Source organism: Taurulus bubalis, assembly GCF_910589615.1.
Source record: "Taurulus bubalis genome assembly, chromosome: 5".
Classification (NCBI taxonomy): Eukaryota; Metazoa; Chordata; class Actinopteri; order Perciformes; family Cottidae; genus Taurulus; species Taurulus bubalis.
Window position 1 is genome coordinate 7214801 of NC_136593.1, and position 129821 is coordinate 7344621.

General features: G+C 39.6%; 1 protein-coding gene across 1 annotated transcript; it reads left to right on the top strand.

The window, feature by feature from the left end:
- Positions 1-55822: 55822 nt before the first annotated feature.
- On the top strand, positions 55823-116750 carry grm4 (glutamate receptor, metabotropic 4; the record flags this gene model as incomplete). The annotated part of the gene is made up of 9 exons (XM_079217774.1): positions 55823-55934; positions 84103-84238; positions 84414-84568; positions 84898-85038; positions 95505-95705; positions 103377-103513; positions 104725-105660; positions 114530-114776; positions 116701-116750. The coding sequence occupies 9 exons, from the start codon at positions 55823-55825 to the stop codon at positions 116748-116750; spliced, it is 2115 nt and encodes a 704-aa protein (XP_079073900.1).
- Positions 116751-129821: the final 13071 nt, after the last annotated feature.

A 129821-nucleotide genomic window follows, 5' to 3' on the forward strand; every position in this document is an offset into this window, starting at 1 on the left:
GAGCCCTGAGAGGAGGCCGGCCTTAACCAAGGTGAATGTTTAAAATGGGGTTCACAGGTTTCAAAAGAGAGTGATTTTTAGTTTCTGAAATAATGTATTCAGAGATTATAGCCAGCTGTCACCTGAAGCACTGAGTTCTTTAAGATTATAGAATGATTTGCGTACATCCTGGTCAAGGAGGGAACACTTTATAATGAATCTCAAACGAGACAAAACGTGTTGATTAACGTGATAATGCTCCATGTGATCTTGTGAGGAAGATGTTTTTCCTTCAGTGACACTCGGGATGCTCCCTCAGATTGCCTCGCTGTTGCTCAGTCTGAAGGAGACGCGAGCTGTCTCCCCACCAGCTCTATTCTTTTGTGCAAACATGACGTTTGATGACATCTTTCTTGAAATCTGGAGTCTCGCGGAACAGTTTTTGAACCCTTCAGTTTTCACAGCTGTATTTTATTTATTTTTTCTCCTGCTTACGTATGCCGAGGTATGTTGGCAGCCCACTGCCTTCTCCTCAGCGTGTGCTCTGATGTTGGATATGGTTTGCATTTGGTTGCGGGGGCCAAGGTGAGTTTTCCGGCTTTGCGGTTGTCATGTGCTCTGCAGCAGTTATAGTGAACCTGCAGTGAATCAACTCTGAAAAATTACTTCTCACTCAGGAGGAGATAGTTGGGTGTATTCAAAGGACCTTGTCACTTTCAATATGCTCTCAATGAATCTCAGCCGTTGCTGATCCAAGGCTTCAAGTCACTCCGCTGGAAAACCATTGTCCGCAGCTCTATTCTTCCCGGTGTGCAGGGAGATTGTGCCTTCCGACCCCATGTTTTTATTGTGTGTCTCTATGTGGCATGCATCTGTAGTTTGTGTCGGAAAGGAAGAAAAAATAAAAAAATAAACAGAAGTGAGGGAATGATATTGTCAGATTGTGGCGATGTGCATGAAATAATGCAGAATGGAAACTAAAAATCCAGTTTAAAATCTGCATTACGCACCAGAATGTTTGTACTTTATTCTGTACAGAACGTGCATCAAATAGGTGTTGCCGCGGTAAAACAATAAACATAACCACGTCAAACCCGATGTAGTGAGGTGGAGAGCTGGAACTATTTGTTGATTATTGCTCTGTAACACGTACGTCATCAGTAGCCTCGGTGCAACATGTTTATATTGCTTCATGGGCAAAATTACAGGCCCCACCAGTGATGATAGTGATGTCATTCTGAAAATGTTCAGTATCATGTGCTTAGAATCAGAAGTCAGCTAGCTTATTGCAGTGATTGCTTAAGGTGGGTATTTTTTCTATTTTGCCGACTGTGGATATAAAATCTCTTCGTCTGTGATAGCCTAATTACAATTTCAAACATGATGATTTCTTAGCAAAGTACCGACACAGAACAGCATCTGAACACTGCCTGATGCCAGGATCACAGTCCTTTGTTGCTAGAACCACAAAACAGTCAGTCCTTTTTCAATTTGATTCAAAATCAGTTTGATGTGAAATCAATAGCGAAAATCGGAAATGTAATAGTTAAAGAATGCCACACTATGGACATCCACGTACAAGGTTGATAAGTGAAGATGAAGCGTGTCGCTCTGACTGTCAACCTTGAGAGTCCACGGAAACCTTTTGAATTCAAAATGCTAGAGTCTATATGAGAAAAATAAATTAGTTTGGGAGCAGAACTGTCTCTTTGTGCCACATAATGCTGCACTAAAAAGGTTAAGCACAAAAAAAGAAGTATTGAAAAGCTCATACCAATACAAATCCCTTTGCCTTTTTTTCTGTTTTCACTGTGCATTGTCTCACTGTCTTCTCTTTTTCATCTTTCAGGAATTCGCTCTGAAGCCTGTGGACATAAGCAGGCCTGAGGGCTCTGACATATACCAAATCCCTGCCCAGGGGAACAGGGGAGATTAAAAACTTCTGATTGAGGTGGAGAGGAAAGAGACACACAGAGAGAGAAGGGGGGTAGGGACGGAGAGAGAAAAAAGCTTATCGTTCACCTTTGTTCTTCCTAATGCCCCGAGTGAAGGATCTCCATAGGCAAGTCTGTGAATAACACCAGAGCAGCTGCCCACCACTGTGGTCAGCTGATGGAGTGAAAGAGGAGAAGAGAACAGGATTACACCTCGTGAAATAGCCAACCTCATATTCAAAATTTAATTGAATGACTGGAAGAAAGGAGAGACATGAGAGAAAACCTGTTCTGTGCCAACTGCTTCAAGAGCTATTGCAATTAACCCTCTGGCCATCCTAAAACAATACCTGGCGTCTGCTGTTTTCTAAATTGCCGGGTTCGGTTGTACCGCGTGGATGCGTGCTCGGGCTGCGGCCATGGTTCAACCCCCGGTGTGTCGGCCGGATTGGAACAGCCGGATTCTGCTGCTGCTGCTTCTCTACAGCTCCCTCAAGGCCGCTCAGGCTGCCAAACCCAAAGGGCCGGGACAAACGCATTTGAACTCCATCCGCATCGACGGGGATATCTCCTTAGGTGGGCTCTTCCCAGTACACGCCAGGGGCCACGATGGCAAGCCGTGTGGGGAGCTGAAGAAGGAGAAAGGCATCCACAGGCTGGAGGCCATGCTCTTTGCCCTTGACCGAATCAATAATGACAATAACTTGCTGCCCAACATCACGCTGGGGGCTCGCATCCTGGACACCTGTTCCAGGGACACACACGCCTTGGAGCAGTCGCTCACCTTCGTGCAGGCTCTGATCGAGAAGGACGGGACAGATGTTAAATGTCTGGGCGGGGGAGCACCCATCATCACCAAACCAGAGAGGGTAGTGGGCGTCATCGGAGCCTCCTCCAGCTCCGTCTCCATCATGGTGGCGAACATACTGCGCCTGTTTAAGGTAAGACGTCAGCATACGTTTTTTTTCTTTCCCATTTCTTTGTGTGCGCGAAATGCGCAGAACGAAGAACATGAGCTGTGTTTGCCGTTTCGATACCGTGAGACACCGTGATTTGTGTTGTTTTTGCTTTATTGATCCTCTTATATGTTTTTTCATTAATAATTTATAACACTGGCTGAAAACAAACAAACAATAGGAGCTGCAGGACAGTGTGGGAGAACACTATGTGTTGGAGATCTGCTGCCACACAATGGACACTTTAGAGAGAAGACAAGATGGTGAATCTCATCACTGGCTGTTGCCCTGCAGGAGTTGGTTGCTAAGCAGTGAGAGGTGTTATTGCCTGTCACAACACAGTCGTGATTAATAGAATACGACTTAATTTAATTTTCACACCATAGCCGGTCTTCCAATCGGTTTGTTGTATACATCTGTTCCAAAATATCTTCTGTTCATGTACATTTGATGAATTATTTAACACATCGTGTCTTCTATGCAGCCATCCATGGCAAGTGTAACAGCTCTTTCTATGTTACTGAAGCTTTCATTGCTATTTACTGCTCGACTCACTGCAAAATATTACACCTTCATGCGTAATTACACATTTTAGCACCGATATTACCTAAATCACTTTCCTTGGGACCGGCGAGGTAGTAGTTTATTTAAATGTTGTGTTAGAAAATTTGAAATCTTTACTCGGATAACACTAAAACCAATTAAAAAATATATTTTGGATCCTCTGCAACAGTTTTAAAGACCGATCCTCAAAATTACCCGATTGCAAGTTTAGTGTAACTGTAATGGAAATAGAAAAATAATCCCACTATTCTGATAATCAATAAATAATTTGAGTCATGCTTTTCTTCATTCTCCAATTACAACTTCTCAATTGTGAGGAACGGCTGCTTTTCTTTCTCTGAGGCGATAAATAAATCCCGTCTTTTAGATTTTTAGGGCAATCTGAAGACGTTACCTTGTGCTTTAGGAAACTACGATGTCCATTTTTGCTATTCTCTGACATTTTATAGAACAAAAAAATGTATGTATTTATCGGACAAAATAACCGGCGGATCAATTAATTCTGAAAATAATCATTAGTTGCATTCATAGATGATGGAAATGAAAGCTAGAGCTGTGTGTTGTGTGCCCTGTGATTTCATCCTCGTGTCTGCTTGGCCCTTTGATGCTCTCGGCTCATGATGCTGAATGCTAGACTACTCTTGAACCAGACCAGACTCTGGCACTGCTTCCACTGCTGCCTTCCAGTGCGATCAACACGACACCAACGCCATGCTGGAGAGATGCTCTGCAGTGTGGTGGGGTAGTATCACCGAGGTGTGATTAGGATAGCACTTTTTTATTTCGTTGGCTGCGGGAACCCTGTGTTTTCACATCACTGTTGGAGATCGTGTCTGATGTGAGTATAGTGAGTCACGAGGTGAAACACAATTTCACATGGAGGCCGTTTAGGGCTCTGTCGACTCATCGACGTGATGGACATCGTCAAGAACAGAAAAACATTGATTTACATAAAGTGAGTCAGTGCTGTTACACTGGCTGGTGGATTACTTTTTTTTTTTATCTGCCTCACTAAATAAAATCAACATCAAGATTTTTGTGCCGTGGATACAAAACAAACATAAAAGAATAAATAAAAGGAAAAAGTCCGGCGCAGTGTGCAACCAACTGTGTAACAAGTGTGTCGAATAACTCCAGTGGCCGACATAAATACGGGAGTGGCCCTGACTAGAGCCAGTGTTTGTTTTGTCCATTCTGGGCTCCTGTAGAAACATTGCGGCTAGCTGCGTGAAGAGGACCCGCTCCAGTACAAAAACAGCTCATTCTAAGGTAATGAATCTTATTTTCAGGTGATCATACACTAAAAAAAACATAGTTATTGATATTGAATTCCATATCTACCAAGAAATCCCTCCCCAATGCACCTTTCATGTTTTTTTTGTGTAGTAGTTAATCTCATATGCAACAGCCTGCAGTGTATGTATGGTTTAATAAGCTCCCTGGTTACAGTGTCACAAACCACTTGGGACGTATCCTGTTTGTTGAGGCCCCCAGCGTAAACTGGAGTGAACCCACTGTGCATCTTTCATATGTTCTATGGTATTGTTCTTCCTCTATGCATTGGTGTGCTTCATATGGACCTGTTGATCTACAAACGAAACGAGCATGCATGAACTCTTGTATTTCCTTCCGTCTCACACATCAATTATGAGTATATGCACGCTCACACAGGTAGAAGTTGGTGCACAGTAATGAGCCTCTCCAGTGGCGTGTTCTTGATCCCTCTCTCACGTGGAAGCCTTAAATCCAGCGTCATTAGCACAGTGCTCCATCCCGCTTCATTAATGCACGTAAGCGCTATCCTTGCATATTTAATTCAGATTTCTCTGATCTCCTTTCTCTTTATCCTCAATGTATATATTAGCATTTCCCTCTTCCCCCCCACTTTTTACATTCAGGCAGCTGGAGGTTAATCAAGCAGCTTCGGTGAGACGACAGGTTGAGTAGATCAACATGGGGAGATTTTACCGGTTCATCTTCAGTTATACTGCCATCTGGGTTATTAAGCCGCTGTCTTGAAAATCAAACACTTTCCAAGATAGCCGCCGATCAATCAACATCCACTCTAATTGAATAACGGTCATTACAACGATCAAAAAAGAGAAAAAGCTCCGGACTTGAAGTAAAGCGGTCTGGTCTGTTATATAGATTAAACCGTGAACCTTTATTGGAGAGTGGTGTGTGCTCATGTAGGTGGAGTCTTGAGTTATGGCTTCCCAGCGATCCATAGGTCAACCAGCTGGCTCTCCCGGTCCTCGAGGACCTGCTGCTGGTCCCGGAAGGTAACCAACTTAACTTTACGGCCGTCTCATAACATGCCCCGCGCCAGTAAGACATCATCTGCTGCATGATCTAGCATGCCGAGAGAAGAGGTACAACCTCGTATACTAGCACTGCGGCTAGACATAAATGTTTGCTTTGAATGGAGGCGATGCATGTACTCGAGGACACACTCGGCATGCTGATGAAGACTAGAAGACCGTTGGACATGTAGACATGCACATTACACTTACCGAGTGCAAAACTCTCACCACTTAAACACACACCGTGTCTATAAAGACTTCACAAACAGAAACACAAGCGTACACAAGCACATTTGCACGCAAACCACTTCTGAACCCGGCATCGGCGTCAGCCAGCATGGTGTTGTTAACAGGTTTATTGAAAAGTGTTTCCTCAGCACTCAGCTGCATACAGATGTGGTCCAGAGCAGCATGATGAATATTTTAACTCCAACCTTATGTAATGGTAACACAGGGACCAGGAGCTGGAGAACATTTTAGTGTGGTTTGCCGGGAGTTGGGAGATGCTGTGACAAGCAGTTGGGGGAAAAAGATAATTCATGATCACAGACAAGATATGTCAGATGACTACATTATTCATTTGCATAGCCGATGCGTTCATGAAGTTGACGCGCATCTTCTACAACACATTGCACTACCAGGTCTGTCCCTCTTGACTAGCATATCAGCAGGTGATCCTGACAGGCATTTTCTTTTTCTTTTTCAAATCAACCGTATTTGATAAGTTTGGTTCGTGTTCAGTGAAAGGAAAATGTATTTTTCTTTTATGAATTCTCATTTGTTTCATTCTGCGATACACATGAGTAACACAATAGATAGGCAGTGACCCAGGAATAAGAAGCTCAAAGTATTCTAGTCTGCACTGCTCTATGGGAAACATTTGGGTGGGTTTCTTGTTCTGACATTACAGTTTACCGCTGGCTGGACAAAGCATCTCGCATTCACTGAAGTGGCTAGTATCAGTAGTAAAGGGGGCCATAGAAGAGTAAAAAATGATCCATATAGAGGAAGAAAAGTCAAAGGAAAAATATAAAATTCATGCTAGAGCACACAGGCCTTCAGCATCCCACTCATTCTGGCATTTTCCCTCATCCTTAGTTCATGCTCTTGATTTTAAGTTTCACATCGGAGACACAGAAGCTGACCTACTGAGCAATTGTTTATGCACATTCACATTGGGTAGCAACCGTCTCAACTGTCTTACAATGGCAAATCATCTATGTGTCTCAGAGGCACAAAACAAAACACAACAAAACATCAATTACATGATCTTTTTTTTCTTCACATTTGAGCCAGACCCGTGCTGCTGCTACACCGCTTCACATGGCATTGCTGTAATTACTGTTTGGCAGTTAAATTGGTCTCAACCCTCATGGGTTAGTTATGTGCTTCAAACTGTCAACAGAAAGTCAAGTAAAGCAAATAATATTTAGTGCAGGATAAACACTATGTGTAATGAAAAGTTGATTAGAGATTGCCCTGAGCTGCCATATATGAGCCTTATTTTCTCATGAATTCCTTCTTGGCTTTTGTACATGATAACGTTGCTCATGTAAATAATGAACCACGGTGTTGAATAATACATTTACAAGACAGACCAGCAGTTATGAATATATTGGCTATTATTCATACACTTTGAGCTCACACAATGAACCAGATTTAAGAAGAGATTCTAGCTGTATTTTTGGGCAAGCAACCAGCATCTTTACTTGTTGCATGTCGTGAAAGAGAAACACATTTTGGGTATTTAAAGAAAAATACACTGTAGTACAAATTTCCTTCAATTGTTTTTTTTTTAAATCAAATTCACATTCTGAAGTTGCTAATGTTTGCTTTTATTGGCACATTTGCGACCAGCGTGACTCATTCCGGAGCGTGTGTATGCTTATAAATATCACTTATAGTAAAGCTGCTATTATATGAAAGCTGTAAAGGTAAAAGCTATCAGTGTCAATCTCAGTCAAAATATATGCATAAGGTGTAAACCCGGCCACCCAGCGTACCGTGAGCAGGATGGCAGATATCATTAGCAGTTGACGGTTTCTTTCATGATTCCTTGAATGAGCGAGCCGATCCATTCTGCAGCTGTTTCGTGGTCAAAGCTCCACCACATCCCTCTTTCCCAGAGGTGCTCACCATCTGCTTTGTTGCAACCTCCTTTTAGTGAGATAATGATTATTTCCCTCCAGTGGATCCTCTGCTACTGTTAACATTTTTGCTTCAGACCTGTTTGGTATTATCAGTCAATGTTAGGTTAGTATTAATGTACCACACCGCCTCAAACATTTCTCTTTTTTCTCTTTGGCAACAATGAGGGAACTCATAGATTAGTTTTTCTGCTCTACACTTGAAATCAGCTGTGTTTGATTTGTCTATGACACGGAAATTGAAGTCCACCCTTTGTCGTGAAGAGCTATCTATTCATTTTTTTCAATTAACATTATTTTCATTTGATGTTTTCTGTGAGAACTAGGGTTGGGCCAGAGTAAAGGATGTCATACTGGTTTGATATTAAGCCAAACACCAGACTGGACTGGTAGATTCTACCACTTGGTAAACTGAATAGCCGCTCCACCAAAACTCGTAGGAATAACTTTCCACTACAATGAGAATAGCTGGCCCACTAGTACAATAAAAAATCCTGCGGCACACCAACAACCCAAAAAGTTACAAAATGTCACATTGTAGCATACTACAGCATATATGGTAGGTCATTATTGCGCTACTTACTGACATGGAAGAGTATTCAGTGTTTCAAGTAAACCAGATTGCTCCATCAGACAAAAAAATAAAAAGTGTGATCACTTTGTTCGAAAAATGAAAAAAAAGTTATGCAAAAAATAACTAATATTTAGTTACTACTCAATAGCTTATTGCTATAGCTTATACAAAAACAAAACAGAATGAGTGCAGATCTGTGAGCATCACGTTGTATCAGTATTAGTGGCTGCAGTGAGCTGCTTTCCTCTACACATCTTTTATAAACGGGGTTGTAGATTTGATACGGCTCTCAATTCATGCTCAATGTTGAGAGACACAACAGCAGAAAGCCAACTTCACGGAGATCTCATAAAGATTGGCTTTTGGCGAAATGACAAGAATCGGCGAGTCGCGCATGCGCAAGCGTAACCTATTAATGGCATACGGTGAACATTTAAAATCAGCATTTCCTCATGCGCCCCACCTGTAATAAATACCGCCCTAGTTTAATAAATACTGACTTAAAGGAAACATGGTGTTCATTTATTTTAATGACGACCACAAAGTGAGCAGGCTTTGTCACACAGAGAGCAGAGAAGAGTTGTAGACGCGACCCAGAAATGACATGCTGTCGTGTACGATCAATAACATACGGCCGTTTAGTTTGTTTAACAACAGAACAAGACCTGTTCTATATTACTCTGCCAGCCACTATATTGCAGGCTCAGACGCTCAACAATGGAAAATAAAATACTAAATAATATTTTTGGGACCAATTGAGTGAAATTTGACATTTTCCCACGGCACACCTGACTATCTCTCACGGCACACTGGTGTGCCGCGGCACAGTGGTTGACAATCACTGTACTAGTCGACGAGTCTTAAATTAAGAAAACAGTCAGAAAACAGTTAAAACGATTTTCAGTTTAATCGAGATGTTTAAACATTGTGTATAAGAGCCATTTTAATTATATTCTTTTAGTAACCATACCACATTTAAAATGCTGTTTGGATCAAATGTGTCCCCAGTGGCTGCTCTGCTTGCCCTGTAAGTTTTATTTTCTCTTCCTCCAACATGCACACAGCGCTCAGCCCTCAATTGTCTCTTTAACATGAATTGTCGCAGTCCTCAGTCCACAAGTCCAAATGGATTGGGGAAAAAATTCACAACACGTTGCCACTTGGTCATCAGGATCTAAACTAATGCACACTCACACGCCGATGGCGGGGCCTTCGGGAGCAATTTGGGGTTCAGTATCTTGCCCAAGGACCATTTGACATGCGGACTGGAGGAGCTGGGGACTCAAACGCCGATAATGGCACCACAGACCTTGGAAAGCTTCATTCAAAAACCTCAGGCGAAGCTTGCTGGCCAATCCAGTCTATTAGGAGAGAAGCAGACTGACTGCTGAACCCAGCCACTATTTCGGTAAAGGGAGGCGGTGGCCGACTATTATCTACGAGTCTACTTAACATGCAGATCCCTACAAGCAAGACATGGGAACATGGCTTGGGTCTTGATGTCTATCATTGATTAATCAACTAATGGCTTAAACTCTACACAGTCCACACTGCGCTGCTACGCTCACAGCTAGAACAAACAAACACAACATGTGCCGTGCGCCTCCTCCTCCCCAACCTCGACTCAAATGTTCTGCATTGAATTGTGCACGGCCTGTTGGGCAATAGTGGCTCAATTAGTCGGTTTATCAACAATATAATATATTAATCAGTATTAATCACATTGTCGTATTGCGTGTTACTACTGAAATACGAGCTGAATCTGGCGCTGTGATGCTATCGGCAGAGGTTGCGGATGTAGGTTACTTTTTAATTTGCCAGAACATGTCATATAACGGCACGTCGGTTCTGCTGATTTGCACTAAATCATTGGGCCAAACCCAACCCTGGTGAAAACCATCTCCTTCCTTGTCAGCATTTCAAAACATTTAATTAAAGATGCATTTTATCTTTTAGCCGCTGGACTTGTGTTAAGCAATAACATGGGCAGAGCTTCTATAGAAAATATAATCAAATGTATTAATTCAAATGCATGCTTTTCACGTTAATTTAGAGTTTGTACTTAGACAGAATTAAATTAGAGGTAAAATAATGTAATCCACTTGAAGAATTGGGTATTAATCTTGCTTCAGCATTCTGTTTTATTTCGGTCCATGTTTTTCTGTATGTAAACGGAATTTAAAGATTGACAGTCCTTGAAATGTAGTATGAGTGGCCTTATTTTATATGGCACTTATTCCTTTTTTTACACCGTTTCATCACTGCTTGGTTGAAAATGAGTTGTCCTGTTTCTTGCATTTCATCACTGTGGTTGCACAAACTTGTAGTGACTCTGGATAAGCCTGATAAATAGCATAGGTCCAATCATTTAATATCTATTAATACCTCGTATGGTGCATTTTTTAAACAAGAAACAACAGGTTCATGTCATGAAATTTCATGCTTCATCTCGCCTTGTTCTGATTTTTATTCCCCTATAAACCTTCTAGTGACATAGTAGACTGACTGCCCTGTGTCACAATTGATTTAGCAGCTCACTTGGGGGAATGACAGTTAAATCAAGATAAACTAGTATCAGCCCATGAAGGCATCTCACTTCAAGCAAACCCACTCGTTCAGATAGCCAGTCACAATGCAGTTGTTCACACCGATTTCTTCTCTATAGAGCCATTAAAGACTGTTTTCTTCCCCGAAGTACATGCGCTTTAATTTCATGCAAGAAGGTAATAATTTGAATGTTCCTCATAATTGTTAGTGAGAGCAATTTGCCATGTACTATGTAGTTCAGTGACAAATGTGCACAATTTACCAGGCACAATGGAATCATGCAATATTGGGCCTATTTAATTGGCCAATGTGAGACAGATATATCTGTATCCGTGCATATGCAGTTTGAGTCGCGCAGATATGGATTTTTAGAGCATCTAATATGGAAAGTGTTGCTTGAGTAATTTGGAAATGGTGCCATCACATAGTTTATCCAGCAGAGTGTAGTCCCACTTACAATAAAGTGGCAGACCGCTTGGCATGAGAAGCAAAACTTTTGCAATGTCAACCCAATGTTTCACAACATGGAGGACAAGAGCTGTGTTGGCATCGCAAAATACTTAACCAGCTACTCAGTCCAGCACCCGGTGTTAAGCAGGCATGATTCGAAAAGTGGGCCATCCCTATCGCTACAATACACGCTAGTCACCGCTAGCTTAAGCCTATTGCATTTTACACTGCATCACTTAGCGGCCCTTCCTTTTACTTACAGCTTTTCTACTCTTATTTGGTTTTAAGTCACTGCATCTCCTGGTTGAACACCGCTATTGAATTTCAGCCTGCATGCAAGTTTATCAGCCTAACTTTATTGAAACAGACCAGCTAATAGCCTATACTGTTAGCAAGGGCGACACGTTAGTGAACTGTCTATGGTGTGAATGCCGTCTCTGTTCTCACGGTTTGCACAAAGTTCCCCCCTCATTGAAACACAGGAGAGAAAGGAATTGAGCCAAAGTAAAGGCTCTTCACAATGAGCGGAAATAAATCTAGTACATATAATGTTTTCTTTGTTTCTTTCAGGCAATCTTAGGGGAAACACTGAAGTTTGTACTCTAACTGTAAAATATCCTGCCTGATTTACATATATTTGTGTTATAAGTGTTTGATAGACACAATTGAGGGCAAACTGTGTGTGTGTATATAAATAATATTTCGCTTATACATCATATACAGATGAATATCGGCCGATAATTCTCTATCAACATTTTTCTAGTCCCTAATGAATGGCCTCAAATATTCCGTATTGGTTGGATTATGTTAGATTTACTTACAGATTTCAGTATAAACACAGCTAGATTATATTACATTCTTTATTTAACAGAAAGATGGACTGCATCCATGTTGCTTCAGACAGGAAAGCTGCTGCACCAATGAAAAGATATTATAGGGCATTGTTGCTTTGTAATTTTGAAATGAGAGCCATCTTGGGCAGAGTACTGTAAATCAATGTGTGAGCTGTCGATAATAATCCTGCTCAGATCAGGGAGGTAATACTTTTTCCAATTTTCCGTTGCCATATCGCTCTCCTTCCCCCCCCCCCCAGCCGCCCTCTATGTCCTCCAACTATTCCATTAACAAAATACTGAATACTGAAGTCTAATTGATCTGTCTCAGCTTTTTATTTTGATCAGGCCGATATTAGTACACTTGGTAACTATGCTCTATGACCACTGAAGGGGCTTCAGCATCATCCACGTCATTGCATTCTGCTCATGCACACACTGCCTGCACCTACAGTGCGAGGCTCTGTCTGTCTCAACACATGAGAGGGGCAATTTGTGGAAATGTTATTTTTCCCTGATTTGACCAAATACTAAATCAAAAAAAAAAAAATCAGCTTTTTACAGAATGGCTCAGATTTGATGGATGGATATGCTGCAGAGCCATTTTCTGCAGGCCCTGTAGACCTGTGAAGGTGGAGGGCAGTTTGATACCGTATATTGGTACTGGCTGTTGATTCGTGTCCCTGTTTTTAACTTGGTGGTTTCCAATGTTTTTGGCTTGTGACCCTTTTGATTTGAAGCAATATCTTCTTGTGACCCCTAGTCCCCAGCTTCATACCAGTTTGTTTTTGGAGTCTTGAAAAAAACAACATTACCCAGAGAAAAGATTGGATAAAGCAAATATTGGACTGTAATAGTGGTAGTTTTTAAGCTTCCCTCTCATTTGGCAACCCCTCTGATTTCTTTCACTATACTTTGAAGGGGTCTCAACCCCAGATGGAAAACCACTGTTTCAGTTGTATATTTCAGGTGAAATTAGATTGATAGTGTAAACAACAGCCTGTCATGGAAACCATGTTTTCCCTTTACTAAGTGAAGCTTAATAGTTATTTTCACAGTTTATAGACAGCAATGCACACTTTTACGTTTACTTACTTCATAATGATGAGGCATCCTTCATTAAATAATGGACCTGATAGCATTGGACATATCCTAAATCAACCTTGGGGTTGATATTATGCTTTTGTTTCCATTGGTTTAAAATATGTGATTTTCAACTTAATTAAACTGCTTTTCCACTGAGGGTGAGAATATCAGAGTGTTGTGCACCAGAGGAAACACCTCTTGATAAATCCTTAGTTGTTTTGTTTCAAAGAATTGTAACCAATTGGTCTGTAGCTCATGGGGAGAGTGGTCATGAGTGGCCGTCCCGAAACCACAAGGTAGCCGGTTTGATCCATGGTCTCCCCATAGTTTGCATGTGGAAGTGTCCTTGAGCAAGACACTGAACGCCCATTTGCTCCCCGGGTGCTTCACATCAGCAGCCCACTGCTCCTTAATTACCAAGGATGGGAAAAGTGCAGAGAATAATGTCCCCACTGTGGGATTAATAAAGGATTCAAAAATAAAAAATAATGAGCAGAACATTTTATAGTTAAAAAATCAACTCGCCAGTAATAGTGAAGGAACATTTAGAAACAATGTCATAGTGACATCGTTTCTAAATGACCTCAAGCATAATTTGCCATTCCTGTCCTACAATTTCTTGTTGAATATCGACTGACATTGATACCTGCAGTGGGTCAATATAGTTAAACTGGATAGGTCGACATATTGGTCTCGCTCTAATACAACCAATTACATCTGCTTATGTACTGTGTATAGCACACCTGTAATAAATAGGATATTTATTGAGGGAAAAGTCGCAGGCTAGCCATTCTGCTTTGACGTAATGGATGAACTGATGAAATACAATCCGATTGCTATTTTAGCACTCAGCGAAATAAGAGTTTCTTCATTATGGCTTTACTTTCCACTTGTGTAATGTTGCTGCTTGGCGAGTAAGTGTTGATTTATGGTGACTTATTTGTCTGAAGACATTCCGTCAACACACAAGACCGCAAGACAGACACTTTATAATAACAACTGTAATTATACAACAAATGTGTCTCTGAGGTTTCACAAAGTTAAAAGACTGTACACCATTTAAAAAAAAAAAATCTGGAACAATTCCTGAGTATGTTTGTTGTGATCCTTTGTGATAGGTGTTTTCTTTCTCTTCAGTCTGTTTGTTTTCCTCGCATCAAAGAGACAAATTACCGGTGGCAGGTTTTGGCCTCCTGTAGGATTTCTGTGTGCCGCACGTTGTGTGCAACTCTATAATTATATTCTTTTACTCTATAATCATATTTTTCCTTACTTGTGCTCTCATCTCACCAAATCTTAGCGTTTGATTCTTCGTGCAAATCAGACATAACGACATTTCTGTGTCTTCAGTAGTTGACAAACGTCCATCCAGAATCCAAATCCAGACCTTCTACCATCTGTCGGCTTCCTTCACATGCCAGACACTCTCGTGCTTGTCTGTACGTGTGTGGGTGGGCGGGTTTGACCACATATGTGGAAGTGTGTCTTACAGGCTGCGTATTTACACATTTCACTGTGTTTGTCTGTTTAGTAATATGGACATTACTCCAATTCAATAGACACATGCTTCTGATTTAACGGCCTGTGTTCCCTCTTGGCTCAACTTTATGTCAACAGAAAGCACATTTTTACTGCACAGAATCCATCAATGTTCATTTTTGTATTCTATTGGTGTGGATCTGTGTGGCTGTTACTAAACCACAGAATGGGACGGCAGAAGTGAGTTGGAGTTAATGATAGTCGATGTATATAGGCTAATCCGAATTTATATTGTAGAATTGACAATCAGTTCCTCAGCTGCTTCACTAGAGTTACAGTTTGCCGGGTTCCAGACTGAATTATGGCCAAAATGTTCTATCACCATATAAGTCATTTCATACCTCGATAACAATAAATTAGGTTTGTTTTGTGATTTTTAAGTGAACAAATCCGTAATTTAGTCAACTACCAGGCGTCTTAACTTTGTCTTATGAGATAATGTGGCATGGCCTGGAAATATAGATTGAATATTATTTATTTTTCAGTCAAATACTAACTTTAACTTTTTAATGAACGTTACAACCAGGCAGCATTAGCCACTATTATGGTATGAGGTGCAAAATACACCTCCACACATTGTACCACTGTTTATATTGGCTATTAGTGGCTTACTTGCATCTCTTCAGGAGAGTCTACGTTCTGTCAGATGATCACTTTTAGATCTACTTTCTGATGTTGGCAATTTGGTAAACTACTCAGAATGCTGGAAGCACACATGAAAAAGAACTGGACCAATTACAATCCAGCTGATCCTGCTCAGCAGCTGGCAGTATGACTGACAGACACTCGGCTACGCTGCACGTTGCCTGGGGGGAACTTTATCTTTGAAGAAAAAAAACAGCTCACGCATATTTATACCACAGGTTGTTATTTCACGAGTGCAAACTTCCCATGTATCCTCAAAACTACAAGTGTATAACTGAATACATCAATACAATAAAAGTAAAATAATTAAAATCAAGTATAAAAATAATTAGAAGCTTCTACTTTTATATCCTCTAATAATCGGTTGTAATAATCGGAATATTTTGACACAGATTTTAAAACATGTAACTGATGGTCACATTTTTAATTGAATTAAATTTACCATTCATGGCTGCGACAGCTTTGGAGTGGTTTTATAAACATGACGGACTAAACATGAGAATTATTTTCACGCACAAATAACAAACAGTTTATTTCAACAGAACATATCGTACACAGGATCAATTCAGTGTGAATAAAAATATAATATGATAACAAGATACAAAAAAGTAATTAAATAGAGAGCAATATAATTAAAATATATACAATAGAAAATAAATGAAATATAATGAAGACATTATAAAAGCTCAATCTTAAGCACATGAAAAGTGTTTCTGACTTTTTTTTTTTTTTTACCGTAATAAAAAAAATGCTACATTTGGTGCACACTTAAGGTCTTCTCCCAGTTTGTCCCAGTTGCATGCAGCATAACGGCTTCATTGGGATATGGCCATGGTGAAACTAATTGAAACACTCATCATGCAAACGCCTACTTTTTTGTTTTACTTTTTTTTTAAATATTTATTTAGTATTTTCAATTTTACAGCATAAGAGATGATTTTTTGTTGTTGTATAGCCTTTTGTGGCCCATTGCCCTTTGGGAAAGTGTTCAGTGTTCGTACAGTGTAATACTGAATATTCCTTATTTTTATAAAGAAGATTATAAAGATTAGTATATTATTAACTGTTAGAAAAATTCTACTTGACACCAAGTGTAAAATCATTAATCAGGTAATTTATTATTATTTATTTACACGATAATCCTTTATTAGATCATATTTGATATTCCTTTACTAGTTCTGCAGTGGGGAGGTTTACAGGATTACAGCAGCAAAAGGGTCACATCAGAATCAGGAGAGCTAGTTAGCGGTTAGCTGCCAGTGGGCAGGAAGTCTTGCCTACATCCGTTAACAGCTACTGTTAACAGATGTTGCATTGAGTCACATCCTGATGCGTTAAAGCTCTATTCTGGAAGAATGTGTATTAGGTGAAGGTATATTATAACTTTTGAGATGCTTTCTGTAATCTTGTACAATTTAGTTTTTGATGAGAATCTTGAATCAGTACAGTTGTTTAAAGGAGAAGTTTTCACAGAAATATGAATAGATATTAGAGAGAGAACAATGACTTGTTGGACACAATCTCTCAGTGTCTATAATATATGATTACAACCACCGAGGCCAATTAGTTTTAATCAGGTGTGTATAACTACATATGACAACATCATAGCAAAAGGATAACATTTGCATATTTTTATTTTATTTATAACGTTTGTTGTCCTTGTCCAATTGTTAAATAATGTTCTTTTTTATAATAGTCCCACATATCTTTGGTGTTTGTACAGTTGATTGCTGGGAAATTGTGATCAGTATTTTTCCACTAGTTTAGGAGCTTTTGTTAACTATTATATGGACAAAACGATTATTCCATTGAGTCCAATAATTGTCAAATTAATCTGTAATTATTTGAATGAAATCATTAGTTGCAGCCACAGAAGAATGTTTTTTCATCCTACATTGAGTCTTTGATAACCAATCCAAGCAAAGAAAAGACACGTCCATACAACATTGAACAATTTTTCCGCTGAGAAATGTCACCCGACTGAATGCAAATAGCATCGTTCACTGTACGTCGATGCCTTGCCTGTAGCCATGGTGATCCTCGGCTTGTGCTGATCTGGCTGTGAAAAAAAATGCAAGTGTATTGATTTGCTATTGAGCTACAACAAGCTTGATCACATATTTTAATGGATTTACAGATCGCTGAACTACGTGATTGCGTCTGTCTGTCCTCGTAGTACTGAAAAAAATCCTATAAAACGCATGCATTATGTTTTATCATACAGTAAACACATGGTATGGAATGATTTGGACATGGACGTGTGTGGATGTAGATGTCAATTTATCATGAAAGGTCCACAACACCTGCTGCCTAATATATCTGTTGACGGGCAAATGGTCAAAGTGGTTTATTATTGGACAAGATGATGTATTGATCTCTTATGGTTAAAGCCAGCCTTCGCTGTGCTCTTTTCATCCTTATCACACCCACACCAACACCTATACAAGTGATTACAGCTGCTTACAGATGCTGTAATAAACGGGTGTCAGATATAATCAGCTGTCTACGGGAAGCCTGACCACTTCTTATCAAACAGCTTGGCTGAGCAGCGCAGATCGATTGTCAAGATGCTGTAACGTCAGATTGACCAGGGAAGCGAAAGAAGTTAAATCCTGTTGTGGGACGGTTTTTTTCTTCTTTTTCACAGTGACATCTGGTTCTTAAAATGGGACTTATCATAACCTTTCTAAACATGAAAAGACCCAGCGTTTCACCTTCGGCTGCTGGAGGATGATTGAGTGAGTAATTATTTAGACAAGCTTGTTTTCGAGTAGCCTTGGACAACCCGCAATTTGGTTTGACCCATCGTGATCGTCAGTCTGACACTGAAGTCGACAAATGCCAAACAGTGTAGAGAAACCCGAAAACACGCTGAGCTTGTGCGTTTTCCCAATTTGTCAGTGCACTTGTGGCGCATGTCCACGGGCATGTGGGTGCTTGTGTTTGTGCCTTCAACCTGTGTGTGTGTGTGTGTGTGTGTGTGTTTGCAGTCTGGGTGTCTTGTTTGTGAAAAGGCCACTGGACCTGTCGGGAATTGTTGAGGAGCAATGTTAACCCACCGCGGTTCAATTCTGTATGTAGTTTTCGCAGAACAAAGACAGTCTGCAGTGAGGCGTGAGAGAGACCATTACACACATGTCTGGCACGCTTTAGATGATGAAGAGATCTGGGAACCCATCCTCTCATAGAAACCGCCTCTGGCCAAGATGGCGCATGCAGCGAATACAGGCCACAGCCATGCTTTGCCAGGCGCTGCTGACATAACATACACATGGTGGAAGGCCCTGTGTCACACTCGAGTGTTAATAATTGAATGAAATGAATAGTGATCCCGCATCAAGAGGAAAATGGGAATCCAAAGGGTGTCCTTATTAAAGGGTTGAAAGACACACCGGAACAAATATATTTGATTTATTATTAGCGGGGCTACAAAAGAAAAGAGTATTAAGAAAATGCCGGATTCACCTTCTTTGTGGTCATTTAAATATTTGCTGTAATATAAATCATTCTTGTAGAACATGTTAGTAAGTTCCTTTTTTAAATACCACATTATAAATATACTTTAGTCATGGATATATCTTTGTTCATAGTAAAAGAGAATACCCATTGCAACAATCTCTTGGGTTTCACTTACTTTTCCGGTGACTTTAAATGCCAAGCTCATGTGTGTGTGTGTGTGTGTGTGTGTGTGTGTGTGTGTGTGTGTGTGTGTGTGTGTGTGTGTGTGTGTGTGTGAGAGAGAGAAGAGCATCAATGAAGCAATTAGGGTAATTGTGACTGCAAGGGAGTGTTAAGTAGTCAAAAAGCATGTCTGTCTGATCAATTCTGACCAATATCTTGTGAGCTGCTTCAGTAGGTTAGACATTGACCTTGAATGGTTAAAGGCACAGTTCAACCCTGTTTGAAATGTTTCCCAAATGCTGTGTTTTCCATTTACAATTTTCTGGATTCTGTGTTTATGATTTAGGCAACATTTCTGAAAGCAGAGGAGAGAAAAGCATGCCTGGATATGTGACTAAAACAGAGCGACATAGTTTGTTCTGTTCATTCAACTAATTTGCTGTGACCATTTTCTCATACCATCCACACATTCTTAAAGTAACAACTTGGCAGTAAAATACATCCAAAATCCACATTTTGGCAAATTCTACGATATTCCGGTATTTACAACTGATTCCATTTTTATCATCACATTCATAGAGCCATAGATAATCCACTGGCCTTGTGAGAAAATGAATGTAGGAACTAATATAGTACCTACAGTTACATGTGTGGCTGAACTGTCATTTTTTAAGTAAGAATTGGCCATTTTTGAAGATCATTTCTTTTTTAAACACAGTCAAAAGAAAGCATGAATTTCCCAGCTTCACTGTCACATTTTCTACAAAGGTGTTATCACTTTTCAGCACAACAACGGTATGCCAACTAGGCCTTGGCATGTAAACGTCTCCGCTCGGTGAGAGAGTCTTTTGTCCCGGCGATATTGTGAATCTTGAATAAAGTGCAGCTGTCGTCTTTGAACAGCGTCAACATATTTTCCAACAAGCTGTTTCCTCGTCATCACTCGCTGCTTTTGTGCTACGTCATGTATACAAATACATCGGATAAAACGGGCCATCAGACCGACTACAGTCGAGTCCGCTGTACTCCGTCTCTGTCTGAGAGAACAGCTGTGGAATCACTCGGCCTCAGCTTTAATGACCGGGAAATAAAACTCTGACATCAACTTACCTTAGAGGACGAGAAAAAACGTGTAATTGGAGTCAAATGCGAGTGAGTAAAGTTTATGCCCACTGTATGCCTGGATTGGTTTGGTCCAGCTGTAACATGACACCTGCATAACCTGCAATGAAGTGATAATTTACCTTTTTCATATTTAAGTAAGAAACAAACGAGAATGTGAGCATAAACGGTTGTTATTTAATGCATCGAATGTTATTGTATTGTATATATTTTGACAAATTTCATTTTAATCATTGGAGGCGGTACAACTCTTGTGTACAGTAAATACATCAGTGATAGTTTGTTTTAAATCACAAAAAAATCTGCTTTGCTGATGACCCATGTCTGATCTGGTTCTAAAAAGACTGAATGAATGATTTTCTTCTCGTTTATGACTATAATATATTAATAGTAAATATACTCTAAATGTAATACTATATTTGTTGATAACCCTGTCACAATAATTACTAGATCAATTTATTGTAAAATATATCGACTTTACCTCAAAAATGCTTACGTTTCCACTTATCGTAATATATAAGAACCTGATCTCAATCATATCCGGTGACCTTAATATTGCTCATTGTGTTTACATCTGTGTCTGTTTCCATAGGAATGTCACCAACATTTTAGCCAACATTATTCCAGAGTAAAAGCAGGGTAATTATTTTGGCTGTGATTTATTAATCACATCTTTATGAAAAAACAGATTTTAGATTCCAATTCCAGTGTCTGAATATCTTTGAGTAGTCAAAGTGAATTGCTCTCTAAAGGGTGTACTTGCAATTTTATATCAGTGGCATAAATCAGTGCATAAGATGACAATATCGTGTATCACAATTATTAATATCATCCAACAAAATGAGTCATTGTGACAGGCCTAGTTGTTGATTAAAAAAAAAAGGGTTGAAATTAGAAAACTTCTTGATTATGTACGCCCACATATTTCTTCTTTTAAGACTAATCATATTCCAAAGCATGTAGAAAGCTGCACATTTCAGCTGACATCAACTAAACAAATTCCTATTAGAAGGAAGAAAATCTCCATATTGCTGAGCATCAGCATGCTGTCAAGAACCGAGCAGAACACAAGATGTTTATATGACCCGGCGGTGGTGATTTAATGTTGGTGGTCTAAGGCCAAGGTCACTGTGACCTCGCAAGACAATTTTCTTTTCCCACAATTCAATAATTCACTTGCTAAATACCCAGTAGGATAAAAATGATGATATTTTGTACAGAAATGGATGTTAACTGCAATTTGACTGATTTAGCAGAAGCATACAACTGCAAGGCGATACTTCACTTGTTCCATTAGAAGAAAGATGGGAAAAAAGATTTCAAGTACGACAAATAAACCCTGGAACAAAGTGAGCACCGTGACCCAAAAGGTGGAGAAAATGTGTCGCCACCAGGACCTCACCGAGATCAGGCTGTCCCTCCAAGATGGATGGTGGAGCAAGGGGGAGCCTCATCAGGGACGCCGAGATGCCACAGCAACCCTAAAAAAAAAAAGGCCAGCGCAGTATGGTGGTGTCTGGACTCTTTGTGTGTTTTAAAAAAAAACACTTTGGAGTGCTTTGTGTTATTCTCAGCGGTAAGATGGGAAATGTAGGCTGGACCAGTTTTAATAGCGCATGAAGACAACTCATCTCAAACAATGAGGGCAGGGCGCGTGCTCTATAGCCTGATTTAAAAACAAGATTAAATACTTTTGGTATTAATAAAAAAAAAAGGTTTGCGCTGTGACTCTGTGGGCACCAGAGAAGATGAATCACTTCACACCCTTCAAATCCACAGGATAGAGCTTCTACTGGTAAGCAGGATGATGAGAGCATCATGCTGTGTGCTTCTCTTCAGCAAGGGACAAAAGGCCCAGTCAGGCTGGAGGGGGAAAATGAACGGCTGCAGACACCAACATATGCTAAGCTGTGAAAAGAATATGCCGCCCTCTGCACAAAAATGAACACTGGAGAAAGATTTCCATTTTCAGCATCACAACAATTTTAAGCACCAAACCAAAAGAATGGACTGATTGAAGAGAATTAAGGCTAGAAAGGGGACCAGATTTATGCATTTTAATGAGACCGTCTCGACACATTTTTGGAATAGCGAACATGCCATCCTTCCTCATTAGATTGATTATATTAAAAAGTCCCCTTTCATAGAAAATACACTTTACATTTAGGCATAATCAAATAACATTTAAATATAGGACTGTCATGTTAGTAACATTTCTGCATGTAAAGTAGAGTGAAATGCAGCTCCCCTTTGTCATTCATTTTGTATTAGTTCCGCATTAACAAATATATAAGATATCTTTGGAATTTTGAGGGAACTGAAATGGACATTATAATGTCTTCTCTGGCTCTGGAGAAGCTCTCACTGAATCTCTGTCGTTTGAAGTTGAGTTTTTCTCCTGTGTGCCTGTTTGTACATTATTTCACCGTCAGTTGTATAGGAAAACCTAAAATTGTCATCAGTGAGTCGGAACCTCTCGTTGTCTCTCCTTCCTCACCAGCCTCTCTCTCCTCCTTTTTGCTTTTTAAAAAGAAAATCGTCTAAAGGCCGCTTCATTTTTGAAACGCATAAACCACTATATGAATCGTTTCATACATTCTGAGGCCGCTACGTACACACAAGTACACTCAAATGCTATTTAATTAGTCTCAACCTGCCCACATAAAAGAAAAAACGGGTCGGTGCACGTGAAATGAGCGCATAGAGCGAGGGGAAAGAGCTTCCTCGTTATAGAGCATTTCTGCTCCTTGTGCTTAAATGTGGTCCCGCGAGCACAGGGCTGTGACGAATGCAGGCTTGACCATCCCCGCGCAATGTGTCGTCTCAGGCGACGGGGCACCGATGATAATGCTCTTCACGCATTGGCACGGAGGGGACCACGTGACATTTTAATTGCATATACGACAACTTTGTTTGCACTCTGGAGCTCTGGCCACGGATCAGTCCGCTGCCTTCGCACATAATGGACTCAGGAGAAGCGTGCCATTACTCAAAGACGCACCTTCAGGCGGGCAGCCTGGTTGTAATGAAGATGCACTTCCCTGCCGCGCTGGGAAGACGTGCCTAGTCGAACCCAGTCGAGCCGAGCCAGCACATGTATGGAAAAAGCCCATAAAAGTCCCACTTTATTTTCATCGCCTCCCAACTTTATGGATGTGCAATACTGAATCACTAGAGTGCCCCTTGAAAGGCTAATTCTGGCCTCTTACAATTTACATCTCTACCTGTGAACCTTACAGTGCAGGACAAGAATGAAGTTTCTTAAAGTAGCCAACAAAATGATGGGCACGCAGCAGTTTTCTTTAGCAATGTCTATGACAGACGAGCTTTGCCTAAGGCCCGGTAGGTCTTAGGCAGCTCGGACCACCCACTTTTGGAGGAGTTAGTTTTTCTCCCTTCTGGGTGGAAATACAGATCCTCCAGGGTAAAAAGCAATAGGTTTAGTTTTTCCAATCATCCAAATGCAATAAATGTGCTTAATTTGCATGGCTACCATTACAATGGTTTCCATTACAATGATTTCACACTTTTAATGGACAGATGCATCTTTTTTTTACTTGGCGGTTTTCTGTAAATGTTGTAATGACTGTCCAATGCCCTCTCTTATGTTGCGTTTGTGTTTTTGCCCTCTACTGTAAACCACATTTCCCCTCGAGGGACGTTACAGATGAACTTAACTGGCTAATCTGTGAGTTTGTCTAAAAACTGTATGTTCTGCTCGGTCCTCTCACCATCTCTGACTATTTCATTAAATCCTCATATCTCGGAAATCATCCATTTAGTATTACAGAACAAATTATGGCCAAAATTTTAAAGATAAAAGTTGTCATGAATCAAAATGATCCCTTTTAAACTAATAAAAAAAAAAGTGATTATGATTCAGCCTGATCTACTAACCCAAGTGTTATTGAAGGGTGTAAATACTTGTGTATCAAAGGTGTTTGAGTTTCTCAGTTTCAGCACCTTGTCAGACACACAACACACTGAGCGACTCGCAGCACAACTAGCAAAACAGCTTCTGATGGAGCGCTGGTGCAAGGTAGGCAATGGTTCACAACTCATAACTTTAAAAAATACATTGTTACTCAGCTGACTATAATACGAAGGTTTAAATGTAGACGTTTATTCATCGTGCAGCTGTTATGTCTACGTTTCACTTGGATAATGTTGAACCAGCCGTGAAAAGAAACTTGAGGAATTAAAAGATTGCATGAGAGGTGACTCGGAAAAGATGTTAGCCTGACATTGTATGGGTGTGGTGGTGTATACAAAGGGTGAACACAAATTTGGGTATCTGGTTTGTGTGTCTGTAGCTTGCACATATTCATTTTAGGCTCCAAAGTGAAGTGTGTTTGTTTTAAAATCCTCAAACTCCGCCTTACCTCCATTTCTTGAAATCATAACCTTTCGTAGAGTAAAGACTGGTATCTAAAATCTGAATCTAACAAACGTCTATGATGATGTTGACTGCGTATTTAATGTGTTCAAACGGCATGTCTGGGTTTTTTATTTAAGTGTCAGATGTTGTTGTTTTATATGACTGAGATGTGAAACACTGAGCAATAATTAGGGTATGGTTAGAAGTTAAGACAAGAAAATATTTAATCGTCAAGCTTTTTGCTGTCAATACTGTACACAATGTTTGATATGTTTTCAGTTATTTTTTAATGGTAATATATTCAAAACTACATCCTCCTGACAGAAACACCATTTCTATTGCCATTGTGTTATCTCATTTGGCAATAAATGGTGACTTAACAGACATTTATTCAACTTAAAATCTTTGAGTTTGCCCATTAGTGAAGCCAACAGTTTCACCCGATTATCTACCTCTTCATTTGTATGCACAACTACAGCAAGTACAAGAGGTCCAAATTTGACCAGGATGATGTTTGTTGTCTAAAAACCGACAGTACCTACACAAACAAGAACCCTCTTGTGATGAATCTGAATTGTCCTGTAATTTAATGACATGCATTTAAGTAATCTTATTGCAGATCCTACAAAGCCTCCGTAATTACTAAGTACTGGGGGGATTCATTAGCAGGGAAATTTAGAGAAATAATCACATTAAGTCTATACTACTAGGGAGTCTTGAGACTTTCCTCGGACCTGCATATTGTGACTCATAACACATCTTGGTTGAACAGGCAATTGTAAATGTTTTTTCATATATTTATGAATAAAAATACTCGCTCTTACCCTTGAACTCGTGGGATCGGAAGAACGCAACTGACAACACACCGCTAATAACAGGAAGTCTCTGATCGTTCATAAAATTATAAACATTTTAAATGCTGACATCTTCAGCAATTCCCCATTTCACTCGCACAGCTTCAGGCTCCACAAGTCTATCAGAGGAGTGCAGAAGTAGGCCCGTCGGGACCAGAGAAAGCAGAACATTGTCCACACTAATGCTAAATAAGTAATCAAAATAATTAGCCTATTCATGGAGCAAACAAAAGCCAGAAGTACAAGCTACTGTTTCGAAGCAGCCAAGCGGGCTGAGGAACACTCGTACAATCCACCCTTTTTCTCTTCCCAGTAAATTGAAAATAAAAAAGCCAATAACAGTTTTCAGCTAAACATTTTTGCCACAGACACACTTAACACCCAACAACCAAAACCTGCTCCGATTTATACAAAAATAAACTTGAGGAGCATCTCTGTTGAGCACACTAATAACTTTGAAAACATGTGTTTGCGTTCCAACTCAAATGTAACCATGATTAGACCCTTCACATACAATTAACAATTTAGTTTTTATCTCAACTTGACCTTCAATAACGTTGTTTTATCATCCCTACATGGAAAGGTAAGTCTGGCAATATTCTAGTTTTACTTTATTGTCAACAATGCCATCAAAGAGACCCAAATTAAACATGAATCGATTCCACTAACAAGCTTAATGCTGTCTGCCACAGACCACTATTGTCTACTGAGAACACAAGAATGAGCCACATTGTTGCACTGGGAGACATGTCCGTCTGATACAATGAACATGGAACTGTAGTTTATTTAGAGTCTATCCCACATTCACTGTCCTGCTGTTGTTAATACTCACAAGTGCACAAATGTAGAATAATCTGCAGAAGAAAATGTCCTCTTGTTTGAGGATTTTTCTGTTTTTGGGCGATACAAATGCATTGAATTGAACTAAAAATAAATATGGGGAATATGCCGTACTCTTTAACTGTGTGAACAATGTGTGAATGGGTGGTGTCCAGTTTGTGCATTTGCTATACAATCCAAACAGTGGAATTAAGTGATCATGTAAATTGTTCCTGACACATAGTCTGTGCTCGTTTCCCCAAAATCGATGTGTGTGCTGCCTTTTATTGATGGGCAAAGTTCATTTAGGTTTCTTTACAATTACGAGAGAAAGAACACATCCTTTTCCGTAAATGACTGTTGCATTATTTGTTTATACCTATTATTGCAAAAAAAGGTAAAAATAATAATGCTCCACTTTCTCAATCAAAATACAAATATTTGTAAAGATTGCATCAATGCAGACATATGATCTGATATACAATTAGAACTGAATTGTGAATTACATTAATGAGATCAAACATGAAAGTTTAATTTTTATGCAATTAAATTGTTTTGTTTTTGCCTCAAACTAATTAGATTTTAATCAGCTGTTTTACACTTTTTTTGCCATGAAGTTTATTTTAACTTTGCAATGTAATTATCTAATGTAAATACATATGTAATATGCTGTTTTATTTATCAAACAGTGCCAAAACGACGATTTACAAGCCAAGAGCTCTTAGGAAAAAAAGAAGCAATGCAAACTCACGGTAATGGAAATAAAAAATGTACCATACATGAAAAACCCAACTAAGATGGGTCGGCTTTGCAGGCATCATAGAATATCACTAAGCCTTACACCCAGTGAGAAGCTTGCTCATTCTCATTGCTCCTCTTCCGTTTCCCACCATAATGACAAGAGAAGGAAACCCCTGAATAGCTAGAAGGAGACATGTTTATCACTTTGTTGCACATACACGCTACAGTGAATCAAATCTTTGTGTGATGTGATGCAGAGGAAGGAGATTTTCCTTTAGTCGCTCCTAACACTGGTTTACCTCTGGCATACTGTAAGTGAAAATGATCTGAGGTGGGAATGCTATCTGTTCCTTGTAGAGTTGGACAATATATTTCCACTGGCAGTCAATCTGATGAACAATTAATCAGACACCTCCATCTGCAATACTTACACTATTACCACCTGTCTGCACTCATATCCAAAATTCATTGTTCATATATATATATCGATACATATTTATATTGTACATGGTAGTTAAATGTTAATGCTGATACTTAGTTTCTGTGTTCTACTTGGTTGTCCTTAATGTCTTTTTTTTTAAATTTCTTTTGTTTATATGTTAAGTCAGGTTACAAGCCGCTCCTTCCTCCGGTGGGTGTCCCCGCTGTAGCAAGCTAGCAGCAGTGCTAGCTAGCAGTAGCTCCCCGCTGCTGCTGCCCGCGTCCCCTCTGCCCGAGTCGGGTGTCGAGACGGGGCTGGTCCCGCTACCTTCGGTGGTTGTCGGGGAGCTAGTGGAGCGCTAGTTGGCTACAGTGGGGCACGAACGGGGACACTGACCGAAGGTAGTAGTGGCTTGTAATCCGACTTTTACAGTAATATGTACATGGGTACAGTATGTTAGTTATATCTAGATCTAATCCATACATTGAAAAATGCTCAGATGATACACAATAGACGGGAAGAGAGCAAAGTGTAAGTCTAATTCCATGTATGTGTACACACATATGGCCAATAAAGCTGATTCTGATTTTGATTCTGACATAAAAATTCCCCGAGTGACGACAATATAGCGTCACAATGCCACTATGTGTTTTCAGTAAGTGCTCTTTTACACAATGGCATGCTGCGACGATCAAACGGGTAGTGACCGCCCGCTTACAGTCTCACCTCCGTTGACTGTCGCCTTTGCAAAAGTCCCGATGATTGAGGATTGATTGCTCACCTTGTGAGGAGCTTTGGTCCGGCTGCTCTTTGTGGAGGAAGTCGGGGGGCAGACTTGTGTATTCTGTTGGATTGCAAACTGTAAAATGGGAGTGGAGATTTGTGGTGTCGCAACTTCCTTCATGTCTCTGGCTCTCTGCTTTGTTTGGTTCAAAACCAAAGAATTGTGAAATAGGCACATTTGTCCTCTTTTTTTGCTCATGATAGCGGACATCTTTTCAGCTCCAGTCAGAGTTAATTAATATTATTACTAGAGTTGTACCAAATAGTTCAACGTTTCATTCACAACGTTGACATTTGAGTTGTTATTTTTAATAACTTCCACCTTCTCTTCCCCTCGGTCTCTCAAACACACACTTGCATTCATAGCAGTCACCACATAATTGAATATCGTCTGTTATTGTGGACAAGTGAGGACCAACCAACATGGTGAACGATAATGTCATCAAATCGACCGATCCTAGCCTCGTACAGCCCTGAGAGCCCGTTTGCTTTAGGTCATTGAAACGCATGTCGTGGTAGAACTTTTTGCTGATGGGTATGACTCCTAACCTTCTGCTTTTTGGACAGCATATAGCATTCGACTGATTGCGCCATTGAAAATGTTCTTTGTATGAAATTAAGACTTTTTATGTTTGATGATAATTGAATTGTCAGGAATAAGTGTAGCATATAATTGTATTTTTGACATTTTCCATGGTGAGCTTACTTTTTTAAAATTGAGCTCAGAGGTGAACAAGATGAAGTTAATTAAGCGTCCCTTCCTTGCAGCATGTATCTAAACCGGTGGGAGTAAAAAGATGAGGACTTTAACTTTTTGAGAAAATAAAATCCCCCCAACCCCCTCCCCTCTTTCACCTTCTTTGTGGCACGTGTCAACCTTTTTTGTTGTTGTTGTTGTTGTTTCATGCCTTTATTTGAAAATGTGTTTTGTCAGTTTCCCGTTTCCATTTAAATTGTCCCCCCCCCCCCGTTCTATTTCATAGTATTTTTCATGTCGTAGTTGATGGGGCTCTCGTTGGCTGAATGAGTTCACTCCCATTCTGTTATCCTCACTTTTCTTCTGCTGACTATGTCCCATTCAGCTCAGGAGTCTCGGAGGGGCCAGGCGGTGAAGCGGGTTCTCTGATGCAGACCGGCGCATCACAGCGATTGATAGCATTTGTTGAACCATAGCTTTTGCTGTGAAATAATAAAAGTCTGGTGTGTCAGCAAGGGTATTATTTGAAATACACCTCTTAGGGAAGAGGAGTGATTGTATTTATTTGAAGATTAATCTTATATTCCTCTCTATTTTTGAAGTTTTGGAGATTTATCATAGTTATTCTAATTAATCTTCCCTGCTTTGACAGGGTCCACTTCCGTCACATGCATTCTTCTTCTGTGGCCTTTATCAGATGGTAATGCCATTTTCTCCCCTCTACCACATATCACAGGCAAGGAAACCAAACTCTGATGGCGACTATAGAACGTAGTCTTTCAAAGGAACTCCAGTGGGTGTTCATGAAAAATGCATGAGTGCCGGCTGCACATGGATGCTCACTTACGCTGAGGCTCGGAAAATATGACAGTGACAAACAATGGTCTGATATGTCAGTGCTACTACACAAAAGAGGAGTATCTGAACGAATGTGTGGGTGTGCTGCATGATTATATGTATAATACAGGCTTGGTGGGGCTGGTGTGTAAGCCCAGCCTGTTGTATGCCAAAACCTCAGAGGGACTTTCCTTGTGTCTTCTTCAACTTCCAGTACAGTAACCCTCCAAAACAATGTACAAGAAACACTCAAGCTGCCTCTTGTTCTAGATTAATGCTTAATCAGGGATTGTTATGCTGCATCTTTCCCTCATGTCTATGAAATCAACATCGTGAGCAGGATTTCCATTATCCGGTTAGAACTGTTTTTCTTTTTTATACTAGAACAATCTGGTGAATCGGAAATGTAAAACTCTACCGTGGTAATATCTGGTGAAGATAATTTCCTCTGAGCACAATTTGATTTACGAGTGGCTAAAAGAAAATGTCCACAATCGAACAAGAGTGTATTTTCTGTAACTAAGTAGGGCTGAGGACAATGACGTCAATGAGTCTGAGATACGTATGACGTCAGATTGCTGATCTCGTGGCTTGCACATCATACTTTTTATAGCCGGCTTTTTAAGCTTAATAAACGCAGATAATTTGTCCGGGGCATTGAAATCTTCTAGGACATGTGGACTGACACAAAACCCTGATTGTGAGATCAGAACAAAGACCAATGAAACCTCTCAAAGAGAAAATTATTCTTTTGTTCGAATGTTGCTACCCATGTAGTCCTAGATTATTGTATGGATAAAGAAAGAAGATGGAGAAAATCACCAAATGGAAATAGTGTTTGATGAATTGTAAGCGACAGCCTATGAAGATGGGTTCTGCTATAATCCTTGGTGACACATGTTGCTTTGTATTCCCCCAGAGAGCCTCCGCCTATTAAAACTATACAATTTATGAAATACGACCTTTCAATTTTGAACCCCTTACCTCGATTCTCCAAAACAAGGGCCTCTAAATCAAATTGAGCGATTGAAGTATGAAACGAGGCAATAAATTAATTCTTGTAATGTCTTCCTGTAACACTGTTTTGTGGTCACGGTTATCACAGGGGTGACACTGGCTGATAAGCCAGAGTCTCACATGAAAGACATGAACAGCGAACAGGCCGATATTAAGTCGGTTTCCCCTCTAATGCTGATAGTCATGGTCTATTTAAACCAGAGCCCATAACTTCGCTAGTACATCTTTGGTTCCACAAGGATACAAGCAGGAGCTACGGGAGGTGAGGAAAGCCGATTGGGAGGAAGAGAGGAGTTGCTGCGGCAGACATTATCCGTGAAAGTGAAATAAATGAAACAAGACAGACAGATATTCTCGGCTATGTTTTAGTGAATCCAGGGAACAATAGCAAGTTAGTGAGGTGAAAAGAGTAAACTCACTAATTAACTCAAAATGATGAAAGGAGAGAGAAAAGATGAAAAGTTAGCGCAGTCAAATGGAACATTACTTTTTTTTGCCAAATGTCAGCAAATGCATATTTTACCAAAGGGGGAAACAAAACAGCTGTTGGGTACGTCTTTAATCAGCTGGCAAAACAGTGTTGATTGTAATTTTTAACTTTTTCACAGAAGTACCTCTTTTTCTTTTAAACATGTTTTGTAATCCGAGTAAACCTAATTATTTTGGGATTGATTTTGGCTGGGTGTTGCCATGCTTTCACTTTTAGCTCATGCCCAAAGCCTGCTTGGTAATGGAATTTGAGACGCCCTTTTTGGTGACTCATCCCTGTTCCATGAAAGGAAAAGAAGGTCACATTAAATGGGGATTTACATAAGGCTATCTGCACAACTATGAATTCCCAAGCTATTATATCAGATCTCAAAAGGCACATAAATGCTTTTGGAGAAACATCAAAAATTCATCAGAGACAAAATGATTGAGGAATCCGTAGCAAGAACCTTTGCCATCTTGTCTTTTAGTATTGCTCGGTGAAGTGCGCACCATTTTGTTACGTGGGTGAAGACATGATGTCATGTCACCGTCTTCAGGGAAGTGCTTTCAAAATGTCTATGCTAAAAAGACCCGAGTAAAACAAAAAGACACATTTCTACCCTGAAAAAAGAAGCTCTTTGTTATTACTGTCAAAGTCTGTACGGATTCCCATCACTCTCAGAATAACAAAAGAAATGTTTGATGGAACAGCGGGGGACACCACAACAAAATGGCAGGTTCTCACCCTGTCGTGCGAAACGTTTGTACAATATCGTAGCCTTCGTCAAATGGCGGTACAAAGATTTACATCCCAGGTGGCCCTGTTCACAATATTGGACTTATTTGTAATATTGGACAGCACATAAAAGATACTGATCTATTTAGGCTTGTGTTGTTCCATATAGACACGGCCATTGATAAGAGCGGTCTAATTGAAACAGCAAGTTGAAGAAGGGATCGATGGCTACACTGGTGCAGAGAGCTCTCCTTGTGCGAGTCTTATTATTAGATTTCATACAATCTGATAACCCTTTTGCTTTTGATTGATCTCTTCCATTTCAAACATTCAGGCCTGGGATCAATGGTTCTGCCCCGCAGCCACTACTGTCAAATCAGTAGGAGGCCTGAACCAGCAGGACATGGTCCTTCCCTGAGACTTTGCATTCAAGTAAAATTTTGAATTGCTAAAACATCGGCCACGTAGCGTGGCCCCCCTATAACCAACCCTGGCAGTTCACGTCATGAACAATATTTACACCAAAACATCAAATAGGAGCCAGTTTTGTACAGTTTTATTACTTTCTTGATAAGCTTCCGTCAAAAATAATTATGACGCTGTGATGCTTTAATAGAGCCTGTCAGATGAGAATCAAAAAGACTGTCATGGTCTTCACATTATTCCATCTGATCTTTCCACACAGTGAGGGGAGGAGAGTGAGTAAGCAGAGCTAAGTGCCCCTCTCTAATTCTCTCAGCCCGAATCTCTTGAGATGGCCTACTGGAGCTGGTGGGTGTAGCCATATGAACCGAAGGGCTGAATGAACTGTAATGAGATTAGTAACTACAGTACACAGGAACAACCATTTTATGGGGCTGCATGGCTGGTATTGAATATCCTCCTTGAGCTGATCCTGCTGCTGAGCTCAGGCTAAGTGTATGTCGCCTATGAGAATATAATCTTTAAAGATAAGGCTACTCAGCATATACATGTGTTTCTAAAGGCTCTCACAGAAAGCTTCAGTGTCTGCAGATCTACTCAAAGATCAAAGTATGTTGTTTATATCTAGACATAATCCATACATTGAAGAATGCTCACATGGTACACAGTAGACGGGAAGAGAGCTGCAAAAGAGATAGATGACTGTGTCGTATTTTTGCAATTGATTCCTCTCTGACTACAAGCATCTGTAGTTCTGTTCATTTGCTCCAGACCAAGGGAAAATACATTGTTTTTGTTTTGTGGTGATGTCTGCCGGCATCATCGGCGCAAAAATACAATTATGGTGACTGATAGCTAGAAATAGAGATGTACTTATACAGTGTTTTCCTTTCCATCTCTTTTATGTTGCTGTGAAAAAAACTCTATCACATTTTCTCCCCAAAAACTACATTTGAATACATTTTGATAATGTTATAATTTAACTTTACACATTTTCACTCAATGGGCCTTGAACACATCATAATGTGGCCTCTGTTATTTAGTTCTGACTGTGCTGCCCACCAGCTGCTAACGGCTAACGTTACTAGCTCTCCAGATTTCAACTGAGATTTGTTGTTCACAATGTAGCATTTTTAGGGAAAAACATGCACAACAGTGTTTAATATGCTAGTTTGCACATGGGCAGGCCCGATCCAGCAGGATATACTATTCAGTTAGAAAGTGACACAGCTGATTCAAATTTATGATGTCATGATATCGGTTTGGTTCACAGACCCACATACTCCAGCATTTTGATTATTTTGGTTAGATTTTTTGCAGCGATCTGTACCAAACAATGATGTTTTGTAAATCTGTAGAATATGATGTGTATGACTAAAATTCTGCCTTGCAAAACAAATATTGCAATTGTGCGACCCTGCCAAAATCTATAAATATTTGAGCAGTTAGTTACTTATTATTTTTGTGCTAAAATGAAATACCTACTGTGATGAAATCCTGGGAACACCATAGAGATACAATAATTCGCTTTGGGGACCCACCTTTCGAGGTTCTTGATCCACTTCTAACTGGTCGGATTTGTTTGTGGTGTGAAAGCAAAAAGCACCGACCAGGGGATTTTGTGATTGTTAGATACGATTATAGTATCGAGTCAGAAGGTAAACTATTATTAAATCCATCTGATGATTTGTATGAACATCACCATGTGAGTGCAGGGACTGATTGGATGTTAAAAGAAAGTTGTTTGTGCTTTTGTCTCTATGTATTTCGTCACTTTCTCGTTAAAATGAAAGCGAATCATAGCGACCGCATAGTAATTATCAGTTTTTGTTTTTGTTTTGCTAGCTCTTTGTGACACCAGAGATCACAAATAAACTCATGGGAACATGAAAGTCTGTGCAGCGCTGATGACGATAGATTACATTTGTTATAGTAACCCACGGGTACTTTCTAAAACAAATTAAGTTGCATCACTTGAAACTTAACAGAAATGTAGTATACATCTTGTTACTAGTTCTCCATTTCTTAGCATTCCTTAGCATTCCTTTTCCATTCTGCCTTCCAGATTAAATTTTGATCTGGCATTTGGGTTTTATAAAACTCTGTGGTTCTCACACTGCATGCTTTTTACCCTTGAATTCATCCTCATGAAAAGTTAATGCATTCTCATATACAAGCAGAGAAAAGATCACCAGCTGATGATGAGGGGGAAACACGCAACATGCTCTCTCTCCCCAGCGAGCTTCCATATTTTAAAGCAAGTGAAAATAGAAGCAAAAAACAACACTTTTTTTTCTTCCCAATAGTGACACCATAAAGTCCTACTTACCACAAATGATATTGTTTACCCTCCAATCAGGTTCAGCTTCCACAAGGACCTTTTTAGTGTTTCCCTGACCACTCAGACCTGGAGAAATACATGGTCCTCCTTGTTGCTGCCTCAACCTCCAGGTCACACTATCTTATTGCATGCAAAGGGAACAGAAATGCCCTCACTGGCTTCACGGCCACTCTGCTACAATGCTCATTTCGAGAATTGTTCCTCTGGTAATGCAAAACGACGAGGGTGGGCTTACAGCATCCATATTCACCATCCTTACTTAATTAATAAAATTAAAGTTAAATATAACTGAATTTGGTACTTGGTATTATTAGCCTTTTAGAGCTTGAACCAGTTTGCTTAAAGCCATTATTGAATAACATATTTTTCCATAAGCTGGCTTCTCCAGTAATTGCTCACCCCCGACCCGTATGATCTGTGGCGCGATAACTAATGAGCTTAAGAAAATCATAAATTCCTGGCAGAAACAGTGCTCAATATTAATGAATATACCCCGAGCTGATTTTGGATATGAAATTAAATATGAGGATAAACTACACTCTATCTCAAGGTTTGGATTTATTTCTTTGTGTTACAGCTGACAACCATCGCAGAGCCCCCCTCAACATATTAGAGAGAAGAGAGACAATAACATAAATTGGTGTCCGGGTCGGGGTTGGGGGTGGGTTATAAGTGGCGATCTGCATAATTAGGTAGAGTAATTAGGATGTAGTCATCACTCACACAACATTGTAACAGAGTCTTGGAAGCATCTCCTAAATTATGCAGAGGAAAGTACCACCGATGAGAAACTACAATGTCTTTAACAATTTTTTTTTTTTTTAAGAAATGGTTTCATTAGAGTTTAAATAATGAATTGATTAGTCAAGCAATGGCAACAATATTGATTGTTGCTTGATTGATTTTATATTTTTTGTCCAGTTAGGTTCGAGAGAAAACAAGCTGTAAACACAACATTGATATTAACACATTAAAAGCTGATATGGTAAACTTGTCAGAAAACTTGTTATTTACAAATCCAGCAATCACAAGGCATTATTAGCATTTATTAGAGGTTGTGTTTCTGACCACCTGATGAATATTATGTCTTTTTAGCTCTGTTTTGGTCTCTACCAGCTCAGGAGTGAAAGTTGTAGGCATCAATGCCTCGCTATGTTCAACAGCTAGTTGTCTGTCTGCAGTGTGGTGCAGTGCAGGAGGCTTACAGTGGGTTTTTCGGAGCTTTTCTTGCTGAAATGACGCTGATCAGAGTAAAAAGCTAAAAAGCAAAACCAAGCGCTGAAAGACTCTAATACGCTCTTTGGAGCTGAGGCAAACCAATCGAGTCTGAATTCTTTCTCACTATGATCGACCACTTTCACATTGCTCATAGTCACTTAATCCGTTGTTGTTACAAGAGAATTGACGATTTAATAAAAAGAGACTAGAATTTGTTCTTTCTTGTTTCAGCTCTATTCAGTAATATCCACAGTAACCTTGTGGAGCGATTTTTGTTGTGACCCTGAATCCAACTTCGTAGACATGGCTGAATCTATTGCAACATGTCAAATTCAATATTCATCCTAACATTATGATTATGAATAGATTACATTTTAACTCGCTTTCTTCTGCCCGTCAGATCTAATTAGCTCTGTGAGTGGATTGTCTTCTCTTTTTTTTTTAAGCCCCCTTCTTCTTCATCTTTTTCTTCTTCCTGTCAGTAAGTGACTTGCCAGCCTCCTGTGACCCTTCTGTCTGTGTTACAAAGCTGGCCATCATGCTGTTATAATCATTTATCCAACCAGTCCTGAAAGCAGGCTGTGAACTGCCAATCCCTTCCACCATGTGCCAGCCTGCCCAAGCCTACTGATGTGGGAGGACATGTGCCAGAAGGGGAGTGTCCAGGGGCACCGTCCCAGGGCTATTTGAAGGCTGCTGTGGCACACTTACACAGGCACATGTCACTAATCGATCTTGAGTAATCAATGATACCATGTCTCCATGCATACCGTGTGAGTATTTTGCATATATTTTGATCTATCTGTAATTTTACCGTGTCGGTGAAACATGCACGCATAAGATCTATTGCATGCGTGTCCGTCCGGGAGAAGGATGCCTCCACGTTTGTTCCTGAGATTTCTTCCATCTTTTACCTGTTAGAGTTCTTTTGGTCAAGGGTCTAGGGACAGAGGATGTTGTATTGTACTTATTGTAAAGTCCCTTGTGGTTAATTTGTGATTCAGGGCTATGTAAATATAATTACTCCACTTGACATCCACTAAAATGCAGTTTCTGCTGTGTGCAGTTTTTGGCTTTTAGCCTTATTCTCATGGGTCATGATGCGGGCGAAAAGAAAAATCACATAATCAGAGCGAGTGGAAGGGAAACGTGAACTCGCACATCTTGACAAGTTTGTGAAGGCTGAACAGAAGAGACAGCACGTCACACTGGACGTGTTAATTGCTTCGTGAATTCTGACTCGTAGCGTAATAGAGGGATCTCATGAGAAATAAGCCACACCTTTCCTAAAGAGGAAAAGCAGGATTTCATGGGAGAAGCTCCCAGCTCTGAGACTTCCATTTTGAATGACTTGCTGTGACCAATAGCATTTTCTCCAGCTGTTGCAATTCTCTAGCTTATTCTTGGGGCCAGGGAGACTATCTTACTGACTTGCCAATAAAATGTCTGTTGCCACTGGAAAAGAGCAAAAACTGCCAATTGGTTTCACCTTATCTACCTTAAACATGCCTCTGCTGACTTCATGCTTCTTCCCATTTCTTTTTCATTGCACTTTTTCATTGTTTTCTTTTACCCCATTCTCCCTTTGCACATGCACATAACGAATTTAGCAAATTACTGAAAATACATAATCAAGCTGGAGCTTTTAAACAGAGACAAGTTCAAACAAGTAAAGTTGCTTTAAGAATTAAAGGTCTACAAGTTCATTTAGTGTTTGTCTCGTTTTACAATGATTCATTTAAACACTACACAATATTGCATAATCCTTTGATTTGATATTGTCTCCTTACGGCCTGACACTAAAGGCGATGTATAATATAAACAGTCTTGTCGATAATTGAGTGTTCATGTGGTATTTGACAGGGACTGAATATCTCTTCATTTCTGGAGACAAGAGAGGAGGTCAGGGGAGGTACAACTGGTCCCCGAGTGCTCCTCAAAATCAGGACTCCAAAACAATTGTGGAAATATAGATGACAAAGCCTGGCCAGGGAATTGCTCTCAAAGGGTCTGATTGAAAGCCTGTGTTAGGGAGACTGAAGCAATCAAAGGACTTGTGTATTTCAAGGCAAAGGAGGTCATGTTGAGAGCATGATAAATCCAGCATCCTGATCCACCATTCAAAGGCAGCTGCTCTTCTATTATTGGTGATGCTTGCTTGTGTTTGGCACTCTGAAATATTGTCTCCCTGTTTGCTTTGATGTGCAACAGTCCTTCAAGGTGTCAGCAGACACAAGCTATGCGTTGTTGATTCAGTTGCATCTCATTGAATTACCTACTTCAATACACTAAATGCCTTTTGCATTGTAATGACACAAGGCTAATATTTATGAGGAAAGACCGGATGTGTAGTTGGAACTTTTCTTTTTAGGTTGAGGAAAACTGAAAACACTGAGGTGCCATATGCTGGCAAGTTTGCCGTGCAGGAAACTACCCGGTAATTGAGAAGCTGCCTGTTGGCTCCCAGTACTGCCAAAATGCCAATTAGCAAAGGCACAAGGCACCTGCCTGCTCACTGAGGAGAGTAATGTTGGATATAAGGGCTGTCCTCGAGCAAATAAAGTCTTATGCCGTGTTCACACCAAAAGAGTTGCGAAATATTCGTGCGAGTAGATTACATGTTAAGTCAATGCACAGGAAAAGGCGTTGCGAATATTCGAAAAAGCGAAAAAGTGAATTAACCACATAAAGTCGAGCGCGTAAAGTCGAGCGCGTAAACTCAGGCGAAAAAGCGTTGCGGAAATTCGCAACTCTTTTGGTGTGAATGAGTGAATGAATGAATATATACTTTATTAATCCCCAAGGGGATTTTTTTTTGTCGTCATCAGTAGCGCCTTACAACTTGAACAACTTGAACACGGCATTAGGCGACCAACAGTCGACTTATCAGTTAGCATGTCAACTTAAGAAATCTTAGTCAAGTAAAACGATCGATGAGTAGACTATGGACTGAGACGGAGCGACCCTGAAATAAACATCCATACGTCTACAGTAACAGTCTTTCATAATGTCAAAGCTGCGCTTGTCAATGTTTTTATTGATCAAATGACCATGAAGAAATTGAAAGAGGTTGTGTGGTGACAAGGCCACAAATAAATTATCAGCAACTCTGCAGCTCTGCTGGCTGCTTTAGCCTCTTCAAAGCTAATAAGTTTGGGTTTTTTGTCCGACAGCTTTACTGTTTAGTTCATTTCTACGGTTGTTGTCATCAGCAGCCACAATCGTCTACAATTTTCTGATAAACCCACTCTACATAACCTGCCCTGCACCTAGCCTGACAAAGTTAGCGATTAGCTGGTGAACATAATGGAGGATTGCAACTAAACAGCCAGATATTTTCCTCGGGAGTTAATGGAGATCAAAGTGAAACTGAAAGGAGAGGGAATGACCTACATTTGTCAGGAGGACAGAAACATGTCCAAATAGATGCTTATGTGGCTTTGTGTCTGCCGGGTTTGTAAATAGGCAATATTGGCTGTTCATGTTCGCCATATCCAAGTAGTAATGTGATAATACGTCAATGTTGTGTTTACAACTTGTTCCAATGCGCCTCCAAGTAGCCTAAAAAAAATCAATATGCAGTTATTTTTCTTTTTTGGCCTTTTGCCTTTAATAGATGGGACAGATTGAGACTGGCAAGGGGGAGAGGGAAGGGACGACATGCAGCACAGGGCCACTGCTAGCACTTTCCTTTCCCTCCAGATTTCCACCCTTGTGACACCACACTGCACCCAGCACTAATCATCACAATTAAGCAGATGTTTTTTCCCCCTCCGTGCCACTATATCACCCGCATTAACCCCGGCACTGCTTTCAACTTCAGGCAGATTTAATAATTAAATAACTCCAAGATCATCAATAATTGAGACATTTATTCATTAAACAACAAAAGGGAAGCAACAGAGGCAGAGGCAGTAAAGAAGAATCTGCACTATTTATCCCGAGCTGACAGGGAAGCCTGATCTTTAGACTGGAGATTGGACTAAACTATTTTATGAATGACATTGTGGGAGTTATATCTCTTGTGGTTTTGCAGACAGGTTCTCCAGTAGGATGATAGATATGTGGTATGGATAATTGGGCTGGTGATAACTGTCATCTGGGCACTTTATGAAGATAATCTGCTTTTGATTTGACAGCTCAGTTAGGGCTATACCATTTTTTATTCACTGTACAAACATAAAGAAAATTTAAAAAATGATGAAGATCTTGCTGTCAATTATAGTTTGAAATATATAATATTCTGTATTTTTCATTTTTTTCTTAGCTCACCAATATGTGAGAGATAAAGATACACGCTCAAGTAGCCTTACCTCCCTCACCTCCTCCTGGTCACAATCAGGACAACAGCTGCTCAAGAACATAATTTTATAGCTATTAAAGACTATAAAAGACTGCAAGTATTCCTCCATTAGTTTGGGGTTTTCAAGTATTTTTACTGCATTTTTCCTTGGCTTTGCAAACGCTGTGTGGATAGTGCTAACAAATGCAGAGCTGCTGCCATCAGCAACTTGCATACTAATGTAAATCATGGATACTTTTATTATTGCACTCCCAATGTATTCACTATTAACAGCTAGCAGCTACTCATCCCATGAAAAATAGAAAATAATTCAAAAAAGAAAGAAACCGTTTTATTCTCTAGCTCTGAATGAACCTGCCCGCACAAAGTGATACTTACATTTGATGGGAATACTGGGCAACGTCTTGGTGAATTAATTAATTTGTGATGTATTCGGTGATGAATTGGCGATGGGCAGTTTTTCAAAAGAACATACTTAGAAGTGGGAGGGGAGGGGTGTAAGTGGCAGCGTCGCCTCTTGTGTGATTTTATTCAAAACAGGAAATTCACTTTAGCTGTTTTTCTGATATGAGAAATGTTCAGCCCCATTGCATATTGTCATGCAAATATCACCAAATGGTTATTGTCTTTAGCATCGTCCATATAATCACATATATTTGTCCGGGGCCAGGACGTCTAACAATGCCAGTGTAATTGGGATTTATTTCACTGTCCAGAAAAACTATCATTTCCCTGAATACAACCAAACCCGATTTCAGTCACACACCTTAAATCATGACAAACAGACTCACAGGTTGTTCTTATGAGATTAATTTGAGGCAATTTATTTTCATTGACTACGTGAGGAACACTTCTGAGCGGTTTGTGCACTGGGTCTGTTTGGATGATTTCTAGTTCATGAACTCTTTGCCCCTGACGTTAGATAGACAATTATGGTATCTGCCGAGGATTTATTCATTTCATATGTCGGAAAATAGTGTTTCTGTTCGAATTTCCGAGAGCGAAAGGTGATGTCTTCAAGTGTCTTGTTTGGTCTGAAGAAAAGTCCGGCTCAGTTTAGTGTATTTCCTTTCTTTAGAATCTGTTGCACCTTTCAAAGTTTTGTGTTGACCATTAATATTCTTTAACGTCCGTCCTGTTCTGATATCTCGGGAACACCTTGAGGAAATGTTTTCAAATTTTGTCAAAGATGACCTGACCTGTCTGTATGACCCGACAAAACACTGTTTGGCCATAACTTAAGAATTCATATGTTAATTATGACAAAGACACACAACCTTTTTAGGACATTCCTTCAAAGTCTACCCTGCATGAGACTGGATGGACAAAGTTAAAGTGCAACTTGGCTGGTTGGTGAAGATATACAACCGTGAGGATTTCATTGTAATATTCTCACAAAAGGGAGAAACTAAACGTGTGCGTCACTGTGGACCAATCATTGTGAAATCATATGCTGCAATTAGTCAATTTATCCTACATTTCCATGAGCAAATTGATGTAAATGAATGCAAACCCTTTTTTTACTATACGGTATGTGAACTTAGTTTACATTTGATCCTGCCTTGCTTTTATTTAATGCTATTCATCAATAAACTCTGAATAAAGACACAATTTGAGAACTCCCAACAGTCACACAAAACACACAAGTAATGATTTATGTGCAATTGTGCATGTTCAGTCATTTTAGGAGAGGACCATAATAGGTTATTGACCAACAGTGAAGTGAGACTGATGTTGCTGTGGAGGCATTTATAATTACAAATTCTCCCTGTCAACTTGACCACCTGTTTTTTATTTCACAAAATTAGTGTACATTTTTTTAGAAAGTCTTAAAGTTTAATTGGGCGCTTGCTGTTTGTATTATATGGGCTGTGTATAAATATGTCAGGCACTTTATAGAGAGTATTCAGGAGAGACATTTTGAGCACAAAGTTACGACTTTTTGCCCTTTTTTATGTTTGAAGCAAGACTGTAGCATTTTAATGTTTGTTCAGGAACACGGCACATCAACATTAAAGAGCAGAAAATCACACGGAATTTTAAATAAACCCTCAAATGCAACCGTTCCATTTTTATTTCCCATCCGCTGGGTGGATACGAGTGAGTTGAAATGAGTACTGGAGGTGAACCGATGTAAGATAACACACAGGGAGAACATAACCTCATAACATAACCTGACAGTACTGATAAGGGTTCATATTGACTCAAGATTGTGTGTTTTAAAAGCACGTGGATTAAAGCACGACACACAAGCAACAACCTTTTTTTTTTCAGGGTCAGTGAACGTGACACCCTGTGCAGCTCTGTGGTCGGTCCAGTTTGAGGAAAATAATTTGAAGGCCACGGCAAACATCTTGCCTCTTCCTGTCACTATGATCCCAGCAGCGCAATAACGCTGATGCTCAGGTATTGATGATATCTCAGTGTCTTTATGAGGGCATCCTATGTCTGTTATTAAGTAGCATTTTATTTGTTTGTGAGGTTTTTATCTGGATTTTTCTCTCTCTCTTAAGCACACTGCAGATAAAGAGACCTTTCTTTTATCCGTCCCAAACCATCCCTAAAACGTTTTTGTCATTATCTACCAGCTGTGTGTGTGTGCGTGTGTGTGTGTGTGTTCTACCACCATATGGTTTCAAACGGTAGGTTGTCATGTGCCGCTGCTTGTCTCTGTGGACTTGTGAACCTTTGCTCCTGCCATGTCGGTCGGGGCGTTATCTTTTGTGCTCGTGGCTGTTTTCCATCAGGCGAAAGCTCGCGTTTATGTCTTACTGGTTGCGTGAGCGTTAGTGATGGATGATCAGCCATGCACAGCAGAGGAATCCTGCATGCGGTGTGTGTTGTGCAACAGGACGAGGACGTGTCCACCTTTGTACCCTCACTGCTCAGATTTGTTTTGATTTGTAGTGGAGAAGCTGGAAGCCATTCAAGCTTCGCTGGAAGCTGTTTCTGTTTTTTCTTCTTCTTTTTCTGCCAAATAAATCCAATGCTCTTGTGAAGGTTGACACGCAAGTAATGAAGGAGCTGGCCACTGTGCAAGTGTTAACGCCACCTTTTAATTGTTGATATCATTTGTCTCGCAATCAAATATGTGCACTGCCCAGCCTTTTTCACAGCAGGGGATTTTTTTACTTGAACTTGGCTGAAAAAGCACACGTGCGAAGAGTTCAAACCTCATCCATTAAAAAAAAAGGTTTTAGAAGAACATTATGTAGTTTTTATTATTTAAATAGGTAACAATGATAGTGTGTGTATATATGTATATATATATATATATATATATATATATATATATATATATATATATATATATATATTTCTTTGCTTCCATATTTAAAAAACAAACAATCTCAGCATTTATAATCGAATATTTGTAATTAAAACAATACACCAAGTTGTCAGTTTACTTGGGACACTTTCCTTATAATTAATGTTCTCTAATGTTATTAAAGTCCTCATGAAGGCTCAATGCTGGAAACTGTTTTAGAGAGGTGTTAAATCAACTCAATGACCATTTTAGTGGAAACAGTTTGTGGTGCTGCTAAAGTGTATTAAGGGATATTCTGATAATTAGTCAACCCTCTTTAATATAGAAGTCAAACAAATTTAAGTAAAAAAAAGAGAAAAGGGCTTAACCTCTTAAGGAGACCTTTAAAATTGTTTCACTAAATAATCCCAGCAACATGTTTTTTTCTTTAATTTTCTCGGGCACAGAAACCATTTTCTACATTGTTAATTTTATTTTGGGAGGTTATCCTCAACATTAGTTAGCCTTTGCGAAGCAGCCACTCATTATCTCGACATGTTGCCTTATCTTTACAGATTGTAAACCCCTCTGAGGCAAATTTTGTAATTTATGATTTTGGGCTATACAAAACAAATTGAATTGAATTAAATGGTGCGTGAAGAAAGTTAAGCCCGTATGAGCTGACAGCTGCTTCTGGGTTAATAGATGATGTGGAAATCATCGCCTTCCCTATACACCCTGCACCACCAGCCTGGAGCCATGATGTAAATGCAATGTCAGTAATCTCTTCTTATTGACTCTCATGTCTGAAGAGAAGAGTATCGGCTCATGGAGAGACAGTCGTGGTGGCAGATGATTTAAGCGAACAAAACAGGTCAAACAGGTGACTGTCCAAAAGTTGGCATAAATATGTTTCCTTGCTCGTGTGTGTGTGTATGTGTGTGTGAGTGCGCAGCCGGGTCTCAATAACCCCCTTTGAGGTTTGAATGACACGCATTCCCTCTGAGCGACGGGAGGCACAGTCATATCAGACTGAGATTGATGGTGTGAGGATGCTTTCAATGATGGATCTGTGAGGCTGGATCAGGACTGAATGTGACACACTGAGCTGCCAAAAATGCTTCTGGAGTAACATCCTCTGTTGTCAGATCCTGTTGTCTCCCCTGTGTTGTGTTCTAAAATTTCTGATTACAGATTGAGAGGATGTTGAACATTTTTCCGGGTTATCGGTCTTCGCCTGCGCCACAAGAGTGTGAAGTTGTTTTCGGCTCTCTAAAACGGCAGTCAGCCCTCTCATGTGTCATCCGTAGACTCGAGTATATTTTCTACAAACTTCAGCAGCTTGAGTAAAAGGTCACTAAAGGTGCCATCTTTGGTGCACACCGAGAGGAGAGGCGAGAGATGGAGACCCAGATAGCAAGGAGTCGATTCCTCACACACTTTGTCATGAGGTCTCTAACAGATGGGAGGTGCTATGTTTAGCACAGATGTGAAGTGCTTCAAAGAACCTGGCAGCATTTTGTATATTCAAAGGGATCTATGGGAACCCATGTGGACTTGCAGCATGTACTCTGCATTGGAGCAGTGTGTATTAATAGTGAGCGTGAGCTTCTTTTTTGGAAGTAGTAAGGTGTTAGTAGGGCTGGGCGACATGACTGAAAACTAATATCGAGGTATTTCTTTTGCGTTGACGGTGTTATATCACAGTCTTACAAAATGAAAAAAGGGACACACCACTCAAAACATGATTCAACCAGTTTTCACTCTATTGGTAATGTAGGAGGCCATAACTGTATTACTGAGCAACCGGAATCTCAGCCAGAAAATTTGGAGAAAGAAGGTTTGATTTTCGTACACATTTACTATATTTTATATGTGTGTTTACCTCTTTTCCCCACAGCCAAGATTACACTTAAAATAATTAACATCACCGAAGAAACGGTAAGCTGATATGACCAAAATGTGTTTGCGTTTATCAACGTAAAGGCTTCTACATAGGTGACTGTGAAGAAAGGTTTACCAATGTGATTAAAAGTGTTTCATTAAATATATCAGAATAAACACAAAAGGAAAGACCTCTTTTCATGCGTTGAGCTTTTCAATATGCAAGCTGGGTTGGAAGGAGTTATAGTCTGAAAAGCTGAAGATATTTTACAGTGTGCTCTTATTACTTTGTCTGAGCTTCTCCTCTCTGGGCAGAGATTTAGACTTCCAGGTCTAAAGGGTGAAACAAATATTTTATATCTCACCTCCAAACTGTTGAATACTCATAATATCTCAGCGGATGAGGTTCCCATATAACTACTGAGTGCTGATGATGTTTTTGGTGATGGCTAAACATACTCGTACTACGTTTCTTGTGGTTACTTGACATACATTTTTATATAAATCAAATCTTTTGCATGTGATTGGACCGCAAAAACTAAAAAAAGAGCTAGTGTTGGCTCTGGTCTACACTTTTCGTGTCCCCCTCCATGCCGCTGGCCTCTGAGCTTCTTGCTGCGTCACCCAACGGCAAAAGTCTGTAGGTTGTTTTGCGTCATTCAATGGACATTTACTGTACTGCTCGCGCAGTAAGATGGAGATGGTTGAAAACATTGTTGCCACATTGTTTCAGAAATTAACTCAACATGTATGCTATGTCTTTTTATCTCTCCATATGGCTGTGAGCTATACATATTTTGACATATAAACAGAGATAATGAAACATTCAACACGGGGAACCAGGCGAAAAACTGGGATACATCTACAATGTACTAAAAGATGTACAAGAACGTGTGAAAAAGAAAGAAAACTACCTGCATTCAGCTTCTTTAAACCGCTGTACAGGACACATTTTAAGCAGATTTATATATGCTGTAGCACTGATACATTATCACCGTCTGCCATAAACGGAAACAATATTCACTTACAGGCAGAAACAATAACCTAGATTAAATGTTACTGCACTGTGACAACTTGATTTATCCGTCTTTATTGTACTGCTTAATTGACTTCCTCCTTCAAATTGGAGAAAAATGTAACAGCTCATTAATGGGTCCATGAAGTTCTGCCACAGGTTAAAATATCATTTAAAAGTTCTCCAACTTCAGCATTTTCTGCAGCACTAAGCAGATTCCTGGAGTTTTTCCAAGAAACTAAAAAAAATATAAAATACTGAATAGCTTCAAATCGGGCATATGTTTTTAGTTTGCAGGCTAATGTGAGTAACATTTATTTGTAATCAATCCCAGGTCAAACACAAAGCTCTGCTCAGTAACCGTAAGGTCATTGCTCATCAATTCCAGACTAAATCAAAAGGTTGACAACTTGTTGAGCTAATCTGAGAACGCAGAGCAGAGTTGAGACATAAAAATCAATATCTGGAAAGTCCTCTAACAGAAAACAGACACGCACACAGAAGCACCCACACACCCGCAGTGTGCGAGGTAGCTATCTGGGTCGATCGTGTGTGATAGTCCACCTCAATTGGTCCGTGTGGTGGGAGAAGCTCTCGGATCCCAAGCAGTACCACAGCGTAAAAATATGCTGTTACAAGTCAAAGTCATTCAAAATCTTACTTAAGTAAATGTACAGCATCAGAATATATATAAGGCCCAACAAATATGAATTATGCAGAATGGCTTATTTCAGAATAGTATGTATAATATAGCTGGATTATAATTAGTTATGCATTAATGTGTAAATATTACTAATGTTGGGGCTAATAAAGGTAGGGTTTATTTGAATTGCCGTGTATACTGCCAGGTAGCTTAATCTATGAAAATACATTATTATTTTTATTTTGTATTAATAATCTAAACTTGCTAAGTAACTAATAACTAATGGTATGAAATAATTATAGTGGCATAAAAAGTACAATATGTACTTCCAAAATGTGATGAAGTAGAAGAATAAAGAAGTATGATGTGGCAGAACTCAAGTACAAAAACCCCAAATGTAAAATAAACATATTCACATTCCACCTCTGCTTGATAAATTTTACTACGCTGCAAATTGCATTGTACCATTCCCAGATTAATTTTGATTTGACCAAACGGTTATCATCATTTGCAACCATGCTGTTGTTATAAAAAGTAATAATCTGGAGAAAATCCCATTTATTTGTTTCTGCAAACTTTATAATATAGCAGGAAATGTTCTTATTGGAGTGTGGGAGAGTATTTCAGAGATCAAGGCATCTGTACAATATTTCTGACATCACACAGTTAGATGTGTTTTTTACGTGTTTGAGGACAAACATCTCAAGGCAACCTCCCAGTTGTGCATCATCCTTACTGGTCACATCAGCTTAGTTCACGAAACCTTCTCTGAACTGAAGAGTTTCCATCACTTCGGTGGTCGCTGGCCGTGGAGAGATTCTGGTTCCCCAGAGTGATCTTCGATATTGAAGCAAGACTTATGTCTGTCTCGGTGGAAGACAATGCAGGAGGAGTTAAATTTTATCGGCTTTGCCTTCTTCTCTCAATTCATTGGAATGTCAAAATATAAAAGGTCAGGTCTGAGCGATGGAAATATTATGAAAAGGTCTCAAGCATGCTTAGAAATTTTATTGGCAGCCTCTTGGGGCCGAGCATTTGACAGTGGGCAGTATGGCCTCACTTTGCAGCTATATCTGACTGCACTGCAGATGGGCAGCCTGATATTGGCTCACAGTTTACAATTTTAGCTCAATGAATACCTCCCTAAGCCCTGCCCCCCTGACCTCTTGAACTGTCAGAGCTACAAGGAGCCCACACTGTCACTAACTGCACTATCCAGGATGTCAAACTGATTCAACAAGAAAAAAAAGATAGAAGAAAGAAGCTAAAGACTACAAATCAGTGTAAAAGTGAACCTGGCAATCGAGAGACCAGACAATACAATTAAGGAACAAAACTGTTCCTGTGAGGCCGGGTAGGTTATTAAAGTAAAACTAGCATCTGTGTATGTGCATTCATTATACCTCCATCAGCTAGCATAGCATAGTACTAGTGCTAGATAATCATTTTCTAATATACTCTGCTCTTGTAAACTCCACAGGTTTTTAACTAAAAACGTAACATTTTAGAAAATGATAACTCCCTACTACAACCTCTCCAGGGAAGGATTATCAATATTACACAATGTTTAACCATGACTTGCTTAGAAATGCACAAAACCAGCCAAAACATAGCCGGAACTTAGCAAACAGTCAATTAACTGTTGACCCAAACTCATTATTACTATGCAGTGATGTAAAATAAACACAGAAACACAGGGGACAGAAGATATGAGTGGCATTTGTGAAAGTCCAAGTAAATAATGGAGATGCTTAATTTATTTCCATCACTATACTTGCACTTCGTGTGATATGGCATCGGTCCGAGTCGTAGCCAAATGTCCCCATTGTGTTCAGTGCGTCGTCGTTCATTCCCAGAGCTGCGAGAATCTGTTTTGTTAAATCATTATGCAGGAATGGGTTTTCTATTCAGGAGGCTCAGCTATTTGCTGCTCCACTTACCCTGACGGTAACAAAGTGAAACTTTAATCTCCCCTCAGTGTCAACAGCAGCTGATAGCAATTAAGGAGAAAGCCTGGATACTGAAGTGGTGCGTTTGACTCAAAGAGTTCACCCGCATCCCTCACTGCAAAATGTAAACGACTTCTCTTCATGCAGCCGCTGTCCAGACCCTTTTTTTTGAGGCCCTTAAATTGAATTAAAAAGCTATGTGAATGAAATAATTCAGTATGTCTCTATTGTCTGGGTCTGTGCAGATGTTGAGCGTGCATGCACAAAATACAAAAATAATAGTTATTGTTGTTTTCATAGCAGATTCTATTTGCGTAAGTTGCCATTATATAGTTAAACAACATACATTATATGTCATATTTTCAGTCAATTGAATCTGCATTTAGCTTGAGCAGAAAACTGCGGTCATTATCTCTGCCTGGATATAGTGAGTACACTGACGTTTTGCCCACTGACACTTATATATAATAATAATAAGGCAGCTGTTGCTGTACTGCAGCCAACACACAACGCTCCTTCTTTGTGAGAGTGAGGAGCTTTTGCAGTGCGAGCGCTGCTGCTCGGCAGCTCTCTGACACAGAGCAAAACAAAGCCATGCCCCGCTGTTCATGGAGAGCAAAAGCAGACCTTGAACTATTTAGGCTTTGGAGCCTGGCAGATTTTCCTAATGTTTATATGATTATCGCGACTGCTTGTTTTTACATCTACACATGTCTAAGGATGGCAGGCAGAGCGGGTAAATGTCGATGATGTTGGTGAAATATATTTTGTGCATTGGTCTTTGAGTTAAAACATGAAAGCGCCTTAAACTTGCATTTTCTCTACTGGCCATCAGGGGGCGACTCCTCTGGTTGTAAAAAGACGTGGAATTGAATTGAAGTCTATGAGAAAGTGACGCTACTTCTCACTTGATGTATTACCTCAGTAAACATTGCAAGCATGAGTTTATGGTCTTAAGTAATTTTCAGTACAGCATGATGTTCATTTAGTAAATTATGGTCCAGTTGAGAGTGTGATAGATGATAAAGCAGGGTATGATTTAGGGGGTGGCTACCTTGTGATTGAGCGGTATATGACGTCTCTAAGTCCGCAGTCCAAACATGGTCACTTGTTGAAAAAAAACAAGATGGCTACCGTCAAAATCGTTGAAAAAAGTGTTGATATATTTTATATATTTTACAAATGGACAAAACGTATGTTTATATTCAGTAATACTCAGTAGAATGCACTGTGTGTGTGTGTGTGTGTGTGTGTCCTTGAGATCCTCCAAGTAAACGTGTTGAATGCATTTACTTCAACATGAAATACTGTTAAAGTAGAATTGATAGATAGAAAGTGTGTAATGCATTTGTGAAAATCGATTCAAACTAACAAAATTGGAAAACAGAAGTATAATATTAATGAAAAACTAAAACTGTTCTCCTATGGCTGGGTCATGAAGAAAAACCGCTTGACTTGGCTCATGCTGTGTTGAAAACTGCATTCTCTTGTGATGGAATAAGATTGCCAAGTAGTGGGGATAAACTGTGTTTACCCATCCATGTTTTCCATATACAGCTTGATTGAAGCAGATGCTCTGCATTTGCACCACGCTGCAGGTTGCAAGGATCTGTCAGGTGCCTTCATTACACATGCAAATATAGTCAGCTATTTTGCATGCCAGCATAATTTGCCCAGAAAAATACTTCACCTATAACTCAGGTCTCAACATTATCATCATTTAGTTGCTCCTCGTCTTAACAGGATGCTCAACAAACCCAACAAGGAAGATAAATGTGGCCTCTAAAAAGTCTTAAATGACGCTGTAAAACACAAAAGGGATGCTACACAATATTTCTATGCTAAATTATTATTTTGGAGAGGCTTTCGGGACCTGAGGCGATCTCATGATCTTTGGAAATGTTAAATTTAAATTTCTTGATATTAATAGGGCAAAACTTTAATTAGAAATCCGGCATTTCAGAGTAAATAGTCAAATGTTGGAGATTGTCCGTGGGACTGATGAGCAAACATCTTCACTTACGCATCACCATATAGATTCAGGAAATAGATCATTGTATTGTAATAGGAGTTATTGGTGCTGGGGTGAATTCATGTACAGTCTTGAGACTCAAATGCAATGTCATGTGAGACAGGTGTTGCAGTAAGAGCTTTTTTTTCAGTCAAATATACATACTTGTGTCCTTGGGACATGATTCTCACTGCAATGCATTAATGTGCCGTTCCACCACATGCAGAACTACCACATTCACAAGCTCAACGTGATGGGCTCACAAATCGTGCAATATTCCCGTCAAGAGGAACATGTGTACATCTCCCTCAGCAAACAGCAACTTGTCACCTTCACAACTGAAAACAACTGCAGTGTTTTCTGCTATTTTGGTCCCAAAAGTGTACCTGCTAATAGTCTCAACAATTAAACGACGTTGCACACTGCTGAGTCCTCGGCATCATAAGTGAGAAAGTCACATGCCACACTGAAGAGTTATTCTTGATCATTTTTATATATATATTTAAAGTATATAATGTGTTGACAAAGAGACCGTATTAGAAAAGCCACAGTAATAGAGAAGAAGGTGCAGGGAAAATATTTTTCAAACATTTCTCAAGCAGCCTTTTAGTTACATGAAGTATATATATTTTTTTTCCCCTAAATAACCTCAATCAGTTGTTTGTTAGGATTTGTTTGGCGAGCTCTTGAAAGTACAGCCCAAGTATACAGAGTTCCATTATTACAGTATGTTTTCCATATCATTATTTCATGTTTTCCCCCGACTGAGGCTCCCGGCAAATCTTCTTCAGGTCCTTGTACTGAAGTGAATTGCCTCAGGGACTCCGGCCTCTAACCTGTCTGAGCGAATACATTTCAAACCGAGCTGTGCAAGCTTGGACAAGCTGTGGTGGAGGGGACTGAACATACAACAAACAAACCCCCATGTACCAAACAAAGAGTACAAATATTTTTTTCTTTTCTTTTTTTTCATGTAATTGGTCGAAGAAATATGAACTTTTCATTCCAGATTCTGCATTGAATGATGTCTAGACATTACAACTATTTGTTTGGTTTGAATTACATAAAAAAAGGAAACAAACAAAATATGTAAGCTTTGTCCCTAATCCATAGGAAATCTATACAATATATATATATATATATATATATATATATATATATATATATATATATATATATATATATATATATATATATACTAATTGCCATTCTTGTCTGTTTGATCACTGAGTATAAAATGATATCAACACATTTTTAACATTTCATACCAAAAAGAAATTATACAATATGTGTGACATAATGCAACTAAAAGCTACTGCTGATTAATCTCACAAAGGTACATGTAAATGTTTTTTAGCTTTTTTTTCTTTTCTTCTTTCACCACCACCACCACCACCAATTATCTTATTTTTTTTCCATTTCATTTATGCATTGCAGTGTGGGAGAAAAATATGCATCACATAAAAAATTAATTAATTAATATGCGTTCTGTCTGATTTGAGTGTCACTTTTCTACTGTGAACACTACATACTAAAAACCTGCTTAGACCTAGTTTGTATTATGGAATTGGGACATGGTGACATTCAATCCAACATGGTACATGGACATGCAAATCGCAAAATAAAAAATGAAACAAACCATACAGCATATAAGATTGACATAGTGAGTATGTATATTCAATTAAAAACACAGGATGAAAACACTAAACCTAGCTGCTGTTCCTCTGCTATATTACTGACTTGCTTGAAACCTATTACACAATATGTACTTTTTTGTGTGTAAAATACCATATATATAGTGTTCTACTGGACCCATCTTGTGATATCACACCATCTGATAAGCTGCTCCAAGCTTAAGCCTGAGAGAGCCATGTCAACTAATGTTGACACAACTTTGATTATGTCTACTGGAGACCAAACAGGGACCTAACACCTTCAAATTGATCTCATCTTCCTGTTTCACATTCAAATTAACCTCCTCAATTCAGAGTATTCGATATATATTATATGCTTATCTCTAGTACACTCAAACACCTGTAAATAATGGTGCTTGTAGCTAAATACCGACTCATGTAAGCGATTTTTAACTCTTGGAGTGATCTTGGAATTGCCTTAAAGGGGCAGTAGACAGTCCCCCCCCCCCTCTTAGCCCTCGTATTAATATTGATGCTGCTGTCGCAAAGACAACTGAAAAGCTTTCTGTTTTCCTCAAAGCCTCTCAAAAACCAACAGGAGACAAACAGGACACACTGCATTATGTTTTTTTTCCACTGTTGCTTGTCCCAGCATCAGCTGTTTCTGCTGCTGGTGGTAGTTACTGCAAAACACGTACATTGATGCTCTTTGATAACAGGGGAGAGCTACCAGTAGCAACCCGGGTAAACAAAAGCGCCAACATCTTCCTGCTTTTCTTGCTCAATGTTTGACTCCTCTCCTTTTTGTGCCTTCATTTTACCGGCAGATCGCACTTGGTGGTGGAAAGAATTGCTTCGTAAAAGCTCAATTTAAACGCACATGGTGCCATTATTCTGTAGCCATTAGCCACTTCATAATGATGAGTTAAAGCAAAAAACATTGTGTCTATTGCCACTTTAGTATTCCTGCCATCAAACCTTACACAAATGATTTGTTTACGGGTTCTCATTAGTATCACCCAGATAATGGATTAGATCCACTCTAACTAAGCACCTTTCTGCAGGTTTTCGTCTTCTTTTCTTTTCTAGTCTGTTCTCCTTTTGTACACGCACTGTATCACATGCACCCTGTAGCCAAGGGGCCGGTCAAGATGAAACTCCAGTTCCAGTTTTTTTTTATATATATATATATATATATATATATATATATATATATATATATATATATATATATATATATATATATATATATATTTATCCAAATGTGTGAGATTCTGCCACAGTGGTTTTCATCTCGGTGGGCAAGTATAATAGCAAGTGTTATCTGTGTGTGTGTGTGTGTGTGTGTGTGTGTGTGTGTGTGTGTGTGTGTGTGTGTGTGTGTGTGTGTGCGCGCTCCACAGCCTACAGGTCTGGTGTCTGTGATAATGAAATGCCACATGTGGCAAAGAGGCATCTGGAGCAAAAAAAAACAGGCTGTTTTTCATTAGGATCATGTTTCACTGAGTGCACCTTCTCCACATTTTGTTTAGGGACACAACAATATGAGGACAGATCCTCATCAAAAGGGCACACTGTGTATCATTACCTGGAAACACCCCGGCTGTCTGTTTGGTGAATCACTGTGAGCCAAAACGGATGAAAAATTCCATTTACCCGAACACAGTTTACCTATTACAAAAAATGACACTGTGCAATCCCATGAAAACCGTCCCTGGTGGTGAAGCACAACAACCACCGCCAGAAAATCTAAAATGATGGTCACTCAAGACTGGCTTCTTGCTTCAGCTGACCTATTTATTTTTCTATTGAAGCTTCTTATGTAACTTTTTGCTTTCTTCAGCACACGCAACAGTAAAAAAAAAAATCTTTGGAGCAGTGGGAGCAGCAGACGCCTGCCATGATGCAAGATCTCGCATTTACAAAGCTTTACTCTTATAAAAGCTGCTACTGTGTATCCTGTAGCAGTGGATGGTTTTTTACATTTTTTATTTATCAAAGACGCTGCAGCTAAGCAAGCACATTCTGTGGTGTGTGAAACATGCTGTGTTCGGATACTAAGAGACATGTTTATGTTAAGCAAGTGACCCCCTATACTCCTAAGTCGGACGCGCTCATCGTCTCTGCTAGTGAGCCGACCAGCCTGCTGCAGCATGAGGGGGCGCTGAGTCTGTGGAGGCTTGGTGGGGGGTTCAGGATCAGTATCTCTGTTTTGAATCTCAAAAGGGATGAAGAATAGTGGATGCCAACAGACTTGTCTCATGGGTTCTTTTTTGTTGTTTTTGTCCTTTGTCAAAGAGAAACAGAAATCCTTGCTCGTGGAGCCGAAGACGAGTGATTATAAGTCAGAACTCAGCTTCAGTCTTAGACCGCAAACCAAGAAAGAAATCTTCAGGAAATCAGCTTCCCATCACCTCAAGAACATATAAAGAATGAAAGGACTTGCATCTCAGCCAGATTTACAAAAACTGCAAAGTGGATCACATCAAACCATTTCTCATATGTGTACACTGGCTTTATGTCTGTCAAAGGATTGACTTTAAGATACGAGTGCTGGTCTACGGAGCTCTTAATGTTTCTGTATCTGTTATGAATCATCCAGACCTCTCAGATTGGTTTAGTTCAGGTCGGCTTACTGTCCCCAGAGTCCAAACTAAACTCGGAGAAGCAGCTTTCAGTTAGTTATGCAGTCCCAAAAAACGTAAGGTGCAATAACTATGTATCTTGCATTGCACTGTAATTTGTATTCCCATTTAATCAGTTTTATTGTATTTAATCAGAATTTTGCATTATCTTTTATGCCTTTTTTATATGGTCTTTTAATATATCTATATTCTACTTTTATATCTTGTCTTAATAGCTTTCTTCTAATGTAAAGCACTTTGAATTCCCTTGTTTTTGAAAGATGCAATTACAATAAACTTCCCTTACCATAAGTATTTTCACTAAATGCTGCTTCAAGCTCTTAATATTATCAATATTCTCCCCTGTGCAGATACCCCAGGTGAGCTACGCCTCCACAGCTCCAGAGCTCAGCGACAACACCCGCTACGACTTCTTCTCACGAGTTGTGCCGCCTGACACCTACCAGGCCCAGGCCATGGTGGACATTGTGAAGGCCATGCGCTGGAACTACGTGTCCACGGTGGCCTCGGAGGGGAACTACGGCGAGAGCGGCGTCGACGCCTTCATTCAGAAGACTCGGGAGGACGGTGAGTACACTTGGCTTCATATATCAATGCTGCGTGTCTGGCATGGGAAGATATTACTCATGCAAGCGTTTGGTATTTTAGAAAATCTGTGAATCTCACAACAAAATGAGGTATTAACTGAGCAGACCTATATAAAGAAGTAGTCCAAAAAGACTCTCCAGGTCAAAATGATTTACACAAAATTAGGGCACTATATTTACTTTTGTTTAAAAGAAAATGACAATAATGCAGGAACAGCTTCTTTCCACTGGCTGTCACTCTGATGAACAATTAATCAGACACCTACATCTGGACTACTTTGCACTATTTTTGACTACTGTTGTCTTGTATGTCTTTTTTATATGTATCTTGTTATTGGATATTGTGTATGTACATTCGTACGAAGAGCAACGTGCAACCGGAGTCAAATTCCATATGTGTGTAAACACGCATTGGCCAATAAAGCCGATTCTGATTCTGATTCTGATCTCTCTGAGTGCAAGATACGGGGCAACTGATTTAACTGAGACTAGTAAAGAAAAAATAGTGTACATGAGAACTAACAAAGGACAGTCATTCATAGTGCTTCATTCTCACACGCTTACAAAATTGTCTTTATTTTTTTTCATTGGTTAAAATGGAAGCTCTTCTGTTCAGTCAGAACTGAAGTAAACAATTCCGTGTTTTTGTGTGGAATGTAGCAGAGTGTTGGTTTCTTAGGACTCATTGTTGCCCAAACATAAACGGCACAGTGTGTTGGAGTGTCATGGCTCTCATCCCCCGATCCACCAATATGTACCTGCAGGCAACCATTTTCAGACAAGCTCAGACAAGCAAAATGAACACGTCCTGCCAACAAAAGCAGTACGCAGTTGAGCATCTAGCAGATGTGTTCCAAGCAGTTGGTGAAGATTGAGCTCAATGGGATGCTCATGTTGCTCTGTGTGCTCTGCATGTGGAAGTGGGCAGTTGTTTGCAGCATTTATCCGGCGGTATGCTAGAGTTCTGTTTCTAAATTTGTTCTGGAGTTTTATGTCATCTAGTAGTGTTAACAAATAGCTTATAAGACTAAATTAAGTCTACAAAACATATAGTTGCTTCTCTTTAAACCATGAATTAGGCTTCAGGGTTGAAACCAAGTCTTTGCAACTAGGAATAGCTTTGATTTGATTTCAAAACCATTACTTCTAAGTAACCCAAGAAAAGAAACCCAGATCTGAACAACCTCTGTCTGTTTAATGAATCAACTCGGGGCCTAAATGTACAGGTTCAATCTGCATTTCATGGTAGAAAGAAAAATATATGCTGAATTTGAGAAAAGTAATTTATCTCATAAGTAATACACCACAACTTTTCAGTTGGATTGCTGTACAAGAGTTTGGATCCACTTCCTTTTTCTTTTCTTTTTGCCCAATCCAGCAAATTAGTCTACTAAAAGATTTCCCAATGACTGTGAGTGTTTGGGTTGGCAAAGTGCGAGTGTAATTAAAAGGATGAGACTTCAAGGTGTCCCCCAGTCATGTCTCCGGCTTGAACTGTGCCTGGACCGAATGAGACCAGCTTGGCTGCGGTTGCTCATCAATTATGTCTGTCTCTCTCTCTGAGCACTTAATCGCCTCGTCGGGGGCTGCTGAGGGATGGAACATAAGAGATGCTGGGTAAAACATGTAAGGGATTTTATTGGGGGCTGAAATAAATCAGAAAGTGCATGTCTCTGCAAATTGCAACCTATCTGGTGAGTCATATATATATATATATATATTACATTAACCGACAGTGTCATGTTCAGTGCGATCAAATCTGTAACAACTCTGAATGAACATCCTTATCTGGGACAGAACTATGAAGAATCCATGGGGAATTTATGATGCTTTAAATATGTTTTTGTCCAGAATCCAGCTCATAGATCATTTGCTGTGGGAACAGATGTGCACATCACTTAGGAGACTTCAGGCAACATTAATGATGAGGTAATACCTGAACACGATCCAAGCCACATCTTTATTGACATGATTTATTTCTTTGTATTCCATTTAGCGATTTTAAACATGAAATACAAACCACAAACATACATTGAGCCCAATACAATTTGGAGACTTTGAACACTTCCAGCATCTTTAAAACAGTAGGATAATTGATGACTTTAAGCATTTTCAATACTCATTTGCCTGTTCTCTCTCGCCTGCACAGCTCATCACACACACACACACACACACACACACACACACACACACACACACACACACACACACACACACAGACACACACACACACACACACACACACACACACCACGAGCGGGGCAGTCATGTTTGAACAAGCCGTGCAGAGCGAGCGTAGTTCAACAACAACCATAATGAATGCGGAGAACTCAGCCGCAGAGAGACCGACACTGTTTCCTAATAGCAAGTGCGTGCACGTCTTACCACTTAAAATATCGGTGTGTAGACATACAAAATGACTAAAAGCAAGTAGGAAACTTTCAGGCGATCTGCTGACGATCTCCCTCCAGCAAGCTGCCACCTTATCTAGGTTTTTGTAGTGAAATGAGAAGGTATCTTATCAATTACTCCTCATTTCAACTTCACCAGTCAGCCGTTCGGCCTCCATTGCAGTGCTTTCAAAGTGAGCAACAGAAATGCAAATTTTAAAAAAACAGGGCATCCTTCAGCTCAAGATGGTGCACCTCACAGCTATGTTAGGACACAGTTTGATGGACATAATTTGCAAAAATAGATATTTGAATATAACGGTTAAATTTAACGTGGCCTTAAATGGCACTGAAAGTCACCGTAGATCACACAAGACCAGTAATAAAACATTATATGATGAAATAAACAAATTGGACTCATTCTTTCTACGTGCATGCATACTTGGCGGATTCAGATTCAACAATAAAGGTGCTTTTATAAGCCATAGTTTGTTAACGAAGGCCAACTCAGAGTGACATTTATACTTTTGCTTTGTTTTCCAATAGAAACTAGAACATTTGTTTATTCACCATTAGTGGAACAATAGGAAATAAATCAGCAAATATTTTTGACAATGATTTTTTTCAATGCAATACAACAAAAATGATCTAATAAAAGGTTTTAATTGTTGTCCTACTTTATCATGTGCGATAATAAACTGACTACATCAGGGGTTGGGGTCTTTTGGGGAATTTGTTGGTGTTACTTTTTGCTTTATGGCATTACATTACATTTCTCATTATTAGCCTTTGCTTTTTTTGATGAAATAATCAAAATTCTATCTGAAGAATTAGATGAAAATATCATTAATTTCATCCTTAATCTGCAGTACCTTGCATACTATTGTTGGTTGTTGCTCTTTGTAGTAATGGAAGGGACTTCACAAGTTATGATACTGTCCATCAAGTCATTTTCATGTTTAACTTTGTAGCGTTTGCATTTCTTTTCCATAGCATTTACACAACACTAGATGTCTTATTTTTCAAAAGATTTATGGCTTTAATTGAATGTCTTAGTCATCATAAAATTCAGTCCAAGTTTATTCCAGCTCTGAGTGGATAAAAATGTCTCTAATCAAACTTATCAAATCAGAATAATTATATATTTTCCTGCCAAGTGATTAGCATTGAGTTTGATCCTTTAATTGAAATGTTTTGCAGTGGTGTGCTCTTGCAGTATTAAATCAGCAAATCCCATTTGATGTTGATATATAAGGCCTATTTTGGATGCATACTGTTAATTTTCTGCTACACTTGCACACTTAATTTGCCAGCATTGTTTTGAGAAAAATGTACCATGAAAGAAAATGCAGCATTCATAGCAGCAGCAACCCTGGCAGCCCAGCAGCCACCTGCTTGGAGTTGCACCAGCACAGCTTTACCCTCTCTCCCTTAAGATGGCTTGCAAATATAACTGAGTACAATGTTGGCAAAAAGCAGATGATGAAAGGTAAATATGAATTCCAGGTGTTTTTTTTTTCAATTTTTTTGTATCTCTCTTCTCCGGCATGCGGTTCCTGGAGCCGGAAATCGTTGGCCTTCAGTGCTGCAGTTCTTGGGTTATTTGAGGGTGAGCATTTTCTCATCTCTCATGCACTGACCCAGGATGTGACACCTCCTAAAGGGAGATATAAGAGCAGATGTAGGATGCATTAACATAGGGAAAGAAATCCCTTTAGTCTGGAAGAAAACACTTCAGAAAGCATCAGATGTGCAAGAGCCTGTTGGCCTTCAAATATCAACTCAGAAAGGATCTTTTTGACAGTGTAATACATTGAAATTAGAGTGAAGTGTATACGATTTTAAAGCTTGTTTTGGACATAAACCTTTTCTTGACCTTTCTTTAATTCCAGGCTCTAGGAGGCTTTCCTGGCAATGTGCATCTTGTAATTGTTTTTAAATGAAGAAATCAAAGCAAACAGCAGGACAGTGGGCACTTATATCGCCAAATAATTTAGTAGGAGCATCTTAAGTGATGTATTCCTATCCTGGCTGATATGAACACAGTTTATTTCTCTACTTTCACAGGGCCTATTTTTCTGAAACATGCAATCAGTTTCTGAAATGGAAAATTCATAATGGTCATCTGGGGTCTACTTTAATGGTCTCTCACTGCATGCTAGTTGGGTATTTATGAACATAAGATTATTTTTTGAATGCAGCCTTTTGGAAACAAACCGGGCACAGAGAGGCCAGTGACGTGTGGGCAGAAGAAGACCAGAGAGTCCCATATTTGACTGCCGACGGCCCCTCTCTGCAGAGATGTTGATTACTGTGGAGCCTGCCCCAATAGATGTCATTAATCAAGTTAATGAAACACAACGTCAATAAGAACCCTAACAAGATTCCCATGCAAACCAATGGCCTGCCTGACATCGACATGAGAAACACTTCTAATGGAGTACCTGCCGTCCCGGTTTGACGGGCAGGACTTCAAGCATTAGCCACGGAGTTGAGATGTCGCATGTGGGGAACGTAAAAGGAAAGAGGAAGAAAAGGGGAACACAAACAACTCTGCATTGCTCCCGGGTGATTTATTTCTAGATGCAGAGAACAGACGATATTACACTGGATTGAAGTCATGCAGAAAGGGAAATATGAAGAAGGTAGAGCCTAATTCTACTTTATTAACTGATTCTTAAAAAGAAAAGTTTTTTTTAGGTTCGTCAGAAGTTGTTTCTCTGAATAATTTATTAAGAATAAAGTTGGCGATATTCTACATGTTTTCTTGAAGTCAGCAACTCCTGTGAAAAGACCAAAACCAGCAATGTGTGTTATTCAATACCTTCTGAGTTCTCTGCCACCGGCACATTCTTTCCTATTGAATACATACGTCTTCAAAAACAGCACAAAAATGTATACTTACATTTTTTTAACTTCCCAAAACTGCTAAATTCTGCAATTTTTTCCTAATAACTACTTAGTTAGTAGGATCAATTAATTGTTGGTTTTGGTCTTTTCATTTGATGGCGAGACATAAAATACCGTCAGACATCCTTTTAAAAGGTAAATTAATGTAAAAACATTGCAGGACGTGGTGATTTGGTTAGAGGAAAGTACTGTCGGTCTCCACACAGAGCAACATGGAGACTTTTGAACATCTGTATTCTAAATGGCTGCAGTCACCGGGGAAAAGAGATCACATCACACTCAGCAATGCTCCTGCTTCTATCCATATGGCCTTTTAATCTCTGGTTCACACCTGTGTGTGTGTGTGTGTGTGTGTGTGTGTGTGTGTGTGTGTGTGTGTGTGTGTGTGTGTGTGTGTGTGTGTGTGTGTGTGTGTGTGGCGTATCAGCCAGTCATGTCTTTATTTATTATTTGACATCAAGCGAATGACCCCTAAGTGCCTCAGATATGTTCTGTTGCAATTTGCTTAAACAGTTACATGCCATCGCTTAATTGGGCAAAGTGAATGGCTGAATGATCGGCACTCATCTTCCCTCACCTTTCTCTCTCTCTTTTTCACTTAGGTGCTATTAGTGATATAATGGTTATGTGTCACTCTTAATGCATAGGTATTTTAAAAGCCAATTTTCTTAAGCAAGTGCCGCTGCTTCAACTTTGATCTTTGGTATTATAAATAATACCCAGTAGAAGTGGTAGGTTGGTATTTTATGAGCTTTAGTTAAACTGAAAGGTAACATATTTTCCATGTACTTTGTAATGGAACTGTACATTACTAAATATTCAAATGAGGAAGAACATTATATAAAGTATGTGTTGCCGATGCAATCAAAAGAGCAGGAAATCAAAGCAACGGATTAGAGTACGGGGGATGCTGCAGCTTAATTTATCCTCAACTACCCGGTGAATGCTGCACAAATTGGCCTCGGAAAGCGACGCCAATTGGTACAGATAAGGTTAGTGGCAGCTACAAGCTAATACACCATATGCATAATTACATGGAAAATAAAAAAGAGATAAAAAGAGGGTACTGGCAAACGTGAGATCAATACCACATTTTCTGCCAATCGATAAGACAGCTGCGTTGTCATATGCCTAAAAGCGTAAATTAAATGGAAGTCACTGGGTGTCACGTTGCTTTCAGCAACAGGAGATTATCAATGTACTGTACAATAATGATTAAAAGCAACAAATTAAACATGTTTGGGGAAAAGTGCTGAATGAAACCAACCTACTTCAGTTGTGTAATAGCTCCATGTTTTGGAAACTGCTTATTTAAAAGTGTTTCAAGGATAACAGATTAGATTTAGAAAGATACTTAAATCTGCCTTTATCTTCCCTAACTATTAGGAAGGGATTTCAATTAGACAGCACAAGACAATATTGTAAATTGGACAGCTCATGCAACTAATCTGGATTACAATTCTGTAACTAATCCATACAGCTCCTCTTCATTAGAACATATCTATCACTTTTGTCAGAAGGATAAGAATTCCTCAGCTTCCACTAAGCACTTTCTAAACAGCTTCATGTTATCATCATTGGACTAAGCTTACATTTGGCATTATTCAGTATTATAAAGATTTGATGAAAACATGTTGGAGACCTTGATATCTTTCAGGAAACTAAACAAATCAATACTTGAAAACGTAATGCAAGAGTTGACGAGAGAGTAATGTATGTGTTTTTTAGTTGTGTTAAGTCTCATGACTGATTTGGAGCAAGAAATAAAGTTTGTATTATCAAGGTAGAGATTGAAGTTGCCAAATTATAGTTTTGCAGAGACCTTATGTAGTTTTCACTGCCATTAAGGAAATATCGGATACATTTATTATCTATGTACATGTTCACAAAACTGTGAATATTGATATTACATAACTATTAAGCTACTTAAAAAATATATATCTTAAACCCCACCATCCTAAATTGAACAAAGTTAATTGATGTTTTTGCCAGGCAGTGATTTTAGTAGTACGAGTATTTATTTTTTATTTCCCTTTCTGGCATCCCATTAATTTATTTACCCAAACAATGTGCTCAAACATGCACGTGATACATGCACTACTTCGCCGTTTAATTAAGAGCACAGCTTTACACAAATTAATGCACTCCAGTACAACTGATTTGACAAAAATATCTTAATTTAGGAAGATTATAGTGTTCAGTCTGTGTTGACACCCAATGTTTGTAAATGTAACACCACTGCAAACTTAAACCTCAATAATAAGCATATAGTTTAATTAATTAATGAAATGTTTTCCGCTCACTTAAAGGAATATAATCTTTTTGTCTTTGTAGGAAATATAATGTTGTTTTTAAACATATTCAATGATCACCTCCAAAGGACATGAGGTGGAAAGGCATGATACAGTAACCGCTGACCAGCTTCACATATCTATGTGTCATTTCAAAAATCAGCAATTTCTATGAGCAATAATCTTCCTTCTTTTAAATTGTATCCAATAGAAATGGGATACTATGTTCTCCCCATAGTTTGCATGTCGAAGTGTCCCTGAGACACTGAACCCCCAGTTGCTCCCCGGGCGCTTCACAGCAGCCCACTGCTCCTTAATTACTAAGGATGGGTAAAATGAACAGAATAATTTCCCCTCTGTGGGATTAATAAAGGAATATAAATAAAAAATAAAATGCTGTGAGCTTTAGTATTTTCTACACCCTCAAGAGGTCACCTGACAATCAATCAGTACTGTGACATCTGTCTTCTTTAATCCTTCAAATCAACAGAAGACGTTTTCCTGGTTGGATTGAATGGCTGCCGCTGCTGCGGCTGGTATACTGTATTCTATAATGATACATCTTCACAAATCAATCAGTGTTGCTGTACTTGAACAAACATCTGGAAGTAAAGCGTGTCACTTTCGATGGCGACCAACGCAGCGCTGTGACAAACAAAATGGTGACAGAGGAAGATGTTTTCAGTACCCAAAGCTTTGACAAAGCTGGTAATATTTCGAGGAGTTCTGTTTTCAGTTACTGGATTTATCCTAATCATGGCCGCATTACTGCTGGGAGAAGTCTGGGAATTGTTAATTATTTCATCTGGACCCCCGCTGAGGGATAATATGCGTTGTGATGTTTAACTGCCTACGCTGTCAAAAACTAGTCGTGACATTCTGCAGCAGTCTCTTCCAAAGTGACATCTGTAGTTTTTCCTAAATTGCACATTTGACATCTGGATTACCAGACCCATGTAGCCAGTGGCAGCATAGAGCAGCAATAGTCTGTAGATTAAGTCATTGAGTAAGAGTTATTGATTTCCTCAGGGAAATGAGGTCATTCCAGCAGCAAAAGTGCTAAGATTTAACATAGGCAAAGACAAGGATAATGTAATCACACAAATGTCTAATAATGAAAAAGGTGTTGAGCTGAGCACAGTTTGATGGGCACAAAATATATAAAGTAGGGATGTAATTAATGAACGTTCTGTTTTTGTCACTCATTTCTCTTTCTTGACATTGACAGTCACTCAATATTTGTACAATGGAAAAGGCTGGAAAAGGCTTCTGTGAACTGGATATAGATTAAATAATAATGTGTATGCAGGGGACTTTCTGTCATGTACAGTATCTGCATCAGAGCAGACGTTTGCTGCACAGCTCTGTTGTACACTGTCCAGTGGGTAAAGCTTCACACAGCATGAGACCTTGTATGACAACATGGAAGGCTTATGCATCTGTCAGTACATTACCCTTTAGAACTATTGTTCCTTTCAAGATGGTTCCTGCTAATGAACAGGTGGAAGATAATATTGTTTCGTCAGCTCTCCTCTAATCAGATTCTTCGTCCTGAAAAACACTCTCTTCCAAAGACAGCAGCTCTGGCTAGAACCCAGAAACGTCTACTGTAACCCCGATTTAGGGCCTTTCATGTTCAAACAGGAGGCGTTTAATCTTGATTTGTAAAAAAAAAATGTATTTTTATTTTGTATTCTAGTTTGAATGGTAACATTTTGATTAGATCTTTTCTCAGGACTGTGTGGACACACTCCTCTCTGTTGCTGGTGTTGCACGTTGTCAGGTAGACATACATTTGTATGATTCTTTGTAATGACATTTCCTTCAATTGCATGCTGGTCTGCTCACTAGCTTACTTGTAAAAGCGCTGACATTCTTTCTGAATCGACAAGCGTGTCCGAACACTGCGACTGCTGTGAAGCGGCTCAGGGGGACTCGAAGCAAACCAGATGATTTCAAAGTGTCTTTATTATCTTTTCCATCACAATCTACCTCTGTAATAAGCTGCACATTTACATAAAAAAAGACTCATTTACATTCACACTACACCTTCTTTACCACAAAATAGAAGAACAGACTTCTGTTTATTGAATTAAAAATTACCTTCAAACGAGCAACCATTAATTGAAACTGTCTTGGAACAGATTCAAAAGCATTAAAAAATGATTGATGAACATCCACACCAATTATGTAACTGGTTGGAAACTGCATGACTCAAAAGGATCCAAGATCAACACCTTAGTGATTATTGTTGAAGTGGTATTAATCTGTCTCTGTATCTGTGCTGTAAAGTTTAAAGACCAATGTAACACTGTGCAGAGACAATTATTCACACATCTGCTTAGAGACCCTGAAGTGAGTCCTTGGTCTCTTGCCACACTGAAAATCAACCTTTTGCCTTGTTTCCATAATAATTTCATTACTCTACAGTGTTCACCACTGTCTCAAAGGCTCAACAATTTCTTAAATTGTATGCTTCCTCTAATGGAACATAAATGCAATTTCATTCCTGCACAAGGACCTTGAAGGGTCAATTTGGAAACCATGGTAAGGCCCCCTTGTGTTAGCGAGGCAGTGGGACCACAATGGGGGATAAATATGGGATTTGGTGCCTTGTGTGAGGGGAAAACATTGGCATGAACCAACCACTGACTATCGGGGACGAGTAATCTCCACACGCAGTATGCTGAAATAACCTGGATGGTCGAGAGTGAATTTGATTTAGCAAAAAAAAAAAACACAATGCTGCATTTTGAAGTAGATTTCCATATGGTAATAGGCTGCACAGTGAGACACACATTGTCCCATTAGCTGGATGAAATCAGGAAATTGTGTAGGCGAGGCAAAGACATCCACAATTGATTGAAGGGAATGTCAGAGCAATTATTGTTATTCCTGACCAAAAGCATTAGCTTTTCTGACCACAGCTGCAAAACAGATATGTTCTGCCATCTATTAATGTAGTTTGCGGGTTGGTATTTTCCTTGAAGCATTTGATAAAAAAATAATAATAGAAAATCTCCTTTGAGGATAAACACACCATTTGGATTCATGTTCCACAATATGCTGATAAATAATATGTCTGTGTGGTTTGCATTTCGGACCAACTGAGCATTCAAAAACCTTTTAGATTTTATTCCCGACTCACCCGTTTAACTTGAAGGTTAAAAGATCTTTCACAGCTTCATACAAATGCAGAGCTGCCCATCAGCCTCTAAGAAACACCTCAGAGTCAATGCCACAAAAGTCTTTCTTTGTTCAAGTATAAGAAGAGGAAGCCATGTCAGTGGAGCAGAGAAGGACAACCAGCCTTTTTATTTGTTTGTCACCATTTAATAGTTGAACATAATCCCCTCCTTCCCCCGCACCCCATTTTCTCCAGCAACCGGCAACTTTCTTGAGCCAAAGACATTGGCTAGCAATCAGGATTTAAAGTGTTACAGGAGACGTTACACTGGAGTTATGGCAGCTCTGTGGGAGTGTTTCTAATTGGATTCTGAATGAAGAATAGAGCAAGAGTGATTTAACCAGGCAGGAATCACAGAACACAATTTTGACAAGATGTCACTTTGACTCAGGGCGTGTCAATTTCATTGCAAATGACAAGGCCAGTCAGTTGAAACACAGAGAGGGAGAACGAGGGAGAGGCGTGTGGGCGAGACAAAGCAGGATCAGATTTGAAGGCAAAAAGGAAATGTTTGCAGAATGCATAGAAACAGTTGTTTGATCAGCCAGAGTTACAGCAAGCTGCTGTAACTCTGGAATTCATATTACTCATTTGTTCTTTTGTCAGTCAGAGAAAGGTGTGATCAAAAGGAAACTGTTCGTTCCTTACCGTTTGCTAGAAACCCAACACGCACAATGCGGCGAGCACAATGTCCCTGCAGGATTGTGTTGTGAACCATCACGTACGTTTTCTGGTTTCCCGTGGTACGCAGGCCAATCTGTTGCAGAGCAGACGGGTGGGATATCGTCCAGGGAGAAATCTATCATTTTTAATCTCATACTTCCATTTTCCCTTTTTGTATTGACCCATTTTGTACCATCAGCGAGCTTCGTAGATGGATTAAGCTACTACGCAAACAAAGAGAATGCAGTGTCCCAACATCAACGGCGTGATCAATGGCAGAGACATACCGGGTCAACAGTCTCAATGCCTGTGTTTACTGAGGCAAAGTATTGGAGCAAGAGGGGCTGGTGGAATAGGTGCAAACTAGAATCAATACAGCAGCTATCATCATTTGCAGGGTTTATTAATGGCTTCGCCCCAAGCCGGCATTGAGAGAGAGAGAACACTCACTTGCATTTAGGGAACCAACACTCCAGCGTTTATGCAGCTCTCTTCCTATCAATCATCACAGTGTAAGTTGCTCTCAGCAATGGTCTGGCTACCTCCACTTACCTCACAGAACCCCCCCTCCCTCCCTCCTCCTCCCCCTCAATCATGTAATGAATGGCATCAATTTTGCGGCGAGGCTGCCAAGATATACAAATGATTCAGAATGGGTCAAAGTCTAAAGGCGAGAAAAAGTGCAGGGCTCAGTTTAATTCACTTTCTTTCCCTCTCCTCCTTGCCACGGCTCAATAGAGTTTTCATGCATTTTAAAAGGCATACCCACCTGTTCAAGACTGACAACAGCATCAGTCACACAGGATACAGCCACGAGGCACACAAGCTTTTGCACCAACAGGTGCTGCCTATCCTCGCAGTCGAGAAGATTCCTCGTCGATAAGAATTCTTCCCGACTCGGAGAGACTGCAGAACACGTCGTCTACTACATCAGACGGCCAGGAAAGAGACTCGCTGCATTTCATGGCAGTTGGACTGTTTCCACGGGATGTAGCAGCCCTGTTGAAGAGAAATGATTTTAGCTCAGTCAGATATCGCGTGAAACAAATGAACAATCCATTTTCCCGACTGTCAAATTAAACTGTCGAAATCTAGGTGAAAGATGAACAAAAAGAGGAATAGAGGTCTGCTATTTTATTTTATGATCAATATAGAGGAAGAGATATGATTAAAGAATGTATTTTGACTGAGTGTAATCCAATGCACAAGCTATCAACCGAGAGCAATGACACAAACACTTCACAGAATATTGTAGAAATTTCAATACAATAGAATGATGAGAAGATTGTTACGTCTCTCAAAATGCATAAAACTGCCAGCTGATGATTTTTTCGCTGGCTGTGCAAAGTTCTTCTTCTTCTTCTTCTGTATGGCTCTCCGGTCTCCACTCCCAGATTAAACTGCGGTGCTGGGCTCAAGGTGCAGTACCATTTCCATGGGATTATCCCACTTTAACACAGCTCCCACTGCGCTGACCCACAGATTGAGAAATTGTAGTCCTGCTTGACGAGGCCTGATCCACACAGGGGAGGGTATACCAGATCCAGGATTACCATATTTGGGCCCAGAGCCGTGAAGAACACTGACATGAATGCCGCCGCAAAGATTTTCTCGCCTCTTTCACGATCATCTTTATGCCACAGTACAAGGCTGAAGTGAATCTGCATCACCTTGTGTACGACTTCAGTAAATCTGCAGCACCTGGCAGCAGCATAAAGAAGTAGGAGTTTGTTGAGCTGTCTGAAGGAAGTGTTTAAAGGTGTATTCGCATTTTCACATACTGATGTGTCACACTGTCACTGCGTTCATTTGACAAGTCGTACAAGACAAAAGCTTCAACAGAAAGAATAATTGTCTCTTTCTGTCATTTATCATTCAAGGAATAAGAAACTCCTTTCTAGAGTAATTTACCACAGGACAAACATGTCTGTGGCCCGTACTCCTTCCTCGTGTTCTTTTATTGCAGAGCTGGGAAATGAACAATGTGTGCATTCTGCTGTGAATCCTCCACAGAATTCTTGACAAGGCTTGAAAGGAAATGCAGGCATCAAATAGTCAGATCTCCATATGTTTGATTGTGGAAGTACAATATCTGTCTGCATGCAAATGAGGGTGCCTTTTTCCCCTGTCTTTTCAAAGACAGGTACTTCCACTTATTTGTCTCTTATCGTGACGTCCATAAATCTCGATCTACAGGAAACCTACAAAGTAATTTGCAAACATATTTCTATGTATTATTGCAATAACATCAATATTTTTGAGTTATTATTAAGGCTGGAGTTAGAAGATAAACCATAGTTTTAAGTAGGCCCTGCAAACATTTAAATTCCCATTTTAAACAAAGCTGCAGCAAATTTATTTTGCACATTTAGCTAATCCAAATTATCTTTAAATACAATGCTCATCCACAGTTTGCCTTCAGTCATAAGATTGGGATATTTACTACAATGTGCATATTAAACGCAAATTAGCACAGGAAAAGAGACTGGGCTGGCTGAGTGGGTGATACGCCATGTCTTGAGGAGAACATCAAAATCTTCTACTAGCGAGCCCCGAGGCCACCGGCATATTAAACTCTCATCATTATCTGACTTTACTCATATTGTGTTCATAAAAGTAAAGTGTCATAAAGTGTTCTCTGTTGTAATGTTTTCAATACATTATGTATAAAGGAAACAAAACATGATGTTTATGTAAGGTTGGTCCATTTATATTAATGTAATTGACATAGCATGGAGGGTTTTGGTTATTCTACCATCATTAGAAAACACACAATAACAATCATGAGTTGTTTTCTGCTTGAGTGAAGAACATGTACATAGATCTAATAGGAAATACTATTTCTGGAGTTTTGAAGCTTCGTATATAAATCGTGTTGAACGATGCAACAGAGAAACCTGTTGCATCCACTGGTGGTGGGAGAGGAGACAACAATCAAAGCTTGTTAAATTCTCCTCAGACTTGCAGTAATTCTTTACTTATATTTTTTCGTTACTGTTATTATCTACTGTGAGATGACGACAAAAATCCGACTTGGATCTCCCTTTTTTATTGAAACGGAAATAGCTACAAATTGTGCAATTTTCATGGAAAAAAAGAATTTGCTGATATGTAAGTATCTAAATGAATGAATACATATACTGTAACCTATGCTAACAAATAGGTCTACAATAACTGGCTTTGTTGAGCCTGTCTGTCTTTCTTCTTTGCTTTGTTTCAGCACCCGGGACAGCATGCACACAAACAATAAAACAGCAATATTCTTCTGAGAATGATTCATAATAATTAATGTTGATAAATTAAAGAATAATGAGGGATTACTATTAATTATTTCATGGGCTATTAAGGGTTTTTGGGGAATGCATGTCCCAAAAAAACAAAAAAATGCATTCAAAGACTGTGTTGTACGCCGATTACCATGCCGACGATGGAGAGACTTGGAGACTTTAAAGATGCAGTCACTACAAGCCAATGTAGCTATAATACTACATCAATGCCTGACCTGCAAGAGCTCTTATTTTCAAACATCTGTACATGTATGTATCTTTCATCAGTATGTATTTCTTGGCCAATGCAAAAACATAATGGCAGACAAAAAGAGTAATTTAAAACCAGCTTTCATCATGGGAAACCTCTTCACCACAGAAATACCCTACAGACACATATTCAAGCTCTCAGAGAACATATTCACAAAGAAAGTGCCAAGTGGTGTTATGCTCGACATGGACGTCTGCTAGTACAAGCATTTTACAAAAGATTATTCATCATAATAATGCTATTACATTTTATTTGAACTGCGCTTTAAAAGGTATTAAAAGGCACTTCACATGTTAAAAACAAACAATAAAATCAATAACAATCAAGATAGATTACATTACAGTAAGAAACAAAAACATACTGAACTAGTATCACCGGTTAAACAATGGACAACAAGGGACAATGGAGAACGGCCCTGACCCCCCAGGTCCCATGACAGAGTTGGGGGGGTGAGGAGGTTGGCGTCGGCTGATCTGAGGTCTGAATGGGCCTCGGTTGTAAAGGGCTTTGTATGTGCCGAGAATCTTGAACTGTAATCTTTGCTGTATGGGGAAGTGAAGGTCAGGATCTGAAAGCGCTAAAGGACACGGAGTTCATAAACTGCATGTGTTTACAACACTGTGATATTTATTGCCATCTTGCGAGCAGAAAAAAAAAAACACGTTTGAATCGTGCCAAAATGGAGAATGCCGCATTTGTAGAGGAAATGTTGCTGCAAGAGATTTCGGGGGGAAATTATATCACTGTCGCTTTGAATTCTTTTCATCTGGCATCTTTGATGCAAAATTGGTTTGGTGCAGCTGAGCACTCAACAACATCACAGGGTGTGTGAAATATTTTCCTCTCTGCACACAATCCTGTTTTTGGGGATTGTTTTTGTCAGTGACAACACTCACGTCTTTGTTTAATGTTATCTCAACAGTGCAGTATTAAGATCAGTGTGTGTATATTGGCTGTTACAATTTCACAGACCGTAATTAGACTACCGTTAACTCAAGAGTATCTGAACACACACACAGGCACAAATACATTTCAGTATACTCACTTGAAAACAAACAGAACATTATCTGCCACTGTTTTTTTTCTGTCTCAGAATGAACATCTTGGAGTCTTGGGAGCCTGATATTGTATTCAGATTTTGTTTTTTTTACATGTTGATCTAGGAATAAGAACAATGCATCTCAAGAAAGTGACTAAAAGACTTACGGCACAATGGTGCTGTTAGCTTAATGCTAAGGTCAGCCTGCTAATGTGTGCTTGCAGTGAAATGGTTAACATTCAATAAAATGTATTTTGTATAGCCCAAAATCACAAATTTGCCTCAGAGGGCTTTACAATCTGTACACATACGACATCCTCTGTCCCGGGACCCTCACATCGGTCCAGGAAAAACTCCCCCCCAAAAAACCTTTATCGTGGAGAAAAAAGGGAAGAAACCTTCGGGAGAGCAACAGAGGAGGATCCCTCTCCCCGGATGGACAGAAGTACAATAGATGTCATGTGTACAGAATTAATAACATAACAGATTACAACAATAAACCTGAGCCAGCCCTAACTATAAACCTGAGCCAGCTCTAACTATAAACTTGAGCCAGCCCTAACTATAAACCTGAGACAGCCCTAACTATAAACCTGAGACAGCCCTAACTATAAACCTGAGACAGCCCTAACTATAAACCTGAGACAGCCCTAACTATAAACCTGAGACAGCTCTAACTATAAACCTGAGACAGCTCTAACTATAAACCTGAGACAGCTCTAACTATAAACCTGAGCCAGCCCTAACTATAAACCTGAGACAGCCCTAACTATAAACCTGAGCCAGCTCTAACTATAAACCTGAGCCAGCCCTAACTATAAACCTGAGACAGCCCTAACTATAAACCTGAGCCAGCCCTAACTATAAACCTGAGCCAGCTCTAACTATAAACCTGAGCCAGCTCTAATTATAACTATAAGCGCTATCAAAGAGAAAAGTCTTTTGTCTACTCATAAATGTGATGACTGTCTCTGCCCCCAGACTGAAAGTGGAAGCTGGTTCCATGGAAGAGGAGCTTGATAATAGTGATGTTTAGAAGGGATGTCACGTTCAACACCTTTTATTTTGCCCAAAAGATGAGACAAAGTCTGACATGATGATAGAACCAGATGTGTTCTGAGATCACCAACGTAACTGCTATTCATCTCAAGGGGGAAATAAAGGCCTGTATCAAATGCGAGCCCCAGTTGGTGGGACATTTCAGTCAAAGCCACACATGTAATCCTCCTGGTGGTGCTGAAGGAAACGTCTGGGGTGGATTCATCCTCTTTGGAACATAAATCTCTCTAGTACATTTCACGGCAATCTATCCCATAGCTGAGATATAGCAGTCTGGACCTTTAGCTCTCGTTATGTGTCAGGTCTGTTTCTGGCACGATTACTGCAAAGCTCTGCTCATGCTGGAGTTAGGGAGCTGCCACGATGCTTTGTGGGTATTCTGTGCTGAAATGGGCAACTCCTGCCTGTCCTGCTGGGTTTCCTGCTGGCATATTTAACAGCTTTTCCAAGTATGCATGCAATGTGACAGTTTGAATCCAGACATGCGGTACAGACATGTGAATCAAGTTTTCACAGCAAGTCTTAGTCAGCATCGAGAGGAATTAATTAGACCGAGTCGACCACTTTCAGAGATGTTTTTGTTTATATGGAGAGATTTATTTATATTTATTTATTTAGAGCACCAACAATATTGTGAAAAAAAAACCATCTCAAAATGCAAGCTGTTAATAACTTCATGAGCTCATTATTTGGAAGCTGCGGTATTAGATTGTGTTGTTTATGAGGGATTCCTGTTATTTTGTCCATGTCCTGTATTTTTGGTGGCCAATGTATCATATTGCTATTTTGTGTGTCACAGAGACTAAACCAGACTCAATCAGAGATCTTATCTTTATATATTGTGTTTAGTGATATCTATTTCTTATGCTCTGTAATCAGGGTCGGTAGGTGGAAACACTGTGATTTACTGTGATTTTATGGATGAATAAATTTAAACGTGAGGCTTGAAATAGCATTATTGTGGAGACATGAAGTTTAAAAAAAGAGCTAATTAAAATATTCTATACATCAGTACAACATATTGATTATTAGGTCTACTTATTTAAAAATAACTGTCTTAGAAAACCATCTTAGTCAAATACTAATCCCTTAAAAGAAAAAGAAAAAACATTCTTTAAAAGAAGAGTTTTTCCTCCTTTGCCTCAGAGGGGAAACTGAAAGCTGCTTCATGATATCAAACTTATCCTTCACCAAGAATGGCAAACAGCTCTCTAATGAAAAATAGTCTTAGCAAAATCCATTTCATAAACACCAATTGTCCTGAAGGGTGAAGTTAATACAGATCCCTGATGAATGGTTTGTGTATTGAGATGTGTCCAGGCCTCAGGATGAGCTATTGTTGAGGTGCTTTCCAGACAAATACAATGACAACTAAATCTTTTTAAGAACTCCCACACAAGTCGGTCTCAGATTTAGGATATTTCTAAACATGTCGAAGATGAACTCCGTTTTACATTATTATTATTCTACATTTCTGTCTATTCCAAAGGGACTTGACGGCAACAACAAATTAACAAAACAAAACACTTGACTTATTTTTTTGTTTCCTCAGCAGGCCGGGTTTTTTTTTTATACATATGAATTCCCAAATGGTGTTTATATCACTTTCCCACATCAGTGGGCCCACTCAAGCTGCATTGTATAAATCAAATGAAACACTTTAGGAGTTGGATCATAAAAACATCTTATAGGGTGATAGAAAACCAAATCAATCAGTCAATTAGAAGATGAAAGCAGCTGCTTCCTCTGCAGTGTTTTGTCGGCGTTTGATTGGTGGGGAGGTGATGATGATGACGACGACTGGACAGAGGTCATTCGTCTCCTGCAGATGAGGTTTTCTTTAGGACCGGAACAATCAAAGGCTTCGTCTCAAGGGTAGGGAGGCGAAGAGGTTTTTTTATTTATTTTTTTTATTTAGGAAATGGACCGGGTACATTATTCAGCCATTTTGAAAACACTTCACCTCACACATCAGTCTGGAGGTTGCACTTACTTCCCACTACTTTGCAGATGTTTTTTTTTATTATTATCAAATGTTCCTCCAGGTCTGCATTCATTATGTAAAACAGAATGCTTGATATGAGTTCTACAACCCAACATAATGAATTTGCAAAAAGGGCCTGTTTGTTGCCCACATATTGTACCCATATCTCTGAATCTGCAGCACTGTTATCTCTCAGGTCTAGAAGCTTAAGGGCTGGGATTTTCCTCCTTGGAAGCTCCTGTGCTCACAGGCAACAGGTCCCTCTAATGATGGGAAATTATGCTTGTGGCACGTCAATTATGGTGCAAAAATACTCCTGAGCAGCTGTGTATCATTTTTTTAAAGGCTTAGCATTCCTCTCATAAGAGGTTTGCTGTGCTGTTGCAGGTCCCTTCCCACTCACAGTATCTCTCACAATAGCACCGATACAATATTAAGCAAAAACAAACCACCTGATATATTCCCTGAGTTCACTCTGCAAGAACTACTTCTCAGTAAAACTCTTCCTTGAGAAGACATTTGATTTCACAATTTTGACGAAGGAAAGGTGAACTGACAAATTAGTGAGTGAGCCATGTATAATCCAACGGAGCAGATTTCTAAAGCACCAGCAGCTTCTAAAGACCTATTACCTAATAATTGTCAGCATGTCACTGAAGATGACCTCATCGCCACAGAAACACAGAGAAAAGCAGCAAAGTGAAAATATAAAACAGCAGGAGCCTGCTGCTCACGAGCTTCTTCCATATGGCATACAGTTGCCCATTTAAACATCCAGCACATACACAACAACTTTTAGCTCCATTTTGCTCTCCACCAACCCCTCAGGCTTTTTAGCTGCTAAATGCTTTCCTATATATTTACCAGCCATTTGCTCACTTTTCCCACAGGTGCAGGTAGTGTACTGTAATTTTCACCCGAAACCAGCTGGTTGCTACGTCTGACAATGATGCCGACAGATTATGACAGAATTATTACGACCCTGTCTTTCAAAAATAACCGACAACAAGATAGTCTAAAGGCAACCACTGATTACTGAGCCTTTTACATCCATGTTTTGATCCACTGCTCACATAAAAATATTTTCTAAGTGCCACTAAAATATGCCATGATAGATGGTTATATGTCACATCTGTTGACATGTTGACGTAACTGGTTTGGACTGATCCATTCTAAAAGGCAGAGGTAATATCCAGTGCTAGATCGGCATTGTTTTGATGTGTAACAATAACGTTACAAATAGTAACACCATCACTAACGTTGGATATATTTTACCCGATATAATGTACGTGATCAAATATACTTCTCATCAAAATATATTCAAATACAACAATACAAGGCAAATTGAAGTACTCTTCTGTTATTTTACCCTATAGAACTTCTCATAAAATGAAAAACATCACAGAGGGACCCTGAAAAAAGGCTCAAAATTGGGTGAAAAATTAGGGAATCTAATCGTCTATGAAATATGATTCAAAATATAAATAATGGAACTATGAACTGGATCTTTGGTCCACATGTTCCTGGGACATGTGAGCCTTGTCCTGTGAAGGAAAAGTCTCCTTTCAATGATAATATGCAGCCAATTTTTTTTTACCCTCTATCACTAACGTCGTGTGAAAATTACCCGAATGCGTGCCTGTTGAAAAAAACAGGGATTGGAGCAGAGAGACACGCCCACCTTCAATAACGTCAGTGAGCAGCATGAAGCTACACAAGGACCCACGCAACTCAGACAAAAGCAACACAATGGAAATAACGTAACCATAATCGCTCGGGTAAAACTCACCCGACGTTAGTGCTCTAGGGTCAAGGGCGATACACTTGGAGTTGTATCAGTATTTGTACCAGTGTTGCCAAAGATTGCTTGAAAACTCAGTCAATTTGGTGCCACTGAACTATGACAAAATTAAAGAGTCAATTAGGCAGGCAGCAGTCAAGTACTCGTAGTCGTAGGGCTTAGTGTGCAGACTCAGCTCTGCCCACGGCGTTTCTGGACTGCAGTCACAAGAAAGAGGTCAGGCAGAAGTCAATTGGTTTGATTGAAACTGCTGCCCCCTGCTTTCAAGAAGAGGTGAAAAATATAATAGAACATTATGAAGCCATGTATTTGTTTCTTCTTCTTACACTTCGAAGAGGGATTGAAATTGTTGATGGGACATCGCTGGTGACTAGAGATGATGTTGACCAGAATCGGACGATTTTCAGCTCGATTGGCCGTGACCGGTGACCAGCCGATCGCTCTTAGATAAAGTATAGCCAATTCATATATACATATAGCCAATTCTGTGCTGGTCGAAAAGAGCATGTCCTGCACGGTGGTTACAGACACTGTCAACAGTCAGTAGGTGTGGGGAAGGCCGGAGGTAGCCTCACCCCGCAGGAGTGGGAGTTGACATAATATAATACACATACTAATACACATGAATAGATACTGATCGTTTTATATGAATATATAGATACATAAATACATAGTTTTATATAGATAATTCTCTATAACAGGCCTACATACACAATATAGAATAATGTTTTCTCTCATTGTTATCTGATGTATAAATTATAATAATGTATGTTAATAATTTATTAACATACAAGGACCGATACAGGAGAACATTCCTGCCCACTGCTATAAGACTTTATAATAAGTCACCTCTGGTTAGATCCTCTGTCAATTGAATCAACATCAACATCAATAGCCCTAGCACCACTTTTGTTGTCACTGTACATACTTCTATTTCATTGTATGTACTTACATACACTTCATATACATTGCATATACTTAGCATTTTTATCTATCTATCTATCTATCTATCTATCTATCTATCTATCTATGTATCTATCTACTTTCCATGAAAGAAAAATTGCTGTCATTTTTAGTCCTTTGAAAAAAAAAAAGAAAGGTGGCAGGTCAGACTTATAAGAAATCGGAAATTGAAATCAGTCAAGAATGTTGCAATCAATGCGTCCCTACTGATGATATTTCAGAAGAGCAGAGTGATTGCTATGTTATTCAATCCACATGTTCTTTACTTAAATGTGATATGATAGACACCACCTCCATTCAACGTTGCTGAAAAGTTGAGGGTTGATTCACTCGGGCACTTTGTTCTGATGTTTTAAAACATTACAGTGATTAGCTTGATGGAGGCGATGCTAACTAAAGGTCACATTGTAAAAGATGATATGTTTTGACTCCTCCACCATCGCCCGATCCAAAGTGTAAAACAAATTAGGTCATTTTGATGCACAACAACAATGGCAAATTTCTGTCAGCTCAAACCTTTTTTTCTGTGATCGCTTATTTTGTCTGGTATTACATCATCACTGTTATTTTAAGTCTCACTGCTTCCAGTCAAATGGTATGTCCAACTGGTTAATTATTTACTTGACTTGCTCCACAGACTAAACACACCAAAAATAAACTCACACGTGTGGTGAACGAATTCCGGGAAAGATGTACAATTAGGAAACTCAGTGGAGCGGAGACACAACAAATTGTGTTTTCAGACTTAATACTATTGTATTTCTTTGTTCTAATTGAACTGAGCATTGACACAGCATCACAGATTAAAGTCTACAACCAGCCACGCTGACGGGGCTTGCAGGGAAAAAAATATGTCTTGGAAACTTATTTTGACAAACAAATGTCTTCGTTGGATGGGAATTTCTTTTCTGGCACGTCGAACCCAGATAGGCCGTTAAAGTTACACAGTGTGCACTTGGCAAGAAGAGGGAATCATTTGCAAGAGGAAGTTATTTAAAATCTCCTCACACATCCTCAAAAACAAGCTCCTGACGCAAAGCAAGCCAACAGCAAACGTAAGATTCCTCTTTGTATTGTAAATGCAGTCGGAAGGTAAAACCATCACAGACAAAGTTACTTTCGAGCATCAAACAGCTTCTCAGGATCCGGTTTCCCGCTTTGAGTCTCCTGTCAGTTCAGTACTTAAAACCTTCCATGAACTTTTTGGACTTTTCTGCAGTTCGCAATACATTTGTAAAACTACAGTTCAGCTGCTGAGAACATTATACTGGTGAATAGTTTGTATGTGTCATTTTTAAAGTCATGCTACCTCTGTTCATATCAGATAAATATGATCAAATCCCTTGTTGACAGACATCCTCACTAATCCAGCAATGACTGATCGTTAATGCTGATTTAGTGCTATCAGTATTCAGCATGAGGACAGCTGTGTCTTGTTGTTTTCGGTGAATAACTTTGCTCCCTTACTAAGAGGTCTTTACATAATGCATTCAAATTAGAGCAGAGCAGCAACGCTGACGTTTCCAATGGAATTAAAAAACAGACGTTTTTTTTTAGGACTGCTGCAAGGTTAGCAAGCTCACTGCTGTTCTCACAAGTCTTGATTTAAGCAGGAAATTACAGAATGTTTTACCTTGAATTATTACATGAAAGCCGTGAAATAGGAAATGTGCTGTTGCTGATGTAAAATACAGGCAAAATGAAGGAAGTGACACTGAAGTTCCTGATCCAATAACAAGCTTTTGTCAGCTCTTGTGGAGTACAGCATCGTTGAAATTTAATCCTGGATTTACAACTAGCTGATGCATTACTGTGTACTGTACATCACACACACAATACTGTGTACTTCAAATGTTCCTCATAAACACAAATAAAAACGTTCATGAATTCATACATGCGTGCATAGTATGTTGGTTTATTTGAACTAAAATGAGTAAAAAGTGTGTAACCAAGAGAAGTTCCCAATGTTCTAAAACTTGAAGTGATGTTTTTGGTAACTTACAACATATAAAGTTGATATGGTGAACTTGGTATTTTGATGGACCGGACGGACCGTTGTAACAATATCAAGTCCACTCTTGTGAATGTGATATCTCAGGAACGCCTATGGCTCAAATTCATGGATAAACTGATTTGAATTTTCGGGTCAAAGGTTAAAGTTACAGTGACCTCACAATTGTTGTTCTTCCCAAATACAAAAATAATTTAGGAAACACATTCACCACTTTGACAACACAAATGTGCCCGAAGGAAACACACTGAAAAAACGACAGGAACAAGTCCAATACGACACAGTTGAAAAACTCACTTTTTAACAATCAGATTGCATTATTCAGATTTCACTACAGATATTGCCCCCGCATAAGGTTTGCATTTGACTAATTACTACTTTTGTTATAGTTTTCAGAATCTCCCATGAACGTATTGTTGTGGCTTTGTTTCATTGTGCTGTGTGGCTAGAAGCATTACTTTAGTTTTCTGTATTTTCAGCAGACGTCTTGATCTTTTGCTTTTTATTTTCTTTACGGAATGGGATATTTTTATGTTTTCCTCATTTGCGTTATTTCGTGTTACATGGGTTTGCATGTTTTACAGTGGGGGAGGAAACTCCAAAAGGTTTGCCTTGACGAGACGCAACCTTGCTGTTAAGCTGAAATGAAGTTGCTTTAATTGCCTAGTATTTTAATATTAACTTCAATATACATTGTCAGTATGGTATTATATTTAATTGTTGGGTGTATTGGTCGTTGAAACGACATCCCAATGGGTTTATTATAAGTTACATTTGTATGTACTTCATTTAATATTTTCAGTGCGATGGGCAAACACAGAGTAGATGTTGCACACGTCGTCGCTGCAGCTGCATCAGTGGGCGAGTGAGAGAAAAGGGTTGACTGTCCTTGAATTTGGTCTCTGATGACAATAGGTGATTAAAACATTTTTTGGACAGTTACTCATCTCCTTTCATGTTAACAGAACTTCTTGCTGCATTCTAAATCTAATCGTCATCTTATTTGATCATCATTTGATTTTGCGGTTATGGAATCTGGTGCTCACATAATTCAAACACAAAGAAAATGCAGCGGTTGTCGATGTCTTGACTTGATCTCACACGCAGTATGTCCGTTGTTATCCGGAAGGCATCTAAATATAAATGAAAAGCAGAAAATGAAAGCTGCTCAGCCATTGTGGCAAAGACGGATTACATGACTGCGGCGGTCATGATGCTGCCGCAGCTATTTGTCTACATTATGTTCCGTTCATTTCACTGAACACGTTGTTGAGAGAACAACGGGAAAGTCCTCCGCTGTGGCATGTGAGAACCTCAAAGTGACGGTGTGGTTTGCATGCTTCTCACTTATCTAAACCCATCAATGTGACTAAACACCCTAAATGGATGATAATAGACTCTATTTGAGTCAACTGGACAAGTGGGTCACCACACACACACACATGGCTGAAGTGATGAGACGCTCTCCCTTCAGCAGTCTGGCGTAAACTAAAAGATGATGAGAAGCGACCAGACAGTTAAAGTGTGATGTCTTTTTTAAACATTTTAATGGATACCAAAAATCCCTTCTTGGATAAAAACACATGATGGACGTCCTGCTCAAAATCTGTAATGCAATCGAAAAGAAACTTGTTGGATGTGTCGAAGAAACCTTTTTAGGAAACTGAAACGACCTCAAATCCTTGTTGCTAACAGCCTTGTCAGAACATTGGACTTGACAGAGCTGCACTAGAAACCATTAATCCATAAACTATTCATGTTTATTTATAAAGAATAAAGAATCTACCAATCTAATCTCTAACCCAGTTTCACCGCTGACTCACCAACTAAATCTTGTTGTTGCCGTTTCCCTCAGTCAGAGGAACAATTGACCAATTGAAGCTTTGCAGATGGGATCCTCCCACATAGCTATCGAGCTACATCCACAAAAGATTGAGACGGAAAAATGTCCAGGCTAAAAATGTATCTGGTCTTAGTGCTGCAATCAGACTGCTTGTTTTCTACTATTGAAACAAATAAATAAATGTAAAAGCATTCCATTCTGAAGTATTAAAAGCAGCGATGAAATATGTTCCTCTTACCGTGAACCCAGAGCTTCTAAACACATCTTCAATGGAAATGTGGAACTCAAGAGAGCAACGTACAAAAAGCTAAATGCCTGCGTGACTGAAATTCTGTTTGCTGCAGTGATGAACATAGAACGATATGACCTAGGTGGGGGGGTCACGCAATAAAAGATTTAGTGGCAAGTGATCTTGATATCCTGCTGTCCCGCCTTTATCCTGCCTCTGTTTTTGTTTTTTTCTGCCTAATTAAGTCAAAAACTGAGCTCGAGAAGAAAGAGAATCTTACAAAATCTCTTTCATGTGCAGTAATCTATGTGGAAAAAAAAGAGAACGTTGTTACAGAGCCAGATGATACATTTGGACAGAATAAGTCGGGGACGTTGGTTTCTTCACAAACTCTCATTAGCTATTGCAGCAAATCATTCCCAATACGTGTCTCTACACAGCTCTCATTGCAGGATTGTTGCGGTTTTCTTTTTTTTGCTTTAAATTTTTTAAACCATTGCGTGTCTGAGAAACAAGGTCAGAAATTCTGTTCGACCTTCTCAAACTTAACGAGGTTTGGTGACAGCTGTGAAAGAATGAGAGACTTTCATCCAACACTGTCTCAATCCTCAAAACTTTTTCAGACAGCTAAATCTGGATTCGACTGTCCCCTCACTGAGCCGGGCCCGAGGGAGTCTAGACCACCACCACGCACGTCACACACACGGGACCATAATATACAAGTACTAATATAGCAATGCCTTTCTGCTGTTGTATTTATTTATTGTTATCTGCGTGAGCTTCACGCGTCACATCGTTGACATGACTCTGCTGATGGAGAGGGAGGTGCTACTTTAATTAATTTGCAGGTAATTGTTCAATCATTTCAGTGGTTGTTTCCTCTGATGGCTTTCGGGAGAACGACATGTCGGGGTGGAGAGTTAATCTTTCAAATGACACTGCAAATACAAACTCATTTTGGCAAAGAATTAACTACATAAAGTCTGAACCGGTCTCCATCTTCCACACTGTATGCATCTACGGTATATAAGCTCCATAGTTGAGCGTGCAGGATGTACTAAGACGTGTCTCGGTCGTGTCCCCACTGTCCTGAGAGCTGCAGGAGGCTAAGAAGCAATCCGTCAGACAAACACGCCACACTGAGGCACTCTAAATCTCCCCTAAGAAATCCTGCTGGAGAAGCAGTGGAAACATTGCTGCGACTGCACAAAACACATCCCAACAGTCTTTTGTTTGCTTGTTTTTCGGGTACTTTTGCAGTTTGCTTTTGCGAGGACTCTTAAGTATTGGTCATATTGTGAGTGTGCTGTATTATGGGTCTGAGCGGGGATTCGGGCCAAAAGCATTCACATTCTTGCATATAAGCTCTCAGTGCCGGTGTAGTGCGATGAACAGAGTCAGTAAACGCTCCATGCCAGTCATCACCGTCTACAGCCACAGCGGCCACGCCACACACGAACGTTCTGCTCTCATCAACAGCTTCATGCATGACAAAACATTTACCTACTTTTTGAAGTCTCGCGTTTAGCAAAAACACCACTAGTAAACGGAGCGAAGAGAATGTTTACTTTCCTGGGAAAAGTCCTGAACGAAAAGATTTGTGAAGCTCGCTGTTCCTTCATCAATAACAGAACATTCCCTATTATAGGAAAGTGAACAACTCTATATGCAGATATGTTTCACGCTAGAAAAATACAATAGCATCGATTGAAATGATGGGAAAAGTAAGGAATATAGGACTAACAGTTAAAATGTGAATGAGTCCCATGAAAGTATGAGATACATCCACATTGTTATGTATAGGAATGTATAATGCCCTGTAAAAATAATATGCATACACACTGTAAACCATTATCACATCATTCCCAACTACTAAACAGCATACTGTAGATACAGAAAATGCCTTGTATTTAGAAACTCTTAGAGAGCTTTTTCCTTCTTTCAGAAGCCAATTATCATCCTGTTGGTCAACGCAGCGTTTCACCGCCTCAGTTTTACTTTTTTAAGCACAACCTGGAAAACCGACAACTAAAAGCCCTCAATTTCATTACCTCGTTGTTTATTTATTACCCAATTACATTTTGGTGGTGTGAATTGAATTCAAATGTGACATTTATCATGTTTAATTCATGTTAACTTTCATTTCTGGGATTTTCTATTTGATACTGTGAAGGTATTTCTCTACAGTTTCTCTAAATTGTCACATTTGCTTGCTCTGTACCCTCCTCTGTGTGTGTTTAGGGGGGGTGTGCATCTCCCAGTCCGTCAAGATTCCCCGGGAGCCCAAGCAGGGAGAGTTCGACAAGATCATCCGACGCCTCAGAGAAAACCCTAATGCAAGAGTCGTCATACTTTTCGCCAACGAAGATGATATCAGGTAGGTCCTGGTAATAGCTACACAACACTCCCTTGAAGATTAACGACATCAGAGCAACAGCGTCCGTCCGGCAATGCCGGACCGCTGTGTAACCAATTGCAAAACAAAATCAAAGTGGAGCTGGCCTGGATGCTGACCTTATCCGTAGCAACATCTGTTTCCTCACCTTTTGCAGGCGGCTGCTTCACGCAGCTAAAAAGGCCAACCAGACGGGTCATTTCATCTGGGTGGGGTCGGACAGCTGGGGCTCAAAGATCTCTCCGGTTGTGCACCAGGAAGAGATGGCAGAGGGAGCCGTCACCATCCTGCCCAAGCGGCAGTCCATCAAAGGTACAGAGAAGCGCATTGTGCTCTGTGCATATATCAGATCTCCCTGTATAATAAAACCATGTGCATATTTTAGTGAAATATTCTTTTCATGTGATGCAGAGCTGTATCTGTTTGCAGAAGCAGAAAATAAATCGTTGTAATGCTTAACCATTGATCATGTGATCATCAAAAGTTTACAAACGTAACATTCTGTCAAACAGAGCTACAAAGTAAATTGAACATAACGTGTAACATTGAATCAATTATAGTGTCGAACACGTCGAAGCTGCGGCTCACAAACTGTACCGACGCCGTTGTTTGTGCCGATGACAATGAAATGCTCTGTCTAGGGTTTGATCGTTACTTCATCAGCCGAACGCTGGAGAACAACAGAAGGAATATCTGGTTTGCTGAGTTCTGGGAGAACAACTTCAGCTGCAAGCTCAGCCGTCACGCCGTGAAGAAAGGGTCCGGGCTGAAAAAGTGCACAAGTAAGATACTCTCCTCCTGTGGTATAAAAGCTGTTTCACGCTCTTTTTGTTCAAACTTTTAACCACCGGGAAAACATTCGTCTGATGTCTTAAGGGACACATTTGGCTCAGGATGTGTTTTGACAGCATTGCCCACCTATAAAAAAAAAAAAAAAAAGCACCTATAGATTCAATATTTAAACTCACAGCTCATTTCAGTGCTGCACTGTGTTTCTGCTGAGTCTAGTGTGTTTACCCACATGGCCAAAACAAGCGAATGGCTCAGCTGGGCTGCATGGTTAAAGCTTCAGGCTCTGTGCCATACGTTATACAGCTGTGGAGAGCACAGCCTGTCTTGAGGGAAAACACTGCGCATTATATTAAGATTTAATCACCAATTAAGTAGTACAACATATATTTTCAAAAATAGGGATACAAAAATGTTGTCTGGGGGCAGAATCATCCCTGTTCTGAGGTAAAACTCTGTTTTAACTACTGGAATCAGTTACTTTTTCCTACACTAACAATGATCAATATAAAGTCACAATAAAAAATATGCTTCACAATAATAACTCTAACGTAATACGTGTAATGATAATAATAATGATAATGAGTGGCATAATTATACTTTCAAGATATTCCTGATAATATTATTTAGCAAGGCCAGATATCTTTTTTTCTTAATTTGTGCCTGTAAGCATACATTTATATTCAGCTGGTTCAAACAACTAGTCGACCATATTAATCAGCAACTACAATGACATTTGACTTAAAAAAACCCCGTAACAGTAGAGGATGATGAACAACTTGAAGCCTGCAGGGCAGCGTGTTAGCGCATTAGCTTCACAGAGGGAAACTTTAAAGCATACATTTTGTACTTTGTTCTGTTTTTACATTTGTAAAACAAACCTTGGTGCTTCCTAATGATACAAGCAAAAACAATTCACTCACAATTCAACAAGCTAGCTCAACAATGTTACCTCATACGACAGCTAGAAAAAAAGACTATGACATGCACTAATGTTATTTATTCCACTCTGCTGGAGCTGTGCTTTTGTCATTACCAGATATTTCCCTTGACACCCCACATTTAAAATAAATTGAAGATAATGTGGTTATAGTGAAAGAGTTAAACAGAATTACAAAACCACTTGTAGAATAAAAACTGTCTAAGGTTTTCAGTATGTGTTGCAAGATCAGCGCTACAGTAGCCCACCAATTCCCATTTTAGAATTTTGATTCTCTTAGTTTGGAGTAAAAGCACACACACATGCACACGCACGCACGCGCACACACACACACACACACACACACACACACACACACACACACACACACACACACTAGCTACTATTAAACTATTAAACCAGCGGGTACAGTCACTGTGCTAGCTAGCTGGTTTAATAGATTTTTTTTTCTTGCTTTTCTTCTGAATGAGAAGCTAAATGTGTGTCAACACACGAGTCTCCATGCTATTGTTAAAATACAAGAGAAGACACCAACCAGAGGCACAGATCTATGGTGTAGCTTCTTCTGAGTCCAGAGCCTTTTAACTTAGCCCAGCAGCAGGTGACCTGGAAGACAGAACTTAAAGCTCAGTAATTGGAGTCTCTAGGTTTCTGAGCTACCCGTTTGAATCAGTGACCTCTGTCTTTTACCTTTTTGACTTGTTTAAGCAGGGCTCTCAAGTTTTTAAGACAGGTGAGAGTGACCTTTTTTTGATTGGCTGATGAGTGGCACCTCGCGGCAAGACCTACAGGGGATTCGGGGGAGCCGTGCTTGATTCCTCCATGGTGAGGGCAGCGCGACCAGGTCATGTTTGTGCGCTGCGGCACATTAAATAGCCTAGAGGTTTTTTTTAGCGTGAGAAATACGATGTGTGGCGGGAGGGCGTGACTTAAGACCGAAATGCGTGACAGTCACGCTCAATGCGTGACACTTGAGAGCCCTGTTTAAGGAACCAGGCTTTTTTTTTTGCTTTATCACTGACGCTTGCTTCCCAAAGTGACGAGGGTTTTACTGAGCTCATCCCTCAAAGCTAGATCCAGTCATTGTATTCCATTTTTGTCCATTATCAAGTTTGAATTTACATTTACGAACTAAAATTCAATTCCAGGTCCTTTTTATTTTTCAAATAAGGCAGCCTTGGAGTTAATGACATTGAGCCCTACATTATGCATACACACGTAATGTTGGAAATGACAGTAAAGTCACTGTAAAGTAATCCATCTTTAAATTTCAGAGTAATGTGCAACAAATAAAGATAACGAAAAACAGTTTTGTTTCATAACATAATCATGTGCGGCATACACACAGGGAGAAGCAGAGGGAGACGCGGCAGATAGATCAGCACATCATTGGGGACACATAGTGGCAAACTCATCCACTCTCACATTCATACTTATTAAGGGCAATTTTAAATATCTTGTCCAGCTGAATAATGTGTCTTTAGGTGGAAGTCGCACACACACACTTCAGGAAATGAAAGTAACGACCTTCTTGGCGATGCTGCCCTTGGTGACGCTGCCCTGGAGGAGGTAGTTGTGTGTGCGCTTCCCACACAGAGACTGGTATCTACAAGAACATGTGAACAGTACCTCCACCCATGCCTTATTACTTTGTTTTCTAGACTTCAGTGAAAGAGAAAACATCAGAGAGGGAATCTGGGAACAGTAGTTTATTTTGATATTTTCATGGTTTGTATTACAGAGCAGCATTTATGAATGGGTGCAGCAACATACTTTTTTCTACAAGTCGATAATGCAAATCCAATGGCGTTCTATGGCTGTGCAGATACCACCAGTCATCACCAATTTACACCCCAGACATAATGAAGTTTCACTGAAAATATCTGTGTGCCTGTGATTAACACTGTGATAACTAATATTAAGTCTGTGTTAGTCTGATGTTAAGTGATCTAGAGTTATTTATTGATTTGTTATTACTCCGACTGAAATGTTCAGTCAATCAATTACCCAGTTTGTACAGTCTCTAATAAGCCATACATTGGCTTTTGCTTTTATATCTCCTTTTAAAAAATCCACAATCAATCAACATCTTGTTATTATGTATTACACTCCAGCTGTTTTTGCTAGCTGGATAAACTAATAAACTAGCAGCTGAGTGTATTATGAAGCTCATGCAGCAGCATTTTCTTACATCTTCTCCAATATTTTTCTTAATTTTCTGTGAGGAGGAACAATGAGTAGTCAACTCCAGATGCACCAAATGTTACCCAGAGGGTGCAGAATGATGAGTCCCACTTGATCATAAATCGGAGGCGTGTGGCTGATGTACGAACAAAATATGAAACTAATTGTGTATTCGAAGAAACATAAGAGGAAATGTGTTCATACATTACTTCAATCATGAGTTCCATTACCTTATAATGGTGTATGCACCAGTAATGGCTGGTCATTATTATTGGGTGATGAGATGTAGATGCCACAAGCTGACAGTAATGTGTTCACTCTCCGAGGTCCTGCCGCACCGTTAATGGTTAACTCTGCATGTAATGTGTGACGGAAACAGACCAATCAGTAAGCAGGACTGCTGTATGGTAACATTTAATTTCCAGCCTGTTTATAAATCTGTGATGACAACCTTGATTTGTCAGGTAGTTAATTCACGGAAGTTCCATTCCATCACACATTTCCATCTGATTGTATATCTCTAAAACTTTTCCCAGTCAAGCTTCCAGAAAACTAAATTAATATCCATTCATGTGTTATTGTAGGAGTGATCATCACGCTTATATATTTGCTGTAATGATGTCTGTAATAAATAAAGTCCACTATTAAGAGATAAGGAGTTTTGTCTAGAGGCTCAAAACTCAGGAGCGTCTTGTTGATTTTTTTTATTTATAGACTTGATTTAACAAAGAAAGATCTTGGCAAAACGGTAAACAACTAAAACAGTTCTGCAGGAACCGGTACAGACTCACTAAATGCACTAGAGAGAAACTACAACTTTTTCTCAGGAGGTGGGCTTCAAACCCAACTGCTGGCAACGTCTTCACAGTCCCAACACTGAGCACGAGAGAGAACACAGAGGGTTATGAGCACTGTAGGGAAACGCTCAGATGGATAAGCTAATACTGATAGACGAGTTAGTCTTGAGATTGGAACGAGTGACCCCTGGTTACCTGCCAGCGGGAGCGCTGGCGAGAACATGGGCGCGCTCCTTGGGGAGCTCCAGGGACGGTCCAGGAGCATGCCGTCTGATCGGCACTCTGGATAACGCTCAGAACACGTGTTTACATTTTCTGAGCATATGGAACGGTGTGTATGCAGGGGTTTAGATTTGGCTTAAAGACGGTGTATTTCTGTTGTGCAGAGTTTCATGCATCTGTCCCTGGAGTCCTAAATAGAGAGGGTTGCTGGAATATTTACAAGTACCTATATTAGTTTATACAAACAGTGAAGTAAAAATAAATGAATTGGCTAACGCACATCCCGCCAGGTTCTAAAGGATACGTCTGGGGATATTATCTATTTTTCCTGCTGTCAACAGATCTCATGAAAAGACCGAGACAAACAATGTCACAGATATTCAGGTGAGTTCTACTAGTAGCAGCGAATGTAGCCTCAAGCCCCGAGCCTCAAACGGCTGAGATAAGGACATAAGCGCTCTTCTTTCTACAGTAACGCCACATCTCCAGATTTTTGCATTTTTAAACTCGAAGTATCAGACTTTGGAAACATACAGTAGGAAGCACTTGTTTTTGTCTTTTCAAGGCAATACTAAGTAAAGTGTATTTATATAGCACACTTCAGCAACAAGGCAACATCAAAAGCATCGAGATGCACAAGAAACGCATAATAAAAGGACATTTAGATACCATTAAAAACATAATTCAAATTGAATAAGGTAAAGGTATTTAATAACAGGAGAGAGAAGTATAAAACATCACCAGACTAATCCCTTATAATAAAGATGGGCTGCTTGAAAAGGTGAGTCTGTTCACTAGAGTTGGATTTTATCTGCAGGTTTATAAACAAGACGAGAAGCATTAAAACACGACAACTACATCCAACCAAATACAAAAGAATGAAACTGCAAAAAGGGGAAAAAGAACATATATTTCACAATGTTGAATAAACCAATTATGAGACACACGGCACCTAAATCTTGAGCACCCAACCAAATAATTGACTGAAGTGATCACTAGTGCTGTAAGACATCAAAAACCCAGTCAAAGTTAATGTAAAAGTAAATGATCCTTTAATGATTACACGCGTTGACTCATTTTCATACTAAATGTTCGTGTACTCTACATAATTTACTCATTACGAACCCTTGGTGCAGGGGTTAATTTCTTGGCTCTGAACATGGTAAACACTCTAAATTGAGCAGGGAGGGATTGCGGTAGATAACTGTATAACGCAGTCAGCAGCTCTACGACATACCTTCCTCATTATTGACATGTAAGCGTTGAACATATCTATGGGCTCTGCTTCATGGAGGGGAGAGAGAGTCTTGCAGCATTTGTTTGAGGTTAAAGTGTGACACTGGATAACGCTGCCGAGTCTCTGAGGCGGCTGAGAGCGCCGCATGGGGCATGCTGCAGAATCATCGGCGTCCTGAGAGGGTTAGGCGGCTCAGCGCGATCAAAGGATAAGGAGGGCATGAAGGACTTGTGGGGAGACTTGTCTTTTATATGTGAATGAAGGAGATGTAACGCTGACATTGATTAGTGTGGAAAGGAGCTGTGAGGTAAGGCATGAGACACCATCTCATAGGCTCCTTATTTCCCCTGCATATTAATGATGTGGGCCCAGCAGGAAACACAGCAATGCAGATAAACCGAGCATGTCCTTTGCCTTTTCATCCAAGCATCTATTTTTTAAACCGCTTATCCTGTTCATGGTTGCAGAAAGCTGGAGCCTTTCCCAGCATGCATTTGGTTAGAGATGGGGGGTTTTTTTTGGGATGATGAAAATAAATACAACATAGAATAGATTTGAGGTGTTTGAGGATAATATCTTGACTATTTCCTGGAGGCGTTATGTACCAGTGAATACCAGGTAGACGTCAAATGTTCAGTAAGTTAGAACACTTATGACTTAGGAAAAGGTTTTGTTCAAGGCTTTTAAAATATAGTTCACAGTATAAGACACAAAATGTGAATTCATACGATTTTAAAAGTAAGATGCACTCCATAAATCTCAATTTTGATATTGTTTAACCCAAAGTACAAGTCCAATTGTTTATTCAGTTGCTTGATCGACAGCTTTGACAAAGTATTTGTTTGTGAATCATGAAGAAAAAAAGCCAAACATTTGCTGATTCCTCCTCACATGAAGATCGCTGCTTTCTCTGTTTTAGATCCGTGTAGATATCTTTGGCTTTTGTATTGGGAAAAAACAAGAAACTTGAAGACATTATCTTTGGTTCTAGGAATTTGTGATTGACATCTTTCACTGTTTTTGATATTTTATAGTGTAAGTAAATATCATTTGAATTTAAAATATCTTTTACAGATTAACCAATTAAAATAATTGTAAACCCCAACCCTAAAAAGAAAATGACAGCTTTAGCTGTCGATTCAGATATAAAAAGATATAAAGTCAAATTGTAAGATGAACCAAATAATGAAATAAATAAGAGCAGCACACAGCGCCAGTGTCAGATTAATTTAAGAGGCAGCCCAAATGTTTTGGCAGGAGAGAACTAGATGGCCTGTGGCCAATCGCAAGATGAAAAAATGGTCAAAGGTCTAAGCCCACACACACTGTCACAAAGTCACAAAATGTCTTGTGTGACACCTCAGAGTGGAAGACACCCACACTTTGCTTCACATTTTACTTCTGCTTAATCTTAATGGATTTCTCTGAAAGCAAAACGCCCGCCTGGAAAATGTGTGTGAAAGAGCCAAAATGCCAACGAGTAGAGAGCTAGAGAGTGAGACGGAGGGGGGAAAGGGAAATGGTCTTACGGAGAAGAGACAATACAAAGTTAATGTGGGTGGCGTGCCAAGCCTGCAAGAGAAATATCACTCTGTCCCATTCTGGCTCGCAAGATTCCCAATGGCATAAGCATGTAGGCCAAACTGACAATCTCTGTCCAATCAATGCCCTGTGGCCCTTAATTACTGAGCCGTAACCTCCAACAATAATTCATGCATTTCAAAAGCTCATGAGATAATCGGGGGCATTAAAACCCCTCTGGTCTGAAGCAAGAGCCGGAGATTGTAGTAAATGAAAGATGGCTAACAGAAGGAGACCTTTGCTGATTTGGGGGCTGGCGCTCTTTCAGATTGAAGTGGCTTTTGAAGATTGCTTGCACCTGAAGACGACAGATGTTGCATAAAGAATGACTGATCCGTCACAAAATGTTTGGTAATGCACCGCTAGAATCGACATGCCCGAAACCTTACCTGAGGCGTGAAGAAAGATGAATGTATACATCAACGTGGGTCACTACACAGACGGTGAATCATGCTGTTAACATATATGCACATTTAATCATTTGGGAAAGGTTCTGAACCAGAAAATGTGACGATTTCCTCAATATATCATCGACCAATTAAATAAAACACTTAATGTCACAGCACAAGTGACATTATGAATAAGTGATTGTGGTAATTATTAAACAAGCAGGTTAAAGATGTATTTACAATATTTACAATGTTTTCCTGGTGTCACCTTGTTACATTCTGTATACGTTTTATTCAACAAGAATCATTCCTTCACATCATATTTATTTTCAGGTTTTACTTTATTTTGCTGTGACATGCTACTTTTCCAAAAATGTGTCTGCTATTGAGGTCCAATATGTAGCTCGTAGATGTAAAAAAAAAAAATCATGATTGCAACAAATGTACAAATTGCATTTTGGGTTATTAGTAGTCCCAACATCAAAGGTAAAGGGCAGTTTGCTGCCGTTATTATTATATATTATTTTACCTCTGCAACATAAAGTGTTTTTGTGTTTAAAACCTTTCATGGTAGAAAATATATATTTGCCTTGTTAAGGAAGGAAACAAAAAAGTCTGATTAACCGCTAGAGATGCGGCAATACTGATGATGGATATTGTTCCAGTACTAACTCAAATGGCTGGATTCAATTCAATAGATTTACAGTCAATAGATTTGCAACATATCGATGCATTTATTTGTTATATGTTGTCACGCCTGACGTAAGAGTGATCCCAGGCACTTCCACACAGTACAGCTTCTACTCGGTATTGGTCGATACCCAAAATACAGGTTTCATAATTCGGACTGAAAATGTTGCGTGCATCCCGAACAACTACTTCTGATTAAATCAACACCTTTTGGTTCATAACTTCCAAATAGAGAAACTTGTAAAAAAAAACATTACATCCATGTATTTCTTACATTGTTTCTACAGCCCCTGATAAAGCCCATGTCAATTTGTTTCCAATTTCTTTTCACAATAAAAAGTTGTTTATTTGTTTTACTTGGTTCAGATATACAACTTTGGACTATGTACTATGCAAAATAACTTTGCTGTGTGAATTTAGAAAAGCTCTCTGGTTTGACATGCGGATTTATGATGTCAACCCAAAATGATTAACAACTTTGAACACAGTTGGATTCATCCTCTGGGCCCTATATATATCTACACCACATTAATAGCTGTTGAGATATCGTGTTTACCACATCAGGCGTTATTTCAAATTCATGTGCTACATTTGATGGGAAACGGCTCCACACACCATCAGGTAATTTTGCACCCACAATTAAAGCATTTATTTTAGAAATGACACCAGCACATCCCCCACTGTGTGCTTATTAACTTGCAAAGCCTAATTAATAAATCCATCTGGTATGTATATAAATATGTGCGGCTCCATCATCAGCTCATCCCTGGTAATTAGTCTACTATTAATCTCAACTGAACACACCTGCTTTTTATAATCACTTCCGCACATGAAGCAGAGTTGCATCGAGACGGCTTTCTGATTTGAGACCTGAGAGGAGAAAGGAGAAGTTGGGATTGGCATGTTGTATCTCCCCCCACCGCCTCATAGCAATTAACAATCACAAAAACCTCTGGAACGCCCTGGGCCAGGATTAATAAACTCCTATCACAAGTTATTACATTGAGCCTATGAGGGGATTATCCCTGTCCTGTGAATGGATGTCTCCATTTCCTGGGTCTCTGATTCCTCTCTGACTTAATTCACAGTTGGACCCTCAGTCAAGCAGGTCAGGATTCGATCACAATGGAACACATATCCGGGTTTTTTTTTAAGTTGCTAATGGGAAATGGCATGAGGCATATACTGTGAGTAATAGCTAATGGAATAGACAGGTAGGTCCGAGTCCTAATGTGTACAGAATCACTCAGAGGGAAATCCATGTATTCCTGCTGGAGAGACGAGAAAGACTTTTTGTTTTTAACTGATGAGATTTCCCGGAGGAGAAAACCTTGCACTCCAGATATTGGAATTGATTTGGTCCTCTGCAGCGGTCCAGATATTTACCTTCTAGCTAATTGCAAGAGGCAAGACCCATTGAGCGTAGAAAGAATAAGACTCACCGAGGAGCAATGTATTTTCTCCTCCAGCGTTGCTTTTGGACCGACGCCACACCCTCCATTTAAAAGGTTCACGGAATCGTCCGGTCCGACCTGAGCTGCTCTCCAAAGTGGGTGTGACACGAGGGGGAGACGTGTCGAAAAGATAGATTTTACCCAAGTAGTATCTTCAAGTTATTCAATAATTGAGTTTCAAGATGGATCGCTGCAAAAAATGTTTTTTTGCTACCATTATGGATATTAGTTGTCTGGGACAAGCACTAAATGTGCTATTCATCACCAGCCTACTTCAAACGAGGGTCAGAGACAAACTCGCAAGTAGATAATTCTTTAAGCTGTACCCGTTCATGGAAACCACTCGAGTCCTTAAGTGAACACATTTCTTCTTGATTGCATGATGTGGCTGAGAGAATTACCCATGGAGTATTTCAAACACACTTGTGAAATCCTTTACAATCTCTCCTTGGATTGTTGAACTACACGGATACAAATGTGAGACTCAACCTCACACTTGACATGGGACCACTATGAGCTGAACGAGTGACCACACAGGATGCTAACCCAGGATTTAACTTCATGTAGGCAATTTGGAAAATCACACTCATTTCGGCAGTGGTTCTCAAACTTTTTTCTGTCACGCCCCACTTTGGAGGAAGAAAAATGTTCGGACCCCACCGCGCAACAAAATTGTAACAAAATGGTCCAACTTTTTGTGACTCCTCCATCCATGCTTTTTCTATTAGAATAAAGAAAATTCCTTTCAAGTAAAGCATATTGCTACATCAGACAAAGTAATAACATGTGCAATCACTTGCAGTCAGAACAATGCAAATAAAGTTCTGCATTATTTTTTTAAGAATCTTTATCTCCTCCTCGCGCCCCACCTGTAATACCTCTGCGCCCCACTAGAGGGTCGCGCCCCACAGTTTGAGAACCACTGCATTACGGTATAATAACGTACAACTTTCTGTCTCTTACAGATCAGGAGCGGATAGGAAAGGACTCGAACTATGAGCAGGAAGGAAAGGTGCAGTTTGTTATTGATGCCGTCTACGCCATGGCTCATGCCCTGCACAGCATGCACCAGGAGCTCTGCCCGGGGAAGGTGGGCCTCTGCGCTAAAATGGATCCCATCAATGGCACTCATCTGCTGAAGAACATCCGCCGTCTGAACTTTGCAGGTCAGTCACATTTATTGATACCGGAGTGAATGTTTGTCTCAACTCGAGAAGGATTGTTGCGTAAGCTTTTTAACGCACTCAATTCAGTTTAGTTTGCGGTAAAACATTAATGACACAGTTAATGTACAGCTGATAATCAGGGTGCCTCAAAAAATCAGCTCTTAAATGTTTTACCGTTCTGGGAAAACCAGACTAAGAGTCTGCAGCCACTGCTGCACTTAGACAGAGCAGTAGGTCGGCATGCTAACATGCTCATAATGAAAATGCTAACATGCTCTTGTTAAGCATGTAGCACGTTCACCATCTCAGTTTACCGTGCAAAATACCATTTTAATTTAAATATTGTTGTCCCGGCCTACACATCATAATCTGTAGACGTCAGAAAAACATCTTTGTTTGGTGCAGATTCCAGCAAAAATTAAATATGTTTTTCATTGAAAATTATCTTTAAAAAATTAGCATTCCCTCTAATATAAACCATATCACAATTGCAATATCCGTTAAGAATAATTCCAAATACATACTTTTTAGTTATTTGTTTCATCATTCAGCCATCGGTGGCACCATCTCCATGCCGAGGACATCAACATCTCACGGGTCACAAATCAGCGCCTTAGTTACTTTATTTTGTTGTTTGACCCATTTTCCATTTCCTCCATGTAGCCGTAGGTTATACCCAGCCTATCAGTCAAGTTCACATTCACGACTGACATATTAATAATTAACTGCTTCGACAAAAAGAGCAGTGGTCCTTAGTTTCATTATATAGACACTGAAGCAGTTTAAAACAATTAAAATCCCCTCTCAGAGACTTGAGTATGCAGTGTTTGTACAGATACATTATTCATTTGAACTCCTGCTCTTCAAGCTAATTTTTCATTCTAATATCTACTTGTTGCATTAGTAAAATGTCAATTCAATGTTTAATTCATATCTGAGAAGTGAAAGAAAGTATTTCTTTAAAAATATTGAATGGGTGATTTTAAAGGCTACAAAAGATCAGCGTGTGTGGACATATATATACATATATATATATATGTCCACACACACACACACATATATACATACATATATACATATATATATATATATATATATATATATATATATATATATCCACACACACTGATCTTTTGTAGCCTTTAAAATCGCCCATTCAATATTTTCTCTCTTCCACATGATACTCAATATTTGTTCAGATCAAAGTGAAGCCTCTAAGTAAATCAGGTAGAAAAAGTAAATACTCTTCTTCAACAACAACCACCATTCAGATGCCCTTAACCTCCAACCTCCCCAACTGAGCTGCTGAGAATCCGATAGCGTACGGGAGAAAAACAACTGCTGGGCTGTTGTTCACAACATGGGGCCCATGGGTTCACTGGTTCTCCTGATCTGTTGTAAAACAGACAAAACTTCTGTTTCTGGTATTCTCCATGTCTAGATAAATGAGCTTTATATAACTGTCAAGAAAGCTTATTTTCAATTGGCGCACTCGGTGTGAAATGTTTTATTTCATCTATCTATCATTTTGTTTTTACACAACTGAGTCTGGCACAAGTTCAGAGTTTTTTGTTTAAAATGCAACCACTCTGGGAAAACACGAAACCTTTTATTGCTCCCCTTTAGCACGGATGTTTGATTTCTTCTGCAAGGAATGTTTGGAGTTTTGGACGACTAAATCAAGATATTTCACACACAAAAAAAGATTAAATATTCAAAATAGTAAGCAATACACACATTACAGGAGCATCGGGTAAATGTAATGCAATAATGGAAATCACCATCTAATTTAAATGTGTAGATTGGAATTGCATCATCACAGAAATCTCCAACTTTTTTCATTATAAATGCACAATGAGGACTGAGTGCTGCCTCCATGTTTAGCCTGCCAGCAGGGACATACAGCTACAGCTCAGTTGATCCCTTTGTTTGTTTTGTCCTGACCAGGCAACACGATCAGACCACAGAGGCCATCTTACACTACACGCCATACAATTGCATCAGCACGCTTCATTATATTGAACGTGTACATAAAACAACTTTACTGCTGATACTGGACTTGCTGGATTGTGAATTATATTTTTGAATAAAATATTTCTCTCTGTGTTGTGGTGTTAGTATGTTATGCACCAGTAACCACGAGCAATCATCCCTTTTTTTCTCTCAAACAAATAGCATTCGCGAGAAATGCATGTAAAATATTTTAGTTTTGTTATTGTGATGAATCATTCTTGAGGCTGAGTCAGCAAGAATCTATTGTTACGCATTTCAGTTTATTGTCAGCAGTTCTAGTGGACATATGCTAAAAATAATTCACATGTCTTCCTCTGCAGAGCTGCACAGCGCTCAATAGTCCAGTTAGACTATATCCATAGCTAATGCATTGTGTCTTGGGTTGCATAAGGAAGGAAACTGTTGTTAAAGAGCAAATGTCAAAGAGCTTTTTTTTAAACCAAAGGCACTCACAGTGGCCATACACCTGGCACGCTCACAAAACCATTTATCTGTGAAAGCTCCGTGGGCTGTCAGGGTCTCAACAGGGGACACAGTAAGCTCACTCATGACAGATAACCTTTTAGAAAAGATGAAAAGTAATCTGAGGGAAGCATTCGCTCCGCTGGGATATTTTCAGTAGTCTGGGATTATCTGTGTGCTTTCCCAAGAGCCTTTGTATTTAAGTACATTTACTCAAATGGTGTACGGTACACAGTCTAGGTACTTTTACTTTACTTTGAGTATTTTCATTTGATACCATTCTACTTCACCTCTGAGACAAATATTGTACTTTTGTACTCATTTACAATTTTTCATACTATTCCCACCCAGTGAAAACCATGTATCGGCACATTTGTTGATTTTCCAATGTGATTAATTAATTTTTTTCTGGTTTTCTCAGGACATCGCCGCTACAATAATATGGTCATTGCTGTGGTTCAAACTACCTTCTAGTAGATAAAGGAGTTAAAATGTGGTCAACCTTAAACATCTACAGCAGTAAAAACGCAACATTTTCTAAAATCAATCCAAAAACATCATGTATAATAGTTCAAACACTGACCGTTTTTCTGCATAATGAGTTATTTTTTATTTAAGTTGGTTCTACTGATAATACTTTCACTTCAGTAATAGTTTGAGTCCAGGACTTTTACTTGCAGTGCAGTATTTTCATAGTGTTGCTATTAGTATTTTGACTCGGGTGAAGGATCTGAATACTCCTTCCACCACTCAATGTCTCTAAAGTTGGAGCTTAATTCTAAATCCTCAACTTTTCAAGTGCTGATTTGCTCATTCAGCAGCAGTCGACAAAGCCGAGGAATCAAACACCTTCAGTCTTTGTGCTCCGTTTGACTGTCTTCAGAGCCTCCTTCTCTTGTTCCCACCTCGGCATCCGATGTGTCGAGGAGTTGCTCAGACTTCAATGAGCCACAATTGAACGAAGCTTCTCATCAGCCTTTAATGTCTCTTGCTTTCCCCTCAGGGAAAAGTGCTTTTGCTCTGCCGCAGACTAAAAAGCAGTGGCCTTTCCGCCGTCATTCTCACCAGGGACGGCTGTTTTGAGTGCTGAATAAAGTCGAGATCTGAAGGTTTTCCCATCGCTGCACACCTGCCTCTCTCTCTCCTCACGCATGTGCAAAGTCTTCATTGTTGTGCAACTCAGAAGATGCTTCTGGTAGAGAAAATGTCTTTTTGTCGTTTTTTCTTTCCTGGCACAAAAATCACAAAAATGTGATTATCAGCAAGAATGGACAGCAATAGATACAAAGCTCATGCATCTTAGTGTAGTATCCCAACACCTGTGGAATACACACACAAATACAGATAATTCCTGTAAATTCTCAAATAGTGGCCAAGGCCATTACTCTATATAACAGAAGACTTTATTTTAAAAATGCTCCCTTATATAAGAAGCAGGCTTTTATTTTCCAGTTCTATAAGAGTTCATCATATTTATTTTATTTTTAGCATCTCCCTGTTTTATGATCCTGCTCCCGTTTTAAAATGCAATTAAAGCATACGACCATAACGCACAACCACTCCCACCTCCCCAACACTTCACCCTCCTCCTCCTCCAGCAGATGCAGACAACTAATCTGTAGGGCTGCCTCGACACCTCGTTTCCACATGGCACAAAGTTGTATCACAAAACTGGAAAATCAATCTTTGAAAACAAAAGGAGGACTCATCTATCTTTACGTAGTCGTCGTAGGATAATGCGCATTTCCACATTTCATATAAACTTCAGAGTTGTTCTTCTGTAACAGAAATACTGTTTTCATTTACTGTTGTTACCGTCAATTAAACTCAACGCCTCCTGCAGAGTGTAGTGAGTGAATTACAAGAGTGTAATTCATCCTGTTTCCGTGAAGCTCTGAATGTGAAACATCTAAAGCGAGTGCTAACTTGTACTGAAAACAACTTCAATCGCGCACGCTGTTTGAATGAACGAAAACCCTATTTCTGTTTAAAAGGAGAAACTATAAGCAGCAAATCGGTGAGATTAGCGCTGTGCAAATGTACAGGCGCTAAACTTACCTCGTGTCACGTCTGCTTCGCCCAGTTGGAGAAGCAATTGCGGAGAGCAGAAGCATGCCGATGCCTTGACAGTGAATGAGGAGCAGGGAAAAGACACACACCTCCTTGTGTGGGTGAAGTGTATCTGTGGTAAATTCTGCATGACTTGCCCGCGTACAGGTCATTTAGAGTTAATGACCGAGTGGAGGCCAGAAAGCTGTGCCGTCGTTCACTACGGTGTCCCGGTTGTGTATCCGTGCAGAACAAGCGCATGTTGGATTAATGATCAGCCAGGTCATTCGTAAGGTGTGTGGAAGAGAGGGAGCTGGACGGAGAGAGAGAGAGGGGTGGGCCAATACAACAATCATTAAATATTACATATAATCACAAGCACCTCATTAACCCCCAACGCTTCGTTGAGAGGAAAGGAGTGCTGGTGCACACACGTGCGTGACCCCGGGCTACCCTGTCACATTAGTGCACAGCACAATGCAGCGGTGGCAGAAGCCTCTGAGGGACTCATTATGCCCCTGACTTAGTGAGAGGACTGTTTAGACAAGCAATTTGTGCCACATGACAGGCCTAATTCCTCATCTGCAACTCAAACATTGACCATATGCCCAAAAACGCAGCGCTCTCTTCACTCTTAATGAAGAGGACGACGCCACTGCCTCCGGAACAATGGCAGCGACCCCGGGCAGTATTTCCCCACAGTGCATTTAATCTGTCAATTCATTACAGTGTACAGAGAAGCCAGGTTTGTCTTCTCCATTTGTTTTACCGCTATGGGTAGAGAGATGTATGATGTTCTGTGCCAGCACACAATGCCATCGGAAAACTTGTTAAAGTTGCATTAAAGAGCACTATTATACTTATTGTATATGTCTCAATCTGCTGAGTTAAGATAAAAGAACACAAATCAAGTGATTTTGCTTTCACACACAGACGACATCTGAGAACACCAACTTGGTAAAGAAGTAATGCATTGCAGATAACTACTTTATGGTAATATTTCAGGACGTTGTTTTATTTTTGAACAAAATTTCCCAGAAATTATTCCAGCAGTGTGATCAATCCTGTATTGAATTTGTGGTGCTTATTGCCGCTGTTGCTGATTACTTACCTCACTGATTAACTTCATACTGTTGTCATTACTGTGAGACATGCGTAGCTGTGATGAAGATGGTGTTTGCAGGAAACACCTGATGTAGCAGAAAGAAGCTCTCGTGATATGAGCGCTTGAGTCGTCATGAACCTGTAACAAATGAAACATGAAGAAAAAAAAATAATATCTTTGATTTTATGTGTACATATAGCTTTAAACTCTATGGTCCCAAAATGAAGATTAGGCCTGAAAACTTTTATTCCAAAAGATTTTTTTACGGTCACTATGTAGCAAAATCTTGGAATCACTTGCATGTGGCTCAAACTTGTGTGTGTGTTCAAAATGAACAGTAGAAACATGTGCATATTCAAACAAGAGCTGTCAATCTATGAAATATGAAAGGTCTGGATTTGAAAAGCCAGTGTGACCAGGAAGCTATTAAATACAGTAATCATATAATACCCACCATGGTGATATTCAGGGACCATTTTGCTCTTTCAGTGACTGTCGTCCATGTGAGCACATACAGGCTCACATGGAGTAGGAAAAAGTTTTATACAACTCAACATTTTTATAGAAAATATGTTAGTTTACAAATAGTGTTGATGTGCTTAGTATTTTTATGTAGACATATTGCCTTTCTGCTTTGATAAAGTCACTGTGATCCTCCCCTGATCATTAACTGCTTTGTGATGTGGGCGGCATTGTCACAGATGCACGTCTGAGTGAAACAGTACTGCTGTAATCCAACGGGGCTGACTCATCAAGATGTGGATTAGGGCGCCGCATCTACCACGAAAACAAAAAGCAAGAACAAAACAAAAAAAAGACTCATCAGCAGAAATCCATCTGCAGCAATTGGCCATGTTAGATGTGTTGTTCTTACTTGGTAATAAAACCGCTTTCATTTGTTTGAAGGGAGAGAGCTTTCGTGTAAGTTGATGTGAAAAGCAATTAGATGATGAAGTTCCCTTCTTGTCCCTCTACGGAGAACCTTTCCATGTTCTACCATGATTAAATGGATCGCTTTACAGGAAGTGTGCTTCACCTAGTTACAGAGAAATTTTTGGTGGGCGACTCGTCCTAAAAACGGCACACAGGAATACATTGTTATAACAATGCATTCCTGTGTGTTTGAGGGCCGTTTGGCTGTCGAACGCCAGATATTGTTGATTTAAAAGCTATGATTATCTTCAATTATATCTCTTAACAACCTTTTAAATTGCTTTCTGTCTACAATATTTGTAAATTGCAACCACAGTCTTCTTAAAATATGAAAACCTAAACACTCCATTGAAGGTTAAGGTATGATCTAATTTGCTAATCAGACTTAATTGTCTTCTTGATTTCTGTTTGGTATGGGGGATGTTTTGTTTTGCTTTATCTAATCAGTGGTAATTAATGTATCCTTCATGCTGACATCATTTTAATTCAACACAGAAGCTGTGGTTGCAATTAGTAGCAGCATTAAATCATTTTATGACTTTATGACCCATTTTCATGGAGGTAACTATTGTTAACTAGCCATTATTGTTAATTAAGATTATCTCGCCATTCTCAAGCCCACTTATAAAGCTCTGAGTGGATGATTGTTTCTCCAATCCAGACTTGATGACGATTATAAAGAGCCAAACATGAATTGTTAGTCTGTGAAGGGACATGAACTGCAATCTTCGGCATGGCATATTGTCAAACTAAACGCCCATTCACCAGCCCAACCTTCACATCACTCACATTTCCACATCGCAAACTGAGCTCTGCAAGTCGGCATTGACCATAAATCATTATGCATTCAAATTGTCCAAAATGAACATCATTCTTAGTGCATATGCTAAATGTTCTCATTAGGAAACAGTCTTGCCAAACGAGAGCGAAAATAAAATAGTTTTTGATTCACAAGCATAATTTTGATTTCTAATGTAGTGGAATAATAACTCGTATCAATGACAACACATTAGTCTGCTCTTGTAGATTCACACTAACTCCACGGAAACAAAACTCAACGATGTGCAGTAAATGATGATGATGATGACGATGATTGTTCCCTCATTTAGGCATAGCTGGAAACCCAGTGCTCTTCAATGAAAACGGAGATGCTCCTGGACGCTACGAGATCTACCAGTACCAGATCAGAAACCAGACCTCCGAATACAAAATAATTGGCCACTGGACGGATCAACTCCATCTCAACGTAGGCATCGCCTTTTCCAATTCCTGTTACGTCTGTGTTCGTGTTTACTGTCAAAAGTCCTTCAAGGGAAAAAAGTTTTCTCCAGCTCTCCAGCTGCGTGTTTTCTCACTGACTCCTCCCCGACCATTTGACAGCGCTTAGCGCCATCTTCAAAGGTGTAAATATCCAGAGGGCGCTTTAAATGATAAACAGGGCGGACTGTGATGAAAAGAAAGCCACGAGAGCTTAAGGACGGACATATTTAATATCATCTCTCCAGACGACTTCCCCAAAAAAAAACCAATACTGTGGGCAGGGGGTGTGGTGAAGTAACGGCATTATAACAGTACATTACATAAAGGAACCAACAAAATCCTGTTTTGATGAAATGAAGAGGAAGCCCTGAGCAGCCAGACGAGAGTACAATTGAACACATGAAGCAGCTTGAGAGGAGCTTTGCCTTCTTTACCTCTTTCAACTACATGTGCTGTGGAAGAAAAAAGGAAAAGCGTTTGTGGTGGGCACCTACTGTGGAACGTGCCAGTTCTGACTCTTAAGCCGTATTTAATTAGCGTTCTTTGAGTTCTTAATTGAATGCACATTTAGAGACACATTTAACGGCTTTGAATGAACAGCCACAATTGAATAAAATTGATAACGTAACATCAAAGAGAAGCGGACACGTTTGAAATGACGTATTTAATTTATCTGTGCAAGTATGCTTGCAAAGGGAGGAAATCCACAAGGGGAGTAGTATCCTGAAACGGAATTCATGCATTTCTCTTCTGATCAGAGACAGCCGCGGTATTGATTTTTTTTTAACACGGACAACAATTTACCAAAGAGAAACACTGTCAGTTCCCTTCAGAACAAACAATATCTTTCTTTTTTCCCTTGCAAAATTGGTCCTCCCACTGGAAGACATTTGACCCCTAGTTTTCTCTTTTCCACCACACACCCAAATAAATGAATAAAACCAAGTAGCATGGGAGTATATAGAATGGTGCTACGGGCCAGATTCAAACACTGACACAGCAAGTGGCCACCGTTTAGATTTTCCTTGACCTCCATGTGGGCTGGAGGGACCTTTTTTGGATCGATAAAGCATCACTTTCTCTACATGACAACACTTGAAAGGATATAAACAGTTTAGTTCTCCACAAATCTCTTCTCTTCTTGTCTTCCCCTCTGTCCGTTAACGTCTGTCCGTGTCCCCTTTGTCTCCTTCGTAGGTTCGTACGATGCAGTGGCCCGGCGGTGTCCGTCAGATCCCTTCCTCGATCTGCAGTCAGCCCTGTCAGGCCGGCGAGCGCAAGAAGATTGTGAAGGGCATGCCTTGCTGTTGGCACTGTGAGCGCTGCGATGGCTATCAGTACCAGGCCGACACCTACACGTGTAAGATGTGCCGCTTTGATTTACGGCCCAACGTGAATCACACCGGCTGCGTTCCAATCCCCATTGTTAAGCTGGAGTGGAGCTCCCCGTGGGCGGTCTTCCCCGTGCTTATTGCAGTCGTTGGCATCATGGCCACCGTGTTTGTGGTGGCCACGTTCGTCCGCTACAACGACACCCCCATTGTGAAAGCGTCCGGCCGAGAGCTGAGCTACGTGCTGCTAACTGGCATCTTTCTCTGTTACGCCACGACGTTCCTCATGATTTCCACCCCTGATGTGGGAATTTGCTCCCTCAGGAGGATCTTCTTGGGTCTGGGCATGAGCATTAGTTACGCCGCCCTGCTCACCAAAACCAACCGTATCTACCGCATCTTCGAGCAGGGCTCCATGTCCGTCAGTGCGCCCAGGTTAATTTCTCCAGCCTCCCAGCTGGTCATCACGTTCACCCTGGCCTCGGTGCAGCTGCTCGGGGTGTGCATCTGGTTTGGCGTGGATCCCTCAAAGGCCATTATTGACTATGAGGACCAGAGGACCTCTAACCCGGTGATGTCTCGTGGGGTGCTCAAGTGTGACATCTCTGATCTGTCTCTCATCTGCCTGCTGGGATACAGCATGCTGCTCATGGTCACCTGTACGGTCTACGCCATAAAAACCAGAGGAGTGCCGGAGACCTTCAATGAGGCCAAACCCATCGGTTTCACCATGTACACCACCTGCATTATCTGGCTGGCCTTCATCCCGATCTTCTTTGGGACTTCACAGTCCACGGAAAAGGTAAGGTTACAACTATTTCCTAACTCATGGCATTACTTGAAAGAGTTTTTAGAAATCTTCACAGGCACGCAAAAAGCTTCTTTAATACCAAACCTATTAGGTTGCCTTTTTTATGTCTATGCTCAATTATTTCTTTGCTTAATGCTTCTTGGTTTGTTCACAAGGATGTTTGAAACACTAATGCAGGAGTGTGCAAGTGCAGATAAAGAAGAAATACACAACACCATTGGTGGAAAGTAATTAAGTGCATCTATGCAAGTACTGAAGTACAATGTTAAGGTACTTGTATTTTACATGTTGTGCTTCTTTATACTTTTAATTTCACTACATTTCTCTGACATCTCTGATTACTCGTTACTTTGAAGAATATATTTTGCATCCAAAACATGATCAACAAGTAAATTATGAAGCATTGTTAAAGATAAAACCAGTACCTCCAGTGCTTTTTGGTCTCGTGACCCTTGAAATCAAAAGGACGTCTTCCTGTCATCTCCTTGAATACCGGACACAAGTTGCCCGTGTCTTCAAACTGTAACCAGTTGACCCAAATCACTTTTTCTCCTTGTTTTATTTTCTTCTTTTCTATTTAGCACCTCTAGACTCATCACATTTGGGTTACGACCTTGTGTGAGGGTCTTGACCCACAGATTAGAAACTATTGAATTAAACTTCCCAAAAGTATAATAGGCACTTACAATTAGGTCAGCTACATTATAATACACAGTATTATGAAGTGTAATTTGACTTTAATACTCAGTACATTAACTAGTTGTCAGTACATCTGCTGTTAAAGCCTCTGTACCTTTACTTGCTTGAAAATTGAATGTCTGATTTCAGTTTAAAATGTAATACCACAATTTAAAAAAATACTCCATTATATAAGTTTATAAGTAGTTATTTCACTACTGCAGTCAAGGTATTCTTTATGTTTAAATGTGTCCCTCAGTCCTAGGCAGACCTCCAATGTTCTTATTCTCCAATCTGCCTTTAATGACAAGAGCAATGTCACAGGATGTCATGTAGAAGCCTCGTGTTTCAAATGTACTAACCACATACCGAATGTGGACACAGAGTTGTATAAGTGCATTCTCTAATAGCGCCATGCAGGCCTATGACTCACATATTGTATATGTGATGGCTGTATGGCACAGTGCATTAGAGACCCCTGAGCTGTTTACACAAAGACGAGCTCACACTCGTATTCCTGAGTCAAATCGATGTTCCGACCTCGTGGACCGTGGACCTGGATCACATCCAGCCGGAGCTCTAGGAGATCAAGTGAGATTCAAAAAGGGAGCATGGAAATGGAGGCCGGGCTTGGAACTCACATTCAGCGGAGACAGTCTGGGTTTGGAGCCAAAGGGGGTAAAACAATGGCGGTAGAAATGTGTAGATCCACTTGAAAGAGGTATTTTGGCAGTGCAACAAAACAGGCTCAGTGGCTACAAGAGAGGACAGTGGTGAGGGGGAAATCCTCACCCTGGCATGGACACTATCAGCAGTGCCAGCATGGGTTGCACAGATGCAACAAATTAATCCTTACCTCCTCCCCTCTGGGATTAAACAAAACAATGCATCAAAACGCTGGCCTTGAAAAGTGGCTGTGGTAGTTAACTTTGTGGGATAGAGAGAGAGACCGATTGTGTGCATTGTCACACTCAGCATCCCAAAAAATAATGACCACTGTATATAGTCTACTACTGCATTGCAGAAAATCTGCATATGACTGCAGCCAATTGAATTACATTAATAATGTAGTATGTGACCAGCAGCACAATGACTTATTTTCATATGCTGCATGTTGTGTTACAACCACAAAGTTCAAACTGCTGTGAATCTGCATATTGGCCTTCTCTTGGCCCATAAATCTCCTGCTGTTAACACTAAAACTGAGCAACAGCAGCAACATGTTGAAAACAATGAGAGACCTGCTGCGCTCGCCAGATGCTGCTTGTTACGCTGCATTTACTGAAATATATCAAGGAAAATGTTACTGAAATGTCAACTGCAGCTTTGTCACGATGCAGTCTTGATCAGCACACACAGTAAAGAGAATCTGAGAGAAAGTCCGAGCTCAAAGTGCACGTTGTTTTTTACTGTGACTGTTGCACATCTTAAGTCGCATGTCAACAGCAGCCGTGGATATCAGCGAGTTCTTTGTTTAATCATTCCATCTCCTCTCTCTGAAGATCAAAGAGAATTATACAATCACAGAGAGTGAACAGCCTTTTTGGAGGATGAGGTAATCCATTAGCTAGCAAGGCTTTGAATAGTAAAATAGAAGTGGGAAAACAAATATTGAAGGGTAAGTGAAGCCCTACTTTTTGTTTCTTCCTCCTCCTCCTCCTCCTCCTCCTCCTCCTCCTCCTCTTCCAAACCCTGAGAAACTTATTTCCCCCTTATTAAATATAAGGCACTCCAAATGATATTGTTCACTCATTAATAATTATTTCCTGTGGAAAGATGAACAAACAATGTCTAGGAGATAGTTTCACTTTTATCATTTGGAAAACTTCTACCATTGCCCTCGGCGTTGTTAAGGTGAGACATGAAATGGAAGATAAAACGGAAATCTTGCTGCAGGGAAATGTCCTCCATTTTTTTCTTTCCTCATTTAAGAGAGAATAATCATATTTAATATATAACCAAAAGGAGTGTGCAGTCGGAAAAACCTCATTTAATTCACAGCCTAATGTGGTTAAGTCTAGTCAGACCACAGCAAATGATTTTGTTATTGAGGACTGTCCTCCCAAGAAAAACAACTTGTGTTTGTGTTGAAGTGACAGTAATGTGACTCGATTATCCGGTTTGTTTCCTATTTCCATCTCCCTCTTCTTTTAACCACGATCAACCTTAACACAGTGGTTGTTATTGTAACCATGACGAGGAAGTAGTCATTTTAACACAAACCATGATGACCATAAAAGAGACGGTGGTGGAAATTAACACCATTAGTACCTTTTAATTAATTAAAAGGTACTTTTATCAAACGTCATACTCCACTACATCTATTTTTAAAGATTTAGCTTGTTACTATTAAGATTTAGATCATTCATGCAAAAATATAAAATCTCTCAACCATCCCCAAGAACAACCTCTATTAATGCGAAGCACCTATAGGTGCAGGTCGTATGCACACATCCAAGAGAGAGCTACAGAAATAGTGAACACTACACCAGAAAAAATGTAAATAGTGACATCGAGCGGAAGAAGCTCGTTCCAAAACGAGAGTGAATCTGCTTTCACCTGCTGGGGAGCACAGTGACCGTCGTTGGCCAATTTTGACTGTTGTGTTTACAAGAAATCATACTTATTGTTTGCTTTAATAAATAAGCAGTAGATAGTTATTATAAATAAGTAACCAAAATGAGCCCCACCATGACCAGAGGCAACATTAATACGTTAAGAAATTGGCCATTGTGCTAAATAAATACTAAGTATACTAATAAGTATAATGTAATGCTATATCTTGTGTACTTTTACTTAGGTATGCTCTTGAATGCAGGACTTTAATGCAGTATTTTCACACTGTAGTACGGCTTTCTACTTTCTCTCAAGAAGAAGATGTGAGTGCTTCGCCCACCAACGTTCCAAACTGAATTATTTTTCTGCGAGAACTAAAGAACAAACGATGTCATCATGGGGATAGATCAGAGAACATCTAAAGTATATGTAAGATGTCACAAAGTATTTAGTTTTTTAATTTGCAGTTGGAATTTTAAAGTAGCCAGTTCTGCTGTGCTCGGCCTCATGTAAATAAACAAAACCCTTTGACTGTTTCGCTGAGCGGTTACATAAAAAAAATGTTATTTAAGGAATGAACACGTCAAACAAACACACCTCATAATCATTTTACTGTAAATGACAGGCCGCACAAAGCCTCGCAGCCCACTTTGACACGTCTTTTTAGAGCAATTAAATGCTCCACTTCCTCCGGGTCTTGATTTACCTTATCGAGCCGCCTGTGTGCTCGTCACCACTGTACAGCGGGCCTCAGCAACGCAAACACACAGTCATTTATTTGTCATCTGGTGCCAGGATGAATGTAACAAATGCCATGGGAGGCTTTCGCTATCGTTCAAATAGGGACATCTGCTATATCTATGGGAGCGTGATCATCGAGCGTTGTGCTCGCGTCAGGAATAGACGTGACACCTGCTTACCTGGAGAAACAGTTTAAATCAGCGGCAGCCTCAAAGACAGGAGGAGAGGTGACGAACAATAGCATGCATGGGAATGAGGCTTCAGCACAATAGGCTCAGTTTAAATTCAATCAGCCCACACAAAGAGGTCCTGCCATTACGCCGTATGAATGGACTGATGAATTGAGTGGTTTTTTCTTTATTCCTCTATTGGCATTGTCAGCTCGACCACCACAACAAAAACTACTGTTAGTGCACTCGTCAGACAAAAGAGGGGGAGTTGCAGTGAGTTCAGCGTGACCAGATGTCAGATAGAAGGGTCCCCCCCCCCCCCCCCGCTACCTGTAACCACCTCCCCCGGTCCCTTTCCATTTCTCCGTCTTTGTCTCTTTTTCAGTACAAAAGCAAACGGCATTATTCACAGTAGCGTCCCGCAGGCCCAATAATACATAATGAAGATTGATGCTACGGAGCAGAGGGAGCTCGGCAATATCTCAGACCTCGGAGAGAAGTTGTTGTGTTCATTAGGCCTACAGCGGAGAAGCCCTCTGGGTCGTGGCCGGTGACCTCTGGGTGCTCCAAATGATAATAACAACGGGCTGTGAAGCCAATCAAGGCAGGAGAGTTGTGATCTTTATACATGACATTCTCCCATGAAGCCATATTATCGTTGTCCCTTAAGGCTTTTATTTGTTTATTAGCTTAATTAGAGTGCAATTATAGGGAATTTTTATGGAGCAAGCCCCTCTGTTGAATATTTCCATAGCATGCTGAGAAATAAGGCAGTTGCTTTGTGTAGAAAGTAGTTTGCATCTTGCAGCAGAAGCTCTCTAGAGTCGCTGGTTGTAAATAGAATCTGTTTACATTTATTAAGCCTCAAATGAATCTTACGTTATCAGCCGACACAGACGTTCTCAATCAGTTGTGAGACTCTCGAGGCAGCGATGTCCGATTCCATTAACTCCTCTCATCATGTATGTGATGATAGATCCCCATTGTTTCTCTCGTCTAATTCAGTGATATAATGCCGCCATACACTGCTGCTCCTATGCTACGTTCTGCCTCAGGCGAGATCTGCTGGTTGCAACGTGATATGTGTGTGAGGCATACAGCAACGGGCCTGTGCACATCGGGTGCACTGAAATCGGGAGGAAACAAATGACTGGATTGAAAACGAGCAATGAAGCAACATTAACTATAGATCCATGAAGCACTGCAGGGGGGATATACTGGTTATACTGATTTCAAATAAGGGCTGGACAATAACAAATGACAGTGTCGTCAAATGTGTGTTGTGTTTAGAGCTAAACTAGTTCATTGGCGAGGTCGATATATCAGCCAAGATTTGTTAATATCCGATTTTATCGCCACGTACTGTATGTCCGGTGATAAATTACAAGAAATTTTGTATGAGAACAAGAAAGATATGTTTACATCATTTAGAAACAATGTCGCCGTGACATAGTTTGTTCACTGAAATCACTATATATATATATATATATATATATATATATATATATATATATATAATTATAATTGACAAAATGATCTGCAGATTATTGGAAGATGAAGTAGTTGTTGGTTGCAGCCTGTCATTTTCATAGTTGGAATGCAAATTTCGCATGCATTTTATTAGTATGAGTATTTTTTTTAATGTTTTAAATATCTTTCAAATTAGGGTTGAAGATGTTTTATACAATACTGGTAGCATTTAGATTGCCTTTCAACGGCTCTCAACATGGCGACAGCGGAGCCGGTGGCTCGCACTCAACAGCGATAACAGCGGTACAAGTGCCTGTAGAGCCAACAGTGTTTACCTGAGGGGGAACCAGCGGGGGGTCGCTTTGCTTCCGTCACGACGCGGTCGATCGGGCTTGAACCCTCGTGGGAATGCAGTTCATATGCAGTAACGTGCACTAAAAGACAACAACAACACACACAGAGAGAGAGAGACTTGGTTCTCTGCTCAGGTAGATATTACTCCATTATGCCTTGACATAGAAAGTGCTGCTACATTAATGCTCTGAATCCTTAATATGCATTATTCCCTCTGTTAATATACAGTTTATTTGTAGTGACGACAAGAATGTCTCTCTTTTTTGGTTGAGAGGCGGCAGAGAATTTGTTTTTCTCTGTTTACGCGAGTAGCAGCTTGGGTTCAACAGTCTGTCCCTGAGGCAGCAGTGAACTGAGCCCAGAGCGCTTTACTGGTTCAAATTCTTTGCAGCTGGGAGGGAACCACTGCAGCTGTCCCTCCATCATACAGCCCCCCCATTCTTTCATCCCTCTCTCTAGCCAGCAGTCCAGCATGGTACCAGGACTGGCTGAGATGAGCTGCAGCACCACGGAGAGACACAAATAATAAACAAATATAAATATATATATATATATATATATATATATATATATATATATATATATATATATATATATATATATTCAAGTAGAGGTCACATCTGGGGAGCTGAATGTTACTCTGCTTTGATGGGAAACCAGCAAGGACTTACTGGGGTTGGGGGTCACTCAGTGGCTGATGAAACCTCAGCCGCCATAAAGGAAGAGGTACTACCCTAAAATAATTAAATCCAAATATTTACAGTTAAAGGTACAAAGCCTTTCAATGGGAGCCAGTTTTAGTTGCATCTTATATCATGCCCCCAGAAAAGGGTTGATCCTGATCTGCTAGCACGCATTACGATCATATATTGGAATACTTTAGTCAGCAGCGGTTTAATTACAGTTGTAAATCAGTTTCCGCAGCAGTGTTTCATATTGAAAATCTGCTTTGTCCTTCGTTAATTCAGAGAAAATAGCAATCATTCTTCTATGGGAATTGTATTTTGATTTGAAGAAATATACTTCTGTTGCTGTACTACAGTATTTAATAAACTGCCTTTAGAAGACAGGAACTGAACACATGCCTTATTAAATGCCATCATATGTAATAAACAAACAAAAACAGCTTCCGCTTGAGGCCGAGTAAGAACCTAAAAAATAGTAGTGATAGATTATGTTGTTTACAATAACAACAGACGCAGACCAGATGCTGGAATGTAAGGCTTTTGGAAAAGAAGCGGCCAATCAGTCGACAATCAAGATAAACTAACTATATTTAAACTAAAATGATCAATTTCACCATTTTGTGCTGTTTATTGGAAGACAATGCATTTATCTGTCTCGTAAAGTCGAATATATATGATTTTTTCCCCCTGAGATGATGATGCTGACTGCTGCCAGCTCCTGCACACGTTAAAGTGAATACACTGTAACATTGTGTTGGAGCACTCTAAGTTCTTATATCATAAATATATTCTGAATAGGAAGTAGAAGCCTCTGCCTCAAACATTATTGTAATGTCCTGGTTCAGTCGTACATTATCACTTTCTTAATAGATGGTTAGCACACAGGAGTATTTCTCCAATCCAACACAATGGGCTGATACGTAGCCACAAGACCTTTACCTCAGCTATTACAGTATTTAACCCCACAAAAGTATGTATTTTAACGTAAAATAATAACTACACATTTGTTTAAGCTATTGATCTGCCATTGTGTGCAGGTGAGTGTTCTTTGCTGCATCTTTCATCATCACTCCTTGTCCCGCTCAGGACAACAGCAAACTGATATATCTAACTAAACTCTAAAGTATTGATTATTATCAACCTTAAACTACTCAATCTGTTTATTCTACGTTGCTTTTTCACATTTGTTGGCCAAATGGGAAGAACAGGAAAGCCTCCCATTACTGACCGCATAGTCCCACTTTAAATATATACTCTAAATGAGATTATTTTGTTGTTCTACATATTACAAATGTGACCACATACAGGCAAATGCTGATTTGTATCTGTTAGTGTTCTTATTGGGTTTTATTTGAACTTCGCTGCCAGCTGTGGTTCTTTTCATCAATTGGGAGAAATCATAGCTTTTTTTTCCCCCAGTCACTCACTCATAAGTACGGTCTTACCAATGGGACGTGAACGCATCATTACTGTGACAAGGTAGCAAACATTAAAAAGCAAAAAAAATAGAGTTTTACAGAACCGCTGTCAAGAATGTCAATGTTTGCATTGAAGTCTGCCATATAATTACACTGTACCTTGTGTCAGACAACTTGCAAAGTAATTCTTCTCACATGGCCAGTCATGCAGTGAAAACATAATATAAAGTATAGAAATTACAAAAACTTTCCTTCAATGCTTTCCTGAGGATGACTCATTAATTTGCTAACAATTAAAACCGAATGAGCGAGAATGGAACCGAGCGTTGCCCTTCCCCATTGATTCAGAGGATTTGACCATGTGTAAAATTTTCACCAGCTTGTATCTTTTTTTATTGGCTTGCTTGTTGCGAGTGAGAATAGAATCCAATCGGCTGCTGTTATCAAATGTGTGTTCAGGTTGACGTGATGGCCATATTAAAACTAGTATGGCAGAAAATTAAACAAACAAGGTGGCCTTGGCTGGTTCAGTATGCGCCGTAAAAGCAGATGAGATGCTGATTTATACGAGTTTTTATACCACCACAAGCAGTAACTAGCTGTGAAAGCTTCTATCGGGCACAGTAGAAAGTACTTCAGCAGCAGCTTGGCCAACTTACGGGTCATTGGATGATCTAATTAGAACGATACACAGCAGATGTCACTTGTGCCGTACAGGTCTCTACCCGTATAGAATGAGTGCCGAAGAAGGGCTAAACTCTTTGTGTTTGCTGTCTGCCTCTTGCAGATGTACATCCAGACCACCACGCTGACCATCTCCGTGAGCCTGAGCGCCTCCGTGTCCCTCGGGTTGCTCTACATGCCGAAGGTCTACGTGGTTCTCTTCCACCCCGAGCAGAATGTGCCCAAGCGCACACGCAGCCTGAAGGCTGTGGTAACCGCCGCCACCATGTCCAACAAGTTCAACCCCAAGGCCGGACTCAGACCCAACGGAGAAGCCAAGACCGAGCTGTGTGAAAGCCTCGAATCACAAAGTAGGTATTGAATGCTAATGAGGGAGAGCCGGCGACTAAGAACCCGCTGTTCTTTCCTTTCTCGGGCATGTTTTGTCCTTCGGTGTCTGTAGATCATACACAATTGATGCAGAGATATGAAGCAGAGAAGAAGAAAATATTACTTATTAAAATATATGTGGCATGTTATTTAACACCTCATTGAATCCAGTAACAACTGTTGTTTATTTACGTATTATTGACCTGCAGAACATATTCTGCAGGTCAATAATAGATTAATTCTACTTCAGTGAAACCTTAATTGACATTTTTTTTTCATCGTTTCATTGAATTTAGCGGCTACACCTGAAATCTAACATCACATGCTAAAAAGGTACCTTCCTTCTTTGGCTATTGCTCTCTGTATTTACACGTCTGGTACTGAAACAACTAGTTCATTACTTGACCGGTCAGAAGACAATTTTGATAATTGAATAATTGTTTAAGTCACATGTTTCAAACTCTAATAACTAGATTGTTCTCTCCTGGTGCTGTCGGCATATATAGTGTTTTTTTTATTGACAAGTTTCACAATCAATAAATCTAGTGATAACTTACGTATATAAAATGTCAGAAGACCTATTGACCTATTTAACGAGCTTGTTTTTATTTCACCTGTATTCAGTTTTGTATCCGATGTCACAAAGAAAAGGATAAAGTACTCACATTAAAGCAGCTTAAACAAGCTGAGCAATTACTAAAATAACGAATCTATTATCAAAATAGTAAGTAGACCTTTAAATTACGGTCAATCAATGTATTAATTAATTGTCTAATTGTTTCTGCTGTAGAGTTGTAAATAAATGTTATTGTAAATAAAGCATAACTATTAATCAAACATCTATCCTGTCTGAAGCAGCTGTATCTCTCCACTAGTGCCTGTTCCTGATGTCAATGCCAATACAATTGCTAGGGGCTACTGTATCAGTGATACACCAGGAAAGTAAATAATGACTTCTAATCGGTCATGTCTGCCAAGAGAGATGCTTTCCCTGCGTCGGGGGTCTATTAACAAGGAAATTGAGCCTTTTGTCAAACATTTTAAAGCTGCTTTCAGTCCTCACCTTTTAACAGTAGTGAGAAATGTTTCCCTTCATAGGAGAATAAAAGAGCTGACAGCGTATTTCATATTTACACAGAAATGTTAATATAAACACTTGGACAATGCACTGTGGTAACAATGGCACATTGCAGTGAGGGCCCCTCGCAATAGATAGATGTAAACACACATTGTAACGTTAATTCCTATCTTGCTTCAAGTTTCCGTGGAGGGTTAAATGGGGCCTTTTTGTACAATACGTCAGAAGGCAAAAGGCGCAGAATTGATCGCCGGCGGCAATTTATCCTGATGGGGTTACCGTTTACAGGCGCTGTACAGTCCATGCCCATTTGAATAAGCACCATTTGTCATTGTCATCGCCACCGTGGATACATCGCTTGATGAAATTGAAAAATTCCTGTCTGGGCCAGCTCCCACAACTGCCGTGATCCGGTGGCGATATGTCAGGATTTATCTGCTCCACCTCAGCGAATCAGCTAACACAGTCAGGGGGAACAAGTGATAGCTGAAGGAAAAGGAGGTGTGATGGGAGAAGTTGGCTTCACTAAAAGCCCTTTCTGCTGTAGATACAGGCATGTATTCAGGGAAAAACATACCAAGAGAGTTGAGGGATTTTTGGGAACGATTGGCATTCACGCTACACTGCAGCATGGCGACTAACAAGCAAATTAACACATTTTCCGCCATTTTTTGACATTTCATCTTACACTTGTTGCATCAGGAAGACGAGGCTAAACAAAAACGCCCACATGCTCTTCAATAATCTTCCTCATCAAGACCACAATAGTTATCCTCGACTCCATTTGAATCTCAATATAACCTCTCATTCGTATTCTTCTCTTTCAGCTTTCCCAACAAAGCAAACCTACATCAGCTACAGTAACCATGCAATCTAATGGACAAATGTACTCATCATGATTTCCACATTGACGGAGAAAAACATGCGGTGGTGGAGTTTCGCACAGCCGGCATAAGAAAATGGATGTGTCGTTGTGCGGCTGGAGATCACGGAAGCGTTTTCCCAAATATGTGAGACATGGCGAGGAGAGAGAGACCACGGAGACGGACAAAACAGGGGACCAGAACAGATAACGGTACGATTGCAAGGTTCCATCTTGTGTCTGCCTCGAAAGAATAAACACACACACACACACACACAAAAAAAAAGAAAAATACTTGCATGGCAGAGGCTGATGGATGGAGCTTTCCTTTTGAGTGTTTACATTTCAGCTATGCCCTCTTTCAAAAAAACCATCTCTGTCATCTTGAGCAGTGCTGACGGAAACAGAACTAAAATCAAGAATATGTTCAGGTGTTCTCAATGTCGTCTGCCAGTTTTGAAAACTGTAATTAATCTTAAAACCCTCAACTCATCACAAGGGATTAATCAACACCAAAAAGGCAAGAAAACATGGTCCGTGGATTTCTAAAGAGGGTGGGAGGCTGGTGTTTTTGTTTTTATTTCCAAATGTATTCCGGTCTCCTGAGTCAAACGACTGGAAATGGTGATCATCTCAACAATGCAACAAATCTGTGCCAGACTATTTGTTATTTATTTTTATCCCTCTTTCAGGTTTCCACTGAGTCAATGAGAAGGAGTACACATATAAGACGGTCTCTGCCAATTTTGAGCATGCCAGTTTCAACATCCTGTGTTGTGTTGTTTGAAGAAAAAAAAAAATGAAGAAAAAATGAAAATAATTATATCTTTGGAATGCGTTTAAACTCTGTTGCAGCGTTGTTAACAATTGTTTGGGCCCGAGCCTATTGTACGTTTAAAAACTGTTCTCAAATGGTGAAGGTCTAGTGAGTGATTATTTATCTGTGCTTAAGTGAGGCCATGATTTGTATTACCAGCTAGCCGAAGGCTGCCACTGCCCTCCACATACCTGTATGTGCTTTGAAACAGTGGCTCGTGGTTAAAATCTGCAGTATTTTATCCAGGAGATGTTACTGTAAGCTGTCGTCCAGGATGACCCTCCCATCACTGCCACCAGCTTGTCTCTTGGTCACACGTAGTGTAAGGGTAAAGCTTAGCTGAAGAGATCCATTAGGAAGGGAATTAAGATGAAGTATGCCCTTGAGAGGATTGTGCAATATGACCTGAAGGTGATATCCATAATGGACCAGCTACTGAGAAGATTCATTACAACACATGTCCTCCTCGGGCACTCTCGTGATAAGGGGGAGGTGTCGGGAAGGTGTGAGGCTTTTCAACAAATGAAAATCTAATTGCAAAAGTATAAAATATCTCTATCAATCACCCTCGGCTCGCTGAACAGATTAATAGTTGGCTTCGTAAAGTATAAAGCCCTCTAATGTCTTGGGGAAAAACATTGTGGGGTCATTTGTGTTGTGAAGTCGATGCTGCTCTTCATGCCTCCCTCTGTATTACTTTCAACACCATTTGTGTTGCAGAATAAAATGTGAGTGCTGACCAAATTAAATGGCAAGTTAATGTATGTTATTAAATAGATTGATGATGTCTGCTTTATGTCCTGACATATCCTACAATTGGGGAAAATGTACCAAAAGATACAGTGCCTGGCTATCTGAATATGTATTTGTAAAACCCTATGAAAACTAATGAAGTGTGTGAAGCATGTTTAGTTTTTTTTATACAAAATTTTATTTCTATTAAAAATGTTTTAAAACTTCAACATCCGTTTTCAGGTTCTTTTTTCCAGGCGTTCATACGACCCCTATCTTTACAAACAAAGAGAGGAATAATTTATTTGACTAACAATGGATGCAATGCATACGGCATCATCTTCAGCTCAACAGGTGTAATAATACAGATAAAAAAAAAAAAACAGTTTGTCTCAAAAAGAGAGAATGGCTGCCATCCTCTGAATAATATGTTGCCACTCCTGCTCTTATAATAGCACCAGCAAGACGGAAAACTGGTGGAGGAAGACATGAAATTATATCAAATGAATGGTTTGCTTCTACTTGAAACTAAGGCCTATGCATGCAGAGCTCTCAGGAGCAATCAGCTGCTCCCCACCTCCCTGATACTGCGAGCCCACCAAACAAAAGGCTCGGCAATAACAGTTGTTGCTTAGCAAGGTGCACGTACTGAGGATATGTCTTCTTTACACAGCAGAGATGGAATAAGATGCACTGCTTAGTCTCATGAGACTGCACAGTTTTACATGATACACACTGTTGAGGAATGTTTTCAATTTTTTTTTTTAGAAATATTTAGTGCCACTCTGGCAGGAACTACAAAAAACACTGTATTCAAAAGGGGTAGTCATAAGTAAAAGGGTAAGTGTAAATGATTCAGCATTTTAAGTATATAACTAGCCTATGAAATACCAGGTATCAAATTTCAAATTTGATGGTGACAGTATTTGCTTTTTTTTTTTTTTATTAATGTCCTATCTTCATATTTATGCACCAAGAATCACTTTCTAAGGCACCAAGCGCACTTGTGTTAGGAAGAAATATTTAGTACAGAAATAGAAACAGTGTATGGCTAGCTGCCAAATAATAATCTATATACAGCATGAGAGACATTGCGGAACCAACTAAATACATCAGTACATTAATATATTATTAATAAATAAAACTTGGCTGGAGGCCAATATAATCTGCGAATAACCTCTATGTTGTTACTCGAGATCCAAAAAGTGGAATTCAATCCCATATGGACTTTACAGACACGATTATTAGGAAGCAAAATGACTGCGTTTGCGGTTGTTTCTCTGGAAGAAATCTAAAACGTTTATTCAGCTAAAAAAAATACACTTTCACGTCAGAATAAAACCCTTTATTGATACAGTTAATGTAACCTATGAAACCACTGAAATAGAAACCGTAATATGGAAATTGTAAATGTCATGAGATCATAACGACTCCAATGTTTCCCGTAAGAGTGAGACAACGTAAGGAGAAGCTGATGGTCACTGATGGTGAACTCATTCTGACCCTCAGAGACCATAATGAATCAGTAGAACCGTGCGTTACGTGCTTTTTTTTGTTAGAAAGCCAAACTCAAACCATCAATGTTGGGAGCACGACATGAGTTTATCCATTCTTGATATGTTACATTTTTTGTTCGTTTTTTTTCTCCATCCATTATTAGGGGCGAGTGACTAATGCAACAGTTTTGACCCAGCAGCGTTCTTACAAATTCAGCAAACGTTAAATGTATGCAATTTTAGTTTTTACTGCAGACACCAGACCCAATGCACAGTCCTGCACACATATAAACAATGTGTATTACATGTTTTCCTCATATCAGATCTGCACATTTTGCATAGTTTGTTATGAAAAATAAATTAAAAAAAGATCTCAATGATATATAATGGATTTAAAAGAAAGCAGGAAGACAAAAAACTATTTTCTTCAAGGTTTCTTTAATTATTTAATTGTTCCCAGACACATCAGCTCCAGTCACCAGAGACTTCCGTCTCTAATACAAAGGACTTCCCTCTTGCCTGTGAAGAAGATAGGAGAGTATGCATTGTTTCTCACAGCTGGCTTCTCTACGCTTCAATGCTTCTTCTGAATCTGAAAGTCAGCGATTTTTCAAATAAACTTGGAAGAATATTTAGGACAACACAAGACGTTGTTTTGCAGAGTAGTGGCAGAATGCATTCAGAAACACAATTCTGTGGGGAGTTTACATTGACACCACGAGAGAGGTCCAACGACTTCGAGAGATTTAGCGCCACGAGCCAAAGGCTGCGTCCTGCTGTCGACTGGGTGGTCTCGTGATGTGAAAGCAGACAACAAAATGCAGCAGAGAAAGAAAAGAAGAGCGTCGACCCCTCCTCATCGCTGTGTGATCACAGGGACGATGACAGCTCCTTCAGATTAGTGAAGCCAATTGCTTCTACGTCAGTGGAGATGTTACCGTGAGCATGTACGTACCCACACAACCAATCACAGGAGGACCGGATCTCAGCGCCGTAATTAATCCTGTCATACGTTCTTGAAATGGTCTTGGCACACTTTCCTTGGAGAATTGGATCTTGTCAGTGTAAACCGTAAATAGTTTTTTCCCCCCACACAAGAAAGCTCCCGTGAGTAATTTGGTTTAAATCAACCGATAACAATTTAATTTTTTGGGGGTTGGGAGGGTTTGTGACCAAATCTTTGTTTGCATTTTTCCCCCTTTTGACATTCATAATGGAGGAGATCATATCCAGGACATTTGTATAGCATACTATACTAGGACTTTTTGTTTTTGCGACATACAAAACAATAATTTTTAACATACTATATGACCTTTTATGACGTACTATACTTTTACTTTTTTATGACATACTCTGACTTTTTTTTTTACCTACTATTGTGATTATCTTGTTTTTTTCCTTACTCTGTTTCCTAATTTATTTCGTTCCCTCCCCATTACGTCCTGCGTTTGTTTGACTTCCCGTCTTTGTGATTTTTCCCTCCTTTTTTCCGAGCATCACCTATGTGTAATAGTCTCGTCCGCCTTGCTCTGTTCCTTCCGTTTCTTCCACCAAACAGTTTTCCAGCTGCCCTCACGTCTGCCCACCTATTTCCTATTGTCTGATTAGTTTATTGTGTATTTATAGTGCTGTCTTTTCTCTATTTGATGCTGGTTTGTCTTTCTTTACTTTGTTGCAGCTCGAAACCTATGTTACCTGGTTGTTACTCGCCTGCCATCTGGACTCTCATTCTGTAAGCTCGTTTATTGTTTTTCATTAAAGTGTCTTTATTGCATCTGCCTGCCTCTGAGTCTGCATTTGGGCCCTTCCCCCTCCTCCATGAATCTCCACCCCGTGACTATGCTGAGACTTTTCATGACATTCAACAATATGACATTTCAAAAGACACTATACTATGTAGGATATAGTATTCTACAACTTTATGACATACTGTACTATGACATTTTATAACATATTATACCAGGACATATTTATATCATAAAATATGCTGAGACTTTTCATGGCATTCAACAATATGACATTTCAACAAGACACTATACTATGACTTTGTAGGAAATAGTATTCTACAACTTTATGATATACTGTAGTATGGCATTATATCATAACATACTAAGACTTCGTTATAACATGCATTACTATGACTGTTATTACACATAAACGTCAATGGTTTTTGAATCGCGAGGAGCTGCTTGCTTAGTGAGACCAGCCAGTGGGCGTACACAAGCTGTCAACATTATGACAGTTTGTGTAATAGCTCTCACTGCCAGAAGGGGTAGACACAGGTCTGCACTGCATCTTTAACCACACGGTATACAAAAGAATGAGAATTAAATATCCCTTGATTATTTGTATTTGTTTACATACTATATACTATGACTTTGATGACATCATTTACAATTTAAATCTGTTATACTATACTAGGCATTTTTTAAACAATATTTGTATTACTTGTTTGTCATACATATCTTTAAAAATGGATTGAATAACAGGAAAAGGCACATTGGTGTTCTATGCCTTCGCCAAAACTTTCAATATGATTTGACTACGTTTATTATAGTTTCAAACCTCCATTTTAAAACACCCATTATCCTAATTATTAGCTAACCCATTCTTTACCCCCGCTCACCCATCTGTCTCATGGACCTCTCACCCCTTTCCAGCTGAGTTCTCAATTGTTGTTTTTTGAGCTATAACATTATAAATGTATCTCATATAGTAATTACCCCCCCACCCCCCTACTAGTTACCAATACAGTAAATACAGAAAGGGACGTATTAATGGTTACTGTGTACCCTAATTTGAATATGTTGGTAAAATGTATGAGTTAACCTATATGGACATGTGGGCTACAGTTGGCCAGATTGGTAGATTATATAGAAGGTAAAACATATAACCGTGGATCATATTAGTATATGACTGCTTGTGTCATTTGTAGCATTCTTGAAAACTGAAAAAAAATGAATATACTGTATATATAGATACACACACAAATTGACAGATATACGCATCTATAATCCATTACACAACATGGCTATAGCAAGAGCTTCTAAGCCTGCATGCACAATTATCTTTCTATTGAAAATTTAAAAAAAGGACCTTATAAAAAGATGAAAGCCAATGGTGTGTCATACGGATATTTTCCACCTCATTACTACCATTTCTTTTGCTGCATTTGTTAAACAAAAAAGTGTTTTGATGGCTTGATAAAGCAAGAGAGGAATCATCATCATTGAAATGCAAGGAATACTTGGATCCACTATATCTGATAAGGTTACTTGAATCCAGAAGGTTTAATATACACGTGTACTGTTTTATTTTGTGGGTAATAAACACACAGTGCTTGGAGTCAATATAATTTGGCAACATTTTCTTGGCAATAAAACCTATGAATTACTTTATTTAGCAACTGATGATTATAATTACTTGAAGTGGGTGGAATATCATTAGTATTATTTATGTTCTATTTCATTAATTATTTACACTGCGTCTGGTTGCTGTGGACGAGGAGTCAAAGACATATTCGGCAATAAAGCGCCAATGTTGGTACAATCCTCATGAAGGCGTGAATAGCTGAGCAGGTAAAACGTGTATCCAGTCCTCTCCCTTGTGCGCCTGAGGATTATGCAATACAACTAACTGCCCTCAGATGACAGAATGAGCACAGGACCACATTTGTCTAGAATTGAGCACCAACATAGAGCAGGATTAAGAGAAGCAATGCAGTGATGTTTCTTTCAAGGGTCCTTTGACTGATCTCTCTCAGCTGTGCAGTATTGCTATTGTATACCATCATAAGAAGACCAAACACTGACAGTGTCGGCTTTGCTATAAAAAAGAAAGAAAAGATCTGATCGAGGGGCGTGATCTTCCAGCAGAAAAGACAGCGCTGGCTGCAAAAGGCTATTCGCTGTGGATGCCGATAGAAGAGCGACTTAAAGACAAGAAAGTGACTGCATGTATGCATGAAGCGAAATAACACGGAAAAATAGAAGTATTTGCAAAGTGAGGTATCTGAAAATAATGCAGCAGTGCTCCTATGACGACATATTTGTGCTACGCATCTTCTCAGATATTCCACTAATATTTCATTCACCTTTTGTCTCCGAGAGTGATGAGTGATCCGAGACGTGGTACTGCATCTTATACACAGTGCATACACTATGTTGCTAGGAAACAGTAGCTCATGAATACCCTGCAGTTATTGCACATCAAAGGCGTAATGTTGTGATTGAAAAAAGAAAAAAATGTTGGAAGGGTACCTCCCCACAGGAAAAAACATACATCAATATTTCTATGTGAATATCTATTTCTAAATACTGTGTTTATCACTATCATTATTAACACAGATGCACCTTCCGACACAGCCGCTACATTGTGATGTGGTCACATAGATGCATCTTTTTGTGCAGTTGATCCATTACTTCTGATGTGCGACAATGTAACCAGCTACTACTTTTCCATTCATGTGTTTCACCATCATTTGTACTTTGCCCGTTATATTTACTTGTTTTTTTCATACTACATCTTTCGATAGCTTATAATTACTGAATATCCGGCGATAACAACTGGCAATCGATCAATCGAGGCATCCCGAATAAAGATCACGTTTATTCTTTAACTTGCAGGAGGCATTCCTCTTGCACTTGATGTTGAGTCCGGCTGCGTCAATAACTTTTAAACTTCTCTCAAAATGTTTGTGGCCCTCATGAAAGCAACAATATTTTAAAACTAGTTCCAAATACCTTGTTTGATAAAAGATATTTCAAAGTATTTCTCATACAGGAGTAAATAGTACTATTAATACACATTTCTTGTGCAAGGGAGTATTTACAACAGCAGGACCAGGCATCTGGGATCGACTCTAAATAGAAATATCGTGATGAAGAAACATGTTACCAACAGTGTGGTTCATTTGACATGTTTGCAATGGTATTTGGTAAGATAAATTCAGGATAATATATATATATATACTTCATTGTTAACTCACAGTCACAGCAGATTATTAGCTATTGCTTGTAAGGGATCCACATTATTGGACGCAATTGTTGGCAGAAAATCCATTCGCGGTAAAGAATATTAATTAGTGTTAAGAATAATTCATTTTGTCATGTATCTATGAAAAATGTATCAGTCACTGGTGTATCATGCATCCAAAGTGTGTATGCATATTTCATATTCAACTTTAATTTATAATGGACTATGTCAAATGTTAGACTTGAATTTACCATTGGCTGTATTGTACTAGACTGAGCTTAAAGTAAATTGGTATATGTATTAATTTTGCAATGTGTACCAAGTTTTGGGTGCCATATATTTTCTTTGGCAAGAATACAGTTTTATCTTATTGTCTTTGGACAGGATAGTTTCTCATTATTAGAATTATAACATCATCAGTCTTGATCTAAATATCTCAACAAAAGTAATGGATTATTCTTTATTTTGATATTTACTGTGTTCCTGTGTCATAACAACCGACTTCTCCCACTTAACAACTAATAAGGCTAATTTAGATTTCAACCATTGTATTAACTATTCTGAAGCAGATGTGTGTCTCCGTCATATTGAACGATATCCAACTGTGATCCATAGCAGACAAAGATGCCGTTCGTCGACTCATCTTCGTTCGTTCGTTGTGTTTTTTTTAAAGAGAACTCACTCGTCTGTCTTTAGCACACAGCCGGGGATCATCTCAACGTGTTAAGTCCACTGAACGACACTTCTAATTGAGCCCCGAGGGAAAGAGGGGAACCAGACGAGTGCTGTATGCAGAGATCCCCAGGTTAAAGACAGACACTTGGGTAACATTCCTCAGGGAGGGAAAAAAAACAAGTGTGAGGAGGTGGGTGAAGCCTTTACAATGAAACTAGGCCATTCTAACAAGGACTGAGAAAGACTGTGACAGTAGAATACAGAGCCGGGTATACAGCGGCAGCAGCGAAGGTCTCTCACATTCACTGCCAATATTGCTTTCATTTGCTATGCACCATTTCACTCTCTCCTTTAAGCTCTGCAGACCTCAAATGCTTCATCATGTTGTATGGTAAATATATTTCCTTAGGTATCCTGACAGGAAGCTGTTTCTCTTCTGTCAAAGAAGATGACAAAGAAAGGTTTATGTCTGCGCCATGTGCTAGCTCTCGCATGTAATTCCTTTAATCCATATTTTAGTCCTATTTTGTTAATGTTTCATGCTTGAATATATTCATAACCCTTTACAATTGAATTTCCATCTCTGAACTGCCACGTGTCTCTTTTGGGCACCTACACGTATCCCATATTTACTCATTTGGTTTGAAGAGCCTGTGCTCTGGTACTTAACATATAAATGTTAATGTCCACCGCTTTGGTCCAGACTGAGATATCTTAACAACTATTGGTTGGATGACATTTTCATTTTTGAGGGTGCTGGACACAGTTCTCATGCTACTCTCCCACAATGGGAAATGGACGAGATGACACTCGTCATCTCGTCCATTTCCTTTGTGTATTGCATTCACTAACCATGAAACATAATTCCCCAACACTAAGACCGGCACATACGTGCACAATACATTGCTGTTATACCTTATTAAAATGAACTTTTATGCTTGACCACTTGATTTGAAGCTACAGTATACTCTCAGATTTACTTATGTTGCTTAATAGCTTCAATATCCACACATTTTCAGACAGACCAGAATTAGAAATGAAGCTAAAGTCCACGTTGTAACATCGATATGACACATGAGACAGCCGTTGTTCTCTCTGATATGAAACCTCTGGTTGCAAAATGAAATCTGACGGTATAGAAGTCTATGAGAAAATGATAAAATCACTTGATTTATTGCCTCAGTAAAGACAAGTGCAAGTCTCAGACGGTAGATTTACATCTTTTTTTAGTACAGCTTGATGTTCACCGAGTAAATGATGGTCCCATTTAGAGTAAAATAGAAGATAAAGCAGGGTATGCTTTAGGGTGTGGCTACCTTGTGATTGACAGGTCGCTACCAAGGTGTTCGGTCTTAGAACTTTAACCCTTGCTGTGTTTTCAATTTGTGAAAGTTAGATATAACTGTTTGGCTGCATTAACAATAATCGTCCTATTCAGCGTTTGGTTGTATTAATCCCCACCCTCTCGTGTCAATTCTGGTTGCATAAAAAGTATTCGGTAAAGGCCAAAAACCAAGATGGCGCCGGCCAAAATGCCAAACTAGAGGCTTCAAAACCGTAGTCCCAGTTTGTCCCATTTTTTAGAAGACAGGTGATTTAAAAAACCTTATTTGAACTCCAACAGAAGCATTCAGTGAAATAAAAGGAGAACACAGTCACAAATAGTCACCATACAGACACTTAACTCGTAATATAATCCTGTTTACTGGCAAGAGACTGATTGGCCTTTTTATGCTTTTGTCGTTGGACTCTCTCAGAACACCTCTCATTCTTTTGTTGCACTTCCCTTCTTTGCTGAGCGTGTGGAAATAGCAGGAGCTGTTGGCAGAGGGAGTTGTTTCAAAAGACAAGGGAGGCCCCAAAAATCCAGTTGAAGAAATGTTTATGCACTGCTGTAGACAAATCTTACTTACTGCAGATTTAAATTGATCTAAAATGTGGTTTATTTTTCTTAAAAGACTTAGCAACGGAGCAATCTACATGACAAAGTGAAGCTGAAATGATTTGACAATTAATTAACCAGTCAGTCAATCAGCAGAAAATTGATAAGCAACAATTCTAATAGTCAAGTAAGTCAGTGCTAACTATTTACAAGTTACAGTTTCTCAAATGTCATGATTTGTTGCTTTTTTGTCTTTTATAACATTTACAGACTGAATATCTGTGGGTTTAGACATTTTATAATACATCTATGATATAAATGATTTTTGCAACTTGGAGAAACATTTTACAGAGCTCGCAATAATTGCCTTAAATTAACATTACATATCTTATTCTTTGAAGACTCAAAGTGGACAATGGGCCTTGGGTGAAGATGCACACTTGTCTTTTCCATGAGGGATTCTCCAACAACTTTGTTTGTGTGGACTTTGCTAAGAAGTAGGTCAAGTCTAGATGGAGCCAAACTCCATCCCTAAAGCTGTTCAAAATCATGATTTATTACCAGCCATTCAAACCCCCTCACCACCAGTGACACTGTGGATGACACTGTAGGTAAATGTGACGCACAGGCTAAAAAAAACATTCTGCTTTCATGAGCAGAGCTGAGCAGAGAGGGAGGCGGCTCCGGCAGTAACGCAGCTAACAGTGAGCACAAGATGCACAAAAGGACATGACTCCTCGTTTTTTAATGTAGTTCCACTTTCCAGGCAGATAGTCAGCATGGCCCTCCTAATATGACCATGTTTCAACAAATGTGGTTAACAATGAGAAACACTTGCTCTGATTATGTCCACAACGCTTTGTTCTTCGCATCTGAAAGAATTAAAGCCCAACAAGGAATACGCTTTTCCAATCTCGGCAGGTTGGCAGCAAACTAGATAGATTATGAGCTACCAGGGAATGTTTATCTCCAACAGACTCACTTTTATACCTAGGAAAGTATAATTTCACTGGATTGATTGGGCTCTTAAACCTTCTATTGAGATTAATATTAAATGCACATATTTTCTGGACCAGGAAAATATTGTACCCATAAATACAGCTCCACTTAAAATACCTTTGCACGATTCATCTTTGAGCCAAAATGTGTTGATACAGATTTTCTGCTTGTAGCTCTTCTCCCTCTGTGGGACGATTATCCTGCACCCTGAACCAACATTTTATTATTTAATGTTTACTTGTGTTAGGCTAAGTGTGTATGAGTGTGGTAGCAAGAAAACAATCAAAACACATTCACAATTTAAAAACCTCAAATACATGTTTTAACATTTCAACCTTTGGTTTGAAATATTAAAATTCAGACATTTGATGATATTGTATTTCACTGACACACACAAGACTCTTTGTTGTAGGTAATAGTTTGGTGAAAGCTTCTGTAATGGACAAAATGAAATACCCCCATTTTGCTAAAACACGCAAATCCCCCGCAAATATGAATACTCTCTCCTTTTGAGATCAGATCTTTCTCTTTTTAATTAAACAGCGATAAATTGCAACACGTATAGCGGAAAGAAAAAAAAAAATCTTAATTTCTGAAAGTTTAGTTGAATCTCTGCGTGTAAAGAAAAATCTTAATTAAAATGTTTTAATTAAAGCTTTCATGACTCACTCCTTACTTTTTAAACCTGTCCTCGAGTTTAACTATTTGTGTCATCATCCTGCCTTAAGGACACAGCTCCATTTCTCATGAGCCTGCTACACTGTAGCTTTTCTTTTTCCACGTTAATATAATTTCAGTGTGTTTCAAGTGTCAAACCTAAATCTGACCTAGCTGTTTGGCATCACAATTTATACTGTATTTTTTCCCCCTGTGCAGCAAGAAAATATGAAACTATTGCTTTTCGCCTCGAGGTAAATTTTGAATTCACCACTGGGTCTGAACAAGGTCTTCAAATGCAAAACCAAATGTTTGTTCAACCATCTGTGACAAATGCTATTATTCACAAAGTCAGAACAGGGAAGTAACTATCCTGGAAACACAAATAATTTAAAAGAAAAGAAACAAACCCCAATGTCCCTATCTATTCTCACATGGGAGGACACACTGGACGAATCAGGAGGAATGCTGGTTAAAGGACAATGATTTATGAAAAAAGATATCCTGCACCAACCCAAAAGCCAATACAAACAAATGATGGAGCCATAAGGTGAGGTGCTGAGCCAAAATGAGAAATCTACTGCGGCGGTCATGGACACTCTCTCGCCAACCACACAGCATCTTTCATCACGAGCTTAACCACACCGGTCCTCCCTGACGTGTCAGTTAAGTGTGAGGAATAAGAGGGTGCAGTCTGGTTTCTGGGTGTCTACAGCAGAGCCAAATATAACGCTCATGAACTTGACATATTTTAGCCTCCTAATTATCAACCGCCATCTGCATAGTGTCTGAGGAATCATAATGATTTGTTTGGAAAATCCTAAACAATGAGCTCTGGCAAACAAACTGTGGCA